Below are 144,179 nucleotides of genomic sequence, written 5' to 3'. Positions count from 1 at the left end.
AGTCCAAGCAACGGGTTAAATCAGTCTGGTTGCCCTGGGACTGAGGAATCTTTTTCCTTGGCCACGCCTCCTGGTGTTACTTGGCACCAGAATTTTTCCTCAGTCTACCCATTCAGGACCTTTGTGAGCTCCACCGTAATTTAACCTAGGCTTGGACTCTCCTTCTAGCTTTTTCCTTTTCTTTTTCCTTATTGTGTATTTTTTTACTTTTACCTGTGTACTGTGTAATTTGTTTTTTCTTCACGTTGTTTGTCTTCTCTTCGAGGTAGGTGTGGTGGTGGTGGATGCTCTGCTTGCTGCGCCGCGTTTTGGACGGCAGCGGAGAGCTGCCGTATCTGCTTTAAAGCGCGGCAGGGGTGGTGAGGCTTCCGGCGGCTGCTGGTGGTTCATTTTTAATTGTTTTTTTTTCCTATTTTCTTCGCCTTTTGGAGGGCGCAGCCTGCTGTGTAGAGGTCCGCAGCTGTTTTAAATTGTGTGGCCGCCATCTTTGTCTCCCTCTAACCAAAGTGATGGCTATTTTGGAAAGGCTCAAAATTCACATCTTTTTTTCCATTGGCCTTCCTGCTCAGCCACATTTCAGCAGATAGCTGCAGGGTGGTTAGCTGGCCCTGTTTTGGGTCTCTGGCTGGATCACTATCACCCACAATGTTTCCTCAAGCGGCGCTGGCATCTTGGCGGTCATACACCGGCACAGGGAGGCTCTTAAAAAAAATTATCCATTGCTTCTCCCTGCCTTATCTGTGTGGTCTTGCAGCCTCGGTTGCTTTTCCATCTTCTCACCTCCTGTTTGAGTGGCTGGATTCACTGGACTCATTGCAGAGCCCCAGTTTACTCCTCTGACTTTTTTTCCACAAACTGTTCCTGATTCCACCATACCTGTGTGTCATCTGATCCAGCATCAGCCACCACAGTCTCCTTCATCACCTGGTCTCCACCTGTATTGACCTCTTGTCTGAAGATTGTGCCATCAGGCCATGGAGCACCCTGGCCTATCTTGACTCCCCAGATGGTGGACCATGCCCCTCTCAAGCCCCTAGCAAGTGAACTTCTCCAGGGAGGGGCAAGGGGGTAAGGAAGGGCAGCGTGGCCAGTCAGGATAGTCATCCCTATAAGACTCCTTCTGCAGCAGCGACTAGGGATGCAGAGTGGTGGCAGCGGGCTGTCGACAAACAATTCGAGAAGGCCCAATGCCAGGCACTGAGGGAGACCTCTCAGCCTACCCCTCCTGTTGGGCCGGTCATTCTACCATTCCCACGGGGGGGATTTCCTGTCAGTGATTGATGAGGAAGTGGACTCCCAGGACCTTTCCCCGGATAGCAGAACCAGGTTCTCCTGCATCTTCATGTGTTTCTGAGTCAGGGCCCAGACCCAAGGGTCTTAACCCTGGGGGGGTCGCTGATCCCATCCTTGCCCGACGAGTACCTCCTCCTTCCAGGGACCCCATTGGGCCGGACACTGGTTTAGCTCAGGAACCTGAGTTATCCACCCACATACAGGCGGTAGTTGCCCGTGCCATCTCTCAAGGCATAGCCGAAAGGATGCAGAGACATGACCAAGTGCCCGTCGCTCCCAGTACTTCCCAGCCCAGGCATGAGGCTCCCCCCACCGCCAGGCAGATCCGTCACCCTTCTCTGGAATCCTCGGCACTCAGTGAGGCTTCTGTTTTGGAGGACCTGGATCAGGAGGAGCAGGAGCTCTCTGAGGACGAGGACCTTCCTCCAGACGCCCCTGCCTACTCTGGGCTGTTTAAGCCTAGCCTATTTAAGTCCATCTTGCACAAGGCTAAGAACACCACCCAAGTGGGTACTAAACCTAAGACGGTATAGGGATCTTCGGATTCCGCCTTGGTTAACCCCAATGCTAGCATGTTTAAGGTTCAGGCACCTCAGCAAGATCTGGTACTGGTCCCCGATCTCTTTATGGATGTCATTCAGCAGCAATGGACCCAGCCTGGCTCCCTGGCTGCGCCCAGTGACAGGGACAAGAAGCTGTACTCAGTAGATCCTGCACTGAAAGACATCCTGGTCCTGCCATCCGTGGACCTACCCTATAGCGGCCCTCACTTCTAATTCGGTTCTTCCGGCTGACATGTTAGAAGGCCTTAAGGCATAAGACAAAAAAGCGGAGAAGGCCTGCCACAAGACTCATCAGGCAGAGGCATCTTCATCCACGTCCTTTTTTTAACAGAGCCTCTGTCATTTGGCTGCGTGAGCTTCAGGCTAAGCTGCCAGCAGGAGACACTCATCTTCTCCAGGACATAACCAAAATTATTGCAGCGTCCCAGTACTCGGCTGATGCCTCTCTTAATGTGGTCAAATTCGCCTCTAGGGCATTAGCTTCCAATGTGACACACACACACCCCCGCCTTGTCTGGCACCGTCACTGGCAGGCAGACCAGAAGAACGAGTGGAAATTGGCTTCTGTTCTGTTTAACGGGACCAAATCATTTGGGGAGGTCTTAGACTGAATCTAAGGATAATTGATTGAATCTAAGGATAAATGGAAAGTTCTGCGCACCTTGAACAAGAAACAGGACCGTAAATCCTCTCCCTATTTCAAGAGGTAGTCCTTTCGTTCCAGTGAGTCCGCAGAATCCTCTTCTGCTCCCTCGAACAGACCAACTGATCAGTCAGGAGATAGGTCCCAGGACAGGCAGTCCTTTCGGGACGGGTAGGCAGCAGTTCAACTACTGCAGGTCCAACCACAGCGGGGCTTCCAACAGGCCCTATTGCACATCTCTATGCCCATAAAGCTTGGGAATGGACTTCCAGGTTGCTCGTACGGCTGATTTTAGGCCTCCGGAGTATTCAGCAGCCCTCAGGAGGCTTCCCTGAAGGTTCTGGAGGGAAGCCTCCTGAGGGCTCCTGAACGCTCTGGAGGGCTAAAACCGGCCCTATGAACAAACTGGAGGGTTGTTTTTTGCTCTCCAGAGCCTTCAGGAAGCCTCCTGGAGGTCCCCGAAGGCCCCGGAGGGCTAAAACGCCCTACAAGCAAACCGGAAGTCCATTCCTGAACTTCCGGTATGCCCGTAGGGATGGTTTTTCGCACTCTGGAGGCTTCAGGGAAGCTCCTGAAGCCTCCAGAGGGCCTCCGGGGGGCGGGGGGATGTTTTCGTCCCCCCAGGCTCCTATAAAGCCTCTAGAGCTCGGGGAGGGCAAAAAAAGCACGCAAAAAATGGGGGGGGGAACACTGGTCATTTGTGCATGCGCACTGGGGGTCATGCGCAAAGCATTATGGGTGTGGCACACCCGTGCACAACTCTCCTGTGCTCCCCCCGCTTTTGACATGTGAGCCAAAAATGGTTCACCATCACTGACAAAACATATCCAATCTATTAAAAAGCAAGCAAAAACCTTGATTGAGATCCTTTGAAAAAGTTCATTTCCCCCATATCACATACCCAAACACACCAGAGTTCCAGTGAATCTGAGCTCCAATAACTTCTTGGCTTTTTAAAAGACTATAAACAAATTAGGGTTGTGTATATATCTCCATTGGGAGGCTGTTCCATAGGGAAGATCCCATAGCAGAGAAGATGTGCTTCGTTGGACCTACGAGTTGACATTATCACACCAGGGGGACCCAAAGCATGTCCATTTTATCAATTCTGATGTCACAATAGACAGTATCAAAAACAGGATAGACAATATTTACAGTATCTAGCTCAAATTCATACAGACGGTGACTCTGTCACTCTTGAAATGCACCAATAGGATTGAGGGTCAGTTCTGGATAGGTTCAGTTTGAAGAGACCAGATTGCAGGTAGTGTGAAAGATTTAAAACCTGCAATCCTCACAGTAAAAGAGACAGACTCAAGCGAGATCTGATGTCCTGAATTTCAGCAACTTCCTGGCCTAAGAAGATCAACTTCCAGAATTCCCCAGCCAGCATGGCCATTGAGAGGAATCCTGGGACTGTAATCTAGTGATGTGAATGGCACCCAGATTTGGGAAGCCGTTCATGGGTAGGCAGCCTATACCGTCTAAACATTTTGAAAAATAACTTCCACAAGCTAATCTGTTAAGAAAGAAAATAGGGAAGTAACTGTACAGTGTTTTCTAATTGGTAACACATACATAAAAAAATTCTTTGCTGGAAGCTTCTTGCCAATTTTATTCCTTTATGCTTCTGTTTGCCCATTCTGCCTTTCCTGCATGCTGAAAACAAGCAGGGTTGCATTTTTGCTTGACAGCACTGATGCTACTGAAACCAATTAGGAAATAGTGGCTCAGCTCTTTTCTGTGCCCTTAGAAGTGCTTAAAGCTGCAGAAATCATCAGGCAAAGCTTTTTATGGCATGCAGAGTAGCATTAGCACATACAAATAATGGTTGATCAAATTACCCTTAAAGATGTCCCTGTGGGCCAACTGAAAAGGAAGTAGGGCTCCAGACCCAAGGAGAGAATGGAAGAAGGGAGAGGAAAGAGAGAAAGGATGCCATGCCTGTCTCATTTCCGAATTCTTTCAGGGTATTTTAAAGATTCAATGCAGATTACTAAAGTCTATTTTAGCAATTCAGTTATATTCCTAGTGTTACGTGGTCTGTTACATTCATGTATTTCTGAAAAGTATTTCTTGCACTACCAAGGAAATGATTTTTTTCAGGTTGGCACACAATCTGCCCATTTTTACAGTGTTCTGATAAAACAATCAGGAAGCTTTCTCTATCTTGTAAACTGTATACGGGTAGTCCTCGACTTACAACAGTTCATTTAGTGATGGTTCAAAGCTACATCACTGAAAAAAGTGACATGACCATTTTTCACACTTATAACCATTGCAACATGCCCATTATCACATCATCAAAATTTTGATGCTTGGCAACTGGTTCGTATTTTTGACAGTTGCAATGTCCCGGGATCATGCAATTCACTTAACAACTGTGGCAAGAAATGTCATAAAATGGGGCAAGACTCAATTGACAAATGTCTCACTTAGCAACGTAAATTTTGGGATCAATTATGGTCGTAAATCGACGACTATCTGTATTGGGACATAGTGTTGCTGAGTTACTCCCAACTTATTTGTAGAATAAAGGTTTACTTTTGCCTAATATTATAGACAGTGAATTGAACGACAGATAATGTGAATAGTATGCAAGAGTAAGCATGTTGTCTGTGATATTGCAGTGTCCTTAAATACATTCTTAATTAAGTCATCTTAATGATATCTCTCTGTCATTAAATACAAAGTATTTATTATCATTAAAGGTTAATCTAAACACAAGATAATCCAGATGTATTTTATTTTAACCAAGGTTATCTTGCTTAAATACAGCAACTAATTCATGAAGTTGGGCTAAGCTATTTTATGGATTATACAAGGAATACTGATGAGGGATCGCCTTGATTGCACGTGAGTTAACTACAGTGCTAAATCATTGTGGTTGCTATTCTTTTTCTGATGTGAAGGAAAGCTTTATTATGTTCCAGTTCTTTGCAAAGCCACCGCTTGATTGTTTCATATAGTTTGAAAGTAATAGAAAAGCAAGGTTACCTGGAGGGTAAACAAATGCAGGTAGTCCTCGACACGACCACAATTGAGCCAAAATTTCTGTTACTAAGCAAGACATTTGTTAAGTGAATTTTGCCCCATTTTACTTTTCTTGCCACCGTTGTTAAAGTGAATCACTGCAGTTGTTAAATTAGTAACATGGTTGTTGAAGCGAATCTGGCTTCCCCAATTGATTTTGCTTGTCACAAAAGATGATCACATGACCCTGGGACACTGCAACCATCATAAATATGAGACAATTGTCAAATGTCTGGATTTTAATCACGTGACCATGGAGATGGTGCAGTGGTCATAAGTGTGAAAGATTACGAATTGTCGTAATTCGAACAGTGACTAAACAAATGGTTGTAAGTCAAGGAGTACCTCTATAGCCATAGAAATTCCTTCTGGTCCATTTCGCCTGAGCTGCTCACTTTCTTGAAGATTCCAACTGCTTATCAGAGATGGTTCAGAGATAAGTACATCTCAGTTGAGCTCCAGCCTCATTCTAGCAACTTCAGCTTTGCTTTGAAAGGAGAAGGCTCTATCTGTATTTAGCAGAAGGAGTTGGGATGATCTGACTATATATGATCATGAACCTATCTCTCTCCCTCATGAATTTATCTATAGAGAATGTCTTCAGTCTGCCTGAGAAAGAAGTATCTGCTCTGTATTTCAGAATGGAGCATGATCAACCTAGACACAATATGAATATTTCTGATCATAGGAATCACTGCCATCTCAGAAGACATGGTCTGAATAAGTAAATTTGATCCTTTTGGGTGCAAATCTGTCATTGATAAAACTACTGAGGTGGGAAATCGGAGAAAGGAGCATTGTGTTGTATAGTGTTCTTCCTTGTAGTTTCTAAGCACTTCCTTCCTTTCTAAGACCATTTACTCATATAATGGCAATTCCCTCTGTGTATTCCCTCTGCTTTGAATTCTGAATGTTCATAAAGTTATTAGAACTGTGATTTACTAAACTTGATTTACTCAGCCAATTACATGGCTTTATCCAATTTGCATTATAAAGTGATCTCATAGCTTTGGTAACTGCTGCACAAAGGTTGAATATTTAATTTGGGGTCCAATGCCTTTTGTAAGCCTAAAATTTATTTATGTGCACTATATGAATTTGTGTAGCCATTTTATCAATGTGTTCAAGCAACTTCTTCCCTCAATTGGTAGAGTATATTCTACTTATGGAGAAGGGTTTTGTGGTAAGTGAGTAAGACTACATAGGCAGGTAAGGAAGGAAAGTAATGGGTATGTATTCCCTGAGATAGACAAACCATTATACAAATGAAGGAAAGGGGAATAAGCAACAGTCACAACAAAGAGTGAATTTTCAGTCTGATATATATACATGTTCTCTCAGTGCTAGCCTGTAGTGGTAATCATTTATATAGAGAGGGAAATCTGTCCCCAAGACAGGACTGAACACTGAAAAGAATATGTTCCAAAGGCACCTGATTTTAAATGTACTTGGAGAATGAGAGTAACATTGATCTCTAAGGAAAAACACTTCCCAAGATCTCATATCCAACACAATGCTTCTTCCTCCGCTTTCTATTTCAGCGGTTTTATCAATCCCAGTCTCCTCACTAAATGGATCTAATCTACTTCCTATTTAGAGCACAGACTGCTGTTGAGATTGCGGTGGTTTCTGTGGGTGTACTGTGGTAATTGACCAACACCGATAATTCTGATGCGCTAAATTTGTCATGGTTTACTAATCTGCATTCAAGGGGAAAAAAGAGATGCTAGGTGAAAATAATTGCTTAATCTTTTCTAGTGGATAATTCCATATGGTTATCCACTTCAATATCTGTTAATTTTCTAAAAGATAAGTCTTCTTTGAATCATGTTCCATTCCGGGTAGCCTCATGAGCCCAAATAGTTTCCTTGGCAGCAAAATAGAATTCCTTTATTATTGCCTCCTTCCAGAATAGCCATCCAGAGAGCACCAGATTGGAAAAAGCTTGTCTGTGTTAAAGTAGATCAATGACATTTAATGGAATGTTGACATGGGGGTCTAGTGAGAATGCTGATAATTATACTGAAGTGGCTGCCGTTACAGCCAATGTTGGGCTTCTAAATTAAAAATCATCCTCCGTAATTAACATTTACTGTGTTTTTGAAAGAGTCCTGTTGCATATTGTGTTAATATTGCATATGCGAGTATATGCATAGCCCACAATATTAGTAATACTGCTACAAATCTATCACGCCATTTAATTCTGCAACTGAACAGCCAGCCTTCTTGTCAGGTTCTCAAATCAGTTGGGTGACCCAAGAAGCCAGTACAGGTATCCTCTACTAACAGCATTTTGCTTAGTGACCATTCAAAGTCACAACAGCACTGAAAAATGTGACTTATGACCGTTTTTCACAGTTATGACCTTTGCAACCTCCTCATGCTCAAAATTCAGATGCTTGGCAACTGAATCATATTTGTGACCATTGTGGCATCCTGAGACCATGTGATCTTCTCACAAGCAAAGTCATTGGGGAAGCCAGATTCATTTAACAACTGGGTTACTAACGTATCGACTGCAGTGATTCACTTAATAACTGTGGCAAGAAAGACCGTAAAATGGGGCAAAACTTGTATAACAAGTATCTCAACAATAGAAATTTTGGGCTCAATTGTGGTCGTATGTCAAGGACTACCTGTAGTTCACTTAATTCACTTTCTTTATTGCAGCTTCATTTACCACAAGTCTCTATCAGAATGCTATTTGCCATGGTTGTGACAGAGCAAGAATTCATGACTATAGCGTTTCTTTCTCAACATTACTGGCTCTTGGTACATGGCTAATCAAATTTGCAAAAAAAGCACAGAAAGCATTAAAAATGTCTTCAGGGATGAAAAAGGCAAATGCAGTCTTTGCTACTTTTGATTCCATCACAATCAGATCTTCCCAGTAACATGCTGAATCTAAACAATAACTGCATTTTAAGAAGACACACTCAATATTCCAATTGCATTGATCAGGGTTGAAAGAAAATTACAATATTGACTAAATAAAGATAATCAATTTTTTTCAGCAATTAAGTTTCAATTGTATGTTTAATTTCCCAAGGTGTCTCATAACTTGAGCCCTCCAATAATAACATAGAAGCAGCTCTGCAATCGTGTGAACTTATTACGGAGATTACTTGGTTCATGTTTATTCATAAACATATCACTACAATGTTCATTGTAGATCTGGCTCATAGTTGCTAGGCTACAAAGAACAGTCAAGATTTACATTTAATGGCATCCATAGAATTTTTTACAATCCTTGCTAGGTTTGGTAGTGGGTTCACACTTTGTATCAAGCCCTAACATGGTTTTGGCAGACTGTACGAAAACATAGATATTATGGTTTACAAACTATGTTTTATAATACATGTGCTGCATGACTCATGCTAGAAAAGCAGAAATATTGTGCCCAGCTTCTTCTGGCATTCAGAGAGCAGGAAGTAAGGTAGTCATTGTCTTGTTTCATAGATGTCCTGGGAATTTGCAACTTGCTAAATTTAATTTCAACTTTAGTAAAACCAGCTTGGACAAGAAAGGGAGGTCTCCTTATATTTTGAAATATAAGTACTGCCCAAGTGTCTTGTGAGTGTTGTGATAAAGGGCTCTGCGGCTCTGCCACTGTGTACTGAATATAATACCTTTGTGGCTATTGCAGGGTTCAGAATTTATACCAATGTGTATTATTTCTATGTAACTAAGCCTTGTGACTGTGATTTTATTTTCCTAGCACTACTTTGTGCCTAATTTGATTTAACAATTATATTTTGGCACACAAAGAAGTTTTGTTTTTCTTTTCTTTGTTTAAAATTCCTTTTGTTAAGGGCAATTGTTTTTCATTCCCAGCAAAGCTCATCTTATTCCTTAGTTTTCTTCTTAAGCTAAGGTGACCAGATTTTAACATTGGTAAAGCGGGACACCATTGACTGGGGGGGGGGGGTGTTCTTGATTAAAAATGTAAAAAAAAATTGGGATTTTTTAAAAATGCCGCAGGACGTGGGACAAATTGTTAAAAATCGGGACTGCCCCGCCAAAAGCGGGGTGTCTGGTCACCTTACTCTATAGCCAATAAGCATCTTCTACTCAACGTCGCCCAATCCTTCACCCATGTCATAATTGCTGCACTATAATATGCTTCCCAGTTGGGTACTCCGAAGCCTCCCAGTTCTTTACATTTTTGCAACATTTGGGCTTTAATTCGTGCTTTCTTGCCTTGCCATATAAATCGAGCCACTATTATCTCCAAGGATTTTTTAAAAAAAATTGTCCAATTTAGTTGGTGCCATTTGAAACAAAAACAGAAATTGTGGTCCCCTTTTGATCCCCAATGGAGAAGCCCAGATTCACTTAACAACCGTGTTCCTGACTTAAGAACCACCACGATTCACTTAATGTGGCAATAAAAGGTCGCAAAATGTGGCAAAATTCATTTAACAAATGTCTCTCTTAGCAATAGAAATTGGGGGATCAATCCTGGTCGTAAGTCGAGGATTACCGGTAGCCAATTGCAAAAGGCAACTTTACTTGGAACAGGTGAGATTGTGCCCGGGTCCCTTTCATGCCAACATCCCATCCTGTCCATGGGGAGAACTCCAGAGGCGGACAAAAGCCCCCAATCCCCTCTCAACCTCCAGCTGACTCTGCCATCCGCCATAACCACACATGACATTTAGATGCCCCTCAAAGGCAAAACTCAGGGGGCTGAATTCTACAGGGGGAGGAGTAAAGGGGGGATTTGAGGGGCAGCCCAAAGCACCATCTGTCTAAATTTGCATCAGGCAGGCAGTAACATTTTCATAGACCATGATCAGAGGAGCAGCTGATCCTATGGAGAGACTCCTCCTGCATTCAGTCCCAGGCCTACAAGTAGAAGTACCCCTTCCTTCCTTTCACCTTCCTTCCTTCCTTCCTTCCCTCCCTCCCTCTTTCTTCCTTCTAGCCTTCCTCCCTTTCCATTCTTTCTGCTTCCTTCCTCTTGCCTATCTACCTTCTGTCTTTCTGCTCTTTAGATCTCTCTTCCCCTTCCTTCCTCCTTCCATCCTTTCACCTTCCCTCCTTCCTCCTTTCTTTATTTTTCTGTTCTTCCCCTTCTCTTCCTTTCTTCTTCCATTATTTTCTTCTTTCCTCCCTCCCTCCCTTCTTTTTCCTTCCTCCTTCCCTCCTTCCTTCTTCCTTCATTCCTCTTGCTTATCTACCTTCACCTTATCAGTCTTTCTGCTCTTCCCCTCTCTTCCTTCCTTTCTCCTTCCATCCTCTCTTCTTTCCTCACTCACTCCCTTCCATTCTTTCAGCTTCCTTCCTTTTGCCTATCTACCTTCTCTGTCTTTCTGCTCTTTCCATCTCTCTCTTCCCCTTCGCTTCTATTCCTTCCTCCTTCCATTCTTTCACCTTCCCTCCTTCCTATTTCTTCCTTCTTCCTTCCTTCTGCCTATCTACCTTCACCTTCTCTGTCTTTCTGCTCTTTCCCTGTCTTCCCCTTTCCTCCCTCCCTCCCTTCTTTCTTTTCTAGTTTCATCTTCTTTCCTCCCTCCCTCCCTTTTTCTTTCTTCCTTCCTCCTTCCTCTTGCCTATCAACTTCATCCTCTTTGTCTTTCTGCTCTTTCCTTCTCTTCCCCTTCTCTTCCTCCTTCCTTCTTTCCTCCCTGCCTTCCTCTTTTTCTTCCTTCCTTTCTTCTTCCATCTTCCTCCTCCTTCCTCCTTCTTCCTTCTATTCTTTCTCCTTTCCATCTCTTCTCCTTCCATCCTCTTCCCCCCTCCCTTCTTCTTTTCCTTCCCCCCTCCCTCCTTCCTTCCTCTCCTTCCCACTCTCTCCTTGGGAGGGGACAAAACCCAAGGGCTAACGGGGTCGGGGGGTGGGGGGCAGCAGAGACCAAATAAAGTCAGAAGATCTTATTAAAACTTTCCTATTTGTTGGATTGCATTGCTGCAAACTTATAAACCAAATCAGGGGAACATTTTGCAACCGATGGTGCTGCATGGAAAGGGGGGAGGGAGGCGGCCCTGCCGTTTCCCCAGTTTTGCAAGGAATGAGAAACGGTGCTTTAATCCGAAGCAAAGGACGACTGCCATCGGAACCGCAGACAGGGAAAGATCCTTGTAGCACAAAACCCACCTTTGCATGGTTGTGAGAACACAGGTAAAACACACAAAAAAGCACAGCACCCTCCTGAAACTGCGTTAACATAACGTCCCTCTGCCCTCTGAATGGGACTCGGCGTGACTCCGATTTCAATACGAGCACACGGAGCCAGGCGGGGAGATAAGCACCTTCATTTGCATTCTATGTGACCGTGATGCTTTGTGAGGAACAATCCCCGGGGCTCCCCGTGACTTTTTGCAGATTTTTCCTTTCGTGCAAAACTATCAGCTATAGCTCTTAAACTTTTCAGTTCAGTGTAGCTGGTAAAGTACATTAATTGCTCTCTAGATTATTTTAGAGAATAGCGTTGAACTGGGATTGGTTAATCTATTTTTCTTTGTTTGCTTCCTTGGCTGTCCATAATATTCTCAGGCATCCTCTAGCATGTAAACCTTTTTCTTATAACGTGCCAAAATTGTATACGCACACGTGCCTACACCAATTCAATTTGCTCCTGACCCACCTGCACATGCAACCTCCCCATGCATGCGTGCATGACCCACCCCAGGCTCTGGAGGCTTTTCTGAAGCCTGGGGAGGGCGAAAAGGCCCCCGGACCCCCTCTGGAAGCCAGAAACTTCCAGAAGTTTCCAAATTTCCAGTTGGCTCGTTGGGGCTGTTTTTCGCCCTCCCCAGGCTTCAGGAAAGCCTCCAGAGGTTGGGGAGGGTGAATAACAGCCCCAACGAGCCAACCATAAGTTCAGGAACGAACTTTCGTTTGGTCCGTTGGGCCTGTTTTCGCCCTCCCCAACTTCCGGAGGCTTTCCTGAAGCCTGGGAAGGGCAAAACAGCCTCCCCCGACCCTCCGGAAGGCCAAAAATCAGCTGACGACTGGCATGCCAGCAAATATGGTTCTGCATGCTATCTGTGGGATGTGTGCCATAGGTTCGCCATCACGGCTCTAGCATATAAATCCAATAAACCTAAACCTAAACTAGAGCTGAAAAGTGTCAAAATTCCTTATATTCTTCAAAGTCCAATTTTTGCTTCCATAAATATCAAAATTAATACCACTGCTTGCACTTATGATTATTTGTAAGAATAGACACATCACAATATCTAAGTATCTTTTCCAAGGCCTTCATGACCTCTCTATCAAATAGTCGTGTATGGTGTATTCCTTGATTTCTCAATTATGCAGCATGCATCAGCAGTAATCTCTTGGTTACATTTTTGGGAGGAATGAATTGATGACACTGCTTTATATGATTTCTATCAATACAGTTTCCAAATGCCATGTAGTGGCAAATCTATAATCAGAGCAATTTAGAAACTTTGATTTCAGCTTCTCGGTTAATAAATTGTAAAAAATACATGGCCCTATTTTATCCCAGTTAATGTATTATTGTACTAACTGAAAGAAAGACTAGGGTTCTTTTTTCCAAATAATTTACATTTAATGTATAAAGTCAGCTAGGAGTATCGTAATGGAAGAAGAGAAGCAAAATTTTCTTCTCTGTTGACATTAATGTAAATATAGAGTAAATTTTCTCTGGCTTGCTGTTTTATATAAGATATAAGCAAGACATTTTAATAGACCTGAGCAGTTAGCTTATGTAAGAGGATTTTAAGACAGAATTAACTCAGTTTTCTTGTTTTTAATACCTCTTAGGAGGTCTGAATGGGCAGATGAAAATAGACCAAGTTTTATGTCCTCTGGTATGGAAACTGTGTCTGAAAAAGAGAAAGTATTTAGAGTAGTTATAGGATTATGATGGTGTTTAGACTAACTGCTGGGGTTTTGAAGTGGAAACACCTCCACGGTCATATTTATGTGACAGTTCCACCCTGGGAATTAAATCTGCACTTTTCCAAAGAGTAGAGCAGATGTCACAGGCTCTTCAGACATAGATCATCAGACAAGCCGTGATGAGTTGATGAATACAGCATGAGGAGCTAATGAATGTCTGACTTGTGCCAGGAAGTGTGACAGACAAATGGGTAAATACTGGATTTATGTGTGAATCCAGGACTGGGGAAAGCAAATAGTTTAATATATCAGTGTCTCTATCACCAAATAACCTCTGTTTTACAGGTCAGTCCCCATTTTCTGATAAGACTTGTTGAAGTCCCAAGGGTCAGTAAATACTATCAACCCTAAAGTTGCCATCTATGTTTGTTTATTGGCAATTCTGCCCTTGGTTTATCAGGATTTCTAGGCCAGGAATGGACAGCAAGCATAATTGGGATCTGCCAGTCTGTCAGTGATCAGGTACCTTAAAGCTTTATGGGTATAGAGATGTGCAATAATTTAATAATAATTATTGCTTGTCTCATTTTTATTCTGGCCTATAGCTATCCCTATAAATGGCTAAACATAAAAATTATGAAGTCAGACAATTTCTATTTTATTTGATTATTCTGTTGAAATATTTACACCTGCCATTTTTGTCTGTTAGTATGATCGAAAGTACTTAGCAATAATAATATTAAAGCAAGACTAAGCTAGATACACACCTCAGGGCAGAGAGTTAACTGATTAAAATACTGTTTCCTGAAGTTTTGTCAAGTTTCTGACTGAATTAAATCATACCTACAGGCCATGAAATTCAGAGCAAGCACCCAGATGATACAAGTCAACTGATTTTTATTGGGAGGGGTAGGATAGTCAGATTTATAGGGCTAAGATTATTTTGAACTAAGATCCTAAAATTAGTTCTTTGCATTTAGTCCATAATTAGGACCTAATGCAATATTGAAGTTTATTTTAAGGAGCAATCAGAGAGATGGATGGATGGATGGAGATATACAGATAGAGATAGAGATATATAAACACCTTAAATGGCATTTTCTTTTAAGTAGACATCTGTAGGAGGGTCTATGGCAACTTGCTGCAGTCAACTCACTGCGGGCCAGCTTGCCAGGGGGCAAGAATTATACTGATATTGAAGAAATAGTGGAATAGAATCATTAGAGAAAGGATGCCAAAATGAAATGTGAATGACAAAAAATAAAATATTTTAAAAATTATTTTAAATAATTAAACTGAATTGTTGGATTATCTAGCAGCGAGTTGCCCCGTGGCAAGTTGGTCATTGCAAGTTATCTTGTGGACTTGGCCATTGTGAATTGTGCCGCAGTGAGTCCATAAGCATGGATTTCTGGGCTTCTTCTTGCTCTACTCCTTTATAAAACCTGGTCACACCAATGGGTCCCCAGTAGTAGTAGCAGAAGAACAGGGCAGAAGGAAGAAGGGACTGACTGAGGGGAGAACCAGCACCACTGATCCACTACTGCCAATTGATGCTCCTTACGGCCTCTCCACCTTTACGGCCTCTCTGAGGTAGTGGATCCAGGAGAGCTCCTTGGTTTACTGAGGAACTCCAGGAGATGAAGCGCCAAAAGAGACGCCTAGAGCGCCGCTGGAGGGCCAGTAACTCCGAGTCAGACTGAGCACTGATGAGAGCCTTTATCAGGACCTATCTCGTGGCAATACGGGCGGCGAAATCTGCGCATTTTGCCGCTCTTATTGCATCTGCTGAATCGCGCCCAGCCGCCTTGTTTAGAATAGCCTGCTCCCTCTTGAAAGGGAGGGATGCGGACGACCCTTTACAAGGTAGGGCTGAGGAATTTGTTCAGTTTCTAACGGATAAAGTCGCTCGGATTCGGACAGATCTGGACTCCAATTGCACGGTACCAGCCGAGGTACCGGGGGAAGGTCTTGAGCGAATTTTATGGAGCGAGTTTCAACGTGTCACTCCTGAGGAAGTGGACAAGGCCATGGGAGCGGTGAGTGCCTCCACTGGTATACTGGACCCGTGCCCCTCCTGGCTTGTCTCGACCAGCAGGGAGGTGACACGTGGCTGGATCCAGACAATAGTTAACACCTCTCTCCGGGAGGGGTCCTTCCCGCACCTCCTAAAGCATGCGGTGGTGAGACCCCTCCTGAAGAAACCTTCTCTGGATTGAGCCATCTTGAGTAACTATCGTCCAGTCTCTAACCTCCCCTTTGTTGGGGAGGTTGTTGAGAAAGTGGTGGCCTTTCAACTCCGACGGTCCTTGGATTAAACCAATTATCTGGAGCCCTCTCAGTCCGTTTTCAGGCCTGGTTACAGCACGGAAACTGCTTTGGTCACGCTGATCGATGATCTCTGGCGAGCCAGGGATAGTGGTCACTCCTCTATCCTTGTGCTTCTTGACCTCTTAGCGGCCTTCAATACCATCGACCATGGTATCTTTCTGCGACGGTTGCGGGAGTGGGAGTGGGAGGCACCATTCTTCGGTGGTTCTCCTCCTACCTCTCGGACAGGTCGCAGTCGGTGTTGGTCGGAGGGCAGAGATCGACCCCTAGGCCCCTCAATTATGGGGTGCCGCAGGGTTCGATCCTGTCCCCCCTCCTATTTAACATCTACATGAAGCCGCTGGGTGAGATCATATGCCAGCACGGGATTAAATATCATCAATATGCGGACGATACACAGTTGTATCTGTCCGCCCCATGCCAACTCAGTGAAGCGGTAGAAGTGATGTGCCAGTGCATGGAGGCTGTCAGGGTCTGAATGGGAACGAACAAGCTGGTGCTCAATCCCAACAAGACCAAGTGGCTATTGATGCTCCCTCCCAAAGATGGTCCAGCTATTGCATCTCTCAGCCTGGGGGGTGAAATTATACGCCCCTCAGAGAGGGCCCGCAATTTGGGAGTCCTCCTGGATCCGCAGCTGACTTTAGAACATCATCTGTCGGCTGTCATCAGGGGGACCTTTGCCCAGGTTCGCCTGGTGCACCAATTGCGGCCCTACCTGGACCGGGAGGCCCTTCGGATAGTCACTCATGCCCTCGTCACCTCAAGACTGGACTACTGTAACATGTGCTCTACATGGGGCTGCCCTTGAAGAGTGTTCGAAGACTTCAGCTTGTCCAGAACGCAGGCGCGCGAGCGATTGTGGGTGCGCCTCGGTACACCCATGTTACACCTATCCTCCGCGAGCTGCACTGGCTGCCCATTGGTCTCCAGACACGCTTCAAGGTGCTAGTCGTTACTTTGAAAGCCCTACATGGTATCGGACCTGGGTACTTGAGAGACCGCCTCCTGCCAGTCACCTCCCAAAGACCTATTACCGTATTTTCACCCATATAACCCGCCCACGCAAATAACCCGCCCACGCATATAACCCGCGGGTTTTCCGGATCGTGTAAATATCTTCCGTATACCCCGCCCACGCATATAACCCGCCCACGCATATAACCCGCGACGAGTAAGAGAGAAGGGAAACAGCTGAGATGGGGGTGGAAGAAACGGAGAAACAAGCCTGCGCAAGCTGGGGAAGAGGAAAGGAACGGAGGAGAAGGAAACAGCTGAGATCGGGGTGGGGGAAGAAACGGAGAAACAAGCCTGCGCAAGCTGGGGAAGAGGAAAGGAACGGAGGAGAAGGAAACAGCTGAGATCGGGGTGGGGGAAGAAACGGAGAAACAAGCCTGCGCAAGCTGGGGAAGAGGAAAGGAACGGAGGAGAAGGAAACAGCTGAGATCGGGGTGGGGGAAGAAACGGAGAAACAAGCCTGCGCAAGCTGGGGAAGAGGAAAGGAACGGAGGAGAAGGAAACAGCTGAGATCGGGGTGGGGGAAGAAACGGAGAAAACAAGCCTGCGCAAGCTGGGGAAGAGGAAAGGAACGGAGGAGAAGGAAACAGCTGAGATCGGGGTGGGGGAAGAAACGGAGAAACAATCCTGCGCAAGCTGGGGAAGAGGAAAGGAACGGAGGAGAAGGAAACAGCTGAGATCGGGGTGGGGGAAGAAACGGAGAAACAAGCCTGCGCAAGCTGGGGAAGAGGAAAGGAACGGAGGAGAAGGAAACAGCTGAGATCGGGGTGGGGGAAGAAACGGAGAAACAAGCCTGCGCAAGCTGGGGAAGAGGAAAGGAACGGAGGAGAAGGAAACAGCTGAGATCGGGGTGGGGGAAGAAACGGAGAAACAAGCCTGTGCAAGCCTCCGATCGTGTAAAATATCTTCCGTATACCCCGCCCACGCATATAACCCGCAGGGGGGCGCTGTGCATGTAAAAACCGCATATAACCCGCGGGTTATATGGGTGAAAATACGGTAGATCCCACAGACTAGGCCTCCTCTGAATTCCATCTGCCGGCCAATGTCGGCTGGCGACTCCTCGGGGGAGGGCCTTCTCTGTGGCTGCTCCGGCCCTCTGGAACGATCTCCCCGTGGAGATCCAGATCCTTACTACCATTCCGGCCTTCCGCAAAGCAGTTAAGACTTGGCTGTTCCGGCAGGTCTGGGGCTGTTTAACTATCCAGCCCCATTCGAGTTTACGGCTGTTGTAGAATTTTAAATTGTTGTTTTTTTATTTTATTTTTTTTGTATCCCCTCCCTTTTTATTGTTAGCCGCGCCGCCCTGAGTCGCTTGGGAATAGGGAGGCATACAAACTTAATAAAATCAAATCAAAATCCAATCCAATCAAATCTTAATGAAAAGCCCCTGCTGATTTTCTCTGATTAGTTGGGTCACCTGGAATCAGAGCAAGGAAAAGAATTCTAGAATGCCCTGGCAGTTTTGGCACCCAGGCTTGGCCTTTTTTTCCTCTTCAGCAGAGATCTCCAAGCTTGGCAACTTTAAGACTTGTGGACTTCAACTCCCAGAATTCCTCAGCCAGCCCTGCTGGTTGCCGAGTTTGGAGGCCTCTGCTCTTGAGCTTCTCACAGAGGTCTGGTGTTGTGGCAGAGATGAAGACAAACACTGGTAGGTGTGATGGGATTTGATCTGACGTAGAGAAAGAGAATGCTGAGCCATTACAGAAAAGCTATTTGAGTCCTTGGAAAATAAAAGGATAAGAGTGAAGCTCAAGATAACTTTGCCTTAATTATGTTTGTTATGAGTTGAAGAGGAGGACCTTGATCAGTTTTCAAAATGCTGATAAAATACTGCATTCAAGTAAATTCTGAATCTCTTAGATCAGTGGTCCCCAACCTTTTTATCGCCGCGGACCAGTCAGCCTTTGATAATTTTACCGTGGCCCGCTGAGCGCGCGCAGGAGTGGGGGGGCGTTGTTCGCGATGACACATTGATTGTTTATATATCAGATTGTTTTGATTAAACAACTTTTATTTTATTGTATTTAAACATGCCTTACAAAATAAAATACAATGACATAAATATAAAGTGCTTTAATATGCCCCCCCCCACCCGGACAGACTTATGTTCCTCAAAGACCATCCTGAACCCTCACCCCGGACCAACCTTTCTGCCCGCCCTCCCCCTCCCCACCACATTCGGCGGGCAAAGAACAGAGTGCGCGCGCGCGAATGCCGTGGAGAGAAAGAAAATAAATATATATATATAAATATATAACTGTTTGGGAGTAAAAGCGGGGAGGCGCACCCGGCTGGGGGGGGAGGAGGAGGAAGGAGGGTGGGAAGGAAGCTGGCAAGCGAAGAACAGAAAGTAATTAGCAAGGATTAAAACGACCTGCCGGAAAAAGGAGAGGGGGAAAAAAAAACACCAGATCTGACGGCTAGTGCAGCCTCCACCGGAGGGGCTGCAGAAACACACACCGCCAGTCCTGTCCTTCCTTTCCAACCAGTCTCTCTCCGCGCGTGCATACACACACACACACACACACACACCACACAAACACACACCCGCCAGCAGATATGCACGCACACACACTTTTTTTTTTTGCAATTGGCAGAACTACGGTTTTCTTTCTTTAAAAAAATAATAATTAAATGGAGGTGGGGGGTGTGTGGAGAGAAAGGGAGAGAAGCGGACACATAAAACCGAGCCGCACTCGCGAACCACAGCATGCATCTGGGTGACAGGGAGAAAGCAGGAAAAGCCGAGGAGAGAGCTTTAGGAGCTTTAGCGGAACAAACGGTGGTGGTGGAGGAGGAGGAAGAGGGTGGCGATGATGATTGGGGGAGGTTTGAAAAAGCAGATCCAAGCGTAAAAGTTACTGAGTCATTTCAGCGGCGGCCGGAACAGTTTTCTTGACTCTCTCCCTCTCTCTCTCCTCTCTCACTCTCTCACTCTCTCTTTCCCTGGCGATGGATCGGTGCGGGAGGGGGGGAGAGAGAAGGGAGGAGACGGCGAGGGAGGGAGGGAGAGAGAGCCGAGGGTGGGACCAAAGGGGGGGGAGAGAAATGCATTTAAGAGGAGCGGATTTAAAAGAGCGATCATGGCCCCCGGCCGCTGCGCGGCCCGGTGCCAGGTACTCCACGGCCCGGCACCGGTCCGCGGACCGGGGGTTGGGGACCACTGTCTTAGATGCTCCTCTTTTCTGATCTTAAACCTGTCTCAAAGGGCTGGCAGTATAGGACAATCCTCCCTGTCTGCACAAATTGCAGCTTGGAGAGGGCCCCTGTTTGGTTTCGCTGAAAGGTAGGTTAAATATCATATAGCAGGACTTTCTTACAGAATGAAGCAAGGAAAACCAAATCACTGGGTTTCCTTCCTTTTGCTCTTATGTTTGCCATTGGTATTGTGCCAGTATGACAAATTGCGGTACTTGTAGCCTAGAAGAAGCTAATCAGATTTTCTTTTGAAAATAAATTAGGAAAGCTGCTGCCCATGATTGGTTATTCCCTGGACAAAAAACATGTACCAATTCCTTGGCTATTCCTTTTTCTTTTTAGCGTTCTTTTTCCAACAGGTCAAAGGCAGAAAGAGAAATCAACCTAAGAGTTCATTCAAACCCTTCATTCAAAGGGGAAGAATGCCTCTCTCTTACTGTAATAATTACTGGTTGATGATAGAAGTTCTATTTGGTTTCTAAATATTCTTCACATGAGAAGCAATTGTTGCTGAAATAGTTCAGATGGACAGATGAACTGCTCGATATATTTCAAAATGTTTTAAATTTTGTAATCTTTCTTAGTTTTCTTCTCTTCAGATGTGTTGAAATGTGTCTTATCTCCAGCTAAAAAGGTTCAGGAATATAGTTTATAGTCCTTTATGGAAAAAACAGATGAACTACATAGAGTACAGTACAGAGGTCCTGAACTCCCAGTCCGTGAACTGGCATAGGTCTGTGGCATGCCAGAAACCGGACCACGCAAACAAGTGAAGCCCCATCCACAAGATACAGGCAGCACACAAAACTATGCCTCCTCCGGTCCACGGAGAACATCTCTGCACGGAACTAGTTCCTGTGCCCCCAAAATTGGGGATCGCTGGTTCATCAGTTAATTCAGAAGCATGAATGCCTAAAATCCATGGGCAGATCTCCAGTGCTGTAGGAGTCCTGCTGGCTGAGGATGATAGAAATTGTAATCCTAAACTTCTGGAAGGCATAGAAATCAAGATCGCTAATTGAAACATAAGCTGAAACCATAGAGAATAGTGCAGGATAAAGTGAGAAATGTTGCAAATGTTAATTTTGTTTGCCAGTATAAATAGAATGGATTTTTTCCCACTGAAAAGTGTGTTTTGCTTTCTCACTGAATATACACAACACAGATTGTTGCATGGATGGCAATTGGGATAGCCAAAGGGACAAAGATGACCTGCAACATCTAAAGACTCGCTGTTCCTCCATCTTGTCTAAACATATTCAATACCACAAATGGGCCCTCAACATCAGTTAGACCACCCAGAAGAAGACAGTAAATTATAGGTTGAGTGTTGGCTTAGAATTGACATAATGTTTCTTTGGAATAAATTTTGAACAGCCTTCCCTTGTACTAGTTATAAAATTAAATGACCTGCAGAGAAAATTACCTGGTTTCATCTAGTAGTTTTTATTTAGCCACCAATCTCTTCTCTTCCTTCCTGAGCAGTATATTATTATTATTATTATTTTTTAAAAGGATGTTATTGAAATGTTTATGTTTGGAAAGAGTCAAGGGGCTGCTTGATTCAGTGAAATTTCAGTTGAACCACCTCCTCAAAACCATATTTGTGAATCAAGGGAGGGTTCTCTTCAGAACTCCAGGCGGAATCAGGAGGCCTTGAGCTACTTTATAGCCTTTTGAAGTGCTTTGCAAATTCAATAGCTTCAGGGACTCTAGCAGACACTTCTCTTCCATTTATGGAAAAACTCTGGTGGGGTTTGAGTGCTGTGGTAGACACTGACAGTGATATGAGTAGCTGGCCAATAAGATTATATCACACTATTAAATCCTACTATCAGACCTCTTTGAGGGTGGAAGTACTCATGCATACTATTCTATTTCTGCTCATTCCAATTTTTCTCTTTATGCGGGGATTTGTTTGCTTTACAGCTTATTTCAGATAAGGGAGAAGAGAGGGATCTGCTTCTTTTGCTCTGACTTGATGCTTGCTTGTTGTGGGACGCAATCATATTTCCTCAAATCCACATTGTATTAAAATGCTTGTTTGTATGACCCAATTCCTTGAAAGTGTATGTCTTTCATATTTCAGTGTTTCAATCCTTTTCATTTCCCTCCCACGACAGAACATGGAATAATAGAGTTGGAAGGGACCTTGGAGGTCTTCTAGTCCAACCTCCTGCTCAAATAGGAGACCTTACACCAGTGATGGTGAATCTTTTTCTTATGGCATGCCACAGTTGTGTGTGTGTGCACTATCGCATGTGCACGCGTGCCCACACCAATTCAACCCTCCCCACCCACCTGCGCATGCGGCCCTTCCTGCGCATGTGTGCATGACCCCTCCCCAGGCTCCGGAGGCTTTCCTAAAGCCTGGGGAGGGAAAAAACAGCCTCCCCCGCAGGACCTCTGGAAGCCTGCGAACTTCCGGTTGGGCCGTTGGGGCCTTTTTTTGCCCTTCCCAGGCTTCAGGAAAGCTCCAGGGGCTCAGGGAAGTGAAAAACAGCCCCAACAGCCCAACCGGAGGTTCAGGGCCATTTGGGCCTGTTTTTGTGGCCTGTTTTTTGGGCCATTTGGACCTGTTTTTTGCCTTCCCCAGCCTCTGGAGGCTTTCTTGAAGCCTGGGGAGGGCAAAAACGACCTCCCCCAGCCCCCCGAAGCCCAAAAAATCAGCTGGCATGCACCGGAGCTGATGACTGGCATGCCAGCACACATGGCTCCGCATGCCACCTATGCCATAGGTTCGCCATCATGGCCTTACGCCATTTCAGACAAATGGTTTTCCAGGCTCTGTTTGAAAGCCTCCAGTGATGGAACACCCACAACTTCTGAAGGAAAGTTGTTCCTTTGATTGATTGTTCTCACTGTTAGGAATTTTCTGTTTAGTTCTAGGTTGCTTCTCTCCTTGGTAAGTTTCCAATCATTGTTTCCTGTCTTGTGGCCTTACCACTCACTCACTCCCATTCCCCTGATTTTAAAATCCCCTCTGTTATCTATTGGTTGTTTTAAATAAATAGATCTCAAAGTGTGTTTGAAATTTGAAATCGTGCTAAAATGCCACCTGCATTTCATATCATGATAGTCTCTGCAAGATAATAGCTATACATGCACCCCTCTGAGAATTACTTTAATTTCATTAGTTCAGCAAACTATTTTACTGGGTCAATTATATGTGAATAAATATGAACTGTGGTATGATCAGGGAGCGGACAGAAACAAAGGAGCTGAAATAAAGATGAGCTTTGGACACTACCCCAATGGCCTGTGGTTTGCTCTTCTCTATTTGTGCATTAGCTGACAGTGTATAGAGAGGCACTTTGTGCCAAACTTCAACAAAGGAGATATGCAAAGGCAGCAGAAGGGCAATTTCTTCTGCGCCACTGGCATCAGGGGCCACTACCGTGTTTCCCCCAAAATAGGACAGGGTCTTACTTTCTTTTGGCCCTCAAAATAAGCATTTGGCCTTATTTTTGGGGAGGTCTTATTATTTTTGAGGTGCAGGAGGCGGCGAGCGTGGTCACCTCATGGCTGCTGCAATGTTGCAATATTTTCAAGGAGGGCTTATTTTAGGGCATCCGCTCAAAAGCCTGTGGTATAGATTTTAGGTTTTTTTTATCCCACCTTTATTTTTATAAATGATTCAAGGGAGCGAACATATCTAATACCCCTTCCTCCTCCTATTTTACACACAACAACAATCCTGCGAAGTGAATTGGGCTGAGACAGAATGATTGGCCCAAAGTCACCATGCCAGGTTTCATGCCTAACACGGACTAGAAGTCACAGTCTCCTGGTTTCTAGCCTAGTGCTTTCATCTCTAGACCACTGGGTCTCTAGAGCAGTTTTCAAAGTTTACAGGCCAGTTTAAAAAAAATAATCCCAGAACACATAATCTAGAACCAGAAACTCTAGTGACAGCAACTTGGCTGCATTTGAGTGAGCTCCCCCCCCCCCTTTCTCCGTATTCTCTCACAAAACCCCATCAAGTTCTCAGAGAATCCTGGAATTCCTCAGAACAATGTTTACAAAACCCTGACATAAAGGAAGGCAAGAGAACCTTTGGCTAGGGAGGAAGATGTTGCAGAAATGGAGGTAAACCACTTGGGCGCTCTTCTTCATTCCCCCTTCCTTTTGCCTTTGATGGGCAACAATGTTCCTTCTTCCACTTACCCTAAGGTTTACAGGAGTGATGGAACCAGAATCTATATCCGTGATGGTGAACCTATGGCACACGTGCCCAAAGTGGCACGCGGAGCCATGTTGCTTGGCACGGGCAGCATCATCTGTTCCTCTTCCAGGTTTCTGGCACGCGTGCGTGGAGAACGATCAGCTGGCCTTTGTGCGTGCAGCAGTGTAGGAAACAGGAAGACCTGGTCTTCTAGTTTTCTTGCGAGAATGGTGCGTGCCCATGCGTGCCAATAACTGGAAGAGGAACAGGTGCGCACATGCCTCCTGGGCAGCTCCTCTTCTGGGTTGTAGCCCCAACAAGCATGCACAAAGCTTGCTCGCATACACTCGCTCCCTTTTCAGCGTCCGGTTCACTATCACTGATCTATATCCTTATGTAACAAGTATGCAGTCAGTATTTCATGGAATCTCTTCCAGAAGGCAGTATGTGAAGCTTTCAGTTAGTGCAAAATGAGGGGACATCTTCAGCTTCCTTGAACCCTTCTGGCTTTTATGAAGCACTAAAGCATTGGCTTTCCCATCAAATGTAGGACCCTGATAGTGTTATGGCTTGTTTGAGTGGTCTTGAGTTTTCTCCACTGCTATTTTTTATCTTTTTTGTTTTTTAACTCTGCTTGTTTTTATTGTTTTAATGGCAAACTGTCCAGAGTCATCTACAGGTAGTCCTTGACTTACAACCACAATTGAGCTCAAAATTTCTGTTGCTAAGTGAGACAGTGGTTAAGTGAATTTTGCCCCATGTTATGACCTTTCTTGTCATAGTTGTTAAGTGAATCCCTGCTGTCGTTAAGTTAGTAACACGGTTGTTAAGTGAATCTGGCTTCCCCATTGACTTTGCTTGTCAGAAAGTCGCAAAAGACATGACTGCAGGATACATAAATGTGAGTCAGTTGCCAAACATCTGATTTTTTATCACATAACCATGGGGATGCTGCAAAGATCGTAAGTATGAAAAATTGTTATAAGTAACTTTTTTCAGTGCCATTGTATGTTCGAGTGCTCACTAAATGAACTGTTATAAGTTGCGGACTATCTGTAATACCTTGCAGCTTTTCCCTCAGGTGCCTTGGAAAGAAAATACTGGGAGAAGACAAGCCATCAACAGATATTGCACTGGCAAGATTGGCTAAAATGTATGAAGATAGATCTGCCAAATGGTGGAAGTGTAATCAACCATTAGGTTCTGTTCTGACCCCCCTTGTCCCACACCAACACACTCCGAGTCAAAGATACTTTATGGAATTTATTAACTGACAGACAGGTCCTTGGCAGCAAACAGGCACAGATAAGCCTTGGCAGCAATCCAACACAGATAAGCTGTGGCAGCAATCCAGCCTGCCAGGCTCACAATACTGTTCTCCAACATTCGTTAATGCGTTGACTTCTGCAAAAAGGGTGTGTGCACAAGCATTCCTTTTATAGTCTGGAGAGGAGCCTAATTACCAGCAGCTGAGTGCAATTACCTCCTGTTACTGTGCAACTGTTCCTTATGCCTATTAGCTCTCCGGTGCGGGGCATCCAGGAACAACTCACTGCTGATGTCAGGATCACACTCCCTTGTCTCCTCCCCACTGGTCCAAGGCTCAGGTGCCTCCTGGTGGCCAACCAGCCTCTTTGCGCCCTGCTTGGAGTCGGAACCCTGTCCAGGGTCCTCCACGTCCTCCAGAGCCGACTCATAGGGCCCCTCGCTGTCAGAGTCTGGTGGCAGCTCCAACGGCTCCTGCTGGGCCACAACAGGTTCATACTATCATATGTGGTGGACTTGTCCAAAAGCTAAAAATATTGGACGAAAATACATACCTGGTTGGAGAAAATGATAAAGCAGCATATCAACTTGAAACAGAGATATTTTTGTTGGGCATCCTACCAGAAAAATATGATAAAAAGACTATATTTCTAACTGCAGCCAGAATTGTATTTGCACAACAATAGAAAAATAATCAAATTCCATCAGATGAGAATGTAATTAAGAAAATATTAGAATGCTCAGGAATGGGCAGATTAACGCTTGTTATTAAGGATAAAGACGAAACTAAATATTTTCTGACATGGAATGTATTTTATCAATGGTTAGACAATAGAAACAGAAGTTAGAAAGGAAGAGATAAAAAAAGAGGAAATGTTATTATGGAGAGAATTTGATGATGAAGATGTTATGTATTGTAATTATAATGATATATAGTTATATTATTAATATTATTGTGACAAATATAATAACAAATATGTGGATTATGACTGTTTAAATAATTGTACCCAGATCACACACTGTTTGATGGAAATGGAAAGTAATATAAATAAAATAAATAAAACATTAAAAAAACACAGATATTTCTGTACTCAGAAGTGATGGATGGGTATCACATCACATGTGAGTTGAGGCATCTCATAGACCACATATTGGACAGATGTCCTTCCTTCAAAGTAAATCAGATTAGGAAGCCAATGTGATGTATGTCAGTACTATTTTTATAATAACGTTTTAAAAATAGAATCTTGCCAGTCTCGATGTGTTTCCCTCCCTCGTCACTTAATCTTCATGTGAACTAAAGAGGAGCCTGTCTGAGATACGTTACACTCTTGGCATGAATTCAGGCCCCTTTTATCTGACTGTTGCCTTGCCCTTCCCTCTGGTAGCCACAGGAAAGAAGTTGGGGCCTCAAGCCACATTATAGCCTTGGTGCCACTCTTCCCACTCTCCCACAAGGTCATCCCCTCTGCCCTCTACAGTGGGTGGCTTACAGGGCAGACAATCTTATCTGTGGCTTCATATTGGCAGAAAATCACAACTTTGGGATTTTATGCTATCCTGTCTTTACATGATACTGAGATTGATAATTGGATCTCTTTCCGTGTCGAGCTGTGCTTGCCAAATTTTTCAAAAGGTACGTGTAGCCTGGCAACACAAAATACAAGGGGTTAGAATATGAAAGTGGTCTAATATTGGTTTAAATATTGGTTTCAAAAGCCCTGAATAATGCATCTTTCCTAAGGAGTCATGCTCAATTTTTTGACTGTTCATGCAAATAATTTTTGTCAACCGGATCTGGTATCTTTGGCCCAAGACAAGTTTAAAACTCAAGTCAATATTGACTGGATAAGCAGGCACACATTCCTAATGGTAGGCTTCTGCAAAGTACATAGTGCGGCTAGGAATCAGATATATGAATAAGCAAGTGTTTCCAAAGGAGATCACTGCTGTTTGTTAATTGCTTTATTGATAAGCAGTCTTGTCCCCTCTCCCTATTTGCAACTCTGCAAATAGAGTGGCAGCAAGGCTATTGATGCTTTTAACATCATTCACTTTCTCAGTTCTCATCTTTTTTCATGTCACCGGCCATAATTGCTCTCTCTTTGATGAATAGAATGTTACATTTCTTCTGCTGGTCTTGCCAACGCCCTTGGGAAATTCCATTTACTTTTCAAGCGACTAGTCCTGTATGCAATCTTGATCAAAACGTATTTCGCATTCTGCACAATTCTGTGTTCATTCCATAAGATCACAAAACAGCATTGTAACTTCAAATAGTCACTGAACGAATGGTTTTAACTCAAGGATTGCCTGTATTTTTTTAATGTACCAATTGACACCCTTCCAATATCTTAAGGAGCTGCCACAAAGAAGATGGGGATCAACCTATTCTCCAAAGCACCTGAAAGCAGGACCAGAAGCAGTGGATAGAAAGTAATCAAGGAGAGAACCAGCCTAGAAACTAAGGAGAAATTTCCTGAAAATTAGAAAAATTAATCAGTGGAACAACTTCCCTCTAGAAGTTGTGGATGCTCCACAGTGGTGGGTTCCGGATCCTGTTGCAACTGGTATGGTTGCAACGGGGCCCGGTGTCCTCTACGTGAACGCACGCAATGCGCACACAGCATGCACATGCGGCATATCTTTCAGTGATGCCTCCGTGACGCTCCAGATGCTCAGCAGAGTGTCACGCAGGTGCTGTACGCACCATGCACGTACATGGAAGTGCCAAAGGCTTTAAAGGACAGGTAAGGAGCTCGGGTGGGCCTTCCGGAGCACCGTACTGGAACGGTACCCGGTGCTCCAGGCAGGCTCTGGTACGCCCATATGGTATGAGCTTTCCTGCTTGAGCACGGGGTTGAACTAGAAGACCTCCAAGGTCCCTTCCAACTCTGTTATTCTGACAATGCTTAGCGGAGGCAAATGTTGTCTCAGGTGATGGAATATCTGCTAAACCTGTGTCAGAACCCAGGTGAGGATGTTGCATCTGATCAGTGATTCACTTAATTCACAATTGCCCCCTATTTTTTAATCCAAATTTATTTTTTAATTCATACTACATATTGGTCCAAACTGCAGACAGGCTACTATTTCATTGCATGGTTTCATTTATTTGTTTGCCCTTTTTTTGCTTTGTTCACGCTTATTTTTCATATCTCACTGCAGCTATTTTTTATCCTAACTCGGATGGCTTTGAAGAATTGTCCCTTAAAGCATGCTTGTTAAAAAAAATGCATAATTTAGCTTCAGTGTGCCTAATGTTGCCTAGCAATGGGCTTCTAAGAGAACAACCAGGATTGTATTCACAGATCATCCTGATTGTTCCCAATCCCTTATGGTACAGTTATATTCTGTGTATAAGGTTACTGCCAAAATGTCACCTCAGTGAGAACTCTTTGCTTCCCCCATCTCCTAACACTTACCATCATTGTGTATTTCTTTACTTAAAACAGTATTTCACTAAGTGCTAGGTAGGTGTGTGGGAGGGGATGTAACAATTTTTGGGCTCTTTTCATATTTGTAGGAAAACCCTAAAAGGGGGGGGGGCAAAGAAAGGGGGCACAGGATTTTTCTAAGTTAAAGCCCATATTTCTTAGGAAATATTCTGTTCCAGGCTCAATAACAATATTGAGAAAGCAGAATCTGGAAAGAGAGAATGACATTCTCCCCCCTCCTTTTTTTTCCTGACCTACATTTTATTCTTTTTCTGACACTTTCTTTACGTCCCCACTCTCCAAAGAGAAAAAAACAGATTGCTCCTATCACAGATATGAACAAAAGTCACTTGCAAAAGGCTTTGAAAGTAGGTCAAGGACTACAGGTTGCTTATTCTAACAATATATCCAGGATTTTATGAAAAGTTTTTTTAAAAAACAAAACTATAAAATGTGCATACATGGCAGACATTTCTTACAACATATGTACTATTTTTGGAAGCAGATTTCCCTATGATGATGCATGTCTAGGTGTTTAGTTTTTAAGAGTATCTATTTCCTAAGTGTTTCCCCATTAAGGCTTCCATTACTTGTACACCACCTGAAGAACTGCATTGCAAAATTCAGAGTTCCAATATAACTGTATTGATTTATAAAATGCAAGATAGCAATGTGTTAAAATCCTCCTAATCACTGTAAAAGCCTATGAGAATAAAAATGCATTTGCCTGACTCAAATTAAGTTGTTTTCAGACATACCCCACTGGAAACAGTATTTCAGAGAAAACCTGAGTTTAGCCAAGGCTAAATCCTAGCCAGCTATTGACTGCATCTTAGCATAGAGAGGCATCCTGAGGAACTCCTTCAGATATGACTTCAGAGTAGGGATGTGCAGGAACTTTAATGTGACTTTACCTAAACTTAGTGGTGTTCAAAATTACTGGGCTTCAGTTCCCAAAATGATATAGCAGTATCACCAGGCTGTTCAGAGATATGAGGCCCCAAATCCAGAGCGCTGTTGTGGCCCGCCAGCAGAGCTGGCAGCAGATTCAGACTGTGAGGAACATGAGTCCGTCCTGGAGTCTGGGGAAGGCTCTAACGAGGGCTCTGTGTCAGAGGCAGAGAGGGGGGCAGAGCCGTCTGACAGTTATCAGAGCTGCCTTCAGAGTCAGACATCAGTGAGGCAGAGGAACAGCTGGAGCCTGTTCCCAGTGTGTGCATGCACAGAGCTGCCAGGAGAAGGGAGCAGCTAAAGAACAGGGTGACTTGGGAGTAAGGCCACAGGTGAACAATGAATGGCCTCTCCCAGAGGAAATAAAAGAGGAGCAAAAGGGGAGTGGAGTTTGCAGGAGACAATTAGTTCGCTTAATTGGCTCGTGACTCTCCGAGTCTCCTTGCCAAATTATGCAGATATCGGTGTGGCAGTTCTTTACACCAGATAAGATCTGTGACTGTAAATCCTCCCTGAAAGACTTTGCTGTATGTGAATGAGCAGAATTCACAGTACATTAATAAAAGGGTTTTTTGTCGGGACCAGGAGTTTGCTTCATGCTCTTGGGAAGCCTAGGTCAGAACAAGCGCCTAGCACAGGATCTGCTTTTTAAAAGTACATTCTGAAGTTCTAAAAGTGACTTTTTCTGCTATAGAAATATAAAATACCTGCCCATACAAGTGAAAATGCTTGTTGATATTACAGTCGATTTAGTGGAAAATGATTAACCTATCACTTATCATCTGTTGGCACCTCTTGAGCAGTGGTTGCAGAGGTCAGATTGTCTGTGTTCCTTTCCCCTCAGTAGGTCTTTTCTTTGAATTACTAGACCAAAAAAACAATTTAGCTGCTGCTCCCATGTCACCAACCTGTTAGAAGAAAGATTACTTTTGGCATCTTGGAGAATCATCTTTTTTCCCAATGCAGCCCCTTTTGTTCCAGAGAAAACATTGCCAAATATTTAGTTTGGATAATGAATCCGCAAATGTCTCTTTGGCCATAGAATTTTTTTTTCCCTCTGTGTCCTGAGAGGTTTTTGAGTTCTACAATTCAGTCTAACTAATTTTATTGTAAAGCCAGAGTGCTGTTGCTAAGAGTTTGCTCTGGGAATTATGCATCAGTGAGGCTCCTTTCACAGCAAGGGAAGGAGATAAAAACCCTTCATTTCCCAGACTGAAAGCAAATGGACAAAGATTGTGAACCTGGGAGAGGCAAGAAGAGCAAAGGGCAAAGCAGGGGAGATAACCACAGTTGGTTCTAAAGCAGGGTTGTGAAACTCGATTTCATGGAGGGGCACATCAGGTTTGTGTTTGACCTTGGGCCGGGGTAGGTGTGGCCGGCTCGACATCACTCATGTCGGGACGCCTGTGGTGGCCTGAGCGCTCTGCCAGCAAAAACAACTCCTAAGCTCCATTTTCGGCTGTGACGGCCTCCTGCAACCCTCTGCCAGCAAAAACAGAGCTCAGTGGGGCTGTGTGTGGCCCCCATGAGCTCTGTTTCCAGCTGCAACGACTTCCTGCAACCCTCTGCCAGCGAAAATGGACCTTAGGGGCTCTGTATTCACTGGCAGAAGCACCGCAGCCTGGCCCTTCACTGTTTCCAGAGTAGCCCCTCAGGCCAGATCCGTCCCCGGACCTTGAGTTTGACACTCCTGTTCTAAAGTCATAGGAATCACAAACTCAGTCTAAAATGTACTGGGTCTGATGCAAGGGAGAACACTGTATCCAAATATGGCTTTTTGTTGTTATTTTTTTACACATAGGCTCACCATCCGCTAACCAAGGAGGGACACTTTTAGTTTTACTCTCTCCTCTCAAGCTGTTTCAAACGAAGAGAAGGCAAGCTGTGTTTGAGTGGGGGGGAAAAGCAACTTTCATATGTATGAAAATGAAGTAACGAGAGAGCCAGAGTCCTGATTCCATGGAAAAATGAATTACAGTTTTCTTAATCATTTTATTTTATTTACTTTTCATCTGGGAAAACTAGTAGAGCAAATCACATAAGTAAAAGTTATTTGGACCAACAGTTTATCAAATTATATAAAACAGAATGAATTCTGCTGCTGCAAGCCGGCATATTGAGAGAACATCAGAAGCCCAGTTTTTAGTTGAAATAAATTAATGTATGCTTGCTCGACTTATTTGGGTGTCAGAAAAACCTCTTTCTATATTATTCTGTGTCCAAACCCTTTATATACACATCAGAGATTTAATTGCTAAGTTTGGGATTTTTTAAAAAAATACTCTTCAAATACTCTTCAAAAATACTCTTCAAAATACTTGCTCAGAGAATGGTATAATTGCTATATGTTATGGTTAGGGTTAAAATTCATTTACTCTCTTTGCTCATTCTTCTTTCATATCCAATGGCAAGGGGAGTTTTTACTTTTAAGTTACCAGTTAAATTACCAGCGTAGAAGATGGCTGTATAGAAGGAGCTTGATTTTAACTATAATAATTTAAATTAACCACTTTTTAAAAATTTAAGACTAAAATTTAGGTAACTATTGGATGTGTCACAACTCAGACATCGTATTTAGCTTGTTAACTACCAGTAAAAACATATCTGATGAAATAGACGCAGAAAACAGCTTCTACATTCTTTGAGTTATTCCACGTCATTTCTGGGATCTGTATTTCTGTACCTAAGTTTCTATGCAGTTTATAATGCCATATATTGTATCTACAGGAGTCATTCACATGACCCAACTGAAATACGTTCTGTAGTAAACCATTGTGAGAGGCATGGTAAACTGAAGGTGTCTTTGCAAAAGTGGAGTTGACAACTGCAACAAAAGGCATTGGAGTGTAGACCAATTCTTTGGAATCTCTCTTGATAAGGATTGGATAAGAGTTTCCCCACATGTGCTCTGGACAGCTGCGCGTTGTCAGAATGTGAGTCAGTGGTCTGCTGCAGGCTTCAGCGCTAGGAGACAATGGGATTCACCATTTTGTTCCCAACCCTGGCAGAGCCTTTTGAAGGAGATACCAGGTTCACAAATCTCTTTGGAAATTGCCTAGTAACCATTTTAAGGTATTAGAAACCTTTGGAACAACAAGACTGAAAAGTTGCCAGGTGAGCTTCAAAAATAAATGTAAAATTAACAAAAAACTTTTAACAACTTAAAAGATTTTGAAATAAACAACTTAACTTAAAAGAATTTGAAATAAAGCTAAATAAGTTTTTTGATGTAAGAAAGTTACAAATGGATTAAGCGTGCATTTAAATTTGAAATACTGACTTTTACAGTAGGGTGGGATAACGGCAGTGGTGGGTTCCTACCGATTTGGAGCAGTTCGGCCGAGCTGGTAGTGGTTGGTGGCCTGGGTCGCTGGACCGCAGTGACCCAGGCCTGCCATGCCCCTGAACTGGTTCTCATCTTGTTTTTGGCTTTGCAGATAATCTGGTCCCATGCCATGTATTGCTTTAAAGGTCATAAACAATACCGTGAATTGGACCGGGAGGCAAACCAGCATGCAGTGCAGCTTGCACAGCAGAGATGTTACATGTACTGATCTTGGGTTGCTGAAAATTGCACACATGGCTTTCTGTATCAGCTGAATGCAGGTTTTATTCTTTCAGGAAAATTGATGGTGTTTCTCAAACATGATTCTGAAATTTGTAGCAACCAGGATTGTCACCCCAGTTTAAAAGCTTGGAACTGATTCTTTGAAGAAATTGTAACAGAAAGAACTGGTAGAGAAATCGTTTGACTTTAGCAGATTATAAATGCTTTAATACATATGTACATAGATTCTTTCCCATATATTTTTATTTTCAAATGCAGGTTGTTATTTGTGGCATTTATAACTGTTCCCCTTATAAATTAATCATTTATTGATACACAGTGCTGTCACTTCAGGATTACAAACTGCTTTTGATGTCAAACTAATCCTTTGGCTAATCCAATTTTCATTTTGCTTTTGTTTGAAAGAAACTTATGGGTATTGCTAATTGTTATCAACAGCGAGTATAAACACCATTTATATATATATGTGTGTGTGTGTTTGTGTGTGTATGTATGTGTGTGTGTGTGTATATATATGTATGTGTATGTATGTATGTATATATATACATACATACATACATACATACACACACACACACACACACCCCTTTACCTTGTAGGTATGAATAGAAGTCAAGAGCAGCTTCCTTGCTTCATATAAGAGTAAGTGCTTCTATTAGAAAATACCTTAAATAATTAGGGTTACAGAGTTAGGTCCCTGTCAGCCTCCGCTTTGCTACTGCTTAGGCTGCCATTGAAACAGGGAGGGGGGGTATGGTATTTGGGAGGGGAATCATTGTTGTGCTGGCGGAAGTTTCTAGACTCTGAACTGACCACCTTACTGCGCATGTGGAGGAGGAGTGTTTCCCGCCAAGGCCAACGGTCCAGCATTCCATCCTGGTGATGCCTTTCGAAGTTATCTCACACCTGACATTTGGGAGAATTATGATTGGACTGTGCACGGGATGCCAAAGGGAGGGGAATGAATTATACAATATATTATTCGCTTTTGCGCCTAATTAACCAGACTAAGCTTAGCTTTGCAATTGTTCATTTATAATTAGTAAAAGTACACTTGATTTCAACAAATGGAGTCCAGTGGTTTTCTTTCCTGATTACTGAATGAAGAAATGCTGACAGTCCCATTGGTAACCAAAGCACTTTAGTAATAAAGAGATCATAATTTGATATTTGTGCAGGTGTTTTTGAAATGTAGTAGCTATAAAGGGGCATGACTATTCCAGTAATAGTATCTTCCATATGAAATGGAACTCTTTGTTTTGGGATAATTCACAGATCATTTCTTAGTCTAGTCAATTTTTGTTCTGTGGAGACCTAACAAAATAACATGTTTGCTGCTTCTAGCTACTTTGTTAATTGTGATATTGTTGTTTTAATCATTCTTAATGTTAATTGCCTTGTACCTTGTACCTTGATGGTACAATAAACAGCCCATTTATTGTTATTTTTATGAACTACCTTAAGGGCCTTTTTTTTTTGAAAGGCTGAATTGATGGGTTTTTCTCATTTATCAGTCTTTTTTTCTGGATTGCTGATTTTAGCATTATAAACCCATTGTTTTACTTTCTAAATATGCTGTTAGCAATTCAGGGAAATAAAAGACAAATATTTAGTGGTTGGTGATCAACAGCTGGACAATTCAGTGACTTCAGTTCTTATCATTACTCTTAATTGGATTGCATTCCCCCTACCCACCCGAGAGATGCTCTCCTGGACTCAGTTCTTGTTTAAGGATGGATGATGTTGCCAGAGGAGCTTTCATTCATTGGAGATGTACCAATTACAACCCTATCTGAATTTAAAAATAAAAATCTTGATCACCATGTAGCTGGAACTCTGTAACACACTCTTTGGAAAGCTGCCTTTGGAGATGACTCAGAAGCTACAACTGTGGTGCAGAAGGTGGTTCAAATTGATTCTGCAGAATAAGATTGATTTCAAGTTGCTAAAAGCCTACCAGGAGGCTTTTATGTCCACTTCAAAGAACTGGTTATTGTCTTCTAAGCCAAATACACTGCAGTACTGGGATCTATCAGGAACTATATTGACAAAATTAAATCTGCCCACCTGCTCTCTTTCCCTTTTTCTCATGAGAATATATGGAAGCTGGGTTGCACAGCAGATTATTGTAGCAGTTGCCAGCACACTATGAAATATAGCAGCCCCGTGCATCATTGTATTTTACAAGACTGTGAAGGGCCACCAATACTCCTTTTGGCTGTGTCCGATAATGGATGAGTCTTAAATTCAAGAACAATTATTACTATTGTGATGAACACAGGTTTATATCCTATCTTTCTTGTCCTCTTCGTTGGTTGCTGCTTTGGGGAAAGGGGAGTGGAAAAAAAGGAGCCACAGACTTTTCTTACTTTCTCTGATGCATTTTTAAATGTGAATAAAGTGTTGGTTTTTGCCATGTGCTTCATTCTGGCCTAAGGCGGAAAAGAAATTTGCTTGACATTAACCTTCCACCTGTCTCAGCTTATTAGAATTTCCCTTTTCTTCCCTTTTGACTGGTTAACCTCTTGTGCTCCTGCTTCCCTCCCAGAGGAAATAAAACATTTAAGCTTGATCTTCCTGGTTCACATTTCCCAACTTTGTAGGAATTCTGCTGCTCTTTCTCTCCCCCACACCCAAGTATTAAACAGTAGCCTCTGTCATATTCTCTAGTTTGTAAGCTTGCCAGAGGTGAACCCTGAACAAATTGGACAAGATGGGAACTTGGCTAATGAATTCATGATGAATGTTCTATCTGCACTGGCTTATTTAAAGATCCAAGCCCCTTATCACTAAAATCATGCTGTTTGCCTCTGTAAGATAACACGATTTTCGCAAGACCAAGTGCAGTAAAGCAGTGCAGATCAGTAGAATGTGGGGGGATACAGAAACAGGCTGTCTTTACTTACTGTGCTCAGCTACATTTTGTTCAGGGAAAAACCAAAATTACATTTGAAAAAGAAATGATTCTGTGTTTGATGTTGAGACAGTTTAACAAAAACGCAAAGTAAAATTCCTTTAAGAAACCCTTTCTATCTTTCTCTCTTACTTTCTCCCATTTTACATATTAGGTTTTAATGTCTGATAACTTTGTTGATCTAGTGTTTTTCCCCCCCTTTCTTTTCAATCAGCCTCGAATAGCTTTGGACCCTAACCTTGAGGTGTGTGATGAGAAATGGCTTTGGGAGACAATACACAACGAAGTTACTCTATCATCCCATGTTTCATCTTTGTTGAGGTGAGCTTTTCGATAACTTGTAATAGGAAACAAAGATTCAATAGACAATAGATGTTTGTGTGTGTGTATGTTTATTTATTTATTTGTTTGTTTATTATTACATATGAGAAACTAGGGTGAACTCATCATGACAAATTGATTCTGATGAGAAATATTAGCAGGCCTGAAAAAGCTAACCATATTAACCTGCATGGTGTTCTGTTTTTAAATGGTATTTTTATGTATTTTGATTATATCTATATTTTGTATTATGTTGTTAATTTGTATTATGCATGTTACAAATTGTAATTGCCACCTAGAACCAAAACCGATTATAGTGACTTATAAATTTTTACAAATAAATAAATAGTCTTATATGAATCTTACTAAAGAGAAAAAAAAGAGATTGGCTCAAATGTGCACTTTATTTCTTGTCTTTATGCTGGTCTGTGACTGTAGTAAAGATTTGATTTGATTTATCTTGCCTTCCTGGAATTGGAACCCATAAGCTTTTAAAATATTCATTTACTTATTTATTTATTAGCACATAACTACTTTGGTATGAGCCACTCTGCAGGATAGAGGTTGTCAGAAAATTAGATTCACAATATAAAGTTGATTTTTATCTATTTGTCTGAAATGGCAAAATTGGATAACATAGCATGGCACCCAGAAGATGGCTGTTGTTGTTTTTTTTGTTCCTTTTTTGGAAGTAAAAATCTATTGGAGCAGCAGAAATGTCTGCAAGAGGGCATACATTCTGATTTCATGCTTTTTGTTAAAAAAAATACCGAGAATCATTTGCTGCATAAGCAGATTATATTTCTTCTTTCTCTGCTTCTTTAGAACAGCCAAAGCTGGGATTTCACATTTTCACTCCATCCCCATTAAAGTTTATGCAGCATATCCATTCCTCCCAGGGGATGCAAACTTAACTTGCAAAATTGTATGAATGAAAATTAAAAAGAAAATAGAAGTTACACTCAGTTCTTTGTCCTCCAATATGTTCCCAGCTTATCCTATCCCCGCTTTTTGCAGTATTATGAACATCATATCTAACTCATACAAGGTTGGTTCAATCGATAGTTTAGCTCCTTTAACCATTCATCAAATGTCTACTGCAAGTGCTTAAAAATGCTGAAATAGGCACTTAAACATATCCATTCCTTTGCCTTCCTGTTATATGATTGTGATGGAAAAGGCTAAGCAATTTAAATAGATTGGAAAAAAGAACCCTACTCTAGGGATATACCTAACCTCTTAGGCACCAGTAAATCAGTGACTTTTTGATATGAAAATGGTGAAGCCACCTATAAATACCACATTTGTCTTTTTTTGTTTTAAGCACATATAATAAGTAGGAATCCAGTTCTTGCCTGGCCAAAGCCTGTTCCAGTAGATGTAATGCTTTCAGCTTCACCCACGTTTTCTGTAATGCTCCCAAATAAACAGAAATTTTGAATATGAAATCAAGGTTGTTTGTTCAAGTCAGAGCAATTTCCAATTTCTCTTTCTGGCAGGAGACTGTCCCTGCTCCTGTTGTCCCCAGAGGCAGCCTACCCAGCTGCCTCTTTTATTCTGCTGGTTGGTTTCATTTCTGGAGATAACAGCTGTTGTCTCCTTATGTCCCATAAGGTTTCTTTTCCTCCCCTCAACCGTCTGTTGATTCTAGAACTAGTATTACAAAATAAATAGCCAATTATCAGAATCTGTGGTTGACCTATATCTTTTCAGACTAGAAGCAGAGTTTCTGTTTATGGTTTTGCTATCATATTTTTTAAGAAATCTTGCATTAATTGCCTTGTCCTCGACTGCATTGGATAAAGGGATTTAAATATTGCATTTCTCCAACTAAGAGACTTACAACTTGCATAATATGACAAGCTTGCACTTTAGACTAGTCCCTAAGATATGCCTGTTGCAGCACATCTGTAGTCATATGATAAAAATTTGGATCTTTGCCAGCATGCCTGCACTTATGACCGCTGGGGTGCTTAAAATCTACCATCCGATCTCCCCATATCTGTGCTCTTTTCACACCCCACACTCTGTGACCCCTGCCACCCTAGCTGACCTTCACTGTCTCCTTGCTCCCGCTGTTGACCAAGCATGATTGCTGGGGGCTTTTACAAGGCAACTGCTGGTTGCACAAGGCTTTCTTTCTCAGATTGTGTAGTTTCTTTGTGAGATCTTCAGAAGATGGCCCCACAGGACCAGCATGTGCCTCGCACAGGGCCAGGACAGTCAGCAGAGTAGAAACAAGAAGACAGAGAAGGTTCAGCCGGGGCATCAGCACACAGCATGTCAGGGGCTTCAGCATAAGAAGGTGGTGAGGGCGACTGTAGCTGGGACTGGACTGGGACAGTTGATGTTTCATGGAGGTTCTGTGGCTTTGTGCCACGTGGCTGGGGTTTCAATTTTACTCTCTCCCTTTAAAACACACTGAAGCATTGTTAACAGGGATAAATTGAGATAAATCATTTTTATGTCAGCTTCAGCAAAAGCTGAATATTAGCCAATTCACTGCAAGAATTTGGACCATACTAGTCAGAATTTTAGATTTCTAGTAATAGAGAAGAAATATGAAATACCGATAACAGCGGAAAGGTACATCAGCATTTTAATTCTTAATTAGAATAGCTGCATCCTATTAACATGGAACAAAGAGGTGAAGCTGAGGTCTAATTAAAATACTACCCAGGCATTGATCAAACTGATTGCTGAAAAGCTCAGAAACTCGAGTTGTTTCAGAAATCTGTGATAAAATATTTAACTACAAATTCCCTCCTGGGATCAGGCTGTAGGTCTATGTACTCAAACATTCACTTTCTTACATAATCTGAGAGAAATAAACACAATCTGAGAGGGAACACAATTCCCTATCCTCGGGAACTATTAATCACAGATAACAACTGTATTTAAGCATAAAATGCATGTTAAATTTTGTGATTCAAGGGTACTGGTAAATCTTGTAATTATAATAAACATGCACTGTGATTAATATCGATAGTTGATATTTGAATAAAGAAAGCACCAATGCTCCGTGCTTTCATTAGATTTTGAAGTAATATAGTAATTATGTTTCGCATAATATGTTCTGTTTGTTTCACTGTAGCTTACTGTACTAGCCTGGCCTTTAATTTTCAGCAACCTAAGTTCTAATATATGTAGAGTGCTAGAATAATCATTAACTTGATATTTTTTAATGTTTTGGTCATCAAATTCACCAAATTTCAGCACATCTTACTTTTGCCCATTTAGAGAAACAGGCAAGTAAAATGTTAAGGCAGAAAACAGGTTCCTCTCAACGTTCTGCATTATGATTACATCTAAGATATTCCTTCCAGTTCTTTTGAGAAGAGATTGGACAGTCACTTGTCTGAAATGGTATAGGGTCTCCTGCTTGAGCAGGGGGTTGGACTAGAAGACCTTCAAGGTCACTTCCAACTCTGTCATTCTGTAGTTCTGGATACTGTATTTTAGGAAGGACATGAACAAAACAGAGCATGTCCATTGGAGAGCAACCATTATGATAAAGGGATTGAAGCACATCTGTATGAGGAATGATAGAAGGCACTGGGTTGTTTGTGTGCTGATTTCTGGTGATTGTCAAGACTGCAGTTTTCTTGGGAAGGCTTTGGCAACTGTTTATTTATTAAATTTGTATGCTGCCTATCACACTATCAAGTGACACTGAGTGGCCCTTGCTATTTCCTAGGGTTGAGGGGGGGGGGACTGGCCCAAAATCATCCAGCTGGCTTTGTGACTAAGGCAGGATGAACTCATGGTCTTCTGGTTTACAGTCTGTTGCCTTAACTACTACATCAAACTGGTACCCCAGGATATTTAACTTGGGAGAAAAGAAAACAGCAGGGTGCCATGATACTCCTCAAGTTTCTTGAAGAAGGGCTGTCTTGCGATGAGTGAACTACTGGAGTTATTAAAGAAAGATCCCCTGCATCAGCTTGTAAATCCGTGCCTCTACTGGAATTGTTAAAGAAAGGCATCCCTACACCAGCTTGTAAATCCTTGCCTGCTACTCATAAATGCACTGTAGTAATGGAGCCACACAAATTATTTAAAATGATGCCCATTGTCATTGATGATAGAAAAGCAAGATAAAAGTTGGGGGAGGGGAGAGAATTGCCAAAGCTTGAAAGCTCATTCATGTTCAAAAGCTCCTACCTTATCATCCTAGCTGGCTCCTTTTGACAAACATATATTTCCTGTAGAAGTGTTCTGTAAGCACAAAAGAAACAGTTCTTGACAGCTCGATTTACAGCACACTGGAGGAAAACTAGGCAATTTGGAAGGATAATTAAAACTGGAGCAGCATACTAGAAAGTGCATTATGATGTTGTCAGTTAGGATGCCTGAAACAGTCATGCAAGACAGTCTGAATGTAAATTAATCCAGCAGGGGAGCTCACAAAAAGAAACCTGTCTGAAGAGGCTGGATTAGTTTTTCTGGACAGATTAAATGATGGCCCTCTAACATCTAAATCAAGAGGGCCACCCTCAGTAAGGTTCTTTCCTAGGCAGTTAATTTGTAGAATATTTGCAGAGATGATTGTATGAATAAACAAGTCAGTTTGTAAGGAAAACGCTATTCTGAAAGATAGTTTCCAGCCGAACCTTTTCGCTGATATGCAAGTTAGCCATGGAAGGTTTTTTTTTTTAAGTTTTATTGTTTTATTTAAACAAAAACACAAAAAAAGAATCATCCTTCATTACATCTTGTAGAAAGCGTGTCAATTGGTTGCAAATACATTTTGTGCGTTTCTTCCACAATCATTATATATACTTCATTCATATTGAATTATACATTTTAAATCAAAAATCTTTATGTATTTTACTATCAATGTACCACAATTCTCATTTAATTACAATTATTTAAACGTGTTTTTATCTGAAATCATTTGTATTTAAAGACACAACCACCTACTGGCATTCATTTGCAATTTCAATAAACCTCCAATAACATTACACCTTTATAACATAATCTGAAACAAAATCAGTTAATAAGATATCTAAGCATTTCCCCTACTTTTTCCCTCCCAACTCACAATTTAAAACTTATATCCAATTTGCTTTTACTAATATAACACACACACACACACACACACACACATATATCATTAAACATTATCCATTTCCTTGTTATTATTGTAGTTAACTAAAAATTATTTACTATTTATATCACCTCTCCTCTCATCAGGCCCAAAAGAAATTATACCTTTATAGCAAGATCTAAACAAGAATTTATTAATAAAATTTATAGTCCCGATTTACAATTTATATCCAAGTTATTTTTACTAATTAAGGTTATCATTTCATTATTATTATCGTAGTTAATTATATGTTAACGAATGAACATTTAATAACAGTCTAAAACAATCTACAAAATACTAACATTCCTACTTATTAATCACCAAAAATATCCATTAACATTTCCTTGTTATTATTGTGGTTAACGAAAAAATTATTTGCTATTTATATCACATCTCCTCTCATCAGACCCAATGAAATTATATCTTTATAACAAGATCTAAACAAAGATTTAGTAATAAAATTTATAGTTCTTTTCGCCAAGTCCCAATTTACAATTTATAACCAAGTTACTTATACTAATTGAGGTTATCATTTCATTATTGTTGTCGTATTTAATTATATATTAATGAATAAACATTTAATAACAATCTAAAACAATCTGCAAAATACTGAAATTCCTACTTATTAATCACCAAAAATTAACTAACTTTTTATTATCAACTTTCATTATCAACCTGTATCTTTCCAGTGGCAAAACAGTCTTATCTCTCTTGCCAGTTGTTGTGTCAATTCTCTTTTCAATTCCTTTATAAAGTTTTTATGAACTTCTCTCCGCACTTTATTGCTTAAAAGATGTCTCGAATAGTCTCGTTGCCCTTGAATTGTTATTAACATTAGCTTGTCTTTGGTTGTCAAACTTAGTTCTGAAAAGCTTTCTCTTCTTAACTCCATCATTATAGCCCTTTTTTTTCTCCTGTATCTTGAAATCTGGGATAAAGCTCCAAATTGTCAAATTCACTTTTCCATCTTCCCTTCTTTCCACTTTCACCCATATTTGCTCCATTAATAAGTTCATCTATTGTCTTGTCTTTAACTTCTATATTTTCATTCTCTTCTTTAATTTTTGGGGCTCCAACCCCACCATCTTTTGCTGTGAGAAACAATAGTCTATCCAACTTCTTCTCAAATCTCCCAAAACCTTCCAAAATATTTTGAATTCCAGCCAGGATATTTTGAAATTTTAAGGTTTCCTTATCTGCATATTGATCCATTTTTCAAAAAAAAAATGAAGGAGAAAAAAAGAAAAAAAGGAGTCTGATAGCCACTGCCACTCTAGCCTTCCAAGCCTCTTTTGTGTGTATGTGTGTTTTTTGTGTGTATCTTTTTCTTTCCTTTTCCTTCTCTTGTCAAAATGTTTTCCAAGAGCACCTGCAAAAAACAATTCGTGACCTTGGCTCTTTATCAGATTTTGTAAGCAAGTTGCAAACCCTTAAGTTACAAAGTCAGTAAGATCAAAGAGGAATGAACAAAGGATACATTGTTTCAAAAAAAGAACTCCAGACTCTGGCTTCCGAGTGGCAGATTCCACTTTTTCATACTTGTCTCAAGCTTATGGAAAACAAAGATCTTTAATTGTCTTTGGTGGAATTTAATAACAAATGGTAGGAAGAATTTGTTAAAATAAAAAAGAGGGTTTTAATTCAAGTCAAAAAATAAGGGAAGGGGTTTTTTTTGTTGTTGTTATTTTCCTATGGATAATGATACATTTGTAAAACTCCCCTGTAGTTTAAAGGGGTAAAATCTAGATCTTTTCCTTTCTTTTCCTTTCCCCTGTGCCTTCCCCTTCTGATATTTCTCAAGATTACAACCATAATGGCACCTGCGCATTACAGTCACATGCAGCACATTGAATTGTATTTACTATAGAATCTTCATTAGCAGCAGAGGGTCTTCAGGGGAAATTAGGATAGTTCCCACCATTGAAATGCAAGCTGTCTTTTTTGTTTATGTAGCATGCAAACACCAACAAAAAAGATGGAGTTTCATGGCATAACACTGCTGTTATATTTTGACAGAAGCTTCAGATCTTCCAAAGTTCCCTCTTTAAAATATTTTGCCTTAAACTGGGGGCAGGGGAGGGGGAGAAACCCAGCAGTCGCTGTTTTGTTTTGGGTTTGTTTGCTATCTTTTGGCATTTTGCAGGGTGGGGCTTGGGTAGACAGCTTAGATTTTCTTCACTGATTTCAGTTGGCTGCTCCCACTTGATCCCCAGGGACATACAAGGAATCTCAAGTGTGAAGTAGAAAAGGAACTATCCAGACAGTATGAAGATTTCCTTTATATATCTACTATTTCTTTTGTATAATTGTAGAGGAAGAAAGAAAGGGGCCACGACTTCACCAGAGTTTACTGATTAAACCACAACCGGGTGGCTCATGTTGTATACTAAGTCAAAATCAAACCAACCAATTTATGATTTAAGGAAATGGGCAAGTCTAACCCAAAGACATAGGGGAGTTACTGCACCTAGTCTTTGTATATCTAATCTCTCTCAGCTTCTGAGCATGCAAGGGTCCTTAGTGGCTGTTTTGGGGGATTTCTTAGGAATTAAGACATTTTCCTTTTTATGTGTGCCAACCTTGGGATCCTTTTGAACACACTGATCTCTCCCTTTTGTTTCTTGCCGCTGCTCTGTGTGTCCCTAGAGCTGCCTGTATTCCAGATTATTATTTATTATTATTATTATTTATAAAATTTGTATGCCGCCCAATCCCGAAGGACTCCGGGCGGCTTACAAAAAAGAGAGAGAAAAAAAGACACATAACAAACACATAACAAGAAAAAAAAACGGTTTAAAATCGCAACACCACATACATTCATTCTAATCAGGGCTGGACCTCAACAGTGGGTCAACAGCCCCAGGCCTGCCAGAACAGCCAGGTTTTTACAGCTTTCCTGAAGGCCATGAGAGTGGGTATGGTCCGTATCTCTGGGGGTAGCTGATTCCAAAGAGTCGGAGCAGCCACAAAGAAGGCTCTCCTCCGGGGGCCCGCCAGCCGACACTGTCTGGCTGACGGCATCTGAAGGAGGCCCAATCTGTGGGATCTTACTGGCTGCTGGGAGATATGTAGGTATACCTGGGAGGTATGTAGGCAGTAGGCGGTCTCGAAGGTACGCTGGCCCTAAGCCATGTAGGGTGTTAAAGGTAATAACCAACACCTTGAATTGCGTCCGGAGACCAATTGGTAGCCAGTGCAGCTCGCAGAGGACAGGTGTAACGTGGGTGTACCTCGGTGCACCCAATATTGCTTGCGCGGCCGCATTCTGGACTAACTGCAGTCTCCGAACGTTTTTCAAGGGTAGCCCCATGTAGAGCGCGTTGCAATAATCCAGCCTTGAGTTGACAAGGGTGTGAGTAACCGTTTGAAGTGCCTCCCGATCCAAATAGGGCCGCAATTGGTGCACCAGACGAACCTGGGCAAAGGCCCACCTGGTCACAGCCGATAGATGTTCCAGTTTCAGCTGCAAATCCAGGAGGACCCCCAAATTGCGGACCCTCTCTGAGGGGCGTAAATTTTCACCCCCCAGGGTTAAGGATGGACTGTCTAAGCTGTCCTTCAGGGGCAGCATCCAAAGCCACTCAGTCTTATCGGGATTGAGCACAAGTTTGTTCACCCCCATCCAGATCCTAACAGCCTCCAGGCATCGGCACATCACGTCCGCCGCTACACTGAGCTGGCACGGGGCAGAAAAATACAGTTGTGTATCATCTGCATATTGTCGCATGATCTCACCCAGAGGCTTCATGTAGATGTTAAATAGGAGGGGGGACAAGACCGAACCCTGTGGCACACCACATTTGAGAGGCCTAGGGGTCGACCTTTGCCCCCGACCAACACCAACTGTGTAAAACGGTGCCTCTCACTCCCACCTCCCCTAGGTGTCGCAGAAGGATACCATGGTCGATGGTATCGAAGGCCGCTGAGGGGTCAAGAAGCACTAGGATAGAGGAATGTCCTCTATCCCTGGCCCGCCAGAGCTCATCGGTCAGGGCGACCAAAGTGGTTTCCATGCTGTACCCAGGCCTGAAACCGGACTGAAAGGAGTCTAGATAATCCGTTTCATTCAAGGTCCGTCAGAGTTGAAGCACCACCACCTTCTCAACAACCTTCCCCCAAAAAGGAAGGTTGCAGACAGGATGATAGTTTTTCAAAATAGCTGGGTCCAGGGAAGGCTTCTTGAGGAGGGGTCTTACCACTGCTTCCTTTAATGGTTATGGTTACTCCTGCAAAGTAACCGTCTGGAGCCAGCCTCGTGTCACCTTTCTGCTGGTCGAAATCAGCCAGGAGGGGCACGGGTCCAATAAACAGGTGGAGGCACTCATCGCACCCATGGCCTTGTCCACTTCCTCAGGGGTGACAAATTCGAACTCATCCCAGAAAATCCGATTAAGACTAACCCTTGGCATCTCGGCTGGTACTGCCCAAGCGAAGTCCAGGTCTGTCCGAATCTGAGTGATTTTATCCGACAGAAACTGAACGAACTCCTCAGCTCTTCCCTGCAGGGGTTCCCCCGCCTCCTCATATTTCAGGAGGGAGCGGGTCACCCTAAACAGGGCGGCTCGGCGCGATTCTGCGGACGCAATAAGAGCAGAAAAATGCATACATTTTGCCCATATCGCCACTAGGTAAGTCCTGATAAAGGCTCTTAATAGTGATCGATCAGATTCAGAGTTACTAGCCCTCCAACGTCGCTCTAGGCGTCTCTTTTGGTGCTTCATCTCCTGGAGTTCCTTGGTAAACCAAGGTGCCCTCCTGGAGCCACTGCCGTGGAGAGGCCTCAAAGGCGCAATCCGATCCAATGCTTCAGCCACCGCAACGTTCCAGGCAGTGACCAAAGACTCGGTCGGATTGCGGACAAGGGAGTCAGGTATCTCTCCAAGCTCCCTCTGAAATCCCTCCGGGTCCATCAGGCGCCTGGGGCGGAAACACTTAATTGGCTCCACCGCCCTGCAATGGGGGAGTAGCGTCCTGAAGTCAAGCCTCAGCAAGGAGTGATCTGACCATGACAAGGGCAAGGTCTTTATTCCCCTTAACTCGAGATCACGTCTCTACTGCCCCGAGAGAAATACAAGGTCAAGCATATGTCCTGCTCTATGAGTTGGACCCTGAACTACCTGGGTCAAGTCCATGGTTGTCATGGAAGCCATGAACTCCTGTGCCCCATTTGAGTGTTCACCAAGAGACGGCAGATTAAAGTCCCCCAGTACCATTAGTCTGGGGAACTCCACCGCCAACCCAGCTACTGCCTCTAGCAGCACAGGCAGGGCTGTCATGAGACAGCTGGGAGGTAGGTAAGTCAACAGCAAGCCCAATTGAACCCCTAGGTCCAACTTCAAGAGGAGAGACTCACACCCCACAATCTTTAGGGCAGGGATCCTGCGAGGAACTAACGATCTTCAGACGATAACTGCTACCCCCCCACCCCTTCCCCTGGTGTCGTGGTTGGTGGAGCACCTGGAACCCATCTGGGCACATTTCTGAGAGGGGGACTCCTCCCTCATGGCCCAGCCAGGTTTCGGTTATACATGCCAGGTCTGCCTCCTCGTCTAATATTAAATCCTGGACGAAGGGAGCTTTGTTCACAACCGACCTGGCATTTAGCAGCAACAACCTGAGACCAGGGCCCTGAACTCCTCTGTCATCAGGTCCTTGAGTTGAGCCTGAGGGGCCGAAACAAGGAATCACTGTAATGTAGCAAGTCCTTCTTCCCCGGTAATGGCTAGCCCTATAGCTCCCGTCATATCTGCCCCTCCCAGTCATAATCGAAATGCTCCGACTCCCCCCATCCCCGTAGACACCCCCCATGGCCCCCAGATTTTGCACAGCCTTAGCAATAGAAAGAGAGAGAGAAGGATTAGAATTGCATTTCAGCCCTTTCAGATTTTTATGGCTGCCACAAGAGATGAATAAATTCTGTGACGTCTTCTGGTGAGTAACGACAGGCATAGTGAAACTTCATAGGAGTAGGGAAGAATTTCTTTAAAGGTCAGCAACAAAGTGCTTATCTTTTCCCACAGAAAAGTTAGCTGGAACACTGCAACAGCAATGTTTTCTCATGGTATTTGTTTTGCAGAGTCTATTATGGCCAGCCCATTATGGCAATCTGAGGAGATTTCCCCCCTGTGTGTATTCATTGTGGTTTGTAAATGGGAACATGTTCCCTCCAGAGGCTGTGATTCATTGCAGTTTGCTTGAAAAACATGCTGGATATTTAGGAAATACAACCTTTCTGTGTGGAATCACAAATTATCTTGATTTTTTCCCCTTCTGCAATCACACTGATAAAATATGACTCAGTTCTGTTTTTATTTTTTTCAGACCTATGATTGTTTTTATTCCAAATTTTTGACTATTTTTAGAGCACCTTTTTCTAGGGTGAAGAGATTACACAGGTGGTCCTCGATTTATGACAAAAATGAGCCCAGAATTGATGTTGCTAAGTGGGAAATTTGTTAAGTGAGTTTTGTCCTTTTTATGACTTGCTACATTTGTGAAGTGGATCACTGCAGTTGTTAAATTAATAACACAGTTATTAAGTGAATCTGGCTTCTCCATTGACATTGCTGGTCGGAAGGTCACCAAAAAAAGGTCACATGATCCCTGGGACACTGTAACCATCGTAAATATGAACCAGATGAAAGCATTCAAAATGTACATCACGTGACCTTGGGGGTGCTACAATGGTCATAAGTGTGAAAAATGGTCATAAGTCACTGTTTTCAGTATTGTAACTGAAAACTGAAAGGTCACTCTTGTAACTTTGAATAAATAAATTAAATAAACTGTTATAAGTCAAGGACTACTGTATTTTTTTCCTGTGTAAGATGCTACTTTTTCTTTTAAAGATTTTCTTGAAAATGGAGTGATGTCTCATACACAGGAGGCTGAAAGGAGAAGGCGTGGCCCATACCCTTCTTCCAGCTCTGACAGTCGAGTTTCTACCTTATATGCAACTCTATCATTCCTCTCTATTGTAGTTGTTTCCTGTATCACATTGGCACTCTAGGTTTCATCTTGTTGGTCCTATGGTGCATTTCCTATTCTACTATTACTCACTCTGTGATAAGATGGCTTCTGCACAATGATGGCTTGTAGTGTGCTTACTTACTCTACATGAAACATGGGGGCATCTTATAGACAGAAAAATATGGTACCTGTAATTCTCACCATCCCCTCTGGAGCATCCATAATGGGAAAGATAGGACCCTGCTCTAGAGAACGTTATACCAATTGCTATCTATATCAATGTCCAGTAGCAAATAAAATACAAAGAGGAATCTTGTTATGATGGCAATTTTGGTCGGACCTGAAGTGGTTAATATTTATTGCAAAAAAACCCGAGTGAAGTGGATCCCAGCCTTCTGTTGCAATCACACGTCTATTTGCTTTTTGTGCTCAATTGCATGAAATGCTGCAATATAGATTGGTGTATGCTGATAATCTATTTTAAGGGGAGAGTTTGTGAGATGAAATTGTATATGCATAAGCTTTGCAATTAAATCATAAAGTTCATTGGAGCCAATTAATCTGCCTCTGAGCTTTGCCTACATCAAAAAGACGTGAAGATAAAACAGAGGAAAATATATCTTGATTTCAGTAAAGCGAGTGTCAAAATGCTGCATGGTATGTTGATTAGCAATCTAGATAAGAAAGGCATAGATTACTTAAAGATAGCTCAATTTGTTCCTCATATTGGAGAGATATTTGGTGCCTTGAGAATTAATCCTTGTTCCTCCACTTTTAGTATTTTTATTAATGATGTGAATGGAAACATGGAAAGAATGCTTAACAAATTTATGTGGCAAAATATTGCCAGAAAAACGAATACCATAGGAGACAAATATAAAATTTAAAACAACCTTGATAAATTAGAGAAATGGGCTGCAAGTAATACTGAAATTTAGCAGCCAATAAAGTTCTTCCTGTAGGAAAAATATTCAGATGCACAAGTATAAGGAAACATGTGGCTTGGTGATAAGAATTGTTTATAATCAAATATGAAACTGAAGTTAGTCGGTAGCAGCACATTCATGGTTTCACTTAACGACTGTTTCACTTATCAACAGACTTGCAAGTCCCAATAGTGATCATTAAACAAGGACTACCTGTAATGTATGTCCCGACATTAAAAGGAAGCTATGTAATATTTGGAGACTTTTCCTAAGGTTCAAGTCCTTGATCATTTCTCTTTTTTCCGGGATTATTAAATTCCAGACATTACAACAAACCAAAATATGTTTTGCCAAAGATTTCAACCTCATATTTAACTGTATATATTTTGCCATTTACATTATGGATTAGTGGTGTGCATGCATGTACACACACACACACACACACACACACACACACTTGGCTCAGTGCCAACTCCTGGCAACTGCTTGGACTAATCTCTGCAGTTTTCTTGGTAAGATTTCAGAGGTGGCTTGCTATTACCTTCTTGCTCGGTCAAGTCACCCAGATAGGTTCATGCCTAAAATGGGACTAGAACTCGCAGAGTCACAGTTTCTAGCCTAATGCTTTAACCACTATATCAAACTGGTTCTCAGGGATTTTATTAAAGTCTTTTAGTTCATCAATTGCAATTTTAAAAAAAAAACATACAAAGGGAAAGAAGGCATGTCGGCGTCTTTGAAAACTTCTTGCAAAATATATGGTTTTAATTTTAAGCAGAAAACAATATTTCGCTTATGTTTTTGTTATTGAAAAGTGATAAATGGATTCTCATATAAAGGGAAAACCTATAAGAGGTAGAGCACCCATGGTTTCTTTTTCTTGTACTGTCCAGAGCTACATCAATACACTCTTAAAGTTGCTACATTCTCAAATAGAATTCAAATCAAATTTATATTAATTTTTTGTTTCAATTGCTACTATTGCTGTAAGTCAGAAATCATTCTTAGTTATAAGAAGCTTGAACTGGAGATTATAGTTATTCAACAATGTATAATTGAGATTTGAAGCCAGTACCAGACATGTACCTGTCTTTGAATCCTCTATGGTAGAATAGGTTGAACTTCAAGATGACCCTTGTTTCAATTGCCACCACCATTTACATGATTAATAATTTTTGCCTGGATATGAAGGAATCCAGGGCTCCTGAGGCTGGTGTATCTTACAGGTACCCTGTGAGATTTCTTACCATTCCCATATTGGATTCTGGGGTAGGATTGCTGAAATTTAATGTTTTAAATCCTGTGAAATTTGATGTGAACCTGAGGAAAGAGGACTGAGGTGCCATCCATATAGCCAAAGAAAAGAAAGGGCTTAATGGATCCCCAAGATTCCTAGATTGTCTAGCCTTCTTTTCAAAAATATAATGCATCATACTTTGCATCACACATATAATCACACTAGATCTTAAAATATCATAAATATAGGAAAACCTGTATGAAAGCAAAAAAAAAAAATCTTATTACTTTGGCATGTTTCCAGCTTTTACTATGATGGTTAAAAAGCTTACTTTTTTTGTTTTTTTGTTTCTGATCCTGAATTCAGTCAGCCTGGAAACTAGTATTTGTGGATTATAATTCTACATCTGGGCTTCTACCACATCTGAAGTTTGGGTCTATCTTAACATAAGGTAAATTTAATTTGCTAAATAATGAAAGAATTCTTAGAGCTGATAGAAATCCTGGTAATTCAAACAATTCACAATCATTATTTGATTAAAAATATTTTAGTGAAAGAATTTCAACTGGTGGGATCCAGAAAAAAAGCCTTCTCTGGAGGCTTTCTTCATTCCCGCCCACTGGAATATTTACCCCCAAAAGTGAAACTAGCCTCATTTTTCTAGCCTTCCAAAAAGTGTCAAGACTTGGTTTTGCCAATTGGCATGGAAGTTGAAGAAGGATATGCAACCCTGAAGGTGTTTGGTAATATAAGAAAGACTGTTTTTAACTCTGTTTTAACTTTGCTTTTATTTATATTTTTGTACTATGTTATGTTTTTTTTTATTGTAAACCACCCAGAGTCACTTTAGTGTAAGGTGACCAGATTTTCAGATTGGTAAAAAGGGATACCTTTGACCGGGGCGGGGGGGGGGGAGGGCTTGATTAAAAATTTTATACGGAGCAACAAAAATTTTCATATAAAGTAAAAATAGTATTGTAATTTTTTTAATTTCAACATAACTACAATTTACAAATATAAATTGTAACTCTTGCCAAACATCAACATTTTGATCACGTGACCATGAGGGTGCTGCAACGGTCGCTAAGTGCGAAAATGGTCGCTAAGTGTGAAAATGGTCGCTAAGTGTGAAAAATGGTCATCAGTCACTTTTTTCAATGCCATTGTAACTTTGGTCACTATACCACCTTTCTTGCCACAGTTCTTAAGTGAATAACTGCAGCTGGTATTTTGTATTTTGGATAGAATCTTTTTTTTAAATAGTCTAATACAATTTAAAAAAAGAGTCTACACAGAATAAAGCTATTTTAAAAAATCCTATGCACAATGAATAAAATATTATTTTAAAATACATTAAAAAAATAAAAGAAAAAAACCCAGCTCACTTACCAGCAGGCACAAGTCAATCCAGAATGATGTAGATGTTAATACAAAGAACTGATCAAATTAAAATGGTGAAATTAGTCAGGGAAATATTTTTCAAAGAAACTTTTGCCACCATTTTTTCTTCCACACGAGCCAACCTCCAACCTCCGTGCCCCTCCCCTCCGGAAAATCCAGGAAGTAACACTGGCGGCCCCTCTAGCCAAGCATTTCCTGGAGCTCTATGGTACTTGGTCATTTTTTCTTATAAAATGAGGTAAAAGGGGCGTGGGGGGGTCCGTTTTCTTGCTTTAACATTTTAATTATATCTTCAATGAAAGTACTGAGACAGAGAGAGAGAGAGAGAGATTAGACAGAGTGTCTTTTGTCTTGCCCCGGTTAGGATTTCTTAAGCAAATCCACTGGGCTTTCAACATGAAGCCAGAAAATCCGGACTTTTTTAAAATGGCCCGGGACATGGGACAAATTGTTATAAAGCATGACCGTCCCGCTGAAATCGGGACGTCTGGTCACCTTACTTTAGTGAGAAAGGGCAGTGTATGTGACATACATTTACATATGCATATACATATGTATATATTGTATTATACTGGTTATTGTCAATTATTATCTATGGACTCAGTTTTAAAAAGATCCCAAATCCTCACTCAATACAAGATAGCAGCACTAAGCTAATGTTATTTGAATTTTATTTGCTCTTATAATGCTTGTGAAACCTTTTTCTACATATTTTTTGTTTTTCTTTCTGTTTTTGTTTTTTAATCTTTTTTTTTTAAATTGCAGTATGGATCTGGCATTCTCACAGTACTAACGGCATCAACAATCTTTTGTCTTTAGGTTTGCTGTCCCAGAAAATGGATTTGTGTAGTGCTGTCTGTTTAAACAAATGAACATTTCTATCATTTAAATTTAGGAGGGGAAAAAATGAATGAAGGATCAGAGCCTATATGACTGATTAAGGAGCTGTTTATTTCTTGTTTTTTGTTTTGGATTTGCATTATGTTCTGCTGAAGTTGCATTCTTAGTAAAGTCATATGAATAACAGATATAATGGTACTCTGGAAATGGAATGTGGATTTGGGTAGTCTCAAGCTAATTTATGAATTCAATTATAACAGAGTGGAATAATTTTTCAAACAGATTGGATAAAGGATTATGTTTTTATTATTGTAACGATATAACTCATTTTGATTCAATGCCAGTTAGTGTTGGAATTCAGAGGAAATACATCTTGGTGATCTGGCCATCAGCATGAATATAAATCTGTGGTAAAGTTTATAATACCGAGACTCACACATTGAATCCTCTTAACATCTACAGGCAGATTCTGAAATAAATGAAATTATTTCATTGTACAGCTGTTAATCAACTGGCCCTGGGAACCTGCACCACTTCCTTCATTAATCACTTTTGGTGAAGAACAGTTGTCCATTTTCCATCCCTTATACTTCACATACATTTTCAGGAAATTGCTGTCTCAAATGCATTAAACAAATTCATAGGCTAGGATCCCAAGCACTTTAGATAAACTCCATAACTTGACTGTGCCCAAAGGAATTTATTTTATGATTTAAAATTTTGAATTTTGGGGTTTTGTTTTTATTTTACCCAGTCAGCACAAGTATGCTTAAGGGCAATTGTCAACTTCAGAAGTTGTTTTAGCTCCTTAATCTGACTTCCAGAATATGAAAAAGTCACCTTCTGAGATAAAAGTAGACTCAAACTTAGATTTCTCCAGTGTCTGCTCCAGCAGAAAACCCCAAGATGAGTGGCATGACCTCAACCACTTGATCTCTGTATATTCTGCAAACATCAAATCCACTCATCCTCACAAAATGTCTCCAGCCAGCCAAGAATTACATACATACATACATACATACATACATACATACATACATACATACATACATACATAATGTCATTGTACATTTACACTTACAACGAAATTCACGTAACACCCAGAGACCAGTCGCAACACCCATAACAATCATCAAAACACACACACACACACACACAAAACCTCCGCCCCTGAACCACCCAAACATCCACATAACAGACCAAGTAGTGCTGTCCAATAGCTCACCGATAGTGGCCCTTTAGTTCTTTGTTAAGTGCAATTATAGCTCTGGGATAAAAACTATTCAGAAGACGTGTGGTCCTAATTTGAACTGTTCTGTATCTTCTGCCAGAAGGCAACAGTCTAAAAAGATTGTGAGCAGGATGGGAAGAGTCTCTGAGGATGTTATACAACTTCCTCAAACAGCGAGATGTGAAGATGTCGTCCAGGGATGGTAGCTGGAGCCCGATGATATTCTGGGCAGTTTTAATAATTCTTTGTAGAATTTTTTTGTCTGCTGCAGAACTGCTCCCATACCATGCAAGAATGCCGTATGTCAGGAGACTCTCAATGGTGCTGCGATAGTAGGACAGAAGTAGTTGCTGAGAAAGATTTATGTCTGCATATATATGTTTACATATGTCTGCTCCAGAGATAGGGCTGACATCTTCAATATTTGTGTCAGGAAAAAATGAACAACGAATTGTCAATGTTAAAAATCTATCTATTCTAAGGACTAATATAACCTTTGAAATAGCCTGCCTTGAAAGCTTATTTATCAATGTAATATTTTCCTCAGCATGTAGTGAAATAGAAAGCCTTGGCCATTAAAAAAGATTAAAATATTCACGTACATATTTGAAGCAGATGAAAACCAAACATCTTGAAATATGAACATGTGGATTTTTTTTTCATATTCTACCTTTAATTTCTTCACCCAGCAGGATATTAAAACGGGAAATAAAATGAGAGTTGCTGGTGACAAGCAGCAATTCATAGCAATTGGTAATATCATTAAAAAAAATATTAAGAGAGCAGGAAGCAAAGAAAGGCTTTTTTTTCTTTCTAATCTGGCTGTGCTCGTAATTTGGAAGCAGACTATGTCTCAGACTGGCACCACTTGGAGCCTGTCCAACAGCCTTTAAAAAAATCCATTGCCATTCAACATTGCAGAACACCAGGAAGGATCCACCACTGTTTTCCCACTCATTCCAAAAGACATGCTATTATCCGCCCCAGGTCTCAGGGACACTGCTACCTATATAGCTGCTTTGTTGTTGTTAGTTGTGAAGTTGTGTCTGACCCATTGCAACCCCATGGACAACATTCATCCAGGCCTTCCCATCCTCTGCCATCCTCTGGAGTCCATTTAAGGTCATGCCTACTGCTTTGGTGACTCCATCCAGCCACCGCATGCTTTGTCATCCCATTCTTCTTTTGCCCTCAATCTTTCCCAGCATTAGGCTCTTCTCCAGTGAGTCCTTCCTTCTCATTAGATGGCCACAGTATTTGAGTTTCATCTTCAGTATCTGACCTTTTAAGGAGCATTCAGGGTTGATCTCCTTTAGGACTGACCAGTTTGATCGCCTTGCAGTCTATATAGCTGCTACCATGCCACTAATCACCAAACAACTGATCTGCACCCCAGCTACAGGTAGTTCTCACTTAATAACCGGTCACTTAGCGGCTGTTCAAAGTTACAAGATACCCCCCCCCCAAAGCTACTTACGACCTTGTTTTGAAGTTACAGCTGCTATAGCACCAATATGGTCATTAATCCATCTAACCAACAAGGACGCTGCAGCCGGCCCTCCTCCTCTCCCTCCCCTGTCCTGCACTGCTGGGTCCTCATCCCAATCACTGATCACACACTTATTGTCAGCCTCTGCTTTGCTGCTGCTTCGGCTGCCATAGAAACGGGGAGTGGGGGCATGGTATTTGGGAGGGGACTACTGATTGTGCTGGAGGAAGATTCTGGAGTTTCTGCTGCCTGTCTTACTGCGCATGCGGAGGAGGTTTCCCGCCAAGGCCAACGGCACCGACATTCCATCTTGGTGATGCCTTTCGAAGTTATCTCGCACCTGACACTTGGGAGAATTATGATTGAACTGTAGCTGGGATGCCAAGGGGTGGGGAATGGGTTATTCTATATATCATTTGCTTTCGCGCCTAAATAATCAGTCTCCGCTTTGCTACGCTTCTGATCATTTATAATTAGTAAAAGTACACTTGATTTCTATCAATGGAGTCTCATGGTTTTCTTTCCTAATTATTCAATGGAGGAGTGCTCACACTTATCTTTTGAAGATCTCTGGATCCCATGTTAGGGAAGGCTACTCATTCCTAGGCCACATAGTGGTATGCCAGAAGTGGCCACCATTTTCAGCATGCTGACAATTTCATGTAGAAATGACAGCCACTTTCAGAGCTTTTGGCCTTGATCAGCTGGAAGTTGGGAGACTGAAAGCTTCTCCAAATTAAGTGGCTAAAGAGGATTGGGATGTCAAAGAGCTTAGTTTCAGCAGTTAAGGAAGGTGAGGGGGAAAGGAGGGGAAAAAAACAATAAGTCTGTCCCTTCCAGGTTTTTATTTTATTTTATTGAAAAAAATGTGGGTTTGTAAAAGTGGGAAGGGTGTAAAGCAAGAGAAAGGTTTTGGGAAGCTTGTCCTGGAGTTGCCTTCTTCCGGACTGGCAAGAACTAGAAGAGGCCTACAGTTTCCTGTCTGATCGCTGATTGTGGCAGAGTCCCAGCTCATAAGCCTGGTTTCATTCTTTTTGCAAAATGCACCAGTGGGTGGATCACTAAGCTTTCGTTTTGGTGTAAGCTGGTTTGGAAATCTCTTTGGTATTGGAATGCAGAGCTGGGCCCTAATCTACCTAGGCTGTCCTCCGAGCTGCTTTTGGCTTTGGTTGTCTGTGTCATTTTTGGATCCAGCTGTTTGGCAGGCCTCCCAGGTCCTCCCCTGAAGCACCCTGTTCTCTGCTTAATGACCTGCATGATTGTTTAAGGGAGAGCAGGAGATGGGATTGTTAAGAGAGGGCATCTCCCTTAACAGCCATCACAACTGGTGACCGTCAAGGTCCATTATGATTGTAGGTCAAAGACTACCTGTATTCCTTTCTGGCCCATAATTGTTTTTAAATAATCTGCCTTGCTGTTAGTCATTGTTTTTAGGAGAATATTTACTTCTATAGTACGTGAAGGTAATTCTTAAAGTATAGTAAGAAAGAAAGGGAAGAAAGAAAGATGGGAAAAAAATAATGTTCCTGAGTACAGGTTCCAAAATAATGAATAATGAATAATGAAGCCACCACTATTGGCTTATGTTTTCAGTAAAATAAATAGAAAAAAGTGTTATCCCCTACATATATATATCATGGAAATGATCTCAACTTTCTTATTATGGTTTCTTAAAATATTTTGCCTTGTACATTAACAAACTCACCCAATGCTCAATTATATCCATCTGCTAATGCTTATGGCTTTGAGGAAACATAAGAATGAAACACTTATATGTGCTACCTTGTACTCCTGAAGGCAAAGTGGGATATTAATCTAATAAATGGACATTCCTATAGGCTCAGCATATTTCACACACATTTGAAAATAAAGCATTAGTATTATAGAGTATGACATTCTCTATAAATAGCATGAAGTCAATACTGCCAAATCTGGCAATTTCAGGTGTTTGAAATGCTATCAAAATATCTTAAGATACATTACCAGCTAAACCAGACACTTCTTTCTGACAAGGAACTTAACGTGAGAAAGGGATTATCTCCCAACAATTCCTTGTAAAATGATAGACATTTTCATTGGATAAAATGCCACGCAAGCAGAAAACAGATTTAATGTGGGGAGGAGGTGGTGTATATATGAGCCATTTATACAGTAAAATACCAACTGTTAGCTCAGTATAATTCTCCTTTTAAAAATAAATCTAAAAGAGTTCATTTTTCTACTATTGTGTCAAATCTCCAAGAGTATTCTGCTACACTAACTGAGAGCTAAATAACAATTCTAAAAATTCAAAATGTCTTCTCCATAATATGTATCAGGAAAAGGTGTTGAACTGCGCTGAATGAAAATTTGCAAAACTAAACTATGCAAATCAATTATTCCAACCTATCAATCAAAAAGGCCATTATTTTTGACAGTGTGACATCTTCTTCAGGTGGCAGATGTTGAGGAGTAGAAAGAAGGAAGTGCAGTGTGATAGTGAAACAGTGTAGTTAACACAACTTGACCTGCTTTTCTCTTTATGTGGGATGGAGCTATCCTGCTGCCCTTGTTACATAAGGTTTGATTGCTATTCCACTTAGCTTCTGAAGATTGCAGTAGAGGAGGGACTGCAACATATTGGAGGCAATCTTAGCAATATCAGTACTACTATTGGTAACAATATTTTATCTTGCCTTTTTAAAATATATTTGATCTGATAAGGGCAGCAAACATAACCAATATTTCTACCTCCTGTTTTCTCCACAACAACCATCCTGTTATGTGGATTAGGTTGAGAGAGTGATTGGCTCCAAGTCACCCAGCCAGCTTTCATGCCTAAAAAGATAAAGGTAAAGGTTCCCCTTGCACATATGTGCTAGTCGTTCCTGACTCTAGGGAGCGGTGGTCATCTCCTTTTCAAAGCCAAAGAGTTAGCGCTGTCTGAAGACGTCTCCGTGGTCATGTGGCCGGCATGACTAAACCCTGAAGGTAGACGGAACGCTGTTACCTTCCCACCAAAGGTGGTTCCTATTTTTCTACTTGCATTTTTACATGCTTTTGAACTGCTAGGTTGGCAGAAGCTGGGACAAGTAACGGGAGCTCACTCCGTTATTCCATTTCATGCCTAAGGGAGCCTAAACATCAGTCTTGCTTTCTAAGCCAGGACTTAATCACTATACCAACTGAATCTGTAGGAAAGATATGATGGATGGCGGGGGAGATCCTATTGTGGAAAATTTGGAGGGAATCCTTTGTTACACCTCTTGTCCCAAAATGTTTTTATTTTGTTGGTTTTTCTTCTTCCCTCTTTTCTGGCAAAAATGATTCTCAGAGGCCTAGGAATTATTAGTAAAGAGGAAGAGAGAATACCACACTTCAAAAAAATGCTTGTCATTTATACATGATTTAGAATGTTCTTCTCCCGCCCAGGATCAGCACTATATTGAAAATTTTCATTTTTCCCCATTACTTCAATTATTACCATAGCTCACATTTGGATTACTGTAGTGAAGTCTGCTCTGCGCAATCTTATTCTTCCAGCCACTACAAAGTAGGACAGTGAGAAAACTCCTCAGATCAATATTCAGAAATGACTCGATATTGATACTAAAAGAATTGCAGGGACAAGGTATAGATTACCTGCTGGACTTCACATTTTAATGATCTTTCTGCAGTTGTTAGCAGTCTGCAGGGGAATTTGCTGGGCATCTTTTGGTGGGCAGAAGTATGTTATGCTATTCCACTTAGCTTCTGAAGATTGCAGTAGAGGTGGGAAAGGAACATATTGGAGACAAGCTCAGTAATATTAGTATTAGTATTGGTAACAAACATTAGTGGGATTCAAAAAAAATTACTACCAGTTCTGTGGGCGTGGCTTGGTGGACGTGGCATGGTTTGATGGGTGTGGCAGAGGAAGAATACTGTGAAAGCTCCATACCCTCCCCACTCCAGGGGAAGGTTACTGCAAAATCCCCATTCCCTCCCAGTCAGCTGGGACTCAGGAGGCAGAGAATAGATGGGGGCAAGGCCAGTCAAAGGTGGTATTTACCCGTTCTCCAAACTACTCAAAAATTCCATTACCAGTTCTCTAGAACTGGTCAGAACCTGCTGAATACGACCTCTGGTAACAATATTTTATTTGCCTTTTAAAAATATATTTGATCTGGTAAGGGCAGCAACATAACCAATATTTCTACCTTCTGTTTTCTTCACAACAGCCTTAAGACCAGCATGTACAGTATTACTAACCAAATAAGCCATTTGGACAATACTCATCAATTTGATTGTTAATGTGCTACTAACTTGGTGTTGATTCATAGTGACTTCATAAAATAATTTTTTTAGACAAATTAGAATTTACAAAATTGATGTCGAAACTGTAAATATTATTTTCTAGTGATACTTCTAGCAAGCTGAAATGCTTTGGAAATCTCATCATGGAGCTTCCTTTGCTTTTGTTTTGCTTTTAGGGGATTTTAAAAGAAAGCAAGAGTTAGGGCTTTAGTTTTACCAACCTACACACAGGTTGATTCAATCCAAAGTCTTATAATATTGGGGGGGGGGGGGTGAGTCAGTTGCACATTATATTTATAATGCAACATTTGCTTTTATCCTTAGCAATATACCTCACTCTAGAATGTTGTCTTTTTTCCTCCCAATAAGATGTTAAGATGTTTCCTTCCTCTTTTTTTTTCCTGATAAGATGTTAAGAACAGAAAAGATGTCAACATCCAGCCAGTATAATATTTTTATGTGACAGGGGATCTAGTTTTACAGTAATGTAAATTGAACAATGTTGCACAAAGAATTTTCAAATTCTCCACAGAAAATGCATTTAATGTGCTCTTGGTTTTTTCCACAATAGTTGATTTGCAGAAGTTAATAGGAGCCACTTTTGAAAGCATAGGAATATAAAAATTGAGTTCTGAAATCACAATAAGCCATATTATGCTTGTTCACAGCTTTCCAAAAGATGGTATCTCACAATCTGCATTAACAACGGTTTATGGCTTAGTATAAAACTATGGAATGACCAATTATGATTTATGCAATAAACCATGGCTTTCAAATTTGCCACCTGCTATGGTCTATGCCTGGAATGGTGAACCTATGGCACGCGTGCCACAGGTGGCATGCGAGGCATTGCCCTGTCAGCTGGCCAGCGCGTATGTGCACACTGGCCAGCTGAGTTCAGCCTTTTTTAAAGCCATTTTTGCTCTCCCCAGGCTCCAGAGGCTTTATAGGAGCCTGGGGAGGCCGAAAACAGCCTCCCCCCCCCCCGGAGGCTTCAGGAGCTTCCCTGAAGCCTCCGGAGCACAAAAAACTGCCCCTACGGGCAAACTGGAAGTTCGGGAACGGACTTCCGGTTTGCGCATAGGGCCATTTTTAGTCCTCCGGAGCCTTCAGGGGCCTTCAGGAAGCCTCCCTGAAGGCTCCAGAGGGCGAAAAACGACCCGACGGACAAACCGGAAGTGAGGGCCTCCGGGGGGGGGGGGAAGCTGTTTTCGGCCTCCCCGGGCTCCTATAAAGCCTCTGGAGCCTGGAAAGGGCGAAAAAAAGCATGCAAGAAATGGGGGGTCATACCTGTCATGCACGTATGCGCACCGGGGGGGTTGCGCATTGCATTATGGGTGCAGCACTCCCATGCAAGCCCCCCCTGAACTCCCCCTGCTTATGGCATGCGAGCCAAAAAAGGTTCGCCATCGCTGGTCTATGCCATTTACCTATTCTTAAAGTACACCTGCTCTGGCCAGCTGAAAAAATGGAAACAATTTCAGAGTACTTACATCAGAACTGTTTGACAGGCAGAGAGAATATCATTTTATATGACTGATGAGAGCTTAAGCCTGCCAGTCTTATTCACATACGTGAGTGAGATTTTTTATTAAAAACATGCTACTAGATATGCATAGATATAATTTAAGAAAGATATGTAGTCATCTTTCAGAGATGCTTGAGCAGCGAGCAGGGATGCACCAAATGACTTCTAACATCCTTACCAACTCTATTATTCTAGGAGTTCTATATTTGGCAGTTGGTTGGTGCCTTAATTCCAGAAATAAGATTTTTAGACCTCGCTTAGGCATGAAAGCCAGCTGGGTGACTTGGGGCCAATCACTCTCTCTCTCAGCCTAATCCACCAAGAGGATGGTGGCTGTTGTGAAGAAAACAGGAGGTAGAAATATTGGTTATGTTTGCTCCTCTTATCAGATCAAATATATTTTTAAAAGGCAAATAAAATATTGTTACCAGAGGTCGTATTCAGCAGGTTCTGACCAGTTCTGGAGAACCGGTAGCAGAAATTTTGAGTAGTTTGGAGAATCAGTAAATACCACCTCTGACTGGCCCCGCTCCATCTATTCTCTGCCTCCAGAGTCCCAGCTGATCAGGAGGGAATGGAAATTCTACAGTATTTTTCCCCTGCCATGCCCACCAAGCTATGCCACGCCCACAACCAGTAGTAAAAAAATTTGAATCCCACCACTGGTTCACACCAGTGTTTGTTGGGCAATGTAAGGACAGGGGGGTGGGGGCAGAGAGAAGCAGCACACAACCTAATTCCATGCATGTAACTTTATATTAGAGTTCCCTCACCCATCACTCACATCCTTCCAGCTGTGTAGCCTGTTTCCTAACTTCATGACTTCTGATTGCCAAGCTGATTTCTGATTGGTTCAGATTGGTTGGTGATTGATTCCTGGTTCTTTGTTCATGCAGGGCTCCGCTTGGTAATTTTTGGAATGCTGAATCCTGATGGGTTCTTGGTTTGTGCTGGGTTCTGGTAATTAGTTTGAGCAGTGAGTCTTGATTAGGTTCTTATCCAGGCAAGTTTCCAATTTGTCCATTTGGGAAAGCTGACTCCTTGTTTTGGGCAGGACTTTGCTCTGGCACAGGGCAGGTAACCAAGCTTTGTTATCTTTCAGATTTTCATTTTTCTTATTGAAGCTTTTTTTTCCAGGAGGGGGGATAGATTTCAATAGCTTCTCTATGAAGGAATACATAGTAGTTTCTTTCTATAATCTGCCCTACCTAATCATAAAACTCATGAATCACACACTCTTTTTTTTCCAATTTTACTCAAAAAAAAAAAGTCTCTACGTGGCTTCAAATTTTAAACAAATGTGACAATATATCAAAGGAAAATATGAGTAAAACTGAATGAAACTCTAAAATAATTTAGGGCATATTCTTGATTGATACAGGAGGAAAACTAGCGAAGGAAAACATTGAGAAATTAATGAATGCAGATTTTATTGGTCTGGATAACCTGTATCCTGTAAAATTGTCCATAGAATATTATACATATATTCAGTTAAGGCCCTGCCACTTACTCTATGAATTCAAGATTGTCCTCTGCATAGGGACCAATCTCAATCTGTACCATTAATTTGGCCAGAATACAATTTTTCTTTCTTGGATTATAGGGCCATGGATATTTTCACCACAGAAATGTTACGAATTGGTACCATTTACACGACTTACAGTGATTATGTCATTAGTTGTGTAATGATATCATATCTTTGTCAAGTCATCATGTCATCTAAGACAATAATTGTCTGGACCTTTAAATGTTTGTGGGCAACTGTAGCATTTTAAAAAATACCCCTTTCATTTTCCTGCAGCTCGGTGGGAGGGGCTACAGCTGGGTTTAGTCACAGCCTGATTGGTCCAGAGACTGAGAGAATTTTCTTAAAGGCACCATCCTTCCCTATTGGCTCCCAGTTTCCTCTCAGTCTCTGGTCCAAGCACTAGTTTTGGCTCCTTGAGGTACTGATAATTGTTAGATTAATTCGATTAATTGGATACTCTAAATTCCTAAATTATCGGACTGCCGGCCATCAAATCTGCTAGTCAGTCTCATAAGGGGGCAGGGCTCCCGGTCCTCGTCTCTGGGCCTGAGGGGGCTTGCCCGACTCCTGGGTGTGCAGGGATGATGGGCTCCCATCGCAGCCAAGATTCCTGGAGGCTCTAAGGCGATGCGGTAGGATCGCAGGGGCTGCAGCCTAAATTGTGATCCGCATTGCTGGTTTGACTCCCCACGCAGACCAGCCACATGAGTGAGGCATGGCCTCTACAAGCATCGGGTTGGCGCAGGCCCCTGAAAGGAGCAATGGGGAGGAGAGAGAGAAAGGCCAGGCCAGGTTGCGGCCTAGGGCAACGGCTTCTAAGCCGTCTGCAGATCAGTGCCCTTCTAGAGCTACAGTGTGGGATGAACTCCGCAGACAGAAGGCCTTGGAGAAGAGAGTGGCCAGAGCTGAGAAACAATCTCACCATGTTCGGCCCGCATCTCCAGACAGATCCAGGTCTCCAGTGAGACCCATTCCTCCTCCTTCCCCCTCGCCTTCTAGAGGTTTCAGTCCTTCTTCCCCTTCTGTTTCCCCGGCTAGACTTTGCAGGCAGGTGACCTCTCCTCTCCCCCCATCTCCCCTAGATCGTTTAGATATGGGGGTGGCGAGCCTTCAGATAGGGGATCTGGGGATTATCTACCTCCCTCTCTTCTAGCTCCCCAGGGTCCGGCTCCCATGCGACCCTCAGAGGAGGACCTGGAGGATCTAGACTTCCTGCCTGAAAGAATCAGAAGGCTCATCGCCTCAGCAATCTCTAGGGGCATCACATCAGGGTTAGTCCAAAGGGACCGGTGCTCCTAAAGGACATCTAGATCCCACTCTGATAATAGGCATCACAGGTCTCGTTCTCTGGCCCAGGCCCTAGGCCAGTCTAGAGCCCATTCTTCATTGGTGGTCAGCGAGGCCTCAGCACTAGGGTAGGGTACTCATTCAGAATTAGGCTTCTCAGACGACGAAGAGGCTATCCCTCCGGACTCCCAGGCCTTTCCAGGCTTCTTTACACCACCGGCCTTTAAGCACCTCTTACATAAGGCCAAGAAGACTACTCAGATTGCCACTGGGGCCCCGCCAGTCTCTCAACATAGGGACCACAACCTTGCTATGTTTATTAATCCCAATATAGATAAAGAGGAGGTTCCATCCCCTCCCCACTTCCTGGAGGTAGTTCAGAACCGGTGGGCCTGGCCATCCTCCTTGCCCAATCCGGGAAGTAATGACCGCCGCTTCTACAATATGGAGCAGGCATTTTCCAAGGTCCTTCAGTTACCAACCATAGATCCTCCCATTGTACTCCTGGCCAACGCCTCCACCATCATTTCCGGTGATGTGGTGGATAAATTAAAGCCCAAGGATAAACAAGCGGAGCTCACCTTAAGCAAAAACTTTACAGCTTCTGCCTGGGCGATTAAGTCAGCGGCCACTGCTTCCTATTTTAACCAGACAACCATCATGTGGCTACTCCAGTTGCAGGATCGCATCCCGATCCAAGACGAACTGGTCCATCAAGATCTGGCTAAAATTATTGTGGCCACTCAGTTTTCAGCAGATGCCCCCCTAGATTCCATCAAGTTTGCATCTTAGAGCGTTATCCACTTCAGTCAAGTCTAAGCGCCTCTTATGGCTTCGCAATTGGCAAATGGACAAGTCCAAATGGGGGTTGGCTGCTGCTCCTTTCACAGGTCCTAACCTTGTCAGGGACTCCCTTGAACCAATCCTTGTGGAGAATAAGGATAAGAAGAAGGTTCTCCCTTCTAATTCCAAGAAGCAGAACACTTGTTCCTCTTCTTACAGGAGACCTTCTTCCTACCAGCCTCCTGAGCCCAACTTCAGGCAGCAACGTTATGCCCCCTACAGGTATGACAGGCAGAGTCAGCGACCTTTCTACCAGGATAGGAGTAGATTTCAGAGACAGTCCAAGCACTGATTTTGAGGAGGGCGGCCGCCCTTTCCACAGAGGGAAATGACTCCAATCCAAGTCAACCCATAGGCGATCGCCTGGCATCCTTCGCGGATCAGTGGGGTCAGATAACATCAGACTCTTGGGTCAGGTCCACGATCAGGTATGGCCCCCAGTTGGAATTTTTCTCCCTCCCCACAACACTCTTCAGAACCTTCTCCCCATCTCAGGATCCGGAATGCCGCCATCTCATGACCCTAGCCATCCAACATCTGTTAGATATCCGGGTGGTGGAACCCGTTCCAAAGGAGGAGTACGGATTAGGCCTGTACTCCAACCTATTCGTGGTCCCGAACAGCTTTTATTTATTTATTTATTTATTTGGGGGATTGGAGGGCAATTCTGGATCTGAAGCGCCTGAATTCTTACCTGGTCTACAGGTGCTTCAAGATGGCCTCCCTCAGGTCTATCCTCCTGGGGATTTGAAGAGGCGATTTCATGGCCTCTATAGATTTGATGGAGGCGTACCTTCACATTCCCATACTGCCAGCTCATCACAAGTTTCTCCGCTTCTCCCACAAGGGATGTCACTTCCAGTACAGGGCATTCTTATTCGGTCTAGCCTTCACCCCATTCACGTTCACAAAGGTCCTAGCAGCACTGGCGGCTCACCTGCGTTCCCATCCGGTGATACTCCACTGTTACCTGGACGACATGCTCCTCCTGGCCCATTCCCACACTCAGGCTGTACACGACCTGAAACTGACCATACGAACTCTTCATTCCCTGGGATTCTCAGTAAACTTTTCAAAAGCTACCTTTCTCCCTCGACAAGAATCCAACACCTAGGAACAGTGATAGACTCCATAGCAGGACTTGTTCGACTCTCTCAGGAGCGACTAAACAGCCTCCAGTCCATGGCTCAACAGGTCCATGCAAGTCGGTCAGTTTCCTTCCTGACCTTGGCCCGCCTCCTGGGCAAGATGGTGCCATGCATAGGAATAGGCCCCTGGGTGCGGCTCTACTCTTGGACACTCCAATGGCTGCTCATCCCCTACCAATGCCATCGCATGAGCAATTCCTTACGTTTGATCAGACTGCCTCCAGATCTCCGCTGGTCCCTGAGGTAGTGGATATCTCCGGCACTACTTCACGGTTCCGACATTTGGGAACCGGATCGCATTACAGTCACCACAGACATGAGCCTTTAAGGCTGGGGGGCTTTGATGGACTCCAGACTGGCGCAAGGTCATTGGACGAAATCGGACCTTCATCACAATATCAACTGGCAGGAGGTGAAGGCAACTCGCCTGGCACTCTTGCAATTTCGGGACTCAATTGCCAACCAACATGTCCTCCTCTTGACGGACAACATGGCCACGAAGGCGCACATAAATCGCTAAGGGGGGGCATTCCAAGTGTTTATGGCTGGAAGCTCAGAAGCTCAGACTCTGGGCAGAGAAGAACCTGGCCTCAATATCTTCAGACCACATCTCGGGTGTTGCCAATCATCAGGCCGATTGGCTGAGTCAGGCGACAGGCAATCATGGCGAGTGGCAACTGCTTCCGGAGCTCTTCCACAAGATTTGCCACCGCTTCAGCCACCTGCTGGTGGATCTGTTCGTGAGCCCGAACAATGCACAACTACCCTGGTTTTTCTCTCGCTTCCCAGCGCGCAATGCGGAGGGGACAGATGCACTCAGAAGCCCTTGCCCTCCGGGACTCCTTTATGCCTTCCCTTCTCCCTCTCATCCAAGGGACCCTGAGGAAGATAATGTTAGAGAGGGCACACATCATCCTAGTAGCCCTGTATTGGCTGAGGCGGACTTGGTTTACAGACCTCCTGCAGTTGTTCATATCTCCCCTGTGGAGGAGTCCGCATGAGGAGATCGCCCTGTGCCAGGGGGTCCTAGTTCATCTGGAGCCCCAGTGGCTCCAACTGACCGCCTGGCACTTGAGCGGCACCTCCTAAGGGGGACTCATCTCGGCTAAGGTTATTTCTACCATCGAAGCGGCCAGACGACTGTCGACCACACGGATATATAATTATATGTGGTCGGCGTTTGCATCCTGGTGCAAGAGGCTTCATCTCTTCCCTGTCCATGCATCCATCACCCAGGTCCTAGAGTTCCTTCAACACGGCCTGGATCACGGCCTTTCCCATAACACTCTATGTAGGCAGGTGGCGGCCCTCTTTGTCCTGGCAGGGAATGGTCATTTATCTTTGTCCCAAGTTCCCTTAGTTAAGCGGTTCCTCACGGGGGCTGCAAACTTGCGTCTGCCCCCCGTCCATTGTTTCCCGACATAGGACCTCTCTACCATACTCAAGGTTCTCACGGGCGCCCCTTTCAAACCTCTGAGGACTGTTCACCTCAGATTCCTCACCTTGAAGGTAGTTTTTCTTGTCGCAGTCACCTTGGCTCGACGCATATCATAGTTGGGAGCTTTGTCATCCAGAGACTACCTTTGCCAATTCCACCAGGACAGGGTCGTCCTTAGATTAGACCCTACCTTCATCCCAAAGGTCAACTCCCTGCTTCATAGATCGCAGGAAATCATACTCCTCAATTTCTGCCCCTCTCCTTCTCACGAGAGGGAACACCTATGGCATTGACTGGATGTAAAACACGCCTTACGGATCTACCTTAGGCACACATCTCCTTTCCGCTGGTCAGAGGCACTCTTTCTATCCTTTCAGCCCAGCATATTAGGTGTTAGGGTTTCGTCTGCCATCATTGGTAGATGGTTGAGACAAGCCATTAGTGAGGCCTACTTAGCCTCAGGGAAGGTTCCCCCCAAGAGATCATGGCCCATTCCACCTGCAGTGCCGCTACCACGGCCGTGTGGGCCACTAGGGCCCCCCCTGGAGGACATTTTAGGGTGGCCACCTGGGCCTCCCCAACACCCTTTTTCCGACACTACCGTTTGGACCTCGGCAGACGTGTCTTTCGGGCGTTGAGTTCTTCAGCAGATGGCGACGTGGCACGACAAAACCGCGGTCCACTAAAGCGCGCCCGATTAAAGCGCGTCGCTGACGTCATCAGCAGCACGACAACAACGACCGCGGAGAAAAAAGGGCACTTTAAAAAGCGCTTTTAAAGCAAGCCGATTCATGTAAAGGTAAGGGTTAGGGTTAGGGTTAGGGTTAGGTTAAGGGTTAGGGTTAGGGTTAGATTTAGGGTTACATTAAGCGTTAGGGTTAGGTTAAGGGTTAGCGTTAGGTTTAGCGTTAGGTTAAGGGTTAGGTTTAGGGTTAGGTTAAGGGTTAGGTTTAGGGTTAGGTTTAGGGTTAGGTTTGGGGGGGTTAGGTTTAGGTTTACGCGTTAATTTTAGCTTTACCGCTCACAGCGTGCTTTTTTCGTCGCGCTGTGATGACATCAGGTACGCGGTTTCATCGAGCGCGCTTTAGTCGAGCGCGGTTTTGTGGTGGAACCGATGGCGATCTCCCCTCTCCCGGAGTCTTCATCCCACCCTGGGACTTAGCTTGGGTATGTCCAGCTGTAGGCCCTCCCTCCAAGCTGCAGGAAAAAGAACGTTGGTCCTTACCTGAACGTTTCTTTTCTGCAGTGAAGGCGGGAGGGGCTACATCCTGCCCTAAGAAGTTCAGATAGGCCCGGCGAGTGGCAGTCGGGGGGGGGGGGTATATGTATGGTTATTGCCTTACATAAGATTGCAGCTCTTCCATTCGACCTCGAGGAAACTGGGAGCCAATATGGAAGGATGGTGTCTTTAAGAAAATTCCCTCAGTCTCTGGACCAATCAGGCTATGACTAGACCCAGCTGTAGCCCCTCCCGCCTTCACTGCAGAAAAGAAACATTCAGATAAGGACCAACGTTCTTTAGCATAATCATTCTAGAATTTATATTCTTTTGCAGTTTTTGTTTTGTAATAAAATAATTCATCTAGGAAGAAAAGCTAATGTCTATAGCTCTATAACTATAGAGTTTCAACTCCAGAGACACTGTTTGAAAGGAGCTATTGTTACCATCCCTTCCTCCTCTTCTACATTCTCTTGTGCATGTTAGTTAGTTGATAAGAGTATGTATGCAGCTATCTCACATATCTAGACACTGTTTTTATTTCTCCTTCCCTGCCTTTAGGCCACATTTCATGAATTTCAATTAACACCATTTAAAATTGCTGCTGTGTACTCATTGTTTTTGTTTAGCAAACAATGCAAAAAGGAGGTTCAGAAGAAATCTAATAGTGATGGTACAGAGAAAGATAAGAGGAAGGGGGATCAAACAGGGCCAAATTGGAAGCAGTAGAAAAAGGAAGGAAAGATAGAAGGGAACTAATAAAACTCAAGAGACATGGAAACGCAGAAGGAAAAAAGAGATGAGTGAGTGAAGAATTGGATTAGTATGTCATTCCAGATCCACAGTGCTTTTTCAAAGAAATACACAGATGCTCATAAAAAGTAGTGAGTAGCATAAAGGAGAGGTAAGAGGTAAGGATAGAATGAATGAATTACACAGAATATATGCCCAAAATATTGTTTTCTAATCCATCTATCAGTACAGTTGGGAGATTTTTGAAGTATAAAACAATATATTGGGAACAACCCGTTGCAGGTTCATAAACAAGGAAAAGTGGAGGTGGGCTAGGGAAAGTCTTAACAGTGTTTATCAAGAGATGGCTCGTATGTTGACATTCCTTAATGCCTGTGGTAAGCCATTGGAATAAAAGAGGGGCCTTATCAAAAAATGGAAATTATTCCTAAAAACATTCAACTGCTGATGTATATGAAGACTTCAACTGATTCAGTACTCTTTCTAGAAATTTTTGGAAAGCACACTCTGAAATCAGAAGATGGGAATTCCTAATAGAAAATTCATATAATTATCACCAAATTTTAATTTTCAACATTGCTTTAAGCCATATGATTTATTTGGAATTGGTTTGTGTTGTAAAGAACTGCTAATAATTGTTGACATATTTAAATATTTAAAACAATCTTGCTTTAGTTTAACATGTGAAACCGATTTTGATGGGAGAGAAGCATGACAGTAATACTGAGAATGTTCTGCATGTGCAGCCTTGACCACACAATGATAAATAGAAATGAACCCATTATTAGTTAAATTTTAATCTACAGTAGCTCATATTTTCATTTTTAAGTAATTCAAATTTATCAAGGCACACATTTTTAAAAAACCAGCTTTGCTGCTTATTGCAGACAATTTCTGGGTCACTGTTGAATTTGGATAGATTGCCCCCTGCTGATAGGTTTCCTGCACTTTATTTGGGTGAAATTAGAAAAATAAGATTGCACAATCTTGTTGCAGCAAATGTGTAACAGCAAGCTACCAGTTACCATTTTCACAAGCATTCCATCATAAGGTTCTCAGCTGATGCATTTTTGCTGAAACATAGGTGACATTCCAAGTATGGTTGCCAAGTCACAATCAAAATTAATCGTCATTGTTAAATCTTGCTACTCAAGAGATTAAGCAGCTGCCTGTTCTTTCTTGCCTTTTCTCCTCTCATAAACATTTATCTGCACCTTCAGGATTTCAGCTGCATTATCCAACAGATAAATGAACAATCCAGGAGAATTATATACACTGCACATGATAATCTTCATGCATAAATGATTGGCTCATTATGTGCCATCAAGACAGTGTCAAGTCTTAGTTTTTGTCCATGATGATCTGTCTGTAATCTGGTCTTTCAATTTTTCTAATAATGCACCCCCATCCATCTTGCTGTTTATCTTCTTTTTTTTCCTTCTACCTTTCCTAGGATTTGAAACCTTTTTCACACATAATTCTTCATACATTATCCTAAGCCTTAATGCAGCTTCTTTGATTTGGCTTAATATGTTGTATTTCCTTACCATGATGGTTGTCGAACTATTATTTACGCCCTAAAAATCTATACAATGGAAGAAGTGTATACACATTTTAATTTCTCATTAAAAATGCATGCAATAATCTAGTCATGGGAACTCATTCTTTTTTAAAAAATGAAAATTATATTCAATGTATTATTATAGAGCTGCATAATAAAATTTTGGATTATTGTTTTATGATAATTGTACTATATCAGTTTATTAAAAAAAATATGAACCAAGTAAACATTTCCCTATCCATACTTTTTAGAAGGCCTTTCTATATATTTTAGCTACTTCTTATTGGATAGTTTTATAAACACTGTAGATTTTTAAATTTAGTATTCACTTAATGTTTTCCTCTGCATATCTACCTGGCTACCTGCCTGTCTACATATAGGTAAAGAAGAGATAACCAACCAAATCTAACATTATCACAGAGCATTTTGTTTTTCTTATGAAGCTACTTTAGAACCTTTTAAAAATTAGGAAAATGTTTGGTTCACATCAGTAATGAAAAACACACTTGCAGGGAACTTTAGATAATCCATGTACCATAATACATATTTAAATTCTAAATCACATTGATCTTCATTCCATAACAAGTATAGAAGCCTTCAAAGTATAACTCTGATAATATCCCTACATAGTATTTCCCTAGAAATATGATATAATCATGCAATGAATAATAAAATAAGATTTACTGAGCCAAATTCAACCTTATTTCTCAATTTGCAATATGTCCCTTAGCTGATGTGAGTTCTCCAGGTAAGTGTGCAGTGGTGATACTGGGTGAGGAGGAGTGTGTGAGGCGCAATGTTGTGGGAAGCAAGACCTGCAGGAACTACAAAGGGGTTGGAATTGGAACATGAGGTGTCCCAGGAAGTGGGGGAGGCCTTGGGAAGTCCAGGGCTGGGCCTGGACTAGGCCTCCCAAGGCCGGCGCTGATGCCCCTGGTCACCTCATACTCTGCTTAATGACTACCCCGTGTTTCCCGAAAATAAAACTGGGTTTTACATTAATTTTTGCTCCAAAAAACACATTAGGACTTAATTTCTGGTTAGATCTTATTTTCAGGGAAATACGATATTAAATGCGCCCGTCTGGCTGACAGGGTTTATTTTTGTGGCTTATATTGTGAGCATCCTGAAAAAACATGCTGGAGCTTATTTTTACAGTTGGGTCTTATTTTCAGGGAAACACGGTACATCAAGTAGAGCAGGGATGGCGATTCGCAAGTGAGGCAATCAAATGGGTGCCTCACTTAACAGCTGTCACGACATTCGACCGTAACGGGCAAGCTCCATTAAGGTTGTGAGTCAAGCATAAGGTTGCTATAAGCAACCTTATAGCATTCAGAAGATGAATTTGCTCCTGAACTCCGTTTCTTACAAGGCTTGTTTGGGTTATAGGTGCAGAGAGTATTTTATCCATAACTTTGGGTTTTATTTTACTTGGCACTCTAAGCTTTGCTTTCAAGTAATCAGCAGGAGGTTGCTTCACAAGAAGCCATAAGCAGTTGCAGTTATGTAACGTTATGTTTTTAAGTAAGAGTGTATGTGTGAGACTTGTTTAATACCGTACATTTATTTTTATTTTTGTTCAGAGTTCTGCCGTTTCATGAAAAGGGCAGCTGCCACACCAAATTTAACTACATATCTTGTAATCTATGAGAGAGTAGCTGTGGGAGACAGTTCTTATTGGGTTTTTCTTTTATACATTTCTTTTCTACAAAACTACTGCTTTGCAGTTTACTACAAACAATTATCCATTATCCTACCTGTCACTCTCATTTTCAGAAGGGTGTAATCCATGGATTGGATTATGGGTGGGATGTGGGGAGCATGATGTGTGTGTGTGTGTGTGTGTGTGTATCAATTTCTAATTAAACATGAGAGGTTGGGCACATGAGTGTATGTTCCTACCAAGAATAAGATTATAGAAATAGGAGGAGGAAAAAATCATAATCATGTACTATAAGACATCTCTGGTTTGCTGTCCCTGGTGTTCGATAAAGAAGGGTGTGTAGAGGCAAAGTAATTCCCCTGAGGTTGTATGGTAAACCTCAGTAGCTTTCAACTTTTTATTCATAGCATTTTTTTATTTTTTTATATATAATTTTTTTTATTTTTGTTACATAGACAACATATACACACAACAATGGAAAAAGAAAAACAAAAAAGAAAAAAGAAAAGAAAAAAAACACAAAAAAGAAAAAAAACAAAGCCCATCATCACATACAGTATGTCGTTTGGTTACAGGTGTTTTAACATTTATCATTCTTATACATTTATTATTTCATTTAATAGGTTATAATTTAGTATCATTTCTTATTCCCCTACCTGTGGCAATCCATCCCAACTACATTTCCCCACACACACACACACACCGTATCTCTCTGTTATATATATATTTAATACACACAACAATAAAATAAAAATTAATTAAAAAAAAACACAAAAGGAAAAAAAACCCATCATTACATATAGCATGTCGTTTGGGTACAAGTGTTTTAACATCCACATCCTCGAATAGTGTTTACCATCTCAGACTTTTCATCTAGTATAACTAAAAACCTCACTTTCATTCTACAATATATATTCAGTTACCATTAGTATTATTTTTTTCCAGAAAATATACTTATGTTCATTATTATCCTTGTACTTCATACCTTCAAACAGAGATCTTATTCCTTCATTTTTCAACAAAATGTCACTACATATATATAACAGTTTTCAATTATTCCCTTATTAAAAATTTTTATCAGCAGCAAGATATCATTATAATACGTTCTTAACATTATACATTATATCACCAAACCTCTATTAAATATACATAAAATCATTATTATCCTTATCCTTTTTAAAGCAAAAAATTCTAAAATATTCAATTCATTGATATATTGGTTTTTCATTATATCATTGTTAGATTATTTCACAGCATAGTTGTATCATCATTCAGCTTCTTCAATTAAAGCATAAGTATATCATTTTTCATTTCCAAGTTTTTTTTCCCCAGCCACCGATAAAACAAATCCCATATCTTATAAAATTGCTCATCCTCTTGTTCTCTAATTTCAAGTGTCAATTTACTCATTTCAGCACAGTCCATTATTTTTTGGATAACTTCTTCCTGTTTTGGTATTGTTTCGTTTTTCCAGTTTTTTGCAAATACAATTCTGGCTGCTGTTAACACATTTACAATCAAATATTTTAAGTCTTTGTTGTAGATTTCTGGTATGATCCCCAATAAAAAGACCTCTGGTTTAAAGTCTATTTGTTTGTGTGTCATTTTCTCCAACCACATGTGGATTTTAGTCCAGTATCTTTTAGCTTCAATGCAAGTCCACCACATGTGGAAGTATGAACCCGGTATCTGGTGACATTTCCAACACTTTTCTGATTTATTCTTGAACATTCTTGCAATTCTAGTTGCGGGTAGATGCCACCTGTAAAACATCTTATACAAGTTTTCTCTATATGCAGTAGACATTGTCATCTTATAGTTTTGAGACCACAATTTCTGCCAATTCTCTAAGTCAATCCCATACCTAAAGTTTTTTCCCCAAGCTATCATAGTTTCTTTAATTTGTTCTTCTTGCAATTTAACCTCCAATAAATATCCATATAGTTTTTTAATTACTTTTTCATCAGTACCTGTTAAAATTTTGTCTAACTCAATCATTTTATTGTAAAAACCTTTGGTTTTTCTATCTTCATTATATCTAGATTGTATCTGTACATATGTGTACCAGTTCATTTCTATCCCTTCTTGTTTCATCTCTTGAATAGATTTGAGTTCACCCTCTGCATTCAATAATTCAATATATCTAACTGTTTGTTCCTTTTTATATATTATTGGATATGAAAATGCTTCAATTGTTGATATCCAGACTGGAATTTTTAAATAGTGTAATCTTTTTACCTTTTCCCAGTTTAATAACAACGCCTCCCTTATATAATGTCTTCTAAAATAACCATGTCCTTTAGTTTCCTTATACCATAAGAAAGCATGCCATCCCAACAATAAGTCATGACCTTCTACATTCAATAATCTAGAGTTTTTTAATGATATCCACTCCTTAATCCACATCAAGTTTGTTGCTTGGTAGTATAGCTCCCAATCAGGTAGGCCAAATCCTCCTCTAGATCTAGCATCTTGTAGTAATTTAAGTTTTATTCTAGCTTTTTTACCTTGCCAAATAAATTTCAAAACTATTTTATTTAAACCTTGAAAAAAATCCTTCTGATTGGGATTGTCTGAAACAGGTATAGAATTCTAGGTAAAATGTTCATTTTAATTGTAGAAATTCTTCCCATCATTGATAAGTGCAGATTTTCCCATTTCTTCAGATCAATTGCTATTTGTTGTTTTAGTCTGGTATAGTTGTCCTCCTTAAGAGTGCTACATCTAGGTGATAGGTATATCCCCAAATATTTAACCTTACTTGTAGTTTGAATCTGCAACGTTTCTGACAACTCTTCCTTTTGTGTTGCTGGGATATTCTTTTTCATAATCTTTGTTTTATCTTTATTTATTTTCAAGCCTGCTACTTTTCCATATTCCTCTATTCTTTCTAGCAATTTGGGTGCTGTTTCTAATGGATCTTCAAGGATAAAAACTAGGTCATCTGCAAAAGCTTGTAGATTATACTCTTCTCTCTTAATTTTCATTCCTCTTATTTCTTCTTCTTCTCTGATCTTTCTGTTTAGGACCTCTAATGTTAAGACAAAGAGTAGTGATGATAATGTAAGGTGACCAGATTTTCAGATTGGAAAAGAGGGACACCCTTGACCGGGGGGGGGGGGGGGGGGGGGGGGGGGGGGGGGGGGGGGGGGGGCTTGATTAAAAAAATTTTTTTTTGTCAAAAGGTCACCCCAGGACACTGAAACCAGCATAAATACGAATCTGTTGCCAAACAAAATTTTGATCACGTGACCATGAGGATGCTGCAACGGTCGCTAAGTGTGAAAAATGGTCATCAGTCACTTTCTTCAATGCCATTGTAACTTTGGTCACTAAATGTTTTCCCCCTCCTCGAGACTCCTCACTTCTTCCTTCATTCCTCTTGCTTATCTACCTTCACCTTATCTGTCTTCTGCTCTTTCCCTCTCTTCCTTCCTTCCTCCCTCCTTCCATCCTCTTCTTTCCTCACTCACTCCCTTCCTCCTTTTTTCTCTTCCTTCCTCCTTCCATTCTTTATACGATATAAAATTCAATGAGGGTGAAACACACCAAATCTGGCAAAGCTGCCTTGCACCAACCTGGCCTGCCCATAGAATAGCAGCCACTTTGAGACACATAAATAGCAGCCACTTTGAGAACATATTGCATCACAAAGATTTGCAAAGATCACATTTGCAAAAAGGAACATTTCTTGTAATAAATACATTTTATAAACAATTTAAAAGTAAAAATCCCCCCAAAATAATAAAAAGGTATTCTATAAATAAAAGAAATCCTTAAAAACCATTGTTAAGTATTACACCAGCAATAATTTATACTGTCACCATTTCAAACTATCATCAGAAATACGAATCTGTTGCCAAACATCCACATTTTGATCGTGTAACCATGAGGATGCCACAACGGTCGCTAAGTGTGAAAATGGTCGCTAAGTGTGAAAAATGGTCATCAGTCACTTTTTTCAATGCCATTGTAACTTTGCTCACTAACCAGCCATGTTCCTGACTTAACAACCACCATGATTCACTTAACGTGGCAATAAAAGGTCGCAAAATGAGGCAAAAATCATTTAACAAACGTCTCCCTTAGCAACAGAAATTGGGGGATCAATCCTGGTCGTAAGTCGAGGATTACCGGTAGCTAATTGCAAAACGGAGAAAGAACATCCATTATCCAGCATCTCGAAACCACCGCGTAAACAGAATTTGCCCCAACGTTTTTCCCATGGACAATGAGCTCTCCCTCAGACCTTTTACAATACAGCCACGCGCTGCCAGACTCCAAATAAGTTCTAACTAGGTTACCCAGCCCATGGAAGCCAGCAGCGTCTGGACAGGGGAACGAATGGGCGGCTCATTCGTTCCCCACTCATCTGCCCGCTCACACGCTACAGTAGCCAGCCCATGGAAGCCAGCAGCGTCTGGACAGGGGAACGAATGGGCGGCTCATTCATTCCCCACTCATCTGCCCGCTCACACGCTACAGTAGCCAGCCCATGGAAGCCAGCAGCGTCTGGACAGGGGAACGAATGGGCGGCTCATTCGTTCCCCACTCATCTGCCCGCTCACACGCTACAGTAGCCAGCCCATGGAAGCCAGCAGCGTCTGGACAGGGGAACGAATGGGCGGCTCATTCATTCCCCACTCATCTGCCCGCTCACACGCTACAGTAGCCAGCCCATGGAAGCCAGCAGCGTCTGGACAGGGGAACGAATGGGCGGCTCATTCGTTCCCCACTCATCTGCCCGCTCACACGCTACAGTAGCCAGCCCATGGAAGCCAGCAGCGTCTGGACAGGGGAACGAATGGGTGGCTCATTCGTTCCCCACTCATCTGCCCGCTCACACGCTACAATAGCCAGCCCATGGAAGCCAGCAGCGTCTGGACAGGGGAACGAATGGGCGGCTCATTCGTTCCCCACTCATCTGCCCGCTCACACGCTACAGTAGCCAGCCCATGGAAGCCAGCAGCGTCTGGACAGGGGAACGAATGGGCGGCTCATTCGTTCCCCACTCATCTGCCCGCTCACACGCTACAATAGCCAGCCCATGGAAGCCAGCAGCGTCTGGACAGGGGAACGAATGGGCGGCTCATTCGTTCCCCACTCATCTGCCCGCTCACACGCTACAGTAGCCAGCCCATGGAAGCCAGCAGCGTCTGGACAGGGGAACGAATGGGTGGCTCATTCGTTCCCCACTCATCTGCCCGCTCACACGCTACAATAGCCAGCCCATGGAAGCCAGCAGCGTCTGGACAGGGGAACGAATGGGCGGCTCATTCGTTCCCCACTCATCTGCCCGCTCACACGCTACAGTAGCCAGCCCATGGAAGCCAGCAGCGTCTGGACAGGGGAACGAATGGGCGGCTCATTCGTTCCCCACTCATCAGCCCGCTCACACGCTACAATAGCCAGCCCATGGAAGCCAGCAGCGTCTGGACAGGGGAACGAATGGGCGGCTCATTCGTTCCCCACTCATCTGCCCGCTCACACGCTACAGTAGCCAGCCCATGGAAGCCAGCAGCGTCTGGACAGGGGAACGAATGGGCGGCTCATTCGTTCCCCACTCATCCGCCCGCTCACACGCTACAGTAGCCAGCCCATGGAAGCCAGCAGCGTCTGGACAGGGGAACGAATGGGCGGCTCATTCGTTCCCCACTCATCCGCCCGCTCACACGCTACAGTAGCCAGCCCATGGAAGCCAGCAGCGTCTGGACAGGGGAACGAATGGCCGGCTCATTCGTTCCCCACTCATCCGCCCGCTCACACGCTACAGTAGCCAGCCCAGCAAGCTAGCAGCTGATGGGTGGGGGAGGGCGGCAGCGGCTCGCGCAGAGAACCGCTCAGTTCCGGAGCTTCTGCCGCCCGTGGCGGTGCAGCGCACAGGGGCTGGCTGTGACGCGAGGAGATGAAATGAACTCCGCAAACGGGGAGAAGGAGGAGAGGAGGCCTGTCTCCTCCCCATAGCGCCTCCCGATTCCCACTGGTACCAATCTATAACATGATTACTCACCAGTGAGTAAGCGCAGCTGCAACCAAAAGACGAAATGAAATGGAGATTCGCGCAGGCGTGCTAAGCTAAGTGGACTCCAGCCAATCAGTGAGCTGGTTGGCCAGCTCACTGATTGGCTGGAGTCCAGCAGCTGATGGACGGGAGTTGCAAGCGCCAAAAAAAGCGTGCCTTTTGAAAAAGCGGGCGGGACGCGGGAAAATGTATCAAAAAGCGGGGGTGCCCCGCCAAAAGCGGGACGTCTGGTCACCTTATGATAATGGGCAGCCTTGTCTCGTACCTCTCTTTATTTCAATAGGATCTGTTAATTCTCCATTTACCATTATCTTTGCTGCTTGTTTCTGATATATAATTCGTATAGTTTGAGTAAATTTCTTGCCAAAATTCATCTGCTCCAGTTGTAAAAACATAAATTGCCAATTCACATTGTCAAAAGCCTTCTGCGCATCGAGAAACATCAATGCCATTTGTTTTTCGGGGTGGGCCTCATAGTATTCCAAAGTATTCAAATCATTCTCATGTTGTCTTTAATTTGTCTTTTAGGTAAGAAGCCATTTTGATCTGAGTGGATGAAGCCATTTAAATATTTTTTTAAGTCTCTCAGCTAGTATAGATGCAAATAGCTTGTAATCTGAATTTAATAAGGAAATTGGTCTATAATTCTTAATTTGTGTTAGATCGGTCTCTTCCTTAGGTAGTAATGTAATATACGCTTATGACCATGTCTTCGGTATTTTGCTCTCAAACATCACTTCATTCATGACTTGTGGGAGTGGAAGGGTCAGTGTTTCTTCAAATGTTCTGTAAAATTCCACAGGTAGTCCGTCTGGTCCTGGGGCTTTCCCATTGTTTTGTTTTTTAAGTACATCTGTTAGCTCCATCATTGTTATTTTACTTTCTAACATTGTTCTAATTTCATCTGATATCTGGGGGAGATTAGCGTCTTGTAAGTACTTTTTGACTCGTCCCTCCTCCACCTTCTCTTGTTCATAGAGTTTAGCATAGTAGTCTTGTATAATACTTTTTTTCTCAATATTTCCATACTGAATTTGTCCTTGTTTATCTCTTAATTGAAATATTTTCTTTGTTTCTCTCTCTTTTTTCAGCTTGTATGCCAACCACCTGCCTGGTTTATTCGCATTTTCAAAATAATTCTGTTTAGCACCTCTAATTTTTTGTGCCAGTTCTTCCTTTTCTAGTAGGTCCATTTTATGTTTAATTATGTCCATTTTTATTTTGACATCTTTTTTTTGAGGCGCTCTCTGTAGTTCTCTTTCAAGTATTTTATAATCATCATCTAAAGCTTTATGCATTTGTCTTTTCTTTAAGTTTCTTTTCCTTGTGTAGTCTATTATCGAACCTCTAATAACAGCCTTCATTGTATCCCAAAGATTCTGCAGTGATGTATCTTCTTTCCTATTTTCTTTAAAGAAAAGGACTAGCTCTTTTTCCATTTTTTGTACAAAATCTTTTTCTTTCAATATAGTATTATTTAATGTCCATCTAGGTCTTGCCCTTTGGCCTTTCCATTTAGTTAAAATTGGATTGTGGTCCGCCCAGGTACTTGCTCCAATCTCAATTTCTTTTATATTACAGCTCAACTCTGCTGAGGCCCATATCATATCTATTCTAGAAAATGATGTCTATTTGAGTAGAAGGTGTATTGTTCTTTTTTAGCATTTCTTTCTCTCCATATATCTTTTAGATTTACTTCATCTATCATCCTAAAGAAGGATTTTGGCAGAAGCTTTCTATTTAACTTTTTTGTTTTGTGTGTTTTATAGTCCATATTTTGATTCACAATGCCATTAAAGTCTCCCATCATACAAATATCATACAACATAGTCTAAGTCCGGAATTTTTTTATGTAATTTTTTGTAGAATTCGTCTTGTTTTTCATTGGGGGCGTAGATTCCGATTAGGAGTGTTTTTTTAGTATCCATAATTTCCACCATCAGAATTCTTCCCTCTTCCTCTGCATAGATTAATTTTGCTGGAATGTTGCCTTTAATATAGAAGATCACTCATCTTTTCTTGCAGTTCGCCAGTGATGAGAACATTTTCCCAAGCTTTGGTTGAATTAATAAGTGTTCATATTTCTTTTGGATATGTACTTCTTGTAGGCAAATTATGTCAAGTTGTAATTTCTTTAATTTATGAAATATTTTCTTTCTTTTAGTTACCGAATTAAGTCTATTGATGTTAATTGTAATCATTTTTCTTTCTTCCATGTTTATACTTTATATACAGGATTTATATTATTTATTTTCTAGTAGATCTGGGTTCTCGTTTTTCTTTACGGCTTCCATCCCCCGCCGCCCCTTCTTTCTCAATTCCACCTACTGCTCCTTCTATTTTTTCGGTCGCGGTTGTAGGTAGTTCCAGTAGTTGTGCCACCGAGTCATCTTTCCCAGTTTTCTCAGCCATTTCTCTAAAGTATTCTTCGTAAAAAGCTTCTGCCTTCTCGATTGTATCTATCCTGTGTCTTTGTCCTTGCCATGTACATAGTAAACCTTCCGGTATGAGCCATCTGTAATTAACACCTTTTTTATCAATACTTTGGTCAGGAATTGGTATTCTCTTCTCCTCTCTCTCACCTCTCTCGGAATTTGTTTTAGAACTACAATCTCCTTACCTTTATATTCTAATTTTCTATCTCTCAATTTCTGTAAGATTTGTGATTTAATTGTTTTCTTAGTAAATCTTACATGCACTTCCCTTGGGAGAGCATTTCTCATTGCATATCTTGTATATACTCGGAAGCTTTCATCTATAATTTCTATTATTTTATCCTGAGATGTCTCCAGAACATCTATCAAAATCTTTGATATTATCTGAACTAAGTTCTCTCCTTTTTCTTCTTCTATGTTTTGAAATCTTAAGAAGAATTCAGACCTATCCATCTCCCAGCTTAATATTCCACTACTCTCTCTTTCAACATCACATAGTCTGCTCTCTAGCTTCTCAGTTTTCTTCTCTCCTCCTTGGATTTTATTTTCAATTTTTTGAATCCTGTCTTCATATTTCGTCATCCAGTTGTGCATACTTTCAATTTTCCCTTCCATTTTATCAACTTTTTGTACTATGCTTTGGTTTTGTTGTTCCATTACCTCCATTTTTTTCCATACTCTCAAACTTCTTTACAAGGGTGTCTAACTTATCATCCTTACTGTCAAGTCCTGCTTGCATTTTCTGCATCGCTTGCATGAGTGTTTCAAAATTTGCTTCCTTCTCTTTTTCATGCCGAAGTATTGGCTGTGTTGTCCTCTGGCCTCCCACAGGTGAGGAGGCGGAAGTTGATGTAGAGCCAGGGGGGGGGCTGCTTTTCTACTCATAGTCAATTAGTATTAGAGGGTGGAAGATTATATAATGGGGGAAAGGCATAAGAGACAAAAAAGAGAGAAAAAGAAGAGATAGTAGAAGAATAAGGAAAGAAGGAAAAAAGAAGAGAGAAAGAGAGAAAGGAAAAGAGAGAAAGAAAAAAGAAAAAAAACTCTTCAGGCTATTTTGCTCAAAGTTTAAAGTGAGCCATCTATTGATGTCCCAGTGTCTTCAAAAAAAAGAAAAAGAAAAAGTACAAAAAGAAGACATAAAGTAGGGAAAGAGACCCCACCCCAAAAAAGGAAGGGTGCTTCAAGCCACAAGTGGGGAAAAAAGTGTAAGTAGTCAAAAAGTCAAAAAGTGTAATCATAAAAGAAAAAAAAATCAATGTCAATATCTCTCCAGCAGAATGATATGAAAGTAATGTTGAACAGAAAAAAGATGCCACCAAGCTAAAACAAATAGTCTTTTCAGACTCTCCCCCCCCCCCCCGATAAAAGTCTTTCCAAGGTCATTCTCAGCTCCTTCGCCGTTTTGTTATTCAGTCTAACAGAACTCGAGATAAAGAAAAAAGAAAAACAACACCTGTGTAGATCCTTCTTAAAAAACAAATGAATTACAGGGGAAATTTTGGTGACAATAGATTCCAGTCAGCTAGATGGCAGTATTAGCTTGTAGCTTGTAACTTGCCGTAGCTATTAATCTATTGCTAATTACTAATAAAACGCAGCCAAAAAGCTAAAAGAAAACAAAAGACAGATCTTCAAAGCACTTTAGGTTTAAATTCAATGTCCCCACAAGGTTCAAAGTTGGAGATATCAAGAACAAAAAGAAGAATACAAAAAGCCGATTTGATTTACAAAAGAGTCCAGCCCGGTTTCCAAAAAAAAAAAGGAACAGAAAAAATACTCCCTCAATTGGCAAATCTTATCCCTGCCACTTTTTCTCAGCCTTATTTTAAACTATGTTTCCAAATTTAGAGTGTTCTCTTTCCAACAAAGAAAAAAGGGTTTAAAACTCACACCAAACGACATGTTCTTATCCAGTCTCTTTAGGGCTATCCGCAGTTTCAGCAGCCTTGATGGCTGGTCTGGAAATCACTGGCAAAGAGGGCTTTCCTTAGGTTCCCAGAGACTTTGCAAACATCTCTGGGACCACTGGGGTTCCCTCTACCTTTCACTGTCTCTCCGGGACAGCTTAGATCCAAAAAGAATCATCCGGTTTAGATGGTCTCTCAGGAGCTGCCTGAAAGTCCATCTTCTCACTGCTAAGCCCCGCCTTCTTCCATCAACTTTTTATTCATAGCATGCACTGATTTGAATGGTAACTCTGTAAAAACTCCCTAGAAATAAGAAACAACCCCATGACACCTGGTAAATTGACATACATAGCATTGAACAATTAGGCTGCTTCTACTTCCAAATGTCACTTTTAATCTTCCATTTTCAACAAAAAAGGGCATAGTCTAGGAATCCATCATTTGCCATGCACAAGAGTCAGATTAACCACTGTGAGAAAATTAAATGAAAGTCTAGCCTTCTTTGGGATATTAAATGATTTTGATGGAGGGGGAAAAATGCACGACATTCTTCAAACAGCATTGTCTGCAAAAAAAAATCTGACAAAGCATTAATGCCCCCTGCTGCATAATCTTCTGAAGTTCTGTAGAAGCTTATGCAAGTTTAAATAGAAACACGGATCAGTGGAGCTCAAGGACTAGCTAATATTCAGCACTTAAACTCTGGGGTTTCTTTTCTTTTTTCTTTTAATTAAAGTGAGGGGGAAGAACTGGGCAGCGAGATTTAAAGTATACGTTTTAAGGGAATTTTTACAGGAAATTTGGAGCACTTCTTAAGATAAAAAATTCAGTTTTTTTTTGTGCCTACTAAATTCTGCTGAACCAATTATTGTTTGCTTGTTTCTACTCCTCAGCATATTTTGGGAGAATCTTGCTGGAACCAAATCCCACCTCTGACACATACTGGACCCAATTTGAATTTCTGCACACAGTACTTTTTCTGACATGAAATATTGTTCCAAATTATTTTGTAAAACTATATTTTGGGCATTAATACATTAGAGAGGGTCCAGAGGTATTTTACAAGAAGAGTACTCAACTCCTCTGCTCGCAATAAAATTCCTTATACCACCAGGCTTGAAATTTTAGGCCTGGATAACCTTGAATTACACCATCTACATTCCAGTCTAAGTTTAGTACACAAGATTATCTGCCATAACGTCCTACCTGTTAGCGACAACTTTAACTTCAACCGCAGTAGCACAAGGGCTATCAATAGATACAAACTAAATGTAATCCGCTCTAATCTTGATAGCAGAAAATATGACTTCAGCAATAGAGTAGTAAATGTCTGGCACACTCTACCTGATCCTGTTGTTAGTTCCTTTAACCCCCATACCTTTTACCTTAAACTATCTACCATGGACCTTACACATTTCTTAAGCAGTTCCTAAGGGGGCGTGCATAAGCACACGAGTGTGCCTACCATCCCTGTCCTACTGTTCCCATTTATATGAACTCATTTTATGTGTTTATGGTTATGTTTTGCTTGCTTATATTTATTTATTTGTGCCATTTTTCATGTGTCCATGTCTTTGTCTATATTGATACTTGTTTCCTTGTACTTGTTGACAAATAAATAAATAAATACCGTATATACTCGAGTATAGGCTGAGTTTTTCAGCCCACTTTTTGGGCTGAAAAAAGCTGCCTCGGCTTATACTCGAGTCAGTGAAAAATTTGCCCAAATGGAGGAGAAAAAGGGGCGCCCCTTTTTCTCCTCCATTTCGGGACCCAGTGGAAGTTCTCTGCGCGAGGTGAAATGGCCGGCAGCAGCCTCACTCTCCTGCCGTGGCTTCCGTTTCAGTCGCGCAGAGAACTTCCACTCGCTTCCCGGGCTTGTGTTCTGATGAGGGGGAAAGAGAGGACTTTCCTTACGCCCGCATGAGAGCTGGACGTAAGGACTTTACCCCATTGATGAGGCGGGCGGCGCGGATTGTAGCAAGGACGGCCGCCGATCGCAGCCTGGCTGCGCTGGCGGGGACGGGCGGGGCGGGGTGGGATGAGACTCCCCACTCGCCAAGATGGTAGGACTCCAAGTCCCATCCCCTCCACCCGTCCCCACCAGCGCAGCCCCTGCCGCATCAGCCGGAATCTAATTTCCCCCTCATCAGAGCTCGGCGCAGATTGTAGCAAGGACGGCCGCCAATCGCAGCCCGGTTGCGCCAGGGGGTTCCGCTGGTTGAAAGAAAGTCCTTCTTTGCACCAAGCGCTTTTCCCTCCCAACTAATTATAACTAATTATATTAATTAGATAGATCAGTGTTTCTCCACCTTGAAGACTTGAAAATATGTGGACTTCAACTCCCAGAATTCTGGGAGTTGAAGTCCACACACTTTCAAGTCTCCAAGGTGGAGAAACACTGAGATAGATGATCCACTGTGTTTATTTTTGGAAAAAAGCGCCTCCTGCTCTGGACTGCCGGGAACGCGATCGCGTCTCTCTCTCTCTCTCTTCCCCCCACCCCCGGCTGTTCCCACCCGGGAATGTTCTGGCGGGCTAGGCGGAGGGTGCGTGTGCGTGCATGTGTGTCAAGGGTGGGGAGGCTAAGAGGGCGAGGTGAGATCCTGGCGGGGACCGCATTTCACCCGCCGAGCTTCCTTTTCCCCCGTCTTTTCCTCCGCTCGCCGACTTCCTTTCTCCCGTGGCTGACAGGTGGGTGGGTTTCCCTCCTCCTCCTCCCTGCTGGACGTGGATCTGCGGCGTGGGTGGCCGTCCTTGTTGCCCGCCGGCGGCAGGTCGCAGCAAAGAGAGGGAGAGGGAGAGAGAGAGAAATGCCGCCGCTCCCCGGCTCGCCTCTTTTTCCCGGGATCGCCGTGATGCTTTGAGTTTTCCTTCTGCGGAGGTGGGGTGGAAAGAAGAAGAAGTGGGGCCCTTCCCCGCTTCTTCTCGGACTACCTAAGCGTTGGGTGCGCTGTCCCCATCTGGGCAAGTAGTGCTGACTCATCAGGTGTCTGGGAACGGGTGGGGCTGAGGAGCGGCTGGGGGTGGGGGGTGTTTCACAGAGCGGCTGGGGGTGGGGGGTGTTTTACAAAGGGATGAGGTGGACTGAATTACCCCCTTGTATCTGCTGGCTGCAGCCTTCTGTGTGCAGAGTCCAGACACTGCTGACTCATCAACATAGTACTTTCCATGGCGGCAGGGGGAAAAGAGTTGACTAATTTCCAAACCAAATTAGCTGAAATATCTCAAATGTTCTCCTTTAGACTCATTTCAATCAGGATGGGCAAAATGGACAGGAAGCATTTATTTATAAAAATAAATAAAATGATAAAGAAACAAAACTGAGTACAACAGTAAGATGCCTCCCCCCTCCAAAAGAATTGAAACCCAAAATATGGCATATTCTCTAGAAAGCTAAAAATAGGAAGTAGGTGGAGAGAGAACGGCAGAGGATTGTCAGTGTCACTGTTTTGCTTCCCTTCTTTACGAAACTCCTTGGCTACGTTACTATGCACCCTCCAGAGTAAATCTCACTAGATTCCCCCCCCCCCCGAGGTTTCTTTTCCATCCATATGTTGCTTTTGTCGACGTTGTGGGGTGGAGAGTGTTTATTCTTGCCCAGATTTCTTAACTGATAGGATGTATACCCTGTTCAGGGCTGCCCCGTTTCATTTGCATTGATCCACACTGCCGGTAACAACTGCACACTTTGGACTAAGTCAGGGGCTGTACCTCCTGTCCTTTTGCGAGGTGCTTTGTAGTTCCAAAACTTTCCTGGGAGTAGAAGGGGGAGTTACTTTGCGATTTATGAAAGAAGTGCCCCAGAGGGCAGGCAATCATCCCAGTGCATTCCTGCACCGATGTGGGCATTGCTGCTGGAATGGTGGCAGTGAGAATGAAGGGTGGCAATTGTCAGAGGCATAAATGCTGAGCAGCTGCTAATGTCTCGTTGTCGCCATGCTGTATTTTCAGCTTATTATTATGGCTGGGACGGTCTTGCTCGCCTACTACTTCGAGTGCACGGACACTTTCCAGGTGCATATTCAAGGCTTCTTCTGCCAAGACAGCAATTTGATGAAACCGTATCCAGGGGCAGAGGATGAAAGCTTCATTTCCCCTCTTATCCTCTACTGTGTACTGGCTGCAACCCCAACAGCAATCGTAAGTAGATTGGATATAATATTTTGTGTGTGTGTGTGTGTGTGTTTGTGTGTGTGTATTTTAAAGATTCTTTATTGGATTGTTGATTGCCGAATTCCCAGAGAAGATATTCTATTCCTTTTCCAACTTATAATTTTTATCTAACTTTGTAAATGTCAGTGTAGTCATGAGGAGTCCTGCATAACCCCAAGGCATCTTTATTTATTTTTTTAACTGATAAGCTTTTGACAGACATTGGCATAATCCCTTTGAGTATTAATTATCCCGCTAATTAATTAATTATGTCTATGGGATTTCACGGGAAGACAAAACACCATGTTACATATTTCTCAGATGAAGTGCAATAGCTAAGTGCTTCTCACTGGGTAAACAGCTTCACACATTTAGATCAGCCTCAACACTTTGATGTAAATGATTGGTGTCGGGGTTTATCACCATGAGTTCTCGGGGAGTTTAGTAAATAAATAAACTATGCTTTTAGTAAAAGCAAAATGAGGCTCTTGCAAGGTGCGTGAAGTTTCACATGCTGAAGGCAAAACTGACTGCTTTAACAAATATTTCAGTGCTTATGAACGAATAAAAAAAATGCCTTTTGCAAATCAAATGTTGGTTTCCTAACTCCAATATAATTACCGTGCCGAATAATTGAAGGCTGTCATAAGTCCAAGAAAACTATTAATTAGGAGATAAATGCCAATAAGTGCCTTGATTGCTTTTTTTTTATGGGAGACATTAGCTTCTTTGTGCTACAAAGTAAATAGATTCAGCCACCAGTTTAATTTAAAGTGCTGCTTCAAATAAGCTTCCGAGAAATGTTTGTCTAGTTCCTTTTGTGCCACCCAGTTTGTTTTTCCTTCCCACCAGAATATGTGTTATACATATTTGCAGTTTTTTTCCTTAAGTTCACTGCAAGAGAGATTCAACAGAAGAATAATGAGCAATATATATTAAGCACATCAACTAGATGAACATGTCCATATAGGGTAGGCTCAGCTTAGCTTCTTATTCAAATTCACAGGTCTTAATCCAGCATCCTTACAGAATGTGCACAGCTGTGTGCAATATAGTAAAAGTCAGCGGTGGGTTTCACATTTTGTTACTACAGGTTTGCCGCACATACGCGCATGCGCTTCCTGGGCACAAGCATCCCTTCTGCAAATGTACCTGGCCTTCTGTGCATGCACTTTGCTTGCGGCACACCTTCTGTGCATGCACACGGCCTAAAAAACGTGCCTAAATAGGACGGCATAGAGCCGGGGCGGGTGGGCCCGCCACCCATGATTTCCGCTACCGGTTCGGGCGAACCGGTCCAAACTGACTGAATTCCATCTCTGGTAAGAGTGCTACAGATATACTTTCTTCCACCAACATTTCTGGAAAAGTTTTTTTAATCTCATTGCCTGGTTTTCAAAGAAATGGTTTAAAATAAAATTGTAGAAAATTCAAATATCCAGGTAAAATATTCAGATAATATTTGCTAAATTGTTCAAAGGTAGAAAATATCTGTTGCAGATATTTTAAAAGAATTTGAAAGCTAGAAGGGAAAAAGTATTGTGAGCTTTTAAAGGTGCATTGGTAGTCCCAAGTGTGTGTAGCCTTCTAAAAAGAGGAAATAATTATTTAAAGGAAATAATCTGGAAAGGTATTTGAGGAGGGTTTACTGCATGTTCAATAAAGATGACCATTCATATATGCCATTTCATGGCAGGCAGCCTCTGACAGCTATAAAAAAAGATTAAATCTTATTATTGTCCCTCTGAGATTGTTCCGTCAAACTGGTGGGCCACGGGCCAAATGAGTCACACTCAGGCCATGCCCACCCCAGCTCCACGAAGGGAAAAAAATGTCACAACGTGTCACATGACGGCAACATGACACCGCGAATTTGATACCTGTGCAGTAGAACCTTAGCTAATTAATATTTCCCATCCTATGTGCATTGAGAGATATGCAGGATCCTTTAACACTGATGCTTCAACACACAGACCCAGGAAATATAGCTAGCCTGTGTTTGGGGAAATAAGAGTGGGCGGTCTTATCAGTTTTGTGCATAAATGCAGTGCATGGAATCAATCATCTGAATTCTTCTGTATGACACAATATTTCACGCATCCAAAATGTAACTAACGAATTTCCATGCAGTGGAATTTCAATGTACAGTAAGTACAGAATGACCCATTTCAAGGATTTCTGATTTGCAGTCCAAATTTCTTCAACGGCGCTTAGATCATCAAATATAGGAGTAATTAATGCCTTGCATGTAAATTCATTCACCCCTTCATTTTGAATATTTATTTGAAGTTCTTTGATTCAGGAAAAACATGCTTCCTTTACCTGCTAGTTTTTTCTCCAGTGGTTGAAGCCAAGTTAATAATGATAGAGCAGGAATTGAATTGATGGTGAAAGCCAAAGCATGCTTTTCTTTTGCTTTGTACTCCAGGACAATTGGATAGCATGAAGTTATTGTTATATGTGGCAGGCACAGTCAAAGTGGGTTATGCACACCTACAGGTGGTCCTTGACTTGCAACAGTTCATTTAGTGACTGTTCAAAGTTACAACAGCACTGAATAAAGTAACTAATGACCATTTTTCACTTATGACTGTTGCAGTGTCCTCCTGGTCACATGATTTACATTCGGATGCTTGACAACTGGTTCCTATTTATGATGAGTGTAGTGTCCCGGTGTCATATGATAATCTTTTGCGATGTTCTGACAATGTGACTGGGGAAATCAGATTCACTTAACAACTGTGCTGTTAACTTAACAAATGCTTAACAACTGTGGCAAGTAAAGTCATAAAATGGGGCAAAACTCTGTTAATAAATTTCTCATGTAGCAACCTAAATCCTGGGTTCAATTCTGGTCATAACTTGAGGACTACCTGTATTACTTTTCTGACTGAGAGATAGGCCAATGCTAGTGACTGGCCCAAAGTTACCTAGTGCTTTTCTGTGGCTGGGGATGGACTGGAATTTGGGTCCCCCTGATGCAGTACTATACCATAATGGCTACACTATTCTAGTCTCCTGGATAATGATACTTTTCAACAGAAATTCTTAAGGTCACTGCTTCAGTCAAACTGGTAGATTGTTATATCTCTAGCAATACCAGCAGTAGCTGTGTTTCTTGAAAGTAAGTCCCCAAACTGATTGAATTGCAGAGATTTCAAGGGGTAAAGAAAGCATCATGTGTCTTACTTGGAACTTATAATTTGTATATAATTAGGAAAGCTAAATTTGATATTGTGGTTAAAATGTTGGACTCGGGTTGGCAAAACGGAGTTTCCTTTTTTTTCTGTTTACCAGCTCTTCTGCCGCTGGGTTGAATTTCTTAACTTAACTATTTGATATTGATCTGATTGGGAGCTTGGAGCTGTGCCAGAGACAAGAAATAGAGGTCTGTCTTTCGCTTCGTGGACTCTAACACTGACATCAAGAAGAGAGTGACTTAGAGAGACTAATTATTAGAACAGAATATTGAACAACCGACAAAACTGAGAGATATTTATTGATATAAGAATAGGGTGTGATGTATAAATTTATGATACCTACTAATCAAATTAATCAAATAGAATACTACTAGTATTACTACATAGGACTGTTTAAGTATTGAAAGGTGATACTAAGGAAGGATAATTGTGGAATTGTTGTTGAATATTGGTTTATACAATTATAATAATTTTAATATATTATTGATATTACTGATAAGATATAAATAAGGTAAAAGTTATAACCAATAGTGGGCAAGACCAAAAAAAAAGGGGTTAAAAATGGCAACCTCATCAAAATTAGGGGAAAAGACCATACCCAATGTGAGGGCAGCAACGCCCCCCCCCCTCAAATCAAAAAACAATGGAGAGTGTGTGGGGGTTGGAGAAAGGGGAAAAGATGGCAGAATCAGCCGGATCAGCACCTAGGATGCAAAACATGCAAACGATGCTCCAGATGATACAGGAGACCTTGGCTACAAGCCAAGCAGAGACAAGGAAAAATCACGAAGAACTTAAAAATGAAATGGGAGAATTGAAAGGAACAATCAAAAATGTAGACGATAAAGTTGAAAAGATACAGAATGCCTTAACAATCAACGAACAGAAAATCCAATGTATGGAAGAAAAAATACAACACTCAGATCAGAAGATGGGAAAAATGGAAATAGAATATAGGCAACTTAATAAAGAATTAGAATTGTCAATAATCCGACTCAAAAACGAAAAAGCGGCATTCTACCTAAGATTTCAAAACATGCCGGAAGAGAAGGAGGAAGATCTGAAAGAAAAAATGGTTAATATCCTTACTGAATTTTTGCAAATAACAGAACAAGAATTTTTGCAAATAACAAGAACAAGGAACGATTGATGAGGTTTACAGGGTGAACACTAATTATGCAAGGAGACATAGGCTCCTGAGAGAAGTACATGTAAGATTCACTAAGAAAACTGCCAGAGATGAAGTGTACAAAAAAACCAGGGAAGAGACGATTATATTACAGGGAAAAGAGCTGACCACGCTTAAACAGATCCCACGGAGAATCCGGGAACAACGCAGGCAATACCAATTTTTAACAAACGAGTTGAATAAAAACAGAATAATGTACAGATGGCTGGTACCAGAAGGGGTTCTGGTATCTTGACAAAGAAAAAGATATAAGATAGAGAATTTAGAAGAAGCACACAAATTCTATGAAGAACACTGTAATAGGGAAGGAAAACAAGGAAGCAAAGAGGACAGAGGTCAAGTGGAAGAAACATCAGAAGACAGCGAAAGAAGCAGGAGAGAAGAACAGAGACAAGAAAGAGAGAGAGCAGAGAAGGAAGACAGCGAAAGAAGCAAGAGAGAAGAACAGAGGCAAGAAAGAGAGAGAGCAGAGAAGGAAGGCACGAGAGGGAAAAGTCAGATACAAACTAGAAGCAGAAGAAACAATCTCAACTAGAGATGGATCAAGAAATAACAATTATGTCGATAAACCTGAATGGACTGAATGCACACACAAAAAAAGAGCCCAGATGTTTAATATTTCTAAGAAATTGAAAGTAGACCAGATATGGGTTAATTGGTATAGATGGATGGAGCAAAGAAATAAAAAACATTGAAAGAATAGAATAACTCTCAAAAATAATAATTATGAGTAAAACAAGGGGGTCATGATTGGTGAAATCAAATCAGGATGATAGCTGGCATATAGACAGTAGAATGATAGAGAAAAAAGGAAATGATACCTGTGGAAATAACAGCCCCAAGAAAACATAAACTGGATTTGAAAGAGACACCCATAACAATAGAAAAAGAAAGGAAGGGAAGAAGGAAGGAAAGGAGGGGAGGAAGGAAGTAGAGAATGGAGGGACGAAGGAAGGGAAAGAAGTGGAGGGTTGGAGAGAGAGAGAAGGAGAGACAGTAGGAGAGGAAGAAGAAATGTGGAGAAGAGGTAGGGGAAGAAGAAAGAAGTAAGCATTGTGCGAGGAAGATGGCTGCTTGAGCTTTTCGCTCGGGCATGAAGAAGAACAAACAACAGCTGATAATTCGAGTTTTGCTGCAGTTTGATGCCGGAAGAGCTAGGCCTGGTAAGAGGAACTTGAGAGGAACAGGGAACGGCGATTGTTGACGAGAAGCCTTCCCGGACAGCCCCTGACAGCCCCAGACAGAGCAACTGTTGGAGTGGCAGCAAGTGGTAGCAAGAGACTGTGAATGGCCTCCCCCCCCCCCCACAGAGATGATACGGGCGGCTTGCAGCCGAAAGAACTGCTGTGCTTTGTTTTGAGCCCTGGGAGGTGGTGGGGAAGAAGCATACGAACGGCTCCCCTCCTTCCTCCCCCCCCCAGAGACTGCGAGCGGCGGCTGTCTGGAGTGGCAGCGAGAGACTGTGAACGGGCTTTCCCCCTCCCAAGGAGACAATACGGGCGGCTCGCAGCCAAAAGAACTGCTGCGTTTTGTTTTGAGCCCTGTTTTTGAGCCCTGTGAGGTGGTGGGGAAGAGGTATACGAGTGGCTCCCCCCTCCTCCAGACGGCCCAGGTGGTGCGAACGGCGAACGACGACCGTAGTTACACATGAATGGCCTTTCCCACCCCCCCAGGCGAACGGGGGCAGCACGAGAGCTTTTACTCTATGCCGGCTACAGCAAGCCTAAACCTCCTGGCTGCCGGTTTTCTTTTGGAGTGTGAAGTGAGGAGCAAGGAGTGAGGAGCGCTGAAGGGGGGTTGCCCATGCGCCCCCTGGACACCTGCACGCTCCGGAGAGTCCCCCCCCACGCTGGATGCAGAAAATGGCGGCGGCACTTTGAATTCCCTTTAGTCCGGCGTTTTTTTTCAATGCAACAGTGGTGGCAGGGACGGCGCTAAGACGGCAAGACCATGATTAGACCCTGGCTCGCTAGTTTTGGAGGAGAGGAAGTGAGGAGCCTTCACTGTGGGATTGGGAGAAGCGATAAGACGGTGTGTGACCAGGAGGGTGTGCAATATTTAACCTTCGCATTGGACTTAGATCTGACCACAGACCTGGCTGAGTAACCATGCTGCGCTGGGGCCTGAGGAGGAGTGGTATGTGGTTTGTCACCAACTGGACCATGGTTATCATGGTTGGGTGGGTGATTTGGGCTGCTGACCTTGCTGCCTCAACCTCAGTTGCTTTGACTATTATTATGTGCATCTACCTCTGGATTCCTATCTTGGACAGCGCTTGCTTAATTTTACTCGGACCACTGGTGAGAAACAGAGGGGGGGGGTGAGGCTTCGGCCTGCAGACGCTGTGAACCTGCGCGACTTTTTCCTATATCTCTTTTAATCGGTATGTTGAATGTATGGGATTGCTTGAGATGATATGAATGATCTCACTTTTTATTATTATATAGTTGTATTGGTGTTTTAACTTTTTCAGTGAGGACTGTTTGTGTGAGAGTTTGGGTATGAGTGATTCGGAGGACCTGGCGGGGTATGCGGGGGCCATCGGGGTGGTTGGGGGAGCTATATCCACGGGAGAGGGTCGGAGCATCGCGGTCATAACAGGGAGAGGCAGATATGGCGGGGACTTTAGGGCAGGCCATCATCGGGGAAGGAGGGCTCGCTGTGTCATAGAGATCCCTCCTTCCGGCCCTAGGAGTCCCACTCCAAGGTCAGATGGCGCGAGTAATCAGGACCCTGGTCTCAGGCTGCTGTCGCTAAATGCCAGGTCTGTCGTTCATAAGGCCCCCCTCATCCGGGACTTGATAACTGATGAGGGCGCAGACCTGGCATGTATTACTGAAACATGGCTGGGCACGGAGGGAGGAGTCCCCCTCATTGAGATGTGCCCAGCCGGATTTCAGGTGCTACACCAGCCGAGAGCCCAGGGAAGGGGTGGCGGTGTGGCCATTGTAGTCCGGGAGTCTTTAGTACCTCGTAGGATCCCTGCTCCGGAGCTTGTCGGGTGTGAGTCCCTGCTGGTGAAGCTGGACCTCAAGGGTCAAGTGGGTCTGCTGCTTACGTACCTGCCTCCCAACTGCGTTGCAGCAGCCCTCCCCTCGCTCCTCGAGTCAGTAGCCGAGCTGGCAGTTGAGTTCCCTAGACTTATGGTTCTGGGGGACTTCAACTTGCCTTCGCTCGGTGAACACTCTGATGGAGCGCAGGAGTTCATGGCTTCCATGACAGCCATGGGCTTGACTCAAGTAATCCGAGGCCCAACTCACTCAGCGGGTCACACACTTGACCTCGTATTCCTCTTGGAGCAGTGGAGTTACGATCTTGGTCTGAGGGGTAATGAGATCATACCCCTGTCGTGGTCAGACCACTACCTACTGAGGCTAGACTTCCGGAGGCCAAACCCCCACTGTAGGGAGGAGGAACCAACCAGCTGGTTCCGCCCCAAGCGACTGATGGATCCTGTTAGGTTCCAGACGGAGCTTGGGGTTATTCCTGATACCCTCGCCCACAGTTCGGTGGAGACCCTCGTCGCTGCCACTCGGCAGCTTCGGAGTCTCTAGACCGGATTGCGCCACTACGGCCCCTCCGGGTCAGCGGCCCCCGAGGCCTCCTTGGTTTACTGAGGAGCTCCGGGAGATAAAGCGCCGGAGGAAACACCTAGAGCACTCGTGGAGGTCCGATAGGTCCGAGTCGAAGCGGGCACTTTTAACAGCATGCACCAAGGAGTATATTCGGACTCTAAGAACAGCAAAAAGAACATATATTGCCTCCTTGGTAGCGTCCGCCGAGTCTCGCCCAGCCGCCCTGTTTAGGATAACCCGCTCCCTCCTAAATAGGAGGGAGACGGGGGACCCCTTACAGGGTAAGGCTGAGGAATATGTCCAGTTCTTGGCGGACAAAGTTGCCCGGTTTCGAGCGAACCTGGACTCCACCCCAGTAGATCCAGCCGGGACACAAGGGGAAAACTTGGCAAACCATCTCTGGGTTGAGTTTCAGGAAGTTGCCTCTGGGGATGTGGACAAGGCTATGCGAGCTGTGAGTGCCTCCATCTGTGTACTGGACCCGTGTCCCTCCTGGCTGGTTGCCAACAGCAGTGAGGTGACACGAGGCTGGATCCAGGCTGTTGTTACCGCCTCTCTTCGGGAGGGGTACTTCCCCACCGCGCTTAAGACAGCGGTGGTGAGACCCCTCCTGAAGAAACTGTCCTTGGATCCAGCTGTCCTTAATAACTATCGTCCAGTCTCCAACCTCCCCTTTGTGGGGAAGGTTGTTGAGAAGGTGGTGGCTCTCCAGCTTCAGCGTACCTTGGAGGAAGCTAACTATCTTGACCCCTTCCAGTCTGGCTTCAGACCCGGTTACAGCACAGAAACCGCTTTGGTCGCATTGACCGATGATCTCTGGAGAGCTAGGGATGGAGGCCATGCTTCCATCCTAGTTCTCCTTGACCTCTCAGCGGCTTTCGATACCATCGACCATGGTATCCTTCTGCGACGACTGCGGGAGATAGGGGTGGGCGGCACTGTTTTGCAGTGGTTCTCCTCCTATCTCTCGGACAGGTCGCAGTCGGTGTTGGTAGGGGGGCAGAGATCGTCCCTGAGGCCCCTAACTTATGGGGTGCCGCAGGGGTCGGTCCTATCCCCCCTACTATTTAACATATACATGAAACCGCTGGGCGAGATCATTCGGAGGCACGGGATAAAATACCACCAATATGCAGACGATACACAGTTGTATCTGTCCGCCCCGTGCCAACTCAATGAGGCGGTGGACGTGATGAACCGGGGTCTTGAGGCCGTTAAGGACTGGATGAGAGCAAACAAGCTGATACTCAACCCAGACAAGACCGAGTGGCTGTTGTGTTTTCCTCCCAAAAATTTGACCAACATACCATCACTCAGGCTGGGGGGGACAAAATTTACACCCCTCAGAAAGGGCCCGCAACTTGGGAGTCCTCCTGGACCCACAGCTGACTTTTGACCACCACCTTTCAGCTGTGACCAGAGGGGCATTTGCCCAGGTTCGCCTGGTGCGCCAGTTGCGGCCCTACCTGAATCGGGAGGCCCTCACAACAGTCACTCGAGCCCTTGTGATCTCCAGGCTGGAATACTGCAATGTGCTCTACATGGGGCTGCCCTTGAAGAGCATCCGGAGACTTCAGCTAGTCCAGAATGCGGCCGCGCGAGTGATCGTGGGCGCACCACGGTTCGCCCACATAACACCGATCCTCCGCGAGCTGCACTGGCTACCTGTCGATCTCCGGGTGCACTTCAAGGTCCTACTCACCACCTATAAAGCGCTCCATGGTAGTGGATCTGGCTATTTGAGAGACCGCCTTCTGCCAATTACCTCCCTGCATCCCATCAGATCGCATAGAGTTGGCCTCCTCCGTATTCCATCTGCCAGTCAGTGCCGACTGGCGACTACTCGGAGGAGAGCCTTCTCTGTTGCGGCTCCGACGCTATGGAACAATCTCCCCGTGGAGATTCGTACCCTCACCACCGTCCAGGCCTTCCGCACAGCCCTCAAGAACTGGCTAGCCCGTCAGGCCTGGGGATAAGTCTACTTTCGCCCCTCCCGAATGTTGAGTGAATGTTGTGTTTTACTGTTTAATTTACCTTTGTTCACACCTCTTTTTGTATTTGTCCTACACTCCCTTTCCCCTTTGATTGTAAGCCGCCCTGAGTCCCCTCAGGGAAAAGGGCGGCCTATAAATGTGCAATAAATACAAAATACAAAAGGTGAATGGGAGGGAGAGAAAGAAAAGGAGAGGAGGGAGGAAGAGAGAAAAGGAGAAGGTGAGAGGGTAGGAAGGAGAAGACAGAGGGTAGGAGTAGGGGAGAAGTAAGGGAAGGAAGAAGGGGAAGGAGAGGAGGAAGGAAGGAAGTAGAGAAGGAAGGGAGGGAGAAAAGAAAAGAAAGAGAAAATAAGGTGGTGTCATAGCAAGTGCGAAGGATGGTAAATGATACATTCCAAATTATATCTTATACCGTTTTAAAAGAAATAATAATAATATAAGAATGGCAAAGAAAAAGAATAACTATGTGAATGTATACCTATAACTGCATGTAAGAGAATAGATGACAGTAAAAATATAAAGCACAATATCGGCAAATAATACCTGATCATAAGTAGCTAAGTATAAATAAATTAAGAAATGGATATAAAAATGGATAATGAGTAATGAGATTACAAACGCAACCGGAATTGCTGTATGATATATGATGGAACTTATTGTTACTATGTTGTTTTTAAATTATGTGGTTATTTTTGCTAATGTGTTTATGTGTTCTGTTGATGTGCTTATGTGTATAAAATAAAAAAATATATACAAAAAAATAAAAATAAAATGTTGGACTAGAAAGTGGGACCAGTCTGCCCTTAAGCACTCGGTGACTTTGCTAGCTCTTTCTCAGTCCAGGTGATTTGTTGTGAGCAAAAATTGTAGGCAAGAGAGCTGTGTACACCACATGAATCTCATGAATGAAAGGCTAGATATAATCTAAATAAATAGTAACCAATAGAGTCTGAAGAAAGCGGCAGTTAGGAATTGATGGTGCACCTGATTGGAAGGAGGGGAGGTTGTTAAAAGAGAAGAGACAGCATAGAAGACAAGACTAACTAAATGTAAGCATAGATATTTATTTGGAAATGTTGTTTCTTTGGGACTTCCTGTTGTACAACTCTTTATATTATGATTATCATTATTAGTAGTAGTATAATTATTATTATTATCATTATTATGTTACTTTGCATGGACACTGAGGGCTTCTATACGAGAGACAAATTCCTTTTGTGTCTATTTACGCTTGGCCAAATAAAGTATTCTATTCTATCTTTTGGAAACTTTAGCAAAAAACTACCCAGCAGCATCATTATATGTCTGGAAATCACATAAAAGTTGGTGGGGTGATGTCTTTTTCATGCTTCCAGTTCAGTAGTGAGTTTCACATTTTGTGACCACCTGTTCGCCCCACACCTGCCGGCTTCATGCCCGGCCTTCCGCACATTTTTTTTTAATTATTGGATTTATATGCCATCCTTCTCCCAAAGGACTCTGGGCTCTGTAATATGTGGGTTAAAAAACCCACATATTACAAAAGTTAAAAAGGAAATTAAATAAAGTATCCAAAAACAAACCCAATTAATATTAACAATACAATTTTAAAAATTAGATTAAAATTAACAATTAAATTAATCATTTATTTTATTCTGTTCAGGCCAGGCCTACTTGCTGGAAAAGCCAACTTTTTAGGGCACGTCAGAAGGACCGAGGTCAGGGATTATATGAAGCTCCAGGGACAGCTCATTCCAGAGACTTTGCTTTGCTCGTGTGTGCGCCTTCGCGCATGCGCCTGGCCTCAAAAACATGCCTAAATTGGATGGCATAGAGCCCACCCATGATTTCCGCTACCGGTTCGGGTAAACCGGTCCGAACCGGTTGAATACTACCTCTGCTTCAGTTGCAGGTAGCCCAAATGGGAGAATTCTGTTTCTGTGTCTGCCTCAAAGGTACTCTGGTTGATTTTCTTCCTGGTGGGAAAAAAATCAGAGATCTTTATAACATATCAAGTCTTGTTGTGTGCCTGCACCATCACTCCACCGATAAGCACTCAGATGAATAATAATAAAGATGCTGAAGAAAATGGGAAATAATAAGGAAGAAGGATGCAGAGCTTTTCTTTAAAAAAAAAACCTGGGAAAATAAGGAGAGAAGCCCTATTGACAGAAATGTAGCCAAGAGGGAGAAGTAGCGAGAAAAGCAGAAATACAACTCTTTCCAAAAAGAACACCACCACGAGGATTAATTTTTTGCCCACATTGTATGTTTATTGCATAATGAATTTGACAGCCTTTATAATCTACAAGGCTTATTTATTGCCATTTTTGCTTTTAGCATAGCTGTTCCATATTCCCTTTTCTACCTTTCCTATTCCGTAGTTCTTCCTGCATCCAACTGAGATTCAGCAGCACACACATTAAAAATTGGGTTATTTTTTTAAAAAAAATAGAAAAATATAATAGTTCCACCTATTAATTTGTTATTAGGTTCTGTTCCTATACTAATACAAAAAATAAATACATCTTGTAAAAAATAAAATTGTGTTACTCCCAACTAATGGTGATTAGTAAAATATAAAATAAGTTTAGTTGTTATAAGTAGAAAATAATCAGGCATATACCTCCCCTTACAATTAGCAAGTGGGGGATTGAAAAAGTCTCATTTGTTTTGGTTGCAATTTTTTTGCCTATTTTTAAATGTAACCTTTTAGATATTTAAATAGATAACCTATGCCCTCATTGGGACATCGTTTCAGAGATATTTCCTTACCAGATTCCTCAATGCTTTTAATAATGGCATAGCTTCTATTGTACTTCCTTCATTGAAAAAGTTGGGATACATTTGAAGATGGATTAGCCTTTCAAGTAGCCCATGTTGAACTATATAGCACAGTCAAACACCAGCACCGGAAATGCTTTATGACACTTTGTAACTGCTTTAAAGGTAAAGGTTCACCTCGCACATATGTACTAGTCATTCCTGACTCTAGGGAGTGGTGCTCATCTCCGTTTCAAAGCCAAAGAGCCAGCACTGTCCAAAGACATCTCCGTGATCATGTGTCTGGCATGACTAAATGCTGAAGGCACATGGAACGCAGTTACCGGTTCCACCACAAAACCGCGGTAGACAAAAGCGCGCTCGACAAAAGCGCGTACGTGACGTCATCACAGCGCGACGAAAACATCGCGCTGTGAGCGGTAAATTTAAAATTAAAGCGAAAACCTTACCCTAACCCCCCCAAACCTAACCCTAAACCTAACCCTAAACCTAACCCTTAACCTAACGCTAAACCTAAACCTAAACCTAACCCTTAACCTAACGCTAAACCTAACGCTAACCCTTAACCTAACGCTAAACCTAACCCTAACGCTTAACGTAATCCTAAACCTAACCCTAACCCTTAACCTAACCCTAACCCTAACCCTAAACCTAACCCTTACCTTTATGTGAATCGGTTTGCTTTAATTTTATTTTAATTTCAATTTAATTTATTTTTAATTTTTTTCGTCGCACTGCTGATGACGTCAGGTACGCGCTTTCGTCGAGCGCGGTTTTGTCTACCGCGGTTTTGACGGGTCACACAGTTACCTTCCCACCAAAGGTGGTCCCTATTTTTCTACTTGCATTTTTATATGCTTTTGAACTGCTAAGTTGGCAGAAGTTGGGACAAGTAACAGGTGCTCACTCCATTACGGGAGGGCTAGGGATTTGAACCATTGAACTGCTGACCTTTCTGATCAACAAGCTCAGCGTCTTAGCCACTGACCACTGCGTCCCTATATATTATCATAAACTGCTTTATGGTAATGTTTATGCTACAAAGTGTTTTATAAACTTTGCCAAATTTCAATTACAAGGGAGTCATGGGTCCCAGATTTTTGATGTATTCTGTATGTTAGGCCAGTGGCCCTCAACCTTTTGGGCACCAGTGACCGGTTCTGTGGAGAGAGGTTTACCCATTGACCAGAAAGGGCGTAGTTTTGCGTGCTGCCTACATCCTGCGGATGGGGCTTTGCTTGTTTGTGCGGCCCTGTTTTTGGCATGGGGGTTGGGGACACATGTGTTAACGCATTTACGGTAACTTGGTTCAAAATGTTTTGCCTATGGTGCACCATTCTGCCCAATTAAAAGTTACAGGATTCAGAATTTTAATAATATATAGAAGATAACCTTTGGAGAATTAAAAACTCAAGTCTGTTGCTTCAGATGTAAGCTAGCGAATCGTAGTAAGTGGTTAATTAATGTCTTTATCCAGAGATAGTCGTTCAGAATTGGTGAAAACTCAATTTATCTAACTTCTCTAATACTGCCACCAGTTGTCTGCTATCAGTGTTCTGTTCTCTGCTCTCATAGAGTTATATTACAATAAGAAATGGAGAGGTGGGTTGGATTAACATCCCTCTCCAGAGAGTAGTTTCTGCCTATCAAAGGGAGTTCAGCAGTGACCAATGTATTTGTCTTTGTGATTTTCAGCATTCCCCCTTCTGCTTCTCTTTTACAGATTTTTATTGGAGAGATATCTATGTATTTTATCAAGTCCACCAGAGAAAGCTTAATTATCCAGGAGAAAACCATTTTGACGGGGGAATGCTGTTACCTGAATCCACTACTTCGGAGAATCATCCGATTTATAGGTAAGCATAATTAACACATTTGCAGAATAAAATTGAGTTTGAGTTTGAGTTTAATAAAATTTGTATGCCGCCCACTCCCTTGGGACTCTGGGCGGCTCATAGCAAGACAAAAACATTTAAAATTTAAAATAAAAATACAAATATTAAAATTCCACATCATCCATTCCATCTAAGCGGGGCTGGATATCAATCAACAGCCCCAGGCCTGCCGGAACAGCCAGGTCTTGATGGCTTTACGGAAGGCCGGGAGAGTGGTAAGGGTCCGGATCTCTATGGGTAGATCGTTCCACAGGGCTGGCGCAGCAACAGAGAAGGCCCTCCCCCGGGGGGCCGCCAGCAGTCATTGTCCGGTTGACGGCACCCAGAGGAAGCCCAACCTATGCGACCTTGTTGGTCGTTGGGAGGTAAGTGGCAGGAGGCAGTCTCTCAGGAAGCCAGGTCCTAAACCATGTAGGGCTTTAAAAGTAACGACTAGTACCTTGAAGCGCGTCCAGAGACCAATGGGGAGCCAGTGCAGCTCGCGGAGGATGGGTGTAACATATCGCTCGCACAGCTGCATTCTGGACCAACTGTAGTCTTCGAACACTCTTCAGGGGCAGCCCCATGTAGAACGCGTTACGGTAATCCAGTCTTGAGGTGACGAGGGCATGAGTGACCATTCGAAGTGCCTCCCAGTCCAGGTAGGGCCCCCCTGGTCACAGCCAACAGATGATGTTTTAACGTCAGCTGTGGGTCCAGGAGGACACCCAAATTGCGGGCCCTCTCTGAGGGGTGTATAATTTCACCCCCCAGGCTAAGAGGTAGAATGACTGGACTATCCTTGGAAGGCAACATCAATAGCCACTTGGTCTTGTCTGGATTGAGTGCAAGCTTGTTCACTCCCATCCAGACCCTGACAGCCTCCAGGCACTGGCACATCACTTCCACTGCTTCGCTGAGTTGGCACGGGACGGACAGATACAATTGAGTATCGTCCACATATTGATGATATTTGATCCCGTGCTGGCATATGATCTCGCCCAGCGGCTTCATGTAGATATTAAATAGGAGGGGGGACAGGACCGAACCCTGAGGCACCCCATATTTGTTTCTTTGTTTGTTTGTTTATTTGTCTTGTATACCGCCCACTCCCGAAGGATTCCGGGCGGCTCACAATAGACAAGGGAAGGGGGAAGACTAGACAAAGACAACACTTTAAAAACAAAACCGCAACATTCACAATTTCCGCGGGGCTGGATGTTTCACAGGCCCCCCGGCTTTGCGGAAAGCCGGGAGGGTCATAAGGGTCCGGATCTCGACAGGGAGATCATTCCAGAGGGCTGTAGCTGCAACAGAGAAGGCTTTCCCCCGGGGGGTCGCCAGCCAACATTGGCTGGTGGATGGAATCCGGAGGAGACCTAACCTGTGGGATCTGATTGGTCTATGGGAGGTAATCGGCAGGAGGCGGTCTCTCAGGTACCCAGGTCCGATGCCATGTAGGGCTTTATAGGTAGCGACCAGCACCTTGAAGCGGATTCGGAGACTAATGGGTAGCCAGTGCAGCTCACGGAGGATAGGTGTAACATGGGTGTACCTGGGTGCACCCACAATCGCTCGCGCAGCTGTGTTCTGGACTAACTGAAGTCTTTGAACACTCTTCAAGGGCAGCCCCATGTAGAGCGCATTACAATAATCCAGTCTTGAGGTCACAAGGGCGTGAGTGACTGTCTGAAGGGCCTCCCGATCCAGGTAGGGTAGCAAATGGTGCACCAGGCGAACCTGGGCAAAGGTCCCCCTGGTCACAGCCGACAAATGGTGTTCTAAAGTCAGCTGGGGATCCAGGAGGACTCCCAAATTGCGAACCCTCTCTGAGGGGCGTATAATTTCATCCCCCAGCCTGAGAGATGGAATAGTTGGCCAATCTTTGGGAGGGAACATCAGAAGCCACTTGGTCTTGTCTGGATTGAGTGCCAACTTGTTTGCTCCCATCCAGACCCTAACAGCCTCCAGGCACTGGCACATCACTTCTACTGCTTCGCTGAGTTGGCACGGGGCAGACAGATACAACTGCGTATCATCTGCATATTGGTGGTACTTAACCCCGTGCCGGCGTATGATCTCACCCAGCGGCTTCATGTAGATGTTAAATAGGAGGGGGACAGAACTGAACCCTGCGGCACCCTGTAGTTGAGGGGCCTTGGGGTCGATCTCTGCCCTCCGACCAACACCAACTGCGACCTGTCCGAGAGGTAGGAGGAGAACCACCGAAGGACGGTGCCTCCCACTCCCACCTCTCGCAACCGTCGCAGAAGGATACCATGGTCGATGGTATCGAAGGCCGCTGAGAGGTCAAGGAGCACAAGGATAGAGGGGTGACCCCTATCCCTGGCCCACCAGAGATCATTGATCAGCGCGACCAAAGCAGTTTCCGTGCTGTAGCCAGGCCTGAAGCCCGACTGAAAGGAGTCTAGATAATCGGCTTCATCCAAGGACCGTCGGAGTTGAGAGACCACCACTTTCTCAACAACCTTCCCAACAAAGGGAAGGTTGGAGACTGGGCGATAGTTGCTCAAAATGGCTGTGTCCAGAGATGGTTTCTTCAGGAGGGGTCTCACCACTGCATCCTTTAGGAGGGGCGGGAAGTTTCCCTCCCAAAGAGAGGTGTTAACAATAGTCTGGATCCAGCCGCGTGTCACCTCCCTACTGGTCGAGACCAGCCAGGAGGGACATGGGTCCAGTATACAGGTGGAGGCATTCACCGCTCCCATGGCCTTGTCCACTTCCTCAGGAGAAGCACGTTGAAACTCAATCCATAAAGTATGCTCAAGACCTTCCCCCGGTACCTCGGCTGGTATCGTGCAATTGGAATCCAGCTCTGTCCGAATCCGAGCGACTTTATCCGTTAAATACTGAACAAATTCCTCAGCTCTTCCTTGTAAAGGGTCATCCGCATCCCTCCCTTTCAAGAGGGAGCGGGTTATTCTAAACAAGGCGGCTGGGCGCGATTCAGCGGATTCAATAAGGGCGGCAAAATGCGAACATTTCGCTGCCCGTATTGCAATGAGATAGGCTCTGATAAAGGCTCTCATCAGTGCTCGGTCTGACTCAGATTTACTGGCCCTCCAGCGGCGCTCTAGGTATCTCTTTTGGCGCTTCATCTCCCGGAGTTCCTCGGTAAACCAGGGAGCCCTCCTGGATCCGCTGCCTCAGAGAGGTCGCAAAGGCGCAATCCGGTTTAGAGCCCCCGCCGCCGCTATATTCCAAGCAGTGACCAAGGACTCCACTGGATTGTGGACGATAGTGTCAGGTATTTCTCCAAGCGCCATCAAGCTTGTGCCCAGCTGAATGAGTCGAACCCCGAATTACTTGGGCCAAGTCCATGGCTGTCATGGAAGCCATGAACTCCTGGGCCCCGTCAGAACGTTCGCCAAGTGTAGGCAGGTTGAAATCCCCCAGAACCATAAGCCTGGGGAACTCTACTGCCAACTCGGCTACTGACTCGAGGAGCGAGGGGAGGGCCATTGCAACGCTGTTGGGAGGTAGGTATGTTAGCAACAAACCCACTTGACCACCAAGGTCCAACTTCATCAACAGAGACTCACACCCGACAAGCTCTGGAGCAGGGATCCTACGAGGAACTAAAGACCTTCGGACGATGACAGCCACTCCCCCACCTCTTCTCTGGGGTCGCAGCTGATGAAGCACCTGAAAACACTCTGGGCACATTTCAGTGAGGGGGACTCCTCCCTCCGGGCCCAGCCAGGTTTCAGTAATACATGCCAGGTCTGCCCCCTCGTCTAAAATTAGGTCCCGGACAAGGGTAACTTTGTGAACCACAGACCTGGCATTTAGCAACAACAGCCTGAGACCAAGGCCCTGACAGTTCTCGCCACCTGGCCCTGGAGTGGAACTAACGGGGCCGGAAGGAGGGATCTCTGTGATGTAGCGAACCCTCCTTCCCCGGTAATGGCTAGCCCTGAAGTTCCCGTCGTACCTGCACCTCCCCATAGTGACCGTAATGCTCCGGCCCACCCCCGCTACCGTAGACCCTATAACCCCTCCCACAGCCTCCACACCATCCGGCAGGCGATTTTTATCACTCATTCTGGGACGGGAGGTAGGCCCGGGGGTCGACCTCTGTCCTCTAACCAACACCGACTGCGACCTGTCCGAGAGGTAGGAGGAGAACCACCTTAAGACGGTGCCTCCCACCTCCCGTAACAGTCGCAGAAGGATACCATGGTCGATGGTATCGAAGGCCGCTGAGAGGTCAAGGAGCACTAGGATAGAGGAATGTCCTCTATCCCTGGCCCGCCAGAGATCATCGATCAGCGCGACCAAAGCAGTTTCTGTGCCGTAACCAGGCCTGAAACCCAACTGAAAGGGATTCAGATAATTTGCTTCATCCAAGGTCCGCCGGAATTGAAAGGCCACCACCTTCTCAACAACCTTCCCTACGAACGGGAGGTTGGAGACTGGGCGATAGTTGTTTAAAATGGCTGGATCCAGGGATGGTTTCTTAAGGAGGGGTCTCACCACCGCATCCTTTAGCCGAACAATTTCATATATTTTTATGCACTAAGATCACATGTAAGAATTCTCCAGGAGGGAGTGTGTGGGGGGGAGGGGGGAGGGAGGGAGGGAGAATTTACTAGTTCCAAGGTTTTGAAAGTCTTTCTTTAGACAGGAAGCCTTTTTTGTGGGGGGAGCATTTTTGTGGCACAATATTTCACACCTAACAAATCACATTTCATAAAGCTTAGTGAGATAGAAGGCCTTGTACAGTTTGATTGATAGCCAGAGACAGATTTTCTCAAAGGGCCTGTGACAAAAGAAAGGCAAAACTATTTTCTTCTTTTTCCATTCACAACTAAGAAATCAATTTTACTACGGGAGGCCAACTACTAACCTGTCATTCTGATGACTTTTGGCTGGCAACCATCATTTTTATTTTCCATTAGTTTCCTGTAGCAGTCATGATTTTCAGTGGCTTTTGAAATAGAATTCCCAGCTAGAGGCATCCTTTAAAAACGGATTATAAAAATAAAATAGTGATTTTCTTCCAAAAGTTGCATGAAGAGATGAAATACAGGGAATCTTTGACATGTGACCATAATTGAGCTGAAAATTTCTGTTGATAATTTGTTAAGTGAATGTTGCCCCATTTTACAATATTTTGCCACAGTTGTTAAGTGAATCACAACCGTTGCTAAGTTAGCAACATGGTTGTTAAGTGAATCTGGTTTCTCCATTGGTTTGGCTTTTCAGAAGGTCTTAAAAAATGATCTTGGGACACTGCGACATCATTAATATGAATCAATTGCCAAGTGTATGAATTTTGATCACATGACCAAGCTGAACAGTTATAAGTGTCAAAAAAAATAATGTCACTTTTTTCAGTGACATAACTTCGAACAGACACTAAATGAACTGTTATAAGTCGAGGACTACCTGTATAAGAGCAGTTAACACAGCTGCACGCTCTTGCTAGGGAACAGGGGCAGGGCTCTGGGAGAGGAGGAAGAGCCAGGAAGGTCCAGCTTCCATGTGCTTCCAGTGAAAAGATATTCTGATTCAGCTGAAATCTTAATTCTGTGAAAGAATTGGGAGAAATTTGGATCTAGGCAGCAAATCAAGTTCTTTTACTATTTCAATAGGACTCTGACTCCTCTCAATCCATTATGATCATTCCCTGTGTTCTCATGAGCAAAACAAAATAATTACATACTTTCTTTTCTGGCTGAACTATGTCCAAGGAATTGGGTTTAGCACATTTCATGCACTCTGTGCTTCACATGCATTATCTAAATCGTATTAACAGCCTAGTAGTGTTACCCCATCTTGCAGGAGGAAACTGAGTTGTAGAATTAGTGTCTTATTAGGGGCTTCCTTGTGTGTATCCATTTTAAATGAAAATAGAACTTAAGATTTCCTGCTTCACAGGTAGCTTGCTTCTTTCCGAATAAAGTAATCGAAACGAAAGACATCACTTGCAAGAAATAAAAAACAACCCATATTTTAATGATTTAAAAATATGTATTTTAAGCAATCTCTATTGCATTGATAAGAGGTAAAGAGTCTATTAGAACAGGGTTCACCAACCTTTCAGATATCAGGAACCACTAAATTCATAATTTTAAATCCCTCGGACCACTAATATGAATATAAAAAGATAAATAGTATTTAGTGCAATATAAAAATGCAAATAATTTTTCTGTGGACCACCAAAATTGTCTACGGACCACCAATGTTCTATGGACCACTGGTTGGCAACCACTGCATTAGAAAATCTAGGAAGTGCTTTCACTGTGCTGCCGAAATCTAAACTACAAACAATCTCACCTGCAGGACTTCTGATAAAAGCACTTCTGCTATGGATGTATGGCTAAATGTTTTATTATTGGCCGATATGCTTTTCAGCAGCTTCAGCTTTCTATTAGTCTTCATCCCAAGTATTTTCTCTTTCTGTCTGCCTTCTTTAATTTCTTGTAGTTAGAGGGTTCGATAGGCTGGGCTGAATGTGAAAGTGGCTTCAGTTTAGATGGCTTTCATGGCTTTCGTATATAAGCTTCTGCAACATGTAGCTCCTTAGATGGAAAACACTTTCTTTGTGTGGATCGTTATTTTAGAGGCAGAATCCCCCGATAACAGAGATTTAAAAATAAAGCATCTGATGTGATTAAAGAAGATGGATTATTTTTGTCATAAAAGGCATATTATTACTCTTAATATGAGAATACAAAACAAAATTTGAAGAGGCTCAGGTCAATGATCATGAATTGTTAAGCCTAGTCTCACCTGTTTAGACGTTGGATGGGAAACCACAAGAGCTATGAGAAAAAAAATCAAAAGAAACCACTTTCATTTTGTTGCCAAAGAAAACTACATGGTCATATCAAGGTAATCTCCAGGAACTCAACTTGATACCATGGACGTACAGTATTCCTGTACTATTAAATAATAAATAAATCAACACATCTAAGCCTACAGATATTGTTGAATGCCAGTTTTTATGAGCAGCTAGCATGACCTCTAGTTAGGAAGTAAACTACTTGTGGCCACCTTGTGTCATCCTTTCAGAGATATTTCTTTACCTAAACAGAAGCAGAATGACCATGGATTGGCAAAAAAAATAGGAATGAGAGCTTCTGACTTCTCCTTTGACAATGCTTATGGGAAGCTGGGAAGAAGTATCAGAAATTACTCCTCCTCCTCCTTGGCTGACCTGAGGAACTGTCTTATATTTATAATAACTGTGTGTTATTATACAAAATAATGCATATACCCACATATACGAGCTATTTCTGCAATCTCTTAATTGTGGCAAATTCTACCCATTAAACTGAGATTGTTTACTGACAAAAGGTTTTACTGAGAAAATAATGAAAATGTTTTCCAATTTTCCAGTAGAGAAATGGAGATTGTATAAACTTTCCATCCCAAAACACTTATCCATGCTTCATTTAATCATAGCGTATTCAGCTATCTTAATGTTCTGAATTTTCATTAGATCCAACCATTTTCCTGCCCTCATTAGTACAATTCTGAATTGATTACTCGAAGAAGACTCGCTTCATCTCTCTCTTCATTTTTCTCTACGTACATATCCATATTATGTTTCAGAACATTAATAAAAGCTGGGTTCTCATTCTTTATATGTGCTAGGCAGTTGGTGCACTTAATTTGAACAAAAGCCATACTTTGAACTAGCCCAACACTAACATAAAATAATATTAGGCAACTTTGAACTTTGAAGGGCTCCAGTACATTCAAATGTCTTTGTGCCTATATAGTTTTTGCAGCCTCCACAATTGGTTTAATTACATTTATCCTTATTTTTAAATCTCAAGAGATTTGATTGCATATCTTCATCATACATAGTTTGGACTTGACCTTCAGTTTTTTTCTTCCTGTTCAAATTTTCCTTCCCCCTGGTTTCCCCCCCCCCCAGGAGGGGGAAAGAAGCTGTTATTTTTCTTCCATGTCTATCGTGTTTCAGTTCTGAATAATAATTCCACTTTTCTTGTTCTTTTACTTTTTTTCTTCTCCCAGGAGTATTTGCATTTGGTCTTTTTGCTACCAACATATTTGTAAATGCTGGCCAGGTAGTGACGGGCAACTTGGCACCCTATTTCTTGACTGTGTGTAAACCCAACTATACTGGGAGTGACTGCCGAGCGCATCACCAGTTTGTTAACAATGGGAATATCTGCACTGGCGACCAAGATGTGATTGAGAAGGCAAGAAGATCTTTTCCATCCAAACATGCTGCTTTAAGCATATATTCAGCCTTGTATGCTACAGTAAGTATATAAAGAGGTTCTATTTTTACCTGTTTTGTGTGCTTCACTTATCATTTCTGACTGCTTTAACGCCCTCTCATTTCTCTTAAGGCCTAAATGCGGAATCACAGAGATCTGCCATGCCAGTCTTGTTGGACTGCATCATATCACAATCATATAGGTAGTTCTCAACATACAACAATTCAACGGCACTGGAAAAAAGTGGCTTATGACCACTTTTTCACATTTACGACTGTTGCAGCATCCCATGCATCTTAAAAGAGCATTTAATTTGTTAGCAGCTGAATAACAACACTGTTCACTTGTTTATTTTCAGCTTATGATCTGATAGAGCACCCAGATCCCTTCCACATGTATTACTGTCAAACCAGGTCTTCTCCTTTATTTTTATTTTTTTAATCTCAGATAAAGAATTTTACACTTTTTTAACCTGCTCAAATCTATCCTATTTATTTTTGCCTAGGTTCACACCTGCCTAGAGGCCCATGTTTTGTAATCCTTTCTTTAACTTCTGAAGTGTTAGCCTCTCCTCATTACTAACTGGAAGCCCCTTATGGACTTTTTGAAGATGAAAAAAATAAGCTTATCACTTATGGTTTTGATTATTAGAGTGGATAAATAGTAATAATAATAATTTTGTAATAATTTTTACTCCTGTTTTTAAACCTTTCAATAATATATGAAAAAATAATAAATTGTTAGCTACACCTTCTAGTTACGTGTCATCTGAAAAATTACCTATTATCCTCTCAACTTGCCGATCTAGATTATTTATAAAAATGCTCAATGGGGCCCAGAATAGCAGGCTCTATGAAGCCTATGAATATGAAGTCATTTACTACTTAGAGTACTTTCTGAGGGCAATTTAAGATTTTTTAAAATTCAAAACGTTAAAATGCAAACTCCAATTTTTTTTTAAAAAAAATACAAAAACAAAACCAGACGACAACCCCCACACACAAAAAATTGTATGTGCATAAAGATAAAAAAAGCAAACATACAAACTGTCCACCTAGTTGAATGTCACACTCGCCCTGTCACGTGATGTTTCACATTGCTTTTTCTCTTTGGGGAGCTGGGGTGGGTGTGGCCTGCGTGTGACGCATCCGGCCTGCGGGGCACCAGTTTGACACCCCTGATCTTCTGTATATATAAAGAAGCAAAGTTAACAAGCAAAACAAACCATAGAGTTAAACTTCAAAGCCCTTTGTTAACTAACAGTTTATTATTGTATTTCAGTTGCAGAAAATCCACAATGGCTTCTAATCTACTATAAGCCACAACAGTAATCTCTAGTCTGCCCACGGATCAAATGTCCTTCATTGATTCTTAATTAAAAGGTTTTTCCTTAAATTTTTAACCAGGATCTTTCCCAACACTTAGTATAACTCTTTGTTATTTCAGCCATCTTCTGACAAAAATGCAGGGTTAAATTTGCACCACATGTCAGGATGGATGAAATCTTCCATTGTTGCTATCATGTGTTCCTTTGAAAATTTTGCTTTCTTGAGACGACCTTATCTATATCTTCTGCCTGTCTACACAAATCCCACAGTGATATCTCTTTTGTTTCTCTCTTCTTTTATTCTTACTCAACTGATCTCAGCAGGATTTCTGTGCTCTTATTTGTGAATTTCTGTACAGGCATCTGCTTTCTTTACATAGAAATACAATGATCCCTTCCTTCCTGTTGAGTCTGTTTCTTTTGTATAAGCTGTAATCTTCCAGGGCTATGTTCCAGTCATGTCCCCTCAAATGCATCAAATCCCCACCCCCAAATTAGGGTATTATATTTCCTCTGTTTGATTCCCATATTCTTTGCTTTGTTGTAGAAACAGCTAAGATTCAGTGGCATATTGCCTTCAAATATTGCATCTGGCTGTCACAGCAAAAAGCTTTTAATAAATCCATGCTGTACAAGTTTGATTCTTTGGGAAAACAAATATGTCCGAACTATTGGTCGTTGCTTCAGCTTGTGTCTTGTAGTGCTATAAATTTATTTGGCTGTTTAACAATTATTTGAGCTGTGTTGCTTAGTTTCCCTGGGCATTGTTCGTAATAATAAGAGCAACAATTTCATGACAAACTGAACTATAGTTTATAAGCTGTTAACTTACGCTTTTGGGCCCTGTGTAAGTTCCTCCCATGAGGTACCAGTTCTTCCTAATAGTTAAATTCATCTTGCTGCTCAATTGTGCAGAATTCATTTCTGTGTTTCTGGAGTTTAATTTGGTTCTTCGCCGAGCATTTCCGAGATCACAAACCTCACTGCCCTTCCTTCACCTTCATATATTGACTTCCCAATATTCTTATCTTCCTCCTTTTTGATCCATGTTGCAAAAATTTCAATAACTGCCGGGTGGCAGTAAATCAAGGTAGTAGCCATTGATTTACAACCATCCATTTATTGACTGTTACAATATTGTGGCAATTTTAAAAAGTGACTTACAACCCCAGTACTCAAATTTATAACTGCTGCTGCATCCCCACAATCCAATGATCAAAATTTGGGTACATGGCAAATGGGTTGTGTTTATAAAGGCTGCAGCACACCCGGGTAAGGTGATTGCCATTTGGGACTGTCCCAGCCAGCTTCCAACCAACAAAGTCAGTAGTATAGAATAACAGAGTTGGAAGGGACCTTGGAGGTCTTCTAGTCCAACCCCCTGCTCAGGCAGGAAACCCTGTACCATTTCAGACAAATGGCTGTCCAATCTCTTCTTAAAAACCTCCTGTATTGGAGCATTTACAACTTCTGGGGCAAGTTGTTCCACCGATTAATCGTTCTAACTATCAGGAAATTTCTCCTTAGTTCTAAGTTGCTTCTCTCCTTGATTAGTTTCTACCCATTGCTTCTTGTCCTGCTTTCAGGTGCTTTGGAGGATAGCGTGACAATGGAGGAAGCCAGATTAATTTAACAACCATGTGTAATTCATTTAACAACTGCCACGATTCGCTTAACCACTATGACAAAAAGTAAAATCGGGCATAACTTTCGCTAACAACTGCCTTGCTTAACAACAGAAATTCTGGTCCCAATCATGGTTATAAATTGAGATTACCTGTAAAAAGTTGATGATGTTTTGTATTTCTTTTCTGCTATCTAGTAGTCATCTGGATTGTTGCAGTTAGTTTGGTATTTAATCATCATCTACCCAACTTAATAATAATACCATATTTTTTGAACTATAAGATGCACTGGAGTATAAGATGCACCAAGATTTCAAAGAGGAAAACAAGAAAAAAAATAATTTTTGCCCTCCCCAGCCCCAGGACACCCAAGCCCTATGCGCATCCCATTTTTATGAAAAACAGGCATCTTTTTTTGCCTTCCCAACCTCCCATGCATCCTGTTTTTGCCCTCCCCAGCCCCACTCTGCAGGCCTCCCAAACCTTCTGCACACCCCTTTCTTTGCAAAAAAGCCCCATTTTTGGCAAAAATGGGACACGTGGGGCAGGGTTTTTTGAAAGGCCAAAATGGCCATATTTGGTATATAATATGCACCAACATTTCTTTTTTTGGGGGGAGTGTGTCTTATACTCCAAAAAGTGTGGTAATTTACATGATGAGGAAAGAGCAGTTGGCATGGCAGGAACAACAATGATGTGTGTGCAAACTGATGATTTTCATCAGTTGGGGAACATAAAACTGCTCCAGCAGAGTAGGAGAGTAAAACGTTCTTATCTCATTTTACATTCTGACTCCCCCGTGGAGTCATTTAATTTGCTTCTCAGAGGAAAGGCAGGAATGTTAAGGAACGGGAGAGGAGAGTGAGAAAAACCTAATATAAATTACCAGTATCCCTTTCTAACCCTTTTCAATCTCATTGCGATGAAAAGAGATTGCTTGGAAAGGCCCAGGGTTTTTTAAATATTTCAAACTGTTCGCAATAGAGAAAATATTGATACATAGCTCACCAAAACTGTGAACTATCTTTTACTCAGGGCTATATGCCATCCGTGATTCTATTTTGTGATTCCGTCTTTGTGTGTGTATTGCGAGTGTTTGTGAGTGTGAGAGAAAGAGAGAGAGACTGATTGCTGTGCTTACTCAGCCTTGAAATGTGGAGATGTATAATTAACGGAGGGGGGGAGGCTTTTGAGAAGTAATTACTGTTACTATCCCCTCCAGAGCAATGTACATGCCCAATAAAATCACTTTGCTCACAGAATTATCTGTCACCTAGCAGATGGTGAAAGTGTGTATTTATAAACTGCTAAATAGATGCACTACAACTGGTTCATTTTATGAAATCAGTATGAATTGTATTTTAAAATATATACCTAGTTTATATGTACCTTGGGTGTTCATCGATAAACAAAGCAAAGTAATGATTTTCATTATATTTCTTATTTTGAAGCAGCTCTGAATTCTACACAGTGGTAAACATAGAATAATAGAGTTGAAAGGGACATTGCAGGTTTACTAGTTTAACCTCAGATAAATGATTGTCCAATGTCTTCTTAAATGCCTGCAGTGATGGAGCACCTACAAGTTCTGAAAGAAAGCTGTTCCAGTAGTAAATAGTTCTATTAGAAAATTTCTCCTTAGTTCTAGGTTGCTTCTCTCTTTAGTTAGGCTCCGTCCATTGTTTTCCATCTTGCCTTTGGTGTTTTGGAAAATAGTTTGACCTCCCTCATCTTTGTAGGAGCCCCTCAAATATTGGAACACTGCTATCATGTCTCCCCTAGTCCTTCTTTTTATTAGACTGGACATACCCAATTCCTATAACCATTCTTCATATGTTTTGGCCTGCAGCCCCCTAAACCATAGTCTCAACATCCTTTTTATATTGGAGTGACCAAAAATTCCAAGTGTGGTCTTACCAAGGCTTTGTAAAGTGGTACTAGAACTTCATGTGATCTTCTATCCCTCTGTTAATGCAGCCCAGGATTGCATTAGCATTTTTGGGTGCTTGCCACGCACCACTGACTCATATTTAAGTGCTTGTCCACTTGGACTCCAAGATCCCTCTTACAGTTATTGGCATTAAGTCGAGCTTCACCTAGTATATACCTATACAGTTGTTTTTTCTTGCTTAAGTGTAAAACCTTAACTTTTATCTATCACATTTTTCAGAGTATAAGATGCACCTTTTTCCCTCAAAAAAGAGGTTGAAAATCTGGGTGTGCCTTATACACTGAATACAGCATTTTTTACCTCCAGAAACCCCACTCCTTCACCAAAATGGCCGTTCATAGCCTGTAGGAGGTTGTCAGAGTGCTCCTGGGGAGGGCAGAAATGAGTGAAAAACAGCCTGTTTTTTGCTCAACTTTGCCCCCGCCCCAGGAGTGTTCTACAGCAGTGGTCCCCAACCCCCGGTCCGTGGACCGGTGCCGGGCCGTGGAGTACCTGGCACCGGGCCGCGCAGCGGCCGGGGGCCATGATCGCTGCAGCGGCCAGGGGCCATGATCCCTGCTGCCTCTTCACCCACACGCGCAGCCTGAGATCAACCCCGGGACTCGAACCCGAGAGCCGCCTCTCCGGTCCAAACCCCACTCCCACCCCGGCCGCCCGCCCGGCCGCCTTGGTAGCCCGTGGAGACGGAGCGCGTTCGGTTCGCCGCTACCTGGGGGCGCCGTCCCCATGACGTCACCGCGGAGTCCTCGCCTCCTTCCCTGGCGAGGCTTTCTCCCCGCCAGCCAATCAGAGGCCAGTCCCCGGGCAAGCGGGGACAAGTTGCTGGCCGGTCGAAGCAGAAGCAGGAGATTGGAGGGGGGGAGAGAGCGAGAGAGCGAGTGCTGGGCGGGTGGCAGCGCGTTCCACAGCGGACTAGGCGCGCCGCGGGCTGCCAAATCCCCCCCACACACACACACACATACACACACTGCCTCTCTGGCAATTGGCTGCCCAGGAAGGGAGCGGGGAGCTTTCACAGATAGGAACGTGATGGGGTTTGTTTTCTTCCCCCACTCCTGAGCCCCCCCCTTTTTTTTTTTGCTTGCCTTCTGGGGTCTCCGCCGTGGAGCAGCCGAGGTCAGATGGGGAGGCGGGGAGAGAGAGAGAGAGAGAGAGAGATGGGCGGGTGGCAGCTGTCTGTGAAACATCTTCCCCTCCCCACCTCCTGGGCAGCCAATTGCCAGAGAGGCACGGTGGGGGTGGTGGGGGTGGTGGGGGTGGAAGGAAATAAAAAGAGAAGTTGCCCTTTCATTTTGCAATCTCTCTCTACGACCTTGTTTCATTCTCTTCCCTTTTGTTTCGTCCTCATTTCTCAATCTCAGCAACTTTAACACTTTTGGACTTCAACTCCCCAAATTGCCCAGCCATCTAGAATAGATAGATAGATGGTGGATAGGTGATTGATAGATAGAGAGGGATGGATGGATGGATGGATGGATAAATAGATAAATAGATAGATAGATGATAGATAGATAGAGGATATATACACATACACGCATACACACATACATACACAGAGAGAGAGAGAGACAGAGACAGACATGGATGGATAGATATCACAGAAGTGAGTACACCCCCTCACATTTTATCAATATTTAAGTATATCTTGCAGCAGTTTAGACATTAATGGCTGGGGGCCATGATCGCTGCAGCGAACAACGCCCCTCCACCCCTGCGCGCGCTCAGCGGGCCACGGTAAAATTATCAAAGGCTGACTGGTCCGCGGCGATAAAAAGGTTGGGGACCACTGTTCTACAGGCTATGCATCCCATTTGAAAAATTGCTTGTTTTTTTTGTGGGGGGGGGACCTTTCATGAGCACTCTACAAGCCTCCTAAAGGCTATTCATGCCCTTTTTTTGAAGAAAAAAAAAACGGGCCCGTTTTCGTGAAAAATGGGCCATTTTTGGGAGATCTACAGAGTGCAAAAACTTTTTTTTAATTTGCCTCTTCAAAATCTTGGTGCGTCTTATACTCTGAAAAATATGGTATGTTGAATTTCATTTTATTAGATAGGGCCTAATGTTCAAGTCTGTCCAGATCTTTTGGATTCTTGAGCTGGTCTTCTGGGCTGCTTTTATTATAAAAAATATAATGGTAAAGATGCAGAACAGATTTTCCTGTGCTGAATTTGTACAGATATTTTTGTCTCCTCAGTACTTTGTTTATACAGCACAGTTGATTCACCTTTTTGCTTATTTTTTTGAAGACATTTGAATAGAACTGTGATTCCATTCTGTGTGATGAATTTAGTGCAACTCAGTTTTCAGTCATTTACGCTAAGTCTCAGTGGCATTTCTGTGAGCTGGCACTTGGAAATCATGGTTTAGAGCAATGGACATTCAAACTTGGTAACTTTAAGATTTGTGGACTCAACTTGAAGTCCACAAGTCTTAAAGTTGACAAGTTTGGGGTCCCTGGTTTAGAGCTTACCATTTTATGGGAACCTACGCTACGTCGCTACGTCATAGAGATCCTTCCTTCCGGCCCTATGAGTCCCACTCCAAGGCCAGATGGCGTGAGTAATCAGGACCCTGGTCTCAGGCTGCTGTCACTAAATGCCAGGTCTGTAGTTCACAAGGCTCCCCTCGTCCAGGACCTAATTTTACACGAGAGGGCAGACCTGTCATGTATTACTGAAACCTGGCTGGGCCCGGAGGACCCTCACTGAAATGTGCCCAGAGGGTTTTCAGGTGCTTCATCAGCCGCGACCTCAGAGAAGGGGTGGGAGTGTGGCTATTGTTATCCAAGAGTCTCTAGTACCTCATAGGATCCCTGCTCCGGAGCTTGTCGGGTGTGAGTCCTTGCTGGTGAAGTTGGACCTCAAGGGTCAAGTGGGCTTGCTGTTAACGTACCTGCCTCCCAACAGCGTTGCAGCAGCCCTCCCCTCGCTCCTCGAGTCAGTAGCTGAGCTGGCAATTGAGTTCCCCAGGCTTATGGTTCTGGGGGATTTCAATTTGCCTTTGCTCGGGGAACACTCTGAGGGAGCGCAGGAGTTCATGGCTTCCATGACAGCCATGGGCTTGACCCAAATAATTCGGGGGCCGACTCACTCGGCGGGTCACACGCTCGACCTCGTATTCCTCTCGGAGCAGTGGAGTTGTGATCTTGGTTTGAGGGGTAGCGAGACCTTACCCCTGTCATGGTCGGACCACTACCTACTGAGGCTTGACTTTCGGAGACCAAACCCCCACTGTAGGGAGGAGGAACCGATTAGGTGGCTCCACCCCAGGTGCCTTATGGACCCTTTGGGCTTTCAGACGGAGCTTGGTGTTGTTCCTGATACCCTCGCCTGCAGTCCAGCGGAGACTCTGGTTGCTGCCTGGAATTCAGCAGCGGCAGAGGCTCTTAACCAGATTGTGCCTTTACGGACGATCCGAGGCAGTGGATCCAGGAGGGCTCCTTGGTTTACTGAGGAACTCTGGGAGATGAAGCGCCGTAAGAGACGCCTAGAGCAACGATGGAGATCCAGTAAGTCTGAGTCAGACCGAGCACTTTTAACATCCAGCATCAGAGTCTACCTCCGGGCAATTAGGACGACAAAAAGAACACACATTGCCTCTCTGATAGCTTCGGCTGAGTCGCGCCCAGCCGCCTTGTTCAGGATAACCCGTTCCCTCCTAAACAGGAGGGATACGGGCGATCCTTTGCAAGGCAGAGCTGAGGACTACGTCCAATTCCTCGCGGATAAAGTTGCTCGGCTTCGGACGGACCTGGACTCCAATTGCGCAGAGCCAGACGAGGCACCAGGGGAGAATCTGGATGGACATCACTGGATTGATTTTCAAGCTGTTACCCCTGAGGACGTGGACAAGGCAATGGGAGCCGTAAGTGCCTCCACATATGTGCTGGACCCGTGCCCCTCCTGGCTGGTGGCTAACAGCAGGGAGGTGACACAGGGCTGGATCCAGGCAGTTGTTACCGCCTCCCTTCGGGAGGGTTCTTTCCCCCCGCTTTAAAGGCGGCGGTAGTGAGACCCCTCCTGAAGAAGCCATCTTTGGATCCAGCCATTTTAAACAACTATCGTCCAGTCTCCAACCTCCCCTTCGTGGGGAAGGTTGTTGAGAAAGTGGTGGCATTTCAGCTCCGGCGGTCCTTGGAGGAAACCGATTATCTAGATCCCTTCCAGTCGGGATTTAGGCCTGGCTACAGCACGGAAACCGCTTTGGTCGCGCTGATCGATGATCTCTGGAGAGCCAGGGATGGAGGTCATGCCTCCGTCCTAGTGCTCCTTGACCTCTCAGCGGCCTTCGATACCATCTACCATGGTATCCTTCTGCAACGACTGCGGGAGGCGGGGGTGGGAGGCACTGTCCTACGGTGGTTCTCCTCTTACCTCTCGGACAGGTCGCAGTGGGTGTTGGTTGGAGGGCAGAGATCGTCCCCTAGACCCCTGAATTATGGGGTGCTGCAGGGTTCGGTCCTCTCCCCCGTCCTGTTTAACATCTACATGAAGCCGCTGGGTGAGATCATTCGACGGCACGGGATAAAATACCATCAGTATGCGGACGATACACAGTTGTATCTGTCCGCCCCGTGCCAACTCAGTGAAGCGGTTGACGCGATGTGCCAGTGCCTCGAGGCTGTTAGGGCCTGGATGGGGGTTAACAAGCTTGTACTCAATCTGGATAAGACCGAGTGGCTGGTGTGTTTCCCTCCTACTAATTGGCCAAGTTTTCCATCTCTCAGGCTGGGGGGTCAAACAGTACGCCCCTCAGACAGGATGCGCAATTTGGGAGTCCTCCTGGACCCACAGCTGACCTTCAAACACCCGCTGTCGGCTGTGACCAGGGGGGGCATTTGCCCAGGTTCGCCTGGTGCGCCAGTTGCGTCCCTACCTGAACCGGGAGGCCCTCACAACAGTCACTCATGCCCTTGTGACCTCTAGACTGGACTACTGCAATGTGCTCTACATGGGGCAGCCCTTGAAGAGCATTTGGAGACTTCAACTTGTCCAGAATGCAGCCGCGCGAGTGATTGTGGGTGCACCTCTGTTCACCCACGTAACACCTATCCTCCGCGAGCTGCACTGGCTGCCTATTGGTCTTCGGATACGCTTCAAGGCGCTAGTCGTCACTTATAAAGCCCTTCATGGTATTGGACCTGGGTACTTGAGAGACCGCCTGCTGCCAATTACCTCCAATAGACCGATCAGATCCCACAGATTAGGCCTCCTCCGAATTCCATCCGCCGGCCAGTGTCAACTGGCGACTACCCGGAGGAGAGCCTTCTCTGTGGCTGCTCCGACCCTCTGGAATGAACTCCCCGTGGAGATTCGAACCCTCACCACCCTCCAGGCCTTCCGCAAAGCCCTTAAAACCTGGCTATTCTGGCAGGCCTGGGGCTAAAGAGCTTCTGCCCCCCTTCTCGAATGGTATGGTTGTTGTGTGTTTTTAAATTGTATATTGTTGTTTGTCTTTTTATCCTCTGTTTGTACTTCCTTTCCCTGACTGGGTTGTGAGCCGCCCTGAGTCCCCTTCGGGGAAAAGGGCGGCATATAAATGAAATAAATCCTAATCCTAACCAAGCTATTGTGATTGTTCAACAAACTACAATTATAGCAGTCCAATCACTGTAATTATATCCCCCAAATTTTTGCAATTTTTATTTTTCTTAATTTGTATCTCCATGAGATTGATCTAACATGGCCTAACCTTAGCTTGCATCTCATTCAGCCTCATTTGATACTTGGAAAGCATCTGTTATTGAGATGATGCTATTTTGGGAAGTTGAGGTCTTAATGAAGCCAGGCTGTGTTTTGGAAAGCATAAATTGCTGGAGAAGTTTCTATTGTATTTGCTGATTTAGCCTGTCACTTTTATTTTAGTGCTACAGTATCTGCCTACTCATGTCACCCTTGTAATTATAGTCTCAAAAATTAGCGTTAACTATCTATCTATCTATCTATCTATCTATCTATCTATCTATCTATCTATCTATCTATCATCTATCTATCATCTATCTATCTATCTATCTATCTATCTATCTATTTATCTATCTATCTATCTAATCTAATCTAATCTAATCTATCCTTTAAGAAATTAATGTGAGATGTTGTGTTTTTACTATGCACGATCCAAATAATTTCTTCTGAAAATTTCATCTTTTTAAAAATCGTAAGAAAGCTGAACAAGAGCCAAGATTTGAAGCTTGCATCTTGCAGTAACATACCAATACAGGTAGCCCTCAACTTACGATCACAATTGAGCCCAAAATTTCTGTTGCTAAGTGCGACAGTTGTTAAATGAATTTTGCTCTACATTTTACATCCTTCCTTGCCACGGTTGCTAAGTGAATCACTCCAGTTGTTAAGCTAATAACAAGCTGTTACGCCTTGGGTCCCCATTGTCTTTGCTTGTCTGAAGGTCGCAAAAGGTGATTCCCATGATCCTGGCACCTATCATAAGTTGCTACACATCTAAATTTTAATCACATGACCAGAGAGATGCTGCAATGGTCATAAGTGTGTAAAACGGGCATAAATAACTTGTTTCAGTGCTGTTATAACTTCGAATGGTCAGTAATTGAACTGTTGCAAGTTAAGGACTACCTGTATACAGATGACCATCATATAAGGTGATTGGTGCTGGATTGTAGAGGGCTAGGTTACATGACTAAGGTCAATCTGTTGATATTTCAGATGTACATCACTAGCACAATCAAGACCAAGAGCAGTCGGCTTGCCAAGCCAGTGTTGTGTCTGGGGACACTTTGTGCTGCCTTCCTTACAGGGCTCAACCGAGTTTCTGAGTATCGAAACCACTGTTCAGATGTCATTGCAGGCTTCATCTTGGGAAGCACAGTAGCACTCTTCCTGGTAGGTGGATAAAAGTTTACTATCTTTTTCATATGGAGAATTCCCCTGCCAGCATCCAAACTGGGCCAGCTTGTTAATACAAGGCTGAAGTAAACAGAAAAGTCTTTTTCAAGATTAGTTTGCATCCAGAGAGCAAAGGACATGCTACTTCCTGCTTCCATCACTTGTACAGAAATTGATCAGACTTTATAATCACTGTGGTCGGTCAGTGGTTCTTGGCCTCAGCTATACTTGTGGCAAACTCTGCTTCCCAACATTTCTGGTTTACTTCTTCCTACAGCATCTGTCCTGTGAAATAGCTGCTTCTTTTTCATCTCAGTTATTATAACTGAAAAACCAGGCAGGTTCTTTTAAACACTGTAACCGTTTATTCGGTAGCTGAAGGATTGTAACAAAACTCGCAAAAATGTAACAATTGAAAGCCGGCTAGGCGGCAGCAGAAGCAGCTGAAACAATGTAGCAATCAGCAAGGTGATTGCTCTAACAAGGCAGTTAACTGTTAAACGGCTTGCCTTTTATACAGCAGGCAGCAGGCTCGTGTTACAGCTCGCGCGGATGACAGCTCGGCAACTGACAGGCGCGTCTGATTGGCTAAGACGCGCCTGGCTGCTTCCGAGCTGTCATTCGTAACAGCGAGGACTTTCTTCAATACACAACATCAGTCATAAGTTTGGACACTGTTATGTCCTGGGAATTATGTGGTACGATCATGGATTTCTGTAATATAAATCTGCTTTGAAAGTTTTAGCAGATTAGCAGATGTTTTAGAAAAAGAGTGTTAATGATCCTGAGAGTCAGTAAACACCTTTGCTAGATGTTGCTCAGCATGAGCCAACATTATATAGTACACATGAAATGCTTTTGGAATACACAAAAGCTTTGAATTTATTTATTTATTATTTTATTTTATTTATTTTAGTCAACAAGTACAAGAAAGAAGTATCAGTATAGACCTGGACATGGACACATGAAAATATGGCACAAATAAATGGATATAAATAAGCAAAACATAGCCATAAACACATAAAATGAGTACATAAACATATACATAAATGGGGACAGTAGGACAGGGACGGTAGGCATGCTGGTGTGCTTATGCACGCCCCCTTAGGACCTCTTAAGTCCCTCTTAGGGACTGTCTTAAGTAGACAGTTTGAGGTAAAAGTATGTGGGTTAGAGGAACAGGATCAGGTAGAGTGTTCCAGACATTTACTACTATATTGCTGAAGTCATTTTTCCTGCAATCAAGGTTAGAGCGGATTACATTTAGTTTGTATCTATTGATAGCCCTTGTGATATTGCGGTTGAAGTAAAAGTAGTCATTAACAAGTATGAACAAGATAAAATTGTTAGTTTATGTCAATCTAAAAGAATGCCATTCAGTGATAGAAACTAAGCCCCTGCCACAAAATGCATACAAATATCATCTGGGTTTTAGTAAATATGATCGCTTTAAGGATCTTCTTTTCTTTTTCCGATTCACAAGGGCATCTGTGTAGTTCATAATTTCAAAGGAGCACATGGGACACCTTCAAAATCAAAACTGGATGAACAGCGAGGCGTGCCCTTGATGGCATTTCCACGAGTGGAAAGTCCTTTGGAGACGTTGAGTGCCAGGTACCATATAACCTTCTGTTTGTCCTTTTCTCATTTTGATTAACTCTTTTTCAATAGTTCGGTTCTTTATATTACAAATAAATGTGGTAGTGGGTTTGCTTTTATGTTTTTAGCATTTTTGGCAGGATAAATAACAGCATAAAAAAGACAACCATTTAGGAGCCCTATTATTTAGTTAGCCCAGTCTTTCCATCCTGCATTTTTATATTCTGTTTCATCCATTCTGGATTAAAGGTAATCATTTAATTGGGACAATCTGCTCAATAACAAATACCCTCCCAGGTATCCACTCTTGGCAATTATATTTGAGCCTCTGAGTTACTTCAGATATCATGTCCTGTACAAGTGTTTTTAAAGCAGGAAGAGGAACTATATTGTAATCCAGTTCCCATTAACTCGAACTAACAGGGTAGAACCCCATTAATTATGCTAGGTGGTTCTGGAAACTCTTGCATTAAGTGACATGGTTGTAAGTTGAAAAAAGCCACTTGACTGTGCTGCTTAGTGACAGCAGTTCTGGCCGTCCCAGTTGTCATTGTTAAGCAAGGACTGTATGAGTTGTTAAGCAAAACTATGTGCTTTGTTGCTGAGCTGAGTGACATGATCCCAGAAGCAGCCACCATTTTCCAAATAGCCGACTTGAATTGGGGGGTCTCAGAAAATGGTGGCTACTTCTGGGATTGCACTGCACAGCCCAACAAAGCTTCTCTAAGCCACACTCTGGAATGCTTTGAAAGGTATGTATGGGCAATGCAAGTGAGAAGGAGGGTGTGGGGCCCAGTGGGGTGGAGAGTAGGCCCAGTGTGTGAACAGGACAGGAAGAGGAGCATGGGATGCATTGAGGTGGGGGAAGCCATGGGAACCCCAGGTTAGAACCTGCACTAGGCATCTCAGGACGCACACAGACCCGGTGGCCCTGAATGTGCTCTGCTTAACAACCCACACATTTGTTTAATGACCACATCTAGAAACCAGTGATAGGTCATAAGTAAGGCAATCACATGAATGCTTCACTAATGGCTGTCATGACTTCTGACTGTAATGGGCAGGACTACTTAAGTAATTATCCCTGGATTATTTTTTCAGCCTTATTGCTTCCAACCGAACAGAACGTTGGTAATAAATAAGGGTATCAGATCAATGTCTCTTCACCTGTCCACCAGCAGGATAATGCTCCCAAAATGAACAAAATGGAATTATGTTTGGTATTTGGAGGAGAAAGAGAACAGAAAGAATTTGAAACAGGAGAAAAATTACTTAAAAAAAAAGCCTGATAAATTGTTATGAAACAGGCAGTTAGGCTGTGCTCTCAAAAATGGATGGATTCTCCATTAAACCCTCCTTCCTTTTCCTTTCTGGTCATGTGTCCTAGGGTATAAGTGTTTTGAATGGGTTAAAACAATTCCAGACATCATACTTTCTGTGCTTTCCCCTACCTTATTTCTTATTTGTCCCAAGATCAACAGTTGTGACTACATCACTGCATACTAAAGCATATTCTGTCTCCTCTTTGTTCTGCAGAATCATTCTGCCTGTATGACCGAAGTAACCTGATTTGACCAACATCAAGAGAATTTTTTATTGCCCTCTGCTACAGTACTCCCACCAGAATACAGTTATAACTAATTGTCAAACTGCGATGACCAGTATTATTATGTTATGTCTAGTTAGGAACTAATGTTTTGTACATTTTTGTATGAGGAAGTGATATAGCTTGCCCTCGAATTCCCACCCACTTTCTTTTTTCTTGTTGTCAGCTTTAATATATTTATGCCAGAATTTAAGACAAATGAAAACAAAAAAGAAACAAGAGGAAAAAAATGAACTCTTTTTGATTACAATGTGTTCTGAGGCACTACACCTTTGGGAATTGTTGATGTTTTGTGATATTTGTACACACAGACTTTTTGTTTTGTTTTGTTTTATATACAATAAATTAAATGATAATTATACTACTAATTCATTTTTTTACATTTTATTACCAGAGATGCTTTCAGTGAGTGAGGAGGTTCAGATTCAGCATTGACAGTGCAATTCTATAGAATTCATACTTGTTTTCTAGAAGTTACTGTAGAATTGTCCCTGCATGACTGCTATCTGGCCCTCAATAGATTATCGATAATGAGAAATGTATTTTGAATGCTGGTTTAACATAGCAAGACTAAGAACCTGTCTGTTTGCAAACTTTGATTCCTCTTATACAAGCCCCATAAATGTGACTGTGACTAGAGCAGGAAATACCTGAACTTTTCTTTCAGGAGTCCGATTTTTTTTATGGAGCTTGCTCAGGAAATTGTCCCAAGGGGTTAGGCTCATGGTGTGTAATCTTTGGGTTGTTGACTCAAGATTAGTTTCCTATGCCCCAAGGTCTTCATTGAATGTGCATAATTCACACCACTTGCTTAGCAGCTTTTGTTGTCTTGTAGAGTCTGCTTCAAGCAAACTTTCTTCATGTAAAGCAACAGCAAAAATTTCTTTCGGCATGATAGAAATTATAGAGAAAGTCTGTGTGTGAATGCACACCTGTTGTGCACTATCCTTAAGATTATTGCCTTGAACTGCAAGAACAAATGACTGCAGCTTTTAGTTGGAGTCCAATTTAGCACTAATAGTTTAGCAGATTGGATCAAGAATTCATAGTGTTAGTCAAAAGACTGTATCATTAGCCTTTTAGTAGATTTGAGGAACAGAAGAACAAGTTGGGAAACTTAGGAGAATGAAGTATTATTGCAGTATTATTGCAGTCCCAGGCCGAAGAACAATGGTCTTCACTAAGCTGAAATCCACCTCAGCGTGATACTTTTAAATTTCTTAAGGACTGTCTCTTCCCAAGAAGCATGAAAATCATGTAGGAAATTTTGTAGCCATAATCATTGAATCATGATTGAATCAGAATTCTACCAAATGAGCATTTTTTTTGCTGTAGATCTATATGTATCGCTTTCTTGTGACATATGCATGCGTTTCTAAGACATGATAAACTTTGGAAGTAGCAGTTAACCTTGGAACAAACATATTAATCTCTTTAGAGCCACTCAAAATCCTGTTATTTCATACAGTGCTTCACAGAAGGCTCCAAATTGATCCTGAAAATTGGAAACCATCACTGTGTTACCAACTGGTGTTTTGTAAAATAGAAAGTGTAAAGTTTCATTGCTACATTTGAGCGTATTTTGCAACTCAAAGATGCCTGAGGCCAATACATTTGTGATTCAGTTCCACTGGTGCTAATATATTGTAATACCTTTCACGTTGACACAAACAGGAAATTGGCTGCTAACTATGTGCATGTCAAATACGAACCATGTGAAAAGCATCTTTGTTGTGCCTCTTCAGAAATGTCCCTCCTCATTCATAAGGAAATGCAAAAGAAATTGAGAACACCGGCTCGAGGAGGAAGACTGGTCAAACTTGGTACCTTAGCTCTGCTTTTCCTGGTCTCAGCTCCCTGGGAAGATAAGCTGTCAAGGAGTTAAACGGAAACACCAAGGGAAAAGGCAGCCAAAATCGAATTTGGGTTTCAGCAATTTTCCTTGTTTTCAGGGAGGGACCCTTCTGAAGAGATAGAACTTGGCATGTTAAAATAAAATGCAATGCCTACAGCAGCTCTTGAATTCCCTCAAAATGTGGGTATTCCTTCCTCCAAGTAATGCTGACTTAATTTTCTGAATCAAAAAGTAACACATTTTATCCAAAACTGATTTTCGTTTTGCGGTTTATTGTTAACAAATCAAAGAAAATGAAGATTGCTGGTCTCGTCCTCTCCTTCCCTCGATTCTTTGAAACTTTCTGCTACATCCCATTTTTCTAGCATGATCATAATCACAATAGTGTTTCCTTTGAGAAATGGAACTTCTCTCTGTATTTTTGCTGGATTGCCTGATGTTGATTCCTGGGTTTTTGTATATAATTTTTTTTCCAAAAGATATAAAAAAAATTATCACAAAACTGTTTGCATCAGGGTTTTGTCATTTTCCTCGGAGTTGGGAGGGATATATAAGACCTGTCTTGTTTCTTAACTATATTTCTTAACCTCCAATCACAGATTTCCTTTAAATCAGTCATCCTGTTGATACCTCACTGGTACTTTATAAAGTGCAAGTCATTAAGAATCCTGTTAAATTAGCTAATAATTCTCAAATTGTTATCCAATACATTTAGAAGGTGTAATTCAGAGAAGACTGGGATCATTAGTGGCTATAATTGTATTTTTCTCTTGCATATGATATAAAAACACCATTAGTTCCAAAATTCCTTACAAGAGTGTCCTGTTGAACCCACAATACATCTGATGCACAATACAACATTCCAGTGATTCTCAATCTTGTCTTCACCATGGACCCCTTTTAAATACCTTTTGTGGCCACAGACCCCTCAAGACTTAACCTGAGATTTAAATCATAAACCGCTTTGGTCGCGCTGATCAATGATCTCTGGAGAGCCAGGATGGAGGTTATGCCTCTGTCCTAGTGCTCCTTGACCTCTCAGCGGCCTTCGATACCATCGACCATGGTATCCTTCTGCGACGACTGCGGGAGGTGGGGGTGGGAGGCACTGTTCTACGGTGGTTCTCCTCTTACCTCTCGGACAGGTCGCAGTGGGTGTTGGTTGGAGGGCAGAGATCGACCCCTAGGCCCCTGAATTATGGGGTGCCGCAGGGTTCGGTCCTGTACCCCCTCCTGTTTAATATCTACATGAAGCCGCTGGGTGAGATCATTCAACGGCACGGGATAAAATACCATCAGTATGCGGACGATACACAGTTGTATCTGTCTGCCCCGTGCTAACTCAGTGAAGCGGTTGACGTGATGTGCCAGTGCCTCGAGGCTGTTAGGGCCTGGATGGGGGTTAACAAGCTTGTACTCAATCCGGATAAGACCGAGTGGCTGGTGTGTTTCCCGCCTACTAATTGGCCAAGTTTTCCATCTCTCAGGCTGGGGGGGTCAAACAGTACGCCCCTCAGACAGGGTGCGCAATTTGGGAGTCCTCCTAGATCCACAGCTGACTTTCGAACACCACTTGTCGGCTGTGACCAGGGGGGCATTTGCCCAGGTTCGCCTAGTGCACCAGTTGCGTCCCTACCTGAACCCGGGAAGCCCTCACAACAGTCACTCGTGCCCTTGTGACCTCTAGACTGGACTACTGCAACGTGCTCTACATGGGGCAGCCCTTGAAGAGCATTCGGAGACTTCAGCTTGTCCAGAATGCAGCCGCGCGAGCGATCGTGGGTGCATCTCGGTTCACCCACGTAACACCTATCCTCCGCGAGCTGCACTGGCTGCCTATTGGTCTTCGGATACGCTTCAAGGCGCTAGTCGTCACTTATAAAGCCCTTCATGGTATTGGACCTGGGTACTTGAGAGACCGCCTGCTGCCAATTACCTCCAATAGACCGATCAGATCCCACAGATTAGGCCTCCTCCGAATTCCATCCGCCGGCCAATGCCGGCTGGCGACTACCCGGAGGAGAGCCTTCTCTGTGGCTGCTCCGACCCTGGAACGAGCTCCCTGTGGAGATTCGTACCCTCACCACCCTCCAGGCCTTCCGCAAAGCCCTAAAAACCTGGCTGTTCCGACAGGCCTGGGGCTAAAGAGCTGTTGCCCCCCCGTCCCGAATGGTATGACTGTTGTGTGTTTTAAATCATGTATTGTTATGTTTCATCTTTTTATTTCCTGTCTGTACCCCCCTTCCCTGATTTGAATTGTGAGCCGCCCTGAGTCCCCTGCGGGGAAAAGGGCGGCATATAAATGTAATAAAAAATCAATCAAATCAATCAATCAAAATTTTCCACAAATCTTTCCAGATCCCTTGATGATATTATGGCACCTAGGGGTTCACCGATCACAAGATGAAAACCACTATAAACACAATACAGTCCATTGGAGTCACTCATTGGGGAAAGACATTAAAATACCAGAACTGGATGTTACAAGAATGAGACCAGACCGAAATTGACAATTGTAACCATAACCTAAAATTGGACTAAATATGAGCTTACAGAGGACAAAACCAGGAATCTTATCAAAAACACACCTTCAGAAAATAGCTAAGAAAGTATCAAAGCATTAAGAGCCAAACAATATTTTTATTATTGAATTTATTTTCTGCCCTTCTTGCCGCAAGGCAACCCTTATGTATGCACCAAATAGAAATGTCATCAGGCAAAAATGCCTAGCGTGCAAGCAAGCGCTTGTCCCATTAACCGTTGATGAATTTTACAAATCAATAAAGCACCTAGCACCCAATCAACTTTGGGTGCTAGGAAGGATCTTGTTCATATGAGCTGTTTGAAACATTTGGGGTTTGGGCTTGGTGACTTCCCTTCCTCTATCTAGCCAGCCTAAATGAGTAGGATGTGGGCAAGTGAGGGTGTGCAGAAGAGTGAATGAGTGTAAGACCAAAACATATAGTACTTAAAACCGGTAAAGCTTTGTTATGGCTTCAAATTTGACAGTCTCACCATTTGGTTGAAAGTAAATTGTGTCTCCAAGTCTTTCACCGCGGATAACCTGGCTATGCATTCTACACATTCTGGCCATACCTCTATGGATCATGTAGCTTGCAGGGCTGCTACAGATTCCACATTCCACACATGCAAAAGTGGGAACAAGTCACATAAGTGGGGCAAGTGGTAATAAGACAAACCTGGAAATTTTTTTTTTAAAGTAACCATTGATTCAACTTGAAATAGGACTCTTTTCTATAGTTGATTAGCTGGATGTGCATAATGTACCCTGTTTTCCTGAAAATAACCCTCCCCAATCGGGCTTTTGAACGCATATTCTGGTTTTATGAAATTGCCTTCACCTAATACACTAACAATCGCTGGATTTCTGTGTGTTGTCCCACAAACTATCCAATCCCATTTTAGTCTAACGAGTTGTACAAATGAACCCAACAGCTTTGTACAGTGAATCCTTAATTGATCATGCTATACAAGAGGAGTGTATGAGTATTCTTGAGTGTCTATAATCACATCATTTGCAAAGATATCATTTAAGCAATATTATGCAAACAAATAGTGTTTGTATAATTGATATGTCATTATGCAAATATGTCACCATTAAGTCATCTTTGATGTTAGTATCACTTTCCAGCCCTACCTCTATGCTGGGTCCATGGCCTGGTAGTTATGTCTAGAGACCTTGACTCCTTGCTGCTGCTGATGAATGCACGGCAAGCCTGTAATAAAATTGGTCTCATCCATAGATTTATTTTGAATGAGGGGATGGATCTTTGCATTGTTGAAACTTACCTGGACACAGGAGTGGGTGAGTGAGATGTTCCCCTCTTGGAGATGTGCCCAGCCAGATTTCCTGCATTACATCGGTCACAATCAGAGTCACAGTAGACATGTGGCAATGATTATCCGAGACACCCTAATGGCTTTGCAGATTGCTAAGCGTCTCGGGCCTTGTTTGTGAAGATGAATTCTAGCAGCAGCAATAGCACTTGGATATATACTGCTTCAAGTGCTTCACAGCCCTCTCTAAGGAGCTTAGAGAATCAATATATTGCCCCCAACAATTTGAGTCATCATTTTACCAATCTGGTAAAATGGAGGAAGGATGGAAGGCTGAGTCAACCTTGAGCAGGTCGGAATCAAACTCCTGACAGTGAGCACTGAATTAGCCTGGAATACTGCATTCTAACCACTGCACCACTATGGCTCAGTTATAGCATGAGAAGAGACTCTGGCTTATGTACTACTTTTCCTATTGGATAGTAACCTCCTATGTGAACTGCTCAAATCTGTGGTTAGACAGGCATTGGAGTTCCTTCAATCTGCTGTCTCTTCAATTGGCATGGACTCAGAGATGTCATGTGATTCACCTTTTGCAATCTTCTGACAAGCAAAGTCAAGGGGGAAGCCATATTCACTTAACAATCGTGTTATTAATTTACCAACTGCAGTGATTCATTTAACAACTGGCAAGGAAAGTCATAAAATGGAACAAAACTCACTTAACAAATTTCACACTTAGCAACATAAATTATGGTTGTAAGTTGAGTACTACCTGAATTTTTAAAAAAAGTATAAATACATTAGACCAAGAATACCAGAAGAAGGAAACAGATCCTTCAAACATCTTCAACAAAATGAATATCTGCACAACTTAATTAAAAAGTGCCTGACTATTTGAGCCACTACAGCACAACCACACGAGCCATGGAAAGGATAACATTAATATACATTACCATACCATTACAACTGCACGGATACACTATAGCACACACCAACTAAAGCCCTCCAAAACATTTAAGTAAACCAAAAGACCCTGAGAAGGAAAAAAACAAAAAAATAAACAGGAGTCATCTATAACTTCCAGGGTTAAGGACTATAACAGCCATTATGAATATCATGCTGATGACTAGCAGAGCATATCTGTAAACACCAATTAGCAGTCAGAAGGAACAATTAAAGCTCCTTAATCTCACAATATAGACAGAATCAATTGCAATGTAGACTGGAAAACTATTAGCATCTTAAACCAAAATAAAAAATAAATGCTTAGAAGTTTAGCATTCAGACAAATCAACCATCAGCAGACTTACTTACATACCATCAGCAGACTTATCTACATACCATTCAAAAGAGACAAACAAAATGTAAGAAACAAAAAGACCAGAATATCATTTCTAAAGCCAACGCCCAGACAAATAGCGATTAATATCAGACAAACTATCAAGAAAACAATATTTCAATCAAAGAACTATGAAGAAAAACATATACTCCACCAACTGACAGAGAAAACTACTGTATACAAACAGGAAACAAACCCCATATTTATTCACACAGAGGTTACTTAGTTGTGTAATGGGGCCCAGATATCATAAGCCAGCCAGTTAAATGCCAGGAGAACATCAATGATTCCATAGTTCAACCCTGAGCCATGTATATAAATATTCTCTTGTAATGGATAGCTTTATTTTCTTACATGAGATTCCCACTATTTTTGTGTCATAAATGGAAATCTGTCTTTATTATCATGTTACTCAATAGCAGTAGACTTATATACCGCTTCATAGGCCTTTCAGGCCTCTCTAAGCGGTTTACAGAGAGTCAGCATATTGCCCCCAACAATCTGGGTCCTCATTTTACCCACCTCGGAAGGATGGAAGGCTGAGTCAACCTGAGCCGGTGAGATTTGAACCGCTGACCTGCTGATCTAGCAGTAGCCTGCAGTGCTGCATTTAACCACTGCGCCATCTTGGCTCTATACTGAATACAGCAAATGAAATTCACTGATGTAGGTTAAAAAAAAGTATTCACAGCTGTCTTATATGGTTAAGATGGTGCATATTTCTTCCCAAGAGAAGTTTGCTATGTGTGAGAGGCCTCCAATGTCTAATAGACTAAATTACTTGCTGCCTCAAACACCATTTTATATATGACCAACATAAGAATTTCTCTTGATGAACATATACACGATAAATGAAGGTAAAAGAAGAAGAGGAAAATCAAGTCTCAAATATTATTTTCTGGCGACTCATTTGGATCTCCATAGTCTCCTCCGATGAAGAACAGCCTGGGAAAAAATCACCCTCTCCAGTTCTTTGTTTCAAAAAAAAGCATGCATGAATTATTTGCTTGGATGAATTACAGCAGTGGTCCCCAACCCACGGTCCGTGGACCGGTGCCGGGCCGTGGAGTACCTGGCACCGGGCCCGCGCAGCGGCCGTGGGGCCATGATCGCTGCAAGCGGCCAGGGCCATGATCCCTGCTGCCTCTTCACCCACACGCGCAGCATGAGATAACCCCGGGACTCGAACCCGAGAGCCGCCTCTCCGGTCCAAAACCCCACTCCCACCCGGCCGCCCGCCCGGCCGCCTTGGTAGCACGTGGAGACGGAGCGCGTTCGGTTCGCCGCTACCTGGGGGCGCCGTCCCATGACGTCACCGCGGAGTCCTCGCCTCCTTCCCTGGCGAGGCTTTCTCCCCGCCAGCCAATCAGAGGCCAGTCCCAGGGCAAGCGGGGACAAGTTGCTGGCGGTCGAAGCAGAAGCAGGAGATTGGAGGGGGGGGTGAGAGAGCGAGAGAGCGAGTGCTGGGCGGGGTGCAGCGCGTTCCACAGCGGACTAGGCGCGCCGCGGGCTGCCAAATCCCCCCCACACACACACACACATACACACACTGCCTCTCTGGCAATTGGCTGCCCAGGAAGGGAGCGGGGAGCTTTCACAGATAGGAACGTGATGGGGTTTGTTTTTCTTCCCCCACTCCTGAGCCCCCCCTTTTTTTTTTTGCTTGCCTTCTGGGGTCTCCGCCGTGGAGCAGCCGAGGTCAGATGGGGAGGCGGGGAGAGAGAGAGAGAGAGAGAGAGATGGGCGGGTGGCAGCTGTCTGTGAAACATCTTCCCCTCCCCACCTCCTGGGCAGCCAATTGCCAGAGAGGCACGGTGGGGGTGGTGGGGGTGGTGGGGGTGGAAGGAAATAAAAAGAGAAGTTGCCCTTTCATTTTGCAATCTCTCTCTACGACCTTGTTTCATTCTCTTCCCTTTTGTTTCGTCCTCATTTCTCAATCTCAGCAACTTTAACACTTTTGGACTTCAACTCCCCAAATTGCCCAGCCATCTAGAATAGATAGATAGATGGTGGATAGGTGATTGATAGATAGAGAGGATGGATGGATGGATGGATGGATAAATAGATAATAGATAGATAGATGATAGATAGATAGAGGATATATACACATACACGCATACACACATACATACACAGAGAGAGAGAGACAGAGACAGACATGGATGGCTAGATATCACAGAAGTGTGTACCCCCCTCACATTTTATCAATATTTAAGTATATCTTGCAGCAGTTTAGACATTAATGGCTGGGGGCCATGATCGCTGCAGCGAACAACGCCCCTCCACCCCTGCGCGCGCTCAGCGGGCCACGGTAAATATCAAAGGCTGACTGGTCCGCGGCGATAAAAAGGTTGGGGACCACTGTTCTACAGGCTATGCATCCCATTTGAAAAATTGCTTGTTTTTTGTGGGGGGGGGGACCTTTCATGAGCACTCTACAAGCCTCCTAAAGGCTATTCATGCCCTTTTTTTGAAGAAAAAAAAAACGGGCCCGTTTTCGTGAAAATGGGCCATTTTTGGGAGATCTACAGAGTGCAAAAACTTTTTTTTAATTTGCCTCTTCAAAATCTTGGTGCGTCTTATACTCTGAAAAATATGGTATGTTGAATTTCATTTTATTAGATAGGGCCTAATGTTCAAGTCTGTCCAGATCTTTTGGATTCTTGAGCTGGTCTTCTGGGCTGCTTTTATTATAAAAAATATAATGGTAAAGATGCAGAACAGATTTTCCTGTGCTGAATTTGTACAGATATTTTGTCTCCTCAGTACTTTGTTTATACAGCACAGTTGATTCACCTTTTTGCTTATTTTTTGAAGACATTTGAATAGAACTGTGATTCCATTCTGTGTGATGAATTTAGTGCAACTCAGTTTTCAGTCATTTACGCTAAGTCTCAGTGGCATTTCTGTGAGCTGGCACTTGGAAATCATGGTTTAGAGCAATGGACATTCAAACTTGGTAACTTTAAGATTTGTGGACTCAACTTGAAGTCCACAAGTCTTAAAGTTGACAAGTTTGGGGTCCCTGGTTTAGAGCTTACCATTTTATGGGAACCTACGCTACGTCGCTACGTCATAGAGATCCTTCCTTCCGGCCCTATGAGTCCCACTCCAAGGCCAGATGGCGTGAGTAATCAGGACCCTGGTCTCAGGCTGCTGTCACTAAATGCCAGGTCTGTAGTTCACAAGGCTCCCCTCGTCCAGGACCTAATTTTACACGAGAGGGCAGACCTGTCATGTATTACTGAAACCTGGCTGGGCCCGGAGGACCCTCACTGAAATGTGCCCAGAGGGTTTTCAGGTGCTTCATCAGCCGCGACCTCAGAGAAGGGGTGGGAGTGTGGCTATTGTTATCCAAGAGTCTCTAGTACCTCATAGGATCCCTGCTCCGGAGCTTGTCGGGTGTGAGTCCTTGCTGGTGAAGTTGGACCTCAAGGGTCAAGTGGGCTTGCTGTTAACGTACCTGCCTCCCAACAGCGTTGCAGCAGCCCTCCCCTCGCCTCCTCGAGTCAGTAGCTGAGCTGGCAATTGAGTTCCCCAGGCTTATGGTTCTGGGGGATTTCAATTTGCCTTTGCTCGGGGAACACTCTGAGGGAGCGCAGGAGTTCATGGCTTCCATGACAGCCATGGGCTTGACCCAAATAATTCGGGGGCCGACTCACTCGGCGGGTCACACGCTCGACCTCGTATTCCTCTCGGAGCAGTGGAGTTGTGATCTTGGTTTGAGGGGTAGCGAGACCTTACCCCTGTCATGGTCGGACCACTACCTACTGAGGCTTGACTTTCGGAGACCAAACCCCCACTGTAGGGAGGAGGAACCGATTAGGTGGCTCCACCCCAGGTGCCTTATGGACCCTTTGGGCTTTCAGACGGAGCTTGGTGTTGTTCCTGATACCCTCGCCTGCAGTCCAGCGGAGACTCTGGTTGCTGCCTGGAATTCAGCAGCGGCAGAGGCTCTTAACCAGATTGTGCCTTTACGGACGATCCGAGGCAGTGGATCCAGGAGGGCTCCTTGGTTTACTGAGGAACTCTGGGAGATGAAGCGCCGTAAGAGACGCCTAGAGCAACGATGGAGATCCAGTAAGTCTGAGTCAGACCGAGCACTTTTAACATCCAGCATCAGAGTCTACCTCCGGGCAATTAGGACGACAAAAAGAACACACATTGCCTCTCTGATAGCTTCGGCTGAGTCGCGCCCAGCCGCCTTGTTCAGGATAACCCGTTCCCTCCTAAACAGGAGGGATACGGGCGATCCTTTGCAAGGCAGAGCTGAGGACTACGTCCAATTCCTCGCGGATAAAGTTGCTCGGCTTCGGACGGACCTGGACTCCAATTGCGCAGAGCCAGACGAGGCACCAGGGGAGAATCTGGATGGACATCACTGGATTGATTTTCAAGCTGTTACCCCTGAGGACGTGGACAAGGCAATGGGAGCCGTAAGTGCCTCCACATATGTGCTGGACCCGTGCCCCTCCTGGCTGGTGGCTAACAGCAGGGAGGTGACACAGGGCTGGATCCAGGCAGTTGTACCGCCTCCCTTCGGGAGGGGTTCTTTCCCCCCGCTTTAAAGGCGGCGGTAGTGAGACCCCTCCTGAAGAAGCCATCTTTGGATCCAGCCATTTAAACAACTATCGTCCAGTCTCCAACCTCCCCTTCGTGGGGAAGGTTGTTGAGAAAGTGGTGGCATTTCAGCTCCGGCGGTCCTTGGAGGAAACCGATTATCTAGATCCCTTCCAGTCGGGATTTAGGCCTGGCTACAGCACGGAAACCGCTTTGGTCGCGCTGATCGATGATCTCTGGAGAGCCAGGGATGGAGGTCATGCCTCCGTCCTAGTGCTCCTTGACCTCTCAGCGGCCTTCGATACCATCTACCATGGTATCCTTCTGCAACGACTGCGGGAGGCGGGGGTGGGAGGCACTGTCCTACGGTGGTTCTCCTCTTACCTCTCGGACAGGTCGCAGTGGGTGTTGGTTGGAGGGCAGAGATCGTCCCCTAGACCCCTGAATTATGGGGTGCTGCAGGGTTCGGTCCTCTCCCCCGTCCTGTTTAACATCTACATGAAGCCGCTGGGTGAGATCATTCGACGGCACGGGATAAAATACCATCAGTATGCGGACGATACACAGTTGTATCTGTCCGCCCCGTGCCAACTCAGTGAAGCGGTTGACGCGATGTGCCAGTGCCTCGAGGCTGTTAGGGCCTGGATGGGGGTTAACAAGCTTGTACTCAATCTGGATAAGACCGAGTGGCTGGTGTGTTTCCCTCCTACTAATTGGCCAAGTTTTCCATCTCTCAGGCTGGGGGGTCAAACAGTACGCCCCTCAGACAGGATGCGCAATTTGGGAGTCCTCCTGGACCCACAGCTGACCTTCAAACACCCGCTGTCGGCTGTGACCAGGGGGGGCATTTGCCCAGGTTCGCCTGGTGCGCCAGTTGCGTCCCTACCTGAACCGGGAGGCCCTCACAACAGTCACTCATGCCCTTGTGACCTCTAGACTGGACTACTGCAATGTGCTCTACATGGGGCAGCCCTTGAAGAGCATTTGGAGACTTCAACTTGTCCAGAATGCAGCCGCGCGAGTGATTGTGGGTGCACCTCTGTTCACCCACGTAACACCTATCCTCCGCGAGCTGCACTGGCTGCCTATTGGTCTTCGGATACGCTTCAAGGCGCTAGTCGTCACTTATAAAGCCCTTCATGGTATTGGACCTGGGTACTTGAGAGACCGCCTGCTGCCAATTACCTCCAATAGACCGATCAGATCCCACAGATTAGGCCTCCTCCGAATTCCATCCGCCGGCCAGTGTCAACTGGCGACTACCCGGAGGAGAGCCTTCTCTGTGGCTGCTCCGACCCTCTGGAATGAACTCCCGTGGAGATTCGAACCCTCACCACCCTCCAGGCCTTCCGCAAAGCCCTTAAACCTGGCTATTCTGGCAGGCCTGGGGCTAAAGAGCTTCTGCCCCCCTTCTCGAATGGTATGGTTGTTGTGTGTTTTTAAATTGTATATTGTTGTTTGTCTTTTTATCCTCTGTTTGTACTTCCTTTCCCTGACTGGGTTGTGAGCCGCCCTGAGTCCCCTTCGGGGAAAAGGGCGGCATATAAATGAAATAAATCCTAATCCTAACCAAGCTATTGTGATTGTTCAACAAACTACAATTATAGCAGTCCAATCACTGTAATTATATCCCCCAAATTTTTTGCAATTTTATTTTTCTTAATTTGTATCTCCATGAGATTGATCTAACATGGCCTAACCTTAGCTTGCATCTCATTCAGCCTCATTTGATACTTGGAAAGCATCTGTTATTGAGATGATGCTATTTTGGGAAGTTGAGGTCTTAATGAAGCCAGGCTGTGTTTTGGAAAGCATAAATTGCTGGAGAAGTTTCTATTGTATTTGCTGATTTAGCCTGTCACTTTTATTTTAGTGCTACAGTATCTGCCTACTCATGTCACCCTTGTAATTATAGTCTCAAAAATTAGCGTTAACTATCTATCTATCTATCTATCTATCTATCTATCTATCTATCTATCTATCTATCTATCATCTATCTATCATCTATCTATCTATCTATCTATCTATCTATCTATTTATCTATCTATCTATCTAATCTAATCTAATCTAATCTATCCTTTAAGAAATTAATGTGAGATGTTGTGTTTTTACTATGCACGATCCAAATAATTTCTTCTGAAAATTTCATCTTTTTAAAAATCGTAAGAAAGCTGAACAAGAGCCAAGATTTGAAGCTTGCATCTTGCAGTAACATACCAATACAGGTAGCCCTCAACTTACGATCACAATTGAGCCCAAAATTTCTGTTGCTAAGTGCGACAGTTGTTAAATGAATTTTGCTCTACATTTTACATCCTTCCTTGCCACGGTTGCTAAGTGAATCACTCCAGTTGTTAAGCTAATAACAAGCTGTTACGCCTTGGGTCCCCATTGTCTTTGCTTGTCTGAAGGTCGCAAAAGGTGATTCCCATGATCCTGGCACCTATCATAAGTTGCTACACATCTAATTTTAATCACATGACCAGAGAGATGCTGCAATGGTCATAAGTGTGTAAAACGGGCATAAATAACTTGTTTCAGTGCTGTTATAACTTCGAATGGTCAGTAATTGAACTGTTGCAAGTTAAGGACTACCTGTATACAGATGACCATCATATAAGGTGATTGGTGCTGGATTGTAGAGGGCTAGGTTACATGACTAAGGTCAATCTGTTGATATTTCAGATGTACATCACTAGCACAATCAAGACCAAGAGCAGTCGGCTTGCCAAGCCAGTGTTGTGTCTGGGGACACTTTGTGCTGCCTTCCTTACAGGGCTCAACCGAGTTTCTGAGTATCGAAACCACTGTTCAGATGTCATTGCAGGCTTCATCTTGGGAAGCACAGTAGCACTCTTCCTGGTAGGTGGATAAAAGTTTACTATCTTTTTCATATGGAGAATTCCCCTGCCAGCATCCAAACTGGGCCAGCTTGTTAATACAAGGCTGAAGTAAACAGAAAAGTCTTTTCAAGATTAGTTTGCATCCAGAGAGCAAAGGACATGCTACTTCCTGCTTCCATCACTTGTACAGAAATTGATCAGACTTTATAATCACTGTGGTCGGTCAGTGGTTCTTGGCCTCAGCTATACTTGTGGCAAACTCTGCTTCCCAACATTTCTGGTTTACTTCTTCCTACAGCATCTGTCCCTGTGAAATAGCTGCTTCTTTTTCATCTCAGTTATTATAACTGAAAAACCAGGCAGGTTCTTTTAAACACTGTAACCGTTTATTCGGTAGCTGAAGGATTGTAACAAAACTCGCAAAAATGTAACAATTGAAAGCCGGCTAGGCGGCAGCAGAAGCAGCTGAAACAATGTAGCAATCAGCAAGGTGATTGCTCTAACAAGGCAGTTAACTGTTAAACGGCTTGCCTTTTATACAGCAGGCAGCAGGCTCGTGTTACAGCTCGCGCGGATGACAGCTCGGCAACTGACAGGCGCGTCTGATTGGCTAAGACGCGCCTGGCTGCTTCCGAGCTGTCATTCGTAACAGCGAGGACTTTCTTCAATACACAACATCAGTCATAAGTTTGGACACTGTTATGTCCTGGGAATTATGTGGTACGATCATGGATTTCTGTAATATAAATCTGCTTTGAAAAGTTTTAGCAGATTAGCAGATGTTTTAGAAAAAAGAGTGTTAATGATCCTGAGAGTCAGTAAACACCTTTGCTAGATGTTGCTCAGCATGAGCCAACATTATATAGTACACATGAAATGCTTTTGGAATACACAAAAGCTTTGAATTTATTTATTTATTTATTTTATTTTGTCAACAGGTACAAGGAAACAAGTATCAGTATAGATATGGACACATGAAAATATGGCACAAATAAATGGATATAAATAAGCAAAACATAGCCGTAAACACATAAAATGAGTACATAAACATATACATAAATGGGGACAGTAGGACAGGGACGGTAGGCATGCTGGTGTGCTTATGCACGCCCCCTTAGGACCTCTTAAGTCCCTCTTAGGGACTGTCTTAAGTAGACAGTTTGAGGTAAAAGTATGTGGGTTAGAGGAACAGGATCAGGTAGAGTGTTCCAGACATTTACTACTATATTGCTGAAGTCATTTTTCCTGCAATCAAGGTTAGAGCGGATTACATTTAGTTTGTATCTATTGATAGCCCTTGTGATATTGCGGTTGAAGTAAAAGTAGTCATTAACAAGTATGAACAAGATAAAATTGTTAGGTTATGTCAATCTAAAAGAATGCCATTCAGTGATAGAAACTAAGCCCCTGCCACAAAATGCATACAAATATCATCTGGGTTTTAGTAAATATGATCGCTTTAAGGATCTTCTTTTCTTTTTCCGATTCACAAGGGCATCTGTGTAGTTCATAATTTCAAAGGAGCACATGGGACACCTTCAAAATCAAAACTGGATGAACAGCGAGGCGTGCCCTTGATGGCATTTCCACGAGTGGAAAGTCCTTTGGAGACGTTGAGTGCCCAGGTACCATATAACCTTCTGTTTGTCCTTTTCTCATTTTGATTAACTCTTTTTCAATAGTTCGGTTCTTTATATTACAAATAAATGTGGTAGTGGGTTTGCTTTTATGTTTTTTAGCATTTTTGGCAGGATAAATAACAGCATAAAAAAGACAACCATTTAGGAGCCCTATTATTTAGTTAGCCCAGTCTTTCCATCCTGCATTTTTATATTCTGTTTCATCCATTCTGGATTAAAGGTAATCATTTAATTGGGACAATCTGCTCAATAACAAATACCCTCCCAGGTATCCACTCTTGGCAATTATATTTGAGCCTCTGAGTTACTTCAGATATCATGTCCTGTACAAGTGTTTTTAAAGCAGGAAGAGGAACTATATTGTAATCCAGTTCCCATTAACTCGAACTAACAGGGTAGAACCCCATTAATTATGCTAGGTGGTTCTGGAAACTCTTGCATTAAGTGACATGGTTGTAAGTTGAAAAAAGCCACTTGACTGTGCTGCTTAGTGACAGCAGTTCTGGCCGTCCCAGTTGTCATTGTTAAGCAAGGACTGTATGAGTTGTTAAGCAAAACTATGTGCTTTGTTGCTGAGCTGAGTGACATGATCCCAGAAGCAGCCACCATTTTCCAAATAGCGACTTGAATTGGGGGTCTCAGAAAATGGTGGCTACTTCTGGGATTGCACTGCACAGCCCAACAAAGCTTCTCTAAGCCACACTCTGGAATGCTTTGAAAGGTATGTATGGGCAATGCAAGTGAGAAGGAGGTGTGGGGCCAGTGGGGTGGAGAGTAGGCCCAGTGTGTGAACAGGACAGGAAGAGGAGCATGGGATGCATTGAGGTGGGGGAAGCCATGGGAACCCCAGGTTAGAACCTGCACTAGGCATCTCAGGACGCACACAGACCCGGTGGCCCTGAATGTGCTCTGCTTAACAACCCACACATTTGTTTAATGACCACATCTAGAAACCAGTGATAGGTCATAAGTAAGGCAATCACATGAATGCTTCACTTAATGGCTGTCATGACTTCTGACTGTAATGGGCAGGACTACTTAAGTAATTATCCCTGGATTATTTTTTCAGCCTTATTGCTTCCAACCGAACAGAACGTTGGTAATAAATAAGGGTATCAGATCAATGTCTCTTCACCTGTCCACCAGCAGGATAATGCTCCCAAAATGAACAAAATGGAATTATGTTGGTATTTGGAGGAGAAAGGAACAGAAAGAATTTGAAACAGGAGAAAAATTACTTAAAAAAAAAAGCCTGATAAATTGTTATGAAACAGGCAGTTAGGCTGTGCTCTCAAAATGGATGGATTCTCCATTAAACCCTCCTTCCTTTTCCTTTCTGGTCATGTGTCCTAGGGTATAAGTGTTTTGAATGGGTTAAAACAATTCCAGACCTCATACTTTCTGTGCTTTCCCCTACCTTATTTCTTATTTGTCCCAAGATCAACAGTTGTGACTACATCACTGCATACTAAAGCATATTCTGTCTCCTCTTTGTTCTGCAGAATCATTCTGCCTGTATGACCGAAGTAACCTGATTTGACCAACATCAAGAGAATTTTTTTATTGCCCTCTGCTACAGTACTCCACCAGAATACAGTTATACTAATTGTCAAACTGCGATGACCAGTATTATTATGTTATGTCTAGTAGGAACTAATGTTTTGTACATTTTTGTATGAGGAAGTGATATAGCTTGCCCTCGAATTCCCACCCACTTTCTTTTTTCTTGTTGTCAGCTTTTAATATATTTATGCCAGAATTTAAGACAAATGAAAACAAAAAAGAAACAAGAGGAAAAAAATGAACTCTTTTTTGATTACAATGTGTTCTGAGGCACTACACCTTTGGGAATTGTTGATGTTTTGTGATATTTGTACACACAGACTTTTTTGTTTTGTTTTGTTTTATATACAATAAATTAAATGATAATTATACTACTAATTCATTTTTTACATTTTTATTACCAGAGATGCTTTCAGTGAGTGAGGAGGTTCAGATTCAGCATTGACAGTGCAATTCTATAGAATTCATACTTGTTTTCTAGAAGTTACTGTAGAATTGTCCCTGCATGACTGCTATCTGGCCCTCAATAGATTATCGATAATGAGAAATGTATTTTGAATGCTGGTTTAACATAGCAAGACTAAGAACCTGTCTGTTTGCAAACTTTGATTCCTCTTATACAAGCCCCATAAATGTGACTGTGACTAGAGCAGGAATACCTGAACTTTTCTTTCAGGAGTCCGATTTTTTTTATGGAGCTTGCTCAGGAAATTGTCCCAAGGGGTTAGGCTCATGGTGTGTAATCTTTGGGTTGTTGACTCAAGATTAGTTTCCTATGCCCCAAGGTCTTCATTGAATGTGCATAATTCACACCACTTGCTTAGCAGCTTTTTGTTGTCTTGTAGAGTCTGCTTCAAGCAAACTTTCTTCATGTAAGCAACAGCAAAAATTTCTTTCGGCATGATAGAAATTATAGAGAAAGTCTGTGTGTGAATGCACACCTGTTGTGCACTATCCTTAAGATTATTGCCTTGAACTGCAAGAACAAATGACTGCAGCTTTTAGTTGGAGTCCAATTTAGCACTAATAGTTTAGCAGATTGGATCAAGAATTCATAGTGTTAGTCAAAAGACTGTATCATTAGCCTTTTAGTAGATTTGAGGAACAGAAGAACAAGTTGGGAAACTTAGGAGAATGAAGTATTATTGCAGTATTATTGCAGTCCCAGGCCGAAGAACAATGGTCTTCACTAAGCTGAAATCCACCTCAGCGTGATACTTTTAAATTTCTTAAGGACTGTCTCTTCCCAAGAAGCATGAAAATCATGTAGGAAATTTTGTAGCCATAATCATTGAATCATGATTGAATCAGAATTCTACCAAATGAG

The 144,179-nt window shown here is 42.9% G+C and overlaps 2 protein-coding genes across 2 annotated transcripts; both read left to right on the top strand.

The window, feature by feature from the left end:
* The first annotated feature begins 36,163 nt into the window (after nucleotides 1-36,163).
* On the top strand, nucleotides 36,164-123,703 carry LOC116506165 (phospholipid phosphatase-related protein type 1). The gene is made up of 7 exons (XM_032213817.1): nucleotides 36,164-36,288; nucleotides 36,413-36,519; nucleotides 87,269-87,457; nucleotides 101,914-102,046; nucleotides 110,078-110,328; nucleotides 121,867-122,043; nucleotides 123,530-123,703. Exons 2-7 carry the CDS (start codon nucleotides 36,457-36,459, stop codon nucleotides 123,701-123,703), a joined length of 987 nt encoding a protein of 328 aa, XP_032069708.1. The 5' UTR covers nucleotides 36,164-36,288; nucleotides 36,413-36,456.
* A 15,758-nt stretch (nucleotides 123,704-139,461) lies between these two features.
* On the top strand, nucleotides 139,462-142,874 carry LOC116506164 (phospholipid phosphatase-related protein type 1-like). Its single transcript, XM_032213816.1, has 3 exons — nucleotides 139,462-139,668; nucleotides 141,143-141,274; nucleotides 142,792-142,874. Exons 1-3 carry the CDS (start codon nucleotides 139,462-139,464, stop codon nucleotides 142,822-142,824), a joined length of 372 nt encoding a protein of 123 aa, XP_032069707.1. The 3' UTR covers nucleotides 142,825-142,874.
* The last annotated feature ends 1,305 nt before the right edge of the window (nucleotides 142,875-144,179 follow it).

The sequence above is a fragment of the Thamnophis elegans genome, chromosome 3 (genome assembly GCF_009769535.1).
Source record: "Thamnophis elegans isolate rThaEle1 chromosome 3, rThaEle1.pri, whole genome shotgun sequence".
NCBI lineage: Eukaryota > Metazoa > Chordata > Lepidosauria > Squamata > Colubridae > Thamnophis > Thamnophis elegans.
Note: the sequence above shows the minus strand (reverse complement) of the source record. Positions and strands in the feature narration are given on the sequence as shown.

Bases quoted from the DNA above. Each gene is read 5' to 3' on its own strand.
- LOC116506165 (XM_032213817.1), top strand. From the start codon at position 36,457: ATGGCTTTGGGAGACAATACACAACGAAGTTACTCTATCATCCCATGT. The intron at 102,047-110,077 runs GTAAGCATAATT...TTCTTCTCCCAG, and splicing joins GAGAATCATCCGATTTATAG to GAGTATTTGCATTTGGTCTT. The intron at 122,044-123,529 runs GTAGGTGGATAA...CCGATTCACAAG, and splicing joins GCACAGTAGCACTCTTCCTG to GGCATCTGTGTAGTTCATAA.
- LOC116506164 (XM_032213816.1), top strand. From the start codon at position 139,462: ATGACTAAGGTCAATCTGTTGATATTTCAGATGTACATCACTAGCACA. The intron at 139,669-141,142 runs GTAGGTGGATAA...CCGATTCACAAG, and splicing joins GCACAGTAGCACTCTTCCTG to GGCATCTGTGTAGTTCATAA. The intron at 141,275-142,791 runs GTACCATATAAC...TTTGTTCTGCAG, and splicing joins TGGAGACGTTGAGTGCCCAG to AATCATTCTGCCTGTATGAC.